The sequence below is a fragment of the Manis pentadactyla genome, chromosome 15 (genome assembly GCF_030020395.1).
Source record: "Manis pentadactyla isolate mManPen7 chromosome 15, mManPen7.hap1, whole genome shotgun sequence".
Taxonomy (NCBI): domain Eukaryota; kingdom Metazoa; phylum Chordata; class Mammalia; order Pholidota; family Manidae; genus Manis; species Manis pentadactyla.
Window position 1 is genome coordinate 39,985,465 of NC_080033.1, and position 144,179 is coordinate 40,129,643.

The following is a 144,179-nucleotide window of genomic DNA, read 5'->3' on the forward strand; positions in this document are numbered from 1 at the left end:
TGCCAAATTCATGATTTAATGGATATTATTTGTGGCAGCAATTGCTAGTGTTCATTAAAGTCTGTCCTGTCTTCTTTGGCTCACATCCAGACCACACCTCCTCGCCTACCTTGAAATTAGACTGGCCACGTGGCTAGGTTCTTTCCAATAGAATATTCGTGGAAGTGAGGAGTGCCACATCCACGCTTTGTCCAGCCTCTCCCACTCCCCAAAATTCTCTTTCCTCCTTGTTTCTCCCACTCCTGCTGACTAGACTCAACACTCATGACATTAAAAACCACGAGTTAAGGATGACAAATTTGCCATATTCTAGATCAGAGATCAGCAAACTATGCCTCATGGATGCAAGGTCAAATCTGGCCCACCGCCTGTTTTTTTAAATAAAGTTTAATTGAAAACAGCCATGCCCAGCTATGGCTGCTTCTGCTATAAGCTCAGAGTTGAGTAGTTGCCACAGAGACCATATGACCTGCAAATCCTAAAATATTTACTTTCCCGAACCTTTATAGAAAAAGTTTCCTAGCCACCTGGTTAGATCCCTGAATGAAGGATATACACTTTATTGTCCTGAACAGCACCCCACTTCTTTACATAAGCAGGAAATAAGCCCCTGAAATTCTGGCACTATTTGTTGTCGTGGTTTACCCTGCTCTCACAATCCATTCTTAACTCAACAGGAGCTCAACTAGGCAGTCCTACGCTGATTGCCTAACGTAGATGGTCTAAACACCAGTTGGTTTAGTGCCATGCAGGGTGACCACTTAGGCCCATGGGGAGTCCAGCACTCCCCTCCAGAACCCACCCAAAGTTTCTCACAGGTGTTCACAGGTGCTGTCCGTCAGTCCTAGGACTGGATTAACCCCAGGGAGTCTGACTACCTAATTACAACATAGTGCCAAGGGCCTTTAGATGTATAGATATATGTGATTTCTGCCCAATGATCTGAATGTCAAATTGAAGAAGGCCCCTAAAGCACAAGGAAGTGGCTGTAGTAATGATAACCCTTGGTAAAGCCAGTGTCTGCTCCCCTTGTCATGATGGTGGACAAGGTTGTCCTTGTCCTTACATTACTATTACTGTCAACCTTAAAAAATAAACAACAGTTATGAAGCAGCAGATTAGTTTATTCAGGAATAGAAGATAAATTGCAATTAGGGCATGAAAACTATGGCAACTCATAAGCAAGTCTGAGGGACAAAGGAGGAGAGCATCCTTTTATAGAGGAAAAGAGGCACTTGGTTGTTTTGTTCAAAAGTTCATTGGAGGAAAATAAGAGTTCAAATTGGTGGCAGCTCTTCGTTGGCCACAGTTGAGGGGAGCTTGCTACAGGCTGAGAGGAAATCGTTCTTCCTGCTGGGCACGTCAGCTGTGACAAGTGCTAGTGCCTGACAGCTCTCCCTTCAGGGCTCCCCAGCTCCTGTTTGAATGAAGATTCCTTTATTCATTTTCAAATTTCTCCCACTTGATCAAGATCTTTCTCTGAAAGCATCACTGATCAAGAGTCAGGTTTTCCATATTCAGTGGTTCTGTCCACTGGTGTCAGGAAGGACCTTTCCCAGCTGTCATGTCCCGAGTCAGAAAGGACATAGTGATTGGAAACCATGTAAGGCCACATTTGAGTAACAAGGAAAGGTAGGAGGAAGAACTCAGGATTTTCTCACTTAAAGTCTGTATCTATCTTATCAAGGTCAAGAGAAATCTTCCTGCAGCACTGAGCCAGCACCACCCTGTTATGTAGGTTGTTTCTCTAAAGATTCTATAGGCAACAGGTACAAAGCTTTAAAACGATTATACAAAACAACATGAAGAGCAGAATAATAAATCCAGTTAGTATATATAATTGTTGTAAACCAGGAGCCCAAACCTGAAGGTAACCAGCTAAATAAATAAAAAAAGACAGGGGTCAGTTAGGTTTTCTCCTAGCCTGACATAAAAATTGTTATAAATTCCAGAGGTTACACCCCCAACACACACTTAGCAATGGCGTGGGAGATATAAATGATGCCGTTACTTTCCAGGCCAGTGACAGAGTGAAGGAAAGAAAGAGGACAGGGTTTTATGTTTAAAGTATGAAGTCTTGATCCAGTGTCTTGGGTAGAATGTCTCAATGTCAGCTGCTTCTCTGCCTAGTCACTTTGATTCAGAGGTCTCCAGCGTTTGTGCCGGACCAGAGCCTTTTTTAGCTGTGAGATGTATATCCATGGTTCAAGTCCCTGAAGTCCGGTTGCCATCTGGGTAGTAAGCAGGACCTAGTATAGTCCCTTTCAAGGAGGCTCAAGGACAGTTTTGTTCTTAGTCATTCCAAATCAGAAGGATGGAAAAAAATTAGAAACATTACTTTGGGGAGTCAGACAGATATTTGAGGAAACTAGAAGAATTTAGAATCTAGTTCAGTTTACAAGTGTATAACAAAACCTGAAAGACAACAAACAGGATTAGAATCTAAGACAGACAAAGGTGCAAACATTATTTTTCTTTCTGTAATTATCCCCATTGTTTTTTCCATAATCACAGTAAAACTGATTTGTTTGCATTAAGTTTGGCCTGATTATTTACATAAGTGTAGCAAGAATACTGATTGACTATATATAAGCTCTCTTAAGACTGCCTTGCTGAAACCTCTCATAAGGAATCTCAGATTAAACTTTTTAAAGCCTCTGAACTTCTTAAAGTCAACCTGAACCCCTTAAAGCTATCTGGTAGTATCTAAGTCTCTGCATCTCTCTCTTAAATATGACAATCCAGTCAAAGTTTTGGCAGTATATAACTATCTTTAATAGTTTCCTATCTCAAGGAGAACATATTTTCATTGAATTTATGCAAATAACTAATTATATTGCTATGAGAAAAAGTATTCAAAAGAGTTTCCAAGTTCCAAAGGAATCAGATAGGGAGAAAAAGAAAATCTAATCTTGGTTCACAACAGTATGTTTTACTAAATTGTTGAGTCATAGATAGCTTAAGAGGAAAGATTGCCTCATATCTGGAAAACAAAGATTAAAGAACCAACAGAATTTTAAACAAAAACACATAGAAATTGTAATCATCCTCATCAGTCCCATATTACTAATTTTTGTTCTGTTTGAATCCAATTTTTCCATTACTTCCAGAAATTCTTACCCAGTTCAATTTTATGATCTCAAAGTTATCAGAAACCTGTGTTTTGTCAAAGTTCTTTCATGAATCTCTTTGAAGATAAATTGCTTTTGTATGTACACCTTTGCAAAAAGCGTCTGAGTAAAACAGTAACTGTAAAGGACAGACTTAAAATTGCCCGTTATTAAAGATCTGATGACAGTTCATCACAATGTAATTAGCAATGTAAATTTGATTATGTCTGTAACATACAACAACTTACGATAAATGGAATGGTGACTATAAACATTATCCTAAGACATATCAGATTTCAAGGAGTTTCCTATAATTTCTAGAATATTTATATTAATAACATCACCTATACAATATAACCTAACCAAGGTTTATCATCACTTATTTGACAATGCTCCCCATGTAATTTAACATACCAAATAAGTCTAAATGGTTTAACATCTCCCTTTTTATAAGTAGAGAGAAGAAATCCTTTGAGATGTTCCAGGAGCTGTCTGGAAAAAACAAAGGGAGGAGGGGCGGAAGATGGCGGCGTGAGTAGAGCAGCGGAAATCTCCTCCCAAAACAACATATATCTATGAAAATATAACAAAGACAACCCTTCCTAGAATAAAGACCAGAGGACACAGGACAATATCCAAACCACATCCACACCTGAGAGAACCCAGCACCTCGCGAAGGGGGTAAGATACAAGCCCCGGCCCCGGGGGAGCCGAGCGCCCCTCCCGCCAGCTCCCGGCGGGAGAAGAGCAGGCAGAGCGAGAGGGAGACGGAGCCCAGGACTGCCGAACACCCAGCCCCAGCCATCTGGGCCACAGTGCAGGGCGCTCAATACTAGGAAAACAGGGCAGCAAGAATGGTGAGCGGGCACTGGAGGCCGGGCGCCGGAGGACATAAGAAAAGCGCGCGACCATTTTTTTTTTTTTTTTTGCTTTTTTGCTGTTTTGTTTTGGTGAGCACTTTTTGGAAGTCTTAAAGGGATAGGGACCCCAATACTAGGGAAACAGGGCAGCAAGACCGGTGAGCAGAGGCCTGAGGCTGGCACCAGAGAATAAAGAAAAACGAGCGACCACCTTTCTTTTTTAATTAAAAAAAATTTTTTTTTTTTTGTGGTCATTGTTTTGTTTTGGTGGGTGCTTTTTGGAAGTCTTAAAGGGGCACCTAATCCAGAGCTAGAGAATCCGGGGATCTCTGGGCACCCGAACCCCTGGGCTGCAGGGAGCAGGGAGGCCCCTTACGGAGATAAATAGCCTCCCAGCAGCTCCTGCTCCAACGCGACTCCACCATTTTGGAGTAGCTGCCCGAGCCAGGCCACACCCACAGCAACAGCGGAGATTAACTCCATAGCAGCCCGGCAGGAAGCAGAAACCCTGTCTGCGCGCAGCTGCGCAGCACAAGCCACTAGAGGCCGCTGTTCTCCCAGGAGAGGAGGGCCACAAACCAACAAGAAAGGAAGTCCTTCCAGCCGTCACTCGTCCCAGTTCTGCAGACTATTCCTATCACCATGAAAAGGCAAAGCTACAGGCAGACAAAGATCACAGAGACAACACGAGAGTAGGAGACAGACCTAACCAGTCTTCCTGAAAAAGAATTCAAAATAAGAATCATAAACATGCTGACAGAGATGCAGAGAAATACGCAAGAGAAATGGGATGAAGTCCAGAGGGAGATCACAGATGCCAGAAAGGAGATTGCAGGAATGAAACAAACTCTGGAAGGGTTTATAAGCAGAATGGATAGAATGCAAGAGGCCATTGATGGAATTGAAATCAGAGAAAAGGAACGCATAGAAGCTGACAGAGAGAGAGACAAAATGATCTCCAGGAATGAAACAATATTAAGAGAACTGTGTGACCAATACAAAAGGAACAATATCCGTATTATAGGGGTCCCAGAAGAAGAAGAGAGAGGCAAAGAGATGGAAAGTATCTTAGAAGAAATAATTGCTGAAAACTTCCCCACACTGGGGGAGGAAGTAATCAAACAGACCACGGAAATACACAGAACCCCCAACAGAAAGGATCCAAGAAGGGCAACACCAAGACACATAATAATTAAAATGGCAAAGATCAAGGACAAGGAAAGAGTGTTAAAGGCAGCTAGAGAGAAAAAGGTCACCTATAAAGGGAAACCCATCAGGCTAACATCAGATTTCTCAACAGAAACCCTACAGGCCAGAAGAGAATGGCATGATATATTTAATACAATGAAACAGAAGGGCCTTGAACCAAGGATACTGTATCCAGCACGACTATCATTCAAATATGATGGTGGGATTAAACAATTCCCAGACAAACAAAAGCTGAGGGAATTTGCTTTCCACAAACCACCTCTACAGAACATCTTACAGGGACTGCTCTAGATGGGAGCACTCCTAGAAAGAGCACAGCACAAAACACCCAACATATGAAGAATCGAGGAGGAGGAACAAGAAGGGAGAGAAGAAAAGAATCTCCAGACAGTGTATATAACAGCTCAAAAAGCGAGCTAAGTTAGGCAGTAAGATACTAAAGAGGCTAACCTTGAACCTTTGGTAACCACGAATTTAAAGCCAGCAATGGCAATAAGTACATATCTTTCAATAGTACATATACACAATGGAATACTACTCAGCCATAAGAAAAGGGCAAATTCAATCATTTGCAGCAACATGGATGGAGCTGGAGGGTATTATGCTCAGTGAAACAAGCCAAACAGAGAAAGAGAAATGCCAAATGATTTCACTTATCTGTGGAATATAAGAACAAAGGAAAAACTGAAGGAACAAAACAGCACCAGAATCACAGAACTCAAGAATGGACTAACAGGTACCAAAGGGAAAGGGACTGGGGAGGATGGGTGGGTAGGGAGGGATAAGGGGGGGAGAAGTAGGGGGTTAGTAAGATTAACATGCAAGGGGGGGTAGGAGAAAAGGGAGGGCTGTACAACACAGAGAAGGCATGTAGTGATTCTACAACATTTTGCTATGCTGATGGACAGTGACTGTAAAGGTGTTTATAGGGGAGACTTGGTATAGGGGAGAGCCTAGTAAACATAATATTCGTCATGTAAGTGTAGATTAGTGATACCAAAAACAAAACAAAAAAAAACAAAACAAAAATGGCAGTTCCTGTGTGGTAACCTCCAATGAGTTCTACACAAGGGTATAAAGGGCATATAAAAGTGTAGGCAAAGGGTCTGTTTGCGTTTATACAGAAGATCAAAGCCTAATTGGGCTACCCCGAAAATGAACTAAGATACAATATGAAAGAGAACTTCCAACACCAGCACTTTCTGGAAGACTCATGCCAGAAGATGATCATCAAAAAACCCCAACAACGATCCACGCACTGCTACAGCTGTAGATGCACTCATCCCACCAGCTCCTGGACTTGCCATGGGAATGAAGAAGGAGATATCTAAGCTGGCCTGTGCATACAGTAAAACAACAAATTTGACTGGATCTATACTGTTGGAACTCAACCAAGAATTAGGAGAAGTGCAAATTGTAGCGCTCCAAAATCTTACAACTACAGACTATTTACTGTTAAAAGAACATAAGGGATGTGAACATTCCCCAGGAATGGGTTGTTTTAATTTGTCTGATTTCTCTCAGACTGTTCAAGTTCATTTGGACAATATCCACCATATCACAGATAAGTTTTCACAAATGCCTAAGGTGCCTAACTGGTTTTCTTGGTTTCACTGGAGATGGCTGGTAATTACAGATATGCTTTGGTTATGTAACTATACTCCTATTATGTTAATGTGTGTGCACAATTTAAGTAGTAGCTTAAAACCTATACATGCTGAAGTTACTCTACAAGAAGATAGGTCAAAGAAATAATCAATCTTCCCATGTTTTCTGCCGCCTGCAACTTCTATAGCTTTTCTTCTTCCTTCCTAATTACAACCCTTAAATAGAATTCGTGCCTCATATCAAATTTACCGAGTATCATAATTCTTCCAAGTGGTAAAGATACCTCCAGACAAATGCTGGGCATAGAAGCTACAGGGCATAAATATGCAAAGAAATAAAAAGCTAACCATTTCAAACAATAAGGCTTCTCTCTCACTTACCAACTTTACATTTCCCTGTATGGCCCTGGAAGATGACTGGTTAGCCAGAGACGGGTAAGATTCCTCAAGGGAGGAACAACCTAAGACAGGCACAGTCGCAGGGGGGTCATCAGGTGAGAAATTGGGGATCAACAGAGGTGAGGCTTAGAACCTCACCCCCCCGTTCTGAGAGAAATCTTCTGCATACGTGGATGTTTTATTGCCCTTGTCTAGCTTGGATTAACATAGTCTACAGGCACACACCTGATCATCTACATTTGCTCTCTTACAACACTAAACTATGTTTTCTACCTTTATCTTGTATCTACCTACCACTTCAGCATTTTATTAAAAATAATAATAATAAAGCGAGAAATGTGGTATCCACATATAAATCAAGTATAAAAACCAAATGAGGGAAGATGGCGGCGTGAGTAGAGCAGCGGAAATCTCCTCCCAAAACAACATATATCTATGAAAATATAACAAAGACAACCCTTCCTAGAATAAAGACCAGAGGACACAGGACAATATCCAGACCACATCCACACCTGAGAGAACCCAGCGCCTCGCGAAGGGGGTAAGATACAAGCCCCGGCCCCGCGGGAGCCGAGCGCCATTCCCCCCAGCTCCCGGCGGGAGAAGAGCAGGCAGAGCGGGAGGGAGACGGAGCCCAGGGCTGCCGAACACCCAGCCCCAGCCATCCGGGCCAGAGTGCAGGGCCCTCGATACTGGGAAAACAGGGCAGCAAGAACAGTGAGCAGGCACTGGAGGCTGGGCGACAGAGGACATAAGAAAAGCGCGCGACCATTTTTTTTTTTTGCTTTTTTGCTGCTTTGTTTTGGCGAGCGCTGTTTGGAAGTCTTAAAGGGACAGGGACCCCAATATTAGGGAAACAGGGAAGAAAGACCGGTGAGCAGAGGCCTGAGGCTGGCACCAGAGAATAAAGAAAAATGAACGACCACCTTTTTTTTTTTTAAATAAAAAATTTTTTTTTCTTCTTTTTTTTTGTGGTCGTTGTTTTGTTTTGGCGGGTGCTTTTTGGAAGTCTTAAAGGGGCAGGGCGGGCCACTTAATCCAGAGGTAGGGAATCCGGGACCTCTGGGCACCCTAACCCCTGGGCTGCAGGGAGCAGGGAGGCCCCTTACGGAGATAAATAGCCTCCCAGCAGCTCCTGCTCCAACGCGACTCCACCATTTTGGAGTAGCTGCCCGAGCCAGGCCACGCCCACAGCAACAGCGGAGATTAACTCCGTAGCAGCCGGGCAGGAAGCAGAAACCCTGTCTGCGCGCAGCTGCGCAGCACAAGCCACTAGAGGCCGCTGTTCTCCCAGGAGAGGAGGGCCACAAACCAACAAGAAAGGAAGTCCTTCCAGCCGTCACTCGTCCCAGTTCTGCAGACTATTCCTATCACCATGAAAAGGCAAAGCTACAGGCAGACAAAGATCACAGAGACAACACCAGAGAAGGAGACAGACATAACCAGTCTTCCTGACAAAGAATTCAAGATAAAAATTATAAACATGCTGACAGAGATGCAGAGAAATACGCAAGAAAAATGGGATGAAGTCCGGAAAGAGATCACAGATGCCAGAAAGGAGATCGCAGAAATGAAACAAACTCTGGAAGGGTTTATAAGCAGAATGGATAGAATGCAAGAGCCCATTGATGGAATTGAAATCAGAGAACAGGAACGCATGGAAGCTGACATAGAGAGAGACAAAAGGATCTCCAGGAATGAAACAATATTAAGAGAACTGTGTGACCAATCTAAAAGGAGCAATATCCGTATTATAGGGGTCCCAGAAGAAGAAGAGAGAGGCAAAGAGATGGAAAGTATCTTAGAAGAAATAATTGCTGAAAACTTCCCCACACTGGGGGAGGAAGTAATCAAACAGACCACGGAAATACACAGAACCCCCAACAGAAAGGATCCAAGAAGGGCAACACCAAGACACATAATAATTAAAATGGCAAAGATCAAGGACAAGGAAAGAGTGTTAAAGGCAGCTAGAGAGAAAAAGGTCACCTATAAAGGGAAACCCATCAGGCTAACGTCAGATTTCTCAACAGAAACCCTACAGGCCAGAAGAGAATGGCATGATATATTTAATACAATGAAACAGAAGGGCCTTGAACCAAGGATACTGTATCCAGCACGACTATCATTCAAATATGACGGTGGGATTAAACAATTCCCAGACAAACAAAAGCTGAGGGAATTTGCTTTCCACAAACCACCTCTACAGAACATCTTACAGGGACTGCTCTAGATGGGAGCACTCCTAGAAAGAGCACAGCACAAAACACCCAACATATGAAGAATCGAGGAGGAGGAACAAGAAGGGAGAGAAGAAAAGAATCTCCAGACAGTGTATATAACAGCTCAATAAGCGAGCTAAGTTAGGCAGTAAGATACTAAAGAGGCTAACCTTGAACCTTTGGTAACCACGAATTTAAAGCCTGCAATGGCAATAAGTACATATCTTTCAATAGTCACCCTAAATGTTAATGGGTTGAATGCACCAATCAAAAGACACAGAGTAACAGAATGGATAAAAAAGCAAGACCCATCTATATGCTGCTTACAAGAAACTCACCTCAAACCCAAAGACATGTACAGACTAAAAGTCAAGGGATGGAAAAACATATTTCAAGCAAACAACAGTGAGAAGAAAGCAGGGGTTGCAGTACTAATATCAGACAAAATAGACTTCAAAACAAAGAAAGTAACAAGAGATAAAGAAGGACACTACATAATGATAAAGGGCTCAGTCAAACAAGAGGATATAACCATTCTAAATATATATGCACCCAACACAGGAGCACCAGCATATGTGAAACAAATACTAACAGAACTAAAGGGGGATATAGACTGCAATGCATTCATTCTAGGAGACTTCAACACACCACTCACCCCAAAGGATAGATCCACCGGGCAGAAAATAAGTAAGGACACGGAAGCACTGAACAACACAGTAGAGCAGATGGACCTAATAGACATCTATAGAACTCTACATCCAAAAGCAGCGGGATATACATTCTTCTCAAGTGCACATGGAACATTCTCCAGAATAGACCACATACTAGGCCACAAAAAGAGCCTCAGAAAATTCCAAAAGATTGAAATCCTACCAAACAACTTTTCAGACCACAAAGGCATAAAACTAGAAATAAACTGTACAAAGAAAGCAAAGAGGCTCACGAACACATGGAGGCTTAACAACACACTCCTAAATAATCAATGGATCAATGACCAAATCAAAATGGAGATCCAGCAATATATGGAAACAAATGACAACAACAACACTAAGCCCCAACTTCTGTGGGACACAGCAAAAGCAGTCTTAAGAGGAAAGTATATAGCAATCCAAGCATATTTAAAAAAGGAAGAGCAATCCCAAATGAATGGTCTAATGTCACAATTATCGAAATTGGAAAAAGAAGAACAGATGAGGCCTAAGGTCAGCAGAAGGAGGGACATAATAAAGATCAGAGAAGAAATAAATAAAATTGAGAAGAATAAAACAATAGCAAAAATCAATGAAACCAAGAGCTGGTTCTTCGAGAAAATAAACAAAATAGATAAGCCTCTAGCCAGACTTATTAAGAAGAAAAGAGAGTCAACACAAATCAACAGTATCAGAAACGAGAAAGGAAAAATCACGACGGACCCCACGGAAATGCAAAGAATTATTGGAGAATACTATGAAAACCTATATGCTAACAAGCTGGGAAACCTAGGAGAAATGGACAACTTCCTAGAAAAATATAACCTTCCAAGATTGACCCAGGAAGAAACAGAAAATCTAAACAGACCAATTACCAGCAACGAAATTGAAGAGGTAATCAAAAAACTACCAAAGAACAAAACCCCCGGGCCAGATGGATTTACCTCGGAATTTTATCAGACATACAGGGAAGACATAATACCCATTCTCCTTAAAGTCTTCCAAAAAATAGAGGAGGAGGGGATACTCCCAAACTCATTCTATGAAGCTAACATCACCCTAATACCAAAACCAGGCAAAGACCCCACCAAAAAAGAAAACTACAGACCAATATCCCTGATGAACGTAGATGCAAAAATACTCAACAAAATATTAGCAAACCGAATTCAAAAATACATCAAAAGGATCATACACCATGACCAAGTGGGATTCATTCCAGGGATGCAAGGATGGTACAACATTCGAAAGTCCATCAACATCATCCACCACATCAACAAAAAGAAAGACAAAAACCACATGATCATCTCCATAGATGCTGAAAAAGCATTTGACAAAGTTCAACATCCATTCATGTTAAAAACTCTCAGCAAAATGGGAATAGAGGGCAAGTACCTCAACATAATAAAGGCCATCTATGATAAACCCACAGCCAACATTATATTGAACAGCGAGAAGCTGAAAGCATTTCCTCTGAGATCGGGAACTAGACAGGGATGCCCACTCTCTCCACTGTTATTTAACATAGTACTGGAGGTCCTAGCCACGGCAATCAGACAAAATAAAGAAATACAAGGAATCCAGATTGGTAAAGAAGAAGTTAAACTGTCACTATTTGCAGATGACATGATACTGTACATAAAAAACCCTAAAGACTCCACCCCAAAACTACTAGAACTGATATCGGAATACAGCAAAGTTGCAGGATACAAAATCAACACACAGAAATCTGTGGCTTTCCTATATACTAACAATGAACCAACAGAGAGAGAAATCAGGAAAACAACTCCATTCACAATTGCATCAAAAAAAATAAAATACCTAGGAATAAACCTAACCAAAGAAGTGAAAGACTTATACTCTGAAAACTACAAGTCACTCTTAAGAGAAATTAAAGGGGACACTAACAGATGGAAACTCATCCCATGCTCGTGGCTAGGAAGAATTAATATCGTCAAAATGGCCATCCTGCCCAAAGCAATATACAGATTTGATGCAATCCCTATGAAACTACCAGCAACATTCTTCAATGAACTGGAACAAATAATTCAAAAATGCATATGGAAACACCAAAGACCCCGAATAGCCAAAGCAATCCTGAGAAAGAAGAATAAAGTAGGGGGGATCTCACTCCCCAACTTCAAGCTCTACTATAAAGCCATAGTAATCAAGACAATTTGGTACTGGCACAAGAACAGAGCCACAGACCAATGGAACAGACTAGAGAATCCAGACATTAACCCAGACATATATGGTCAATTAATATTTGATAAAGGAGCCATGGACATACAATGGCGAAATGACAGTCTCTTCAACAGGTGGTGCTGGCAAAACTGGACAGCTACATGTAGGAGAATGAAACTGGACCATTGTCTAACCCCATATACAAAAGTAAACTCAAAATGGATCAAAGACCTGAATGTAAGCCATGAAACCATTAAACTCCTGGAAGAAAACATAGGCGAAAACCTCTTAGACATAAACATGAGTGACCTCTTCTTGAACATATCTCCCCGGGCAAGGAAAACAACAGCAAAAATGAGTAAGTGGGACTATATTAAGCTGAAAAGCTTCTGTACAGCAAAAGACACCATCAATAGAACAAGAAGGATCCCTACAGTATGGGAGAATATATTTGAAAATGACACATCCGATAAAGGCTTGACGTCCAGAATATATAAGGAGCTCTCACGCCTCAACAAACAAAAAACAAATAACCCAATTAAAAAATGGGCAGAGGAACTGAACAGACAGTTCTCCAAAAAAGAAATACAGATGGCCAACAGACACATGAAAAGATGCTCCACATCGCTAATTATCAGAGAAATGCAAATTAAAACTACAATGAGGTATCACCTCACACCAGTAAGGATGGCTGCCATCCAAAAGACAAACAACAACAAATGTTGGCGAGGCTGTGGAGAAAGGGGAACCCTCCTACACTGCTGGTGGGAATGTAAGTTAGTTCAACCATTGTGGAAAGCAGTATGGAGGTACATCAAAATGCTCAAAACAGACTTACCATTTGACCCAGGAATTCCACTCCTAGGAATTTACCCTAAGAATGCAGCAATCAAGTTTGAGAAAGACAGATGCACCCCTATGTTTATTGCAGCACTATTTACAATAGCCAAGAATTGGAAGCAACCTAAATGTCCATCAATAGATGAATGGATAAAGAAGATGTGGTACATATACACAATGGAATACTACTCAGCTATAAGAAAAGGGCAAATCCAATCATTTGCAGCAACATGGATGGAGCTGGAGGGTATTATGCTCAGTGAAACAAGCCAAGCGGAGAAAGAGAAATACCAAATGATTTCACTTATCTGTGGAATATAAGAACAAAGGAAAAACTGAAGGAACAAAACAGCAGCAGAATCACAGAACTCAAGAATGGACTAACAGGTACCAAAGGGAAAGGGACTGGGGAGGATGGGTGGGTAGGGAGGGATAAGGGGGGGAGAAGTAGGGGGGTATTCAGATTAACATGCATGGGGGGGTAGGAGAAAAGGGAGGGCTGTACAACACAGAGAAGGCAAGTAGTGATTCTACAACATTTTGCTATGCTGATGGATAGTGACTGTAAAGGCGTTTATAGGGGAGACCTGGTATAGGGGAGAGCCTAGTAAACATAATATTCGTCATGTAAGTGTAGATTAGTGATAGCAAAAAAAAAAAAAAAAAAAAAAAGAAGGGCAGTTCCTGTGTGGTAACCTCCAACGAGTTCTACACAAGGGTATAAAGGGCATATAAAAGTGTAGGCAAAGGGTCTGTTTGTGTTTATACAGAGGATCAAAGCCTAATTGGGCTACCCCGAAAATGAACTAAGATACGATATGAAAAAGAACTTCCAACATCTGCACCCTCTGGAAGACTCATGCCAGAAGATGATCATCAAAAAACCCTAACAAAGATCCACGCACTGCTACAGCTGTAGATGCACTCATCCCACCAGTTCCTGGACCTGCCATGGGAATGAGGAATGAGATATCTAAGCTGGCCTGTGCATACAGTAAAACAACAAAATTGGACTGGATCTATACTGTTGGAACTCAACCAAGAATTTGGAGAAGTGCAAATTGTAGCGCTCCAAAGTCTTACAACTACAAACTATTTATTGTTAAAAGAACATATGGCATGTGAACAGTCCCCAGGAATGGGTTGTTTTAATTTGTCTGATTTCTCTCAGACTGTTCAAGTTCATTTGGACAATATCCACCATATCATAGATAAGTTTTCACAAATGCCTAAGGTGCCTAACTGGTTTTCTTGGTTTCACTGCAGATGGCTGGTAATTACAGATATGCTTTGGTTATGTAACTATACTCCTATTATGTTAATGTGTGTGTGCAATTTAAGTAGTAGCTTAAAACCTATACATGCTGAAGTTACTCTACAAGAAGATATATCAAAGAAATAATCAATCTTCCCATGTTTTCTTCCGCCTGCTACTTCTATAGCTTTTCTTCTTCCTTCCTAATTACAACCCTTAAATAGAATTCGTGCCTCATATCAAATTTACCGAGTATCATAATTCTTCCAAGTGGTAAAGATACCTCAAGACAAATGCTGGGCATAGAAGCCACAGGGCATAAATATGCAAAGAAGTAAAAAGCTAACTTTTTCAAACAATAAGGCTTCTCTCTCACTTACCAACTTCACATTTCCCTGTATGGCCCCGGAAGATGACTGGTTAGCCAGAGACGGGTAAGATTCCTCAAGGGAGGAACAACCTAAGACAGGCACAGTCGCAGGGGGGCCATCAGGTGAGAAATTGGGGATCAACAGAGGTGAGGCTTAGAACCTCACCCCCCCGTTCTGAGAGAAATCTTCTGCATACGTGGATGTTTTATTGCCCTGGTCTAGCTTGGATTAACACATAGTCTACAGGCACACACCTGATCATCTACATGTGCTCTCTTACAACACTAAACTATGTTTTCTACCTTTATCTTGTATCTACCTACCACTTCAGCAATTTATTAAAAATAATAATAATAAAGAGAGAAATGTGGTATCCACATATAAATCAAGTATAAAAACCAAATGAGTATTCATATTTGAACTGACTGTTTATAGTTCATAATGCATGAGCTAAACCGAAAGTTTCTGTGATGACTGCCCTTGTACTGTTCACTATGTAACTTATTCATTATGTAAGAATTTGTTCTACATGTAAAAACTTGTTTGTTATGCCTCAGAAGATTGGAGACTGACAAAAATTAGGCTTGGGGTGGAATAATGATTGTGCATTGAGCATTGACTCCCCTATACAGAATTTTATTGTCGTTAACAACCATTTGATCAATAAATATGAGAGATGCCCTCACAAAAAAAAAAAAAAAAAAAAAAAAAAAAGGACAGACTTCCAATGGTAAAATAAATTAGTAACCGGGATGTAATGTATAGCATAAGGAATATAGTCAAGATATTGTAACAGCCTGGTAGGGTGATAGCTGGAACCTAGAATTATGTATATAAATGTTCTACCACTGTGTTGTACACTTGAAACTCATGTAATGTAATACTGTGTGTCAACTACCCTTCAATAAAAAATAATTATTTAAAAAAAAAAAAAAAAAAAAAACCAAATGAGTATTCATATTTGAACTGACTGTTTATAGTTCATAATGCATGAACAAAACCGAAAGTTTCTGTGATGACTGCCCTTGTACTGTTCACTATGTAACTTATTCATTATGTAAGAATTTGTTCTCCATGTAAGAACTTGTTTGTTATGCCTCAGAAGATTGGAGACTGACGAAAATTAGGCTTGGGGTGGATTAATGATTGTGCATTGAGCATTGACTCCCCTATACAGAATTTTATTGTCGTTAACAACCATTTGATCATTAAATATGAGATATGCCCTCACACACACACAAAAAAGGACAGACTTCCAATGGTAAAATAAATAAGTAACCGGGATGTAATGTATAGCATAAGGAATATAGTCAAGATATTGTAACAGCTTGGTAGGGTGATAGCTGGAACCTAGAATTATGTATATAAATGTTTTATCACTGTGTTGTACACTTAAAAAAAAAAAAAGAAAAAAGAAAAAACAAAGGATAGTTGAAAGCAAAAAACTTTATTTAGAATTTGATTTGGGAAAATTTGTCAAAAACGGCAAAAAGTTTTGAAACACTGTCAAATAGGATCATGGGTTACCATGAAACAATATGTATTCATTTAACCATGATGACAATAGAAGATGTTTAAGGCAAATACATGAAGTTACATAGTTCTGAGCAGAAACTTAGCTCTTTTAATATTAAGAAGACTCAGTTTACTTAAGTAATCAAAGATCTGGTAAAGAAAACAAACAGGAAATCATTGTGATAAGTCACAGAGTCCTTGCTTTGCTTTATTTTTGTTTAAGGCAGACTGCCTTAAGAGGTAAAGAAAAACCTTTTATAATCTTTTATCAAAAGCAGACCAATAGTCCAAGAAAGCTATGTCCTTTCACCAGAAGATAGAAAATTAAGGTTTAGTTTTATGTAAATACACTATTGATATTAAAGCTTATTTTTAAAACCTCTCTTATGAATCTATTTAATCTCATCAAGCTTGATCACACATATCATTCTTTTCCCAAGATTCCTTTTCTGCAAACCTTCTACAACTTTCTATGTCCATTTTAGTTTGTCCCTTGTTCTTTTTCCCTTAGAAATAACCAGGATTTTTTCTTTAGAACAAAATCATTTTCATTTCCCTCAACAAAAATGCATCTCCATACCTCATACCTTTTCTAACCAAAAAAACCTATCCTATTTTCCTGGCATACAGAGTTGTTTCCCTTATTATTTCTAGTAGCTTTCATTACAATTCTATGATTCTTTAATCAGAAATTTTAACCCTTAAAACTCTTAATTTCTAGTGAAAACTAAGTGAGCAATTGTGCACTGTCTGTTGCCAGGTCAATCTTCAAAGAAGCAATCACCTCTGGGGACTGACTAATGCTGTCACAAAGTCCTTGCCTCTACCACGAGGCACCCCTCACTAGCCTGCCACAGTGGCTAGAATGAGTGTAAATGACCATCCTGTTTTTAATTTGGGTCTCCAGAAGCTTCATTTCAGCTTAAACTATGGCCTTGGTCAAGAACCCCTTACTTTTCTAGGACTGTCCCATGCTTTATGGCTGCTGGTTGCCCAGTTCTCCCTGATGTCAATATTGGTTTGGCCTGGACAGTGGCAGGCTTGCCAAATGCACTGGGAAAGCAGTGCAAGCACGGAGAAGGCATAGCTGCCTCTTCACCACTCTACCCTGGAGACAACCCTGCTTCCTGTTGTCAACCCTCCCCCTCCATTGCCAAGAACAAATTTCATGACTCTAATTAAATGCCAGGGAGACTGGGGCATGTGATTCCTGGCTGGGCAGTCACTTCTCAGCAACAAGTCTCCACTGGGAGTGGCCAACCATGAAGTTTGAGCCATCAGCAAGTACCTCTGCTACCTGGTCATTAACTCTCCCAAGAACCCCGGCACTCCTGTTACCAACCATCCTTCCAGGCAGCCTGAGAATCTGGCAGGGCTCAGCAGGAAAGAATTGGTGGGGGTGGAGAAGATCCCGGAGGAGAGAGGCTGCAGGACCTCACTGACAGGTGAATCAAGCATGTGCTTAGGGCACCAGCCACATCAGTTTGTCAAAAAGGTTTTGACATTGTGGCAGAGTGACATAGAGTATGGGCTGTAACGTTACACAGCTTTTGTGCAACACTCAGCTCTTCCTCACAGTTGATGTGTGACCGTGGGCTGGGCCAGTGCCGTGACCACACTGAGCCCTGGGAGACAACAGTGTCCACCCCCAGTTACTTTGAGAACTGTGAGGTCCTGCATACAAAATATTCAGCACAGTCTTTGACATACAGTGAATTCTCAAAAAGTATTTGTTAAATGAATGTGTGAATAAATAGAAGTGGAAAACACAAATAAGTAAAACCACAACAGCATATAGCCAAGAAATGGTTATTGTAATACAAAGTAGATGTATAACCTTCCAGATTTTTTCCTACACAAATAAAGATAAAAGTTTTCGCTGAAATGGGATATATTACACACAACTAGATTCTTAAAAAATATTTCTTTATTTGAAGGCTAATTCATACACCATAAAAATTCACCTTTTAAAAGCATACAATTCGGTGGTTTTAGTGTATTTCACAAAGCGGTGTAACCATCACCACTATCTGACTCAGGACACTTTCATCAGCCCAAAAACAAACCTCATGCCCATTAACAGTCATTCCTTACTCCCCACCTTCCAGCCCCTAGCTGCCTCTAATCTACTTTCTGACCCTAAGGATTTGCTTACTCTTATAAATTCATTTGACATAAATAGAATCACACAGCATGTGACCTTTTGTGCCTGGCTTCTTCCATTAGCATACTATTTTCAAGTTTCCTCCATGTTATAGCAAGTATCCATACATCATTTCTTTTTATGGCTGAATAATATTCCATTATAAGGCTCGATCACATTTTATTTATCCGTCCATCAGATGGTAGACATTTGGGTGTTCCCACTTCAGGCTATTTCAAATACTGCTGCTATTTGTGTACAGGTTTTTGTATCAATATGTTTTCCATTATCTTGGGTATATACCTAGGAGTGGACTTGCTGGGAAATACAGAAACTCTACACTGAATTTTGAGGAACTGCTAAACTGCATTCCAAAGCAGCTGGAACTATTCTATAACCTGTTTTTTTCCCCTTCACAACAGATCATGAGTGGCTTTCCTTGTCAATAAATAGAGGTGCGCATCACTAGTTTGAGCGAATATACAGTATTTCCTTAGCCAGCTGTACCGGAGTATATTTAAGGAATTCCCTATTAGCTGGACATTTAATGAACCTATGAAACAGGCTTTGAGCATTTTCCCAGTGTGCCCAGCCAGTAAAAGGACACTTTCTCAGGTGTATCCAGAGCACTTTGTATCTCTCTATTTTGCTGCTTTTGGGTTGCATTGCAATCTACCACCCCCCTCCACTTCCCACCCCCAACTGTCTTAACTACTACATGGTAAGCTTCTCAAGGAAATGGAACATGACTTGAACTCATCTTTGTATCTGTAACACTTAGAATAATGCCAGGCATTTGATAAATGTTTGGAGAATGAATGAATAAATGGAAGGATGGATGGATTAGGTCCAGGGAGTTTGGAGAGATGGAGTTCCAAAGAACATTCTACCCAAAGATCCCCGCCTGGAGAGGTGGTGAGTTCCCTGACCTGAGAAATGTGCCACAGAAGGCTGAGTCACTTGGCAGGAATATTGTAAAGTTAATTTAGACTTCAGAAGGGGGATGGGAGGAAATTTAAGATGTTCCCAAACATGACAGCATAGAACTCTCTGAAAAAGGAGCCCAGGGAAGCTAAGAGATTTGTCCTAAATATCCCAGCTGAGTAGCTGTGCAGGTAAGAGCTGCTCTGAAAGTTTGCAAGCTTATTCTGAGGATCCCAGACCAGAGGCATCTGTCTGCTGGTGCCTGCCTTGGGACGCTCACAGCCCACTGGGGTTTAGAGTCCCACAGTGAGGAAACACTTGTGTAGCAAGTTGTTGGACAAATCAGCGACTATCTAATCAGAGTTTAGTACGGGGTGGTCCGATGAAAGAGGGTGAACTCTGGGTGGGCGTGGCTTAGCGGCTCCCACAACTAAAGCGATCTTCAGAAAGAGGAAGAGTTTTCCACTGTTCCCTGATTAGGCAAGCAGGCAATGGGAGCGGGAGTCTGGGGCGGGAGCTTGGGGGCGGGCAGGGCGCGCAGGCGGTAGCGGCCGAGCTGGGGACGCAAGATAAAGCTCTGCGGCTGGATTCCCTGCTCCTCAGAGCAGCCGGGACACACCTGCAGGCCCGGGAGCTGCAGGCCTTCCACCATGTGGCTCTTCGCGGCTGTCCTGACCTCCCTGGCCTCCTGCGCGGCTTTGGGTGAGTCCATCGGAAATGCAAATCGTAGGGGCACGTTTGGAAGGCCTTGTGAGGGAATGAGATGGGGGAGATGCGTAGAGGGCCGAGGGCGCACAGCGCGGGTCCGCTGCAGCGCGCGCTCTCTGGTCTGGGCGCACAGAGCCGGGGCCACCGGCGCGCGGGAGCATGAAGACCCCGAGACCGCAGCTGTTCCCGCCCCGCGCAGTTGAGGACTGCGGAGAGCTCAGTTTATTTTCCCCATGATTATTAGTCCAGATGTGGACGAACCATGGAGAGTGGCTTAGCAGAACGTTAGTACAGGCTCCCCCTGCTTCTCTAAGCTCGCCTTCTACCTCCCTTTGCCAAAGACCTACAGCTGTACCCGTTCTCCCTACCCAAAGAAATCCAAGGAGGATTTTCGCTTCTCCATTACTGTACTAATGTTAGGTCTTTCCTCAAAGCAAAGCTGTGTAATGAGAACTTCCTGAAAGCAGGGGAAACCCTTCACCTTATACCATTTCGGCTTAGGAAAACTTTCATAGGAATGCTCTGCTCTTTATTCGATAACGTATTTCAGATGAGAATCGACTCAGGAACCAAATAAACCCCAGCAAATAAACCCCAGCTCGGCACTCAGGAGCTGTGTGTCCTTCAAGCAAAGTACTTTTCTGGGCCTCGGTATCCCCCTCTCTAAAATGGGGATAACAACAGCACCTACCTTGTTGGGCTGTTTCTAAAGAGCACCTGGTATTGAGGGCAAACAAAAGGGGTTGTTTTGAAATATAGTGTAGTAATAGAAAATTTGGGGTATGATCAGGAACCAACTGCCGTTGAAAAGATGGTTTGTTACAGCTCGCCATGACAGGCCCCAAGGGGAAGCCCGTGGGTGGGTCCAGAGGAGGGAGGAATTCTGCAGAACAGTCTTTATTGTGGTTGTGGGGGAAAAGGAGGTGAGGCAGGATACGCAGATTTAGGACTGGCAAACTAGCCAATTTCAACAGGCCCCGGAGCATAAGCTGCCCACAGCTGTCAGGGATCTAGCCCTGGCGGGACTGGGGCAGAAGGACAGTGGCCTAGATTGTGAGAACTGATAAAGAATGTGGTTGGGATCCCACGTGCTGGAAGGGCAGGTTGATTGCTATCTCTGGGAACGGGCTGACTCGGGGAGGGGCAGGCCCTCTCCGGGATCAGCAGAGGCACAGAAGCCCAATGGTCAGCATACAGAAAATAAAAGACATGGTGAATACAGGGGTTCAGCAAGGGACTGCAGGAGGCATCTGTGCCATTTAGTAGATGGAGAAACTGAGACTCAGAGAAGGCAATGTACGTGCCCAAGGTCAGCTGGAAAACCATGCTCTGGCATCTGCCTATGGCTCCTGAGTCCACAGCCAGCGTGCTGGCCTTCAGGGCTCTGACAGCCCAGGCCCCATCTGGATTTATCCTCTTCCTGGGGGTGTGACACCGTGAGAGGCCTGGCACTGAGTATAAGAGTGGATTAAGAACTGATTTAAGAGTGGATTATTCCCCTCCTGCTGGTCACCCCCTGGCAAGGCCATCCCATTTCCATCTTTAGAAAGTCCATACTGGCTGCCTCCATTTCTTCAGTTTCCTCATCTGTAAAATGGGCATATCAATGCCTACCTGGCTTGGCTTTTGTGAAGATGAATTTAAATGAACTGGGGTGCGCTTCTGGCACATAGTAGGTGCTCAGCACATAAACATGACATATAGCATAAGTGGGAACTGCTGCCGTTAACCGTTTTTGCTCATACCTCTTACCCAATCCACCTACTCAGGCATCCCGGCCAGTTGGGCTTCTGTCCACTTCATCTTTTTTGAAGGTTATCATTGGATATTCTTCGGGAAGACCAGATCTGGATTATTCTTTTCTGTTCTGCCCACACACTTTGCAAGAGAGGCTGACCTTCTATGTCTAAAAGGGACCAATCAGGAGGATGGCAGGTTAGAAATCTTTGCCTATGAGGAGTAACTCATGCTGAAGCTATTGAGGACGCGCAGGAGAAGACTTGAAGGGTGGGCAGACCAAGTGTCTGAAGGGCGGCCTGCACACGCAAGTTCTGGGTAGTTCCCGTGAGTGGAACCAGGACTGATGTGTAGCTGCAGGGACATGAATTTCCGCTCAGTGAGGACACTGTCTGCTCCACAAGAATGAAACAGATCAGAATCTGACCCCCAGTCTCTCTGCCCTATGGACGACCCTGCTCAGAGCGCCAGGAGAATCCTCTTCAAGTGACTGCCTCACTCTCCCCACACCCCAGAACTGTTCCCTGCTGCTCACTTATCCACTACAGGCAGCCTGAACCCTGAGGCTGGCATCGAGGCCCCCCACGCATGACAGGATGATTCCCTGCTCTCCAGGGACTCGCTCTGGCCCAAATGGGCCGCTTGCATTATGTCGTCTCAGAGCCTCCCCTCGGCCCCTTCTCTTCTCCTCTACCTGTATCTCCCCCTCCCCTTGCTCAGCCCTCCCCTGCTGGGCGAGGCCCAGCTTCCGGGCCACTGCCTCCATCGTGCCACCCGTCAGAGGGCCTCACTCCCTCTTCTGACTCCCGGAGAGCCTTACTGGTGGCTCTCTCAGGACACTGGCCCCTTTCTTCCTGGAAGAGGCGCCAAGTGGGTTTGTGGCCCATTTTCCCTAGAAGATTCAGAGTTTCTGAGACAAAGGGCTTCCTCTTGTTCACGCCCCCACCCAGCGGGCAGCTCAGCACCAGGATCCCATGGACAGTCGTTGCCAGAGGCTCTTGAGAGGGGACACCGAGTGTCTTAGTCACTCCTAGCAGGTCTCCTTGTTCGCATTTTCTTTCTACTTGATATACCTCCAGTTATACCTTCCAATTTGCTCCTCAAGGAAGCTCTGTAAGGTAGGAAGGAGAGTTCACTTCCCCTCTCTTTTATGAAAGAAACTGAGGCCTAGAGAGTTTAGGTGATTAATTCAAGGTCACATGCGAAAGACCCACCTGGAGCCCAGAGCAAACGCTGCACGGCTGGGGGTCCTCACTTCGTCCCCGTGTCTAGCAGGGCACCCACCCGCGCCACCTGTCGTGGACACTGCACATGGCCAAGTCCTGGGGAGATACGCCGGCTTACAAGGATCTGCACGGCCTGTGGCAGTTTTCCTGGGAATCCCTTTTGCCAAGCCCCCTCTTGGATCCTTGAGGTTTGCTCCACCGCAGCCTGCAGAGCCGTGGACCTTCGTGAAGAATACCACCTCTTACCCTCCTATGTAAGCCGGCGAGGCAGGGCGGGGGCTTCGGCTCTTTCAGTGGGAATGTTTGTTTCCGAGAGACGCAGGACGGAGCCAAGGCAGTCCTCTGGGTGGCCTGCCCTTCATGCTGGAATCCTCAAGATACTGTAGATCCTTAAAAAACATCCCCAAATTCTCACAGTGTGCTAACCCCTTTATTCAACAAATATTTATCGAGCGCCTACTGTGTGCCAGGCAATTTCTAAGTTCCTGGGATCCATTAGTGAACAGAACAAAGATCCCACCTTCATGGAGCTTGCATTCTAGATAGATAATAAACAACATGCAAATTAGTAAGTAATGTATATGTTAGAATATGATCAGTGCTTAGGGAAAAAAATGTTGAGCAGGTGAGGGGGATCAGAAGTCATGATTCCATTTATTCTCCTGTCTTGAACTTTGCCATAGCTGGGGAGCGGGGTAGGCCAGGAGGTGTGTGGGTGGGGAGTGCTTCAGGGTGCTGACCGGGAGAGTCCTCAGAGCCCACATGTGCCTAGCTACCTAGCTGGGAGCAGAGGAGTGGCTGCAGTGTCCCAGTCACCCTGGCCACGCAGGTCACGGGGGCCTCGCAGCCCCCTCCCCAGGGCACCTGCACGCCTCCGAGCGTTGATTCAGACTTTACTCATCTCAGCAAAGCATTACTGGGAATTTCCAGGGTTACCTCTTGTCATCTTCTTCCCTTCCCTTCTCTCCTTTCTCTTTCAAATAAGTTCACTATTTTTATTTTCTGATTGCAAATGTAATACCTACTTACGACAGAAAAAGGAGGCAGGACAGGTAAGTCAAGCTAAGAAAATGAAGCTCATACACAATTCCACCACCTAGAGAGAACTGTTGTTTATATTTTGTATTCTATTTTTCCAGTCTTTTATCTGTTACATATTTCCTCCCTTAAAAATAGAATCACGTGAGATTCTAAACCCAGTTCCAACTCATGGGTCTTTTCCCCTCACACCAACAAAAAGTCATTTGCTACCAGCTGGCTGCCCTGTGACTCAGCTGATGCGGACACCGTCCACCTGGAGGTAGTGTCCGCGCCCACGGGTTAGGGGCTCAGTGATGCCAGGTGCAAGGCCAAGTTGTCCGCTGTGCTTCTGACCAACGGGCTGTAAATCAGAGGTTCCCATGACCCCCTCCTTGGGTTCCATTAATTTGCTCCAGTGGCTCACAGAGCTCAGGAAACCAGTTCTAAACTGGTTCACTTAAATTACCAGTTTGTGACCAAGGATATTAAGGAATAAGAAGCAAGAACCAGAGGAAGAGATATACGGGTGAGGCCCAGAGCAAAGGAGCTGCTGTCCACTTAGGGTTTGGGGCTGCGCATCGGGGCGTATGGAAATGGGGCGAAGACCAAAGATGTGTTTCTGAGCTTCCGGGGAAGATGGCGGCGTGAGTAGAGCAGCGGAAATCTCCTCCCAAAACAACATATATCTATGAAAATATAACAAAGACAACCCTTCCTAGAATAAAGACCAGAGGACACAGGACAATATCCAGACCACATCCGGACCTGAGAGAACCCAGCGCCTCGCGAAGGGGGTAAGATACAAGCCCCGGCCCCGCGGGAGCCGAGCGCCCCTCCCCCCAGCTCCCGGCGGGAGAAGAGCAGGCAGAGCGGGAGGGAGACGGAGCCCAGGACTGCCGAACACCCAGCCCCCGCCATCCGGGACAGAGTGCAGGGCCCTCGATACTGGGAAAACAGGGCAGCAAGAACAGTGAGCAGGCACTGGAGGCTGGGCGACAGAGGACATAAGAAAAGCGCGCGACCATTTTTTTTTTTTTTGCTTTTTTGCTGCTTTGTTTTAGCGAGCGCTTTTTGGAAGTCTTAAAGGGACAGGGACCCCAATATTAGGGAAACAGGGCAGAAAGACCGGTGAGCAGAGGCCTGAGGCTGGCACCGGAGAATAAAGAAAAACGAACGACCACCTTTTTTTTTTTTAATTAAAATTTTTTTTTTTTTTTTTATTAAAAAAATTTTTTTTTCTTGTTTTTTTTTGTGGTCGTTGTTTTGTTTTGGCGGGTGCTTTTTGGAAGTCTTAAAGGGGCAGGGCGGGTCACTTAATCCAGAGGTAGGGAATCCGGGATCTCTGGGCACCCTAACCCCTGGGCTGCAGGGAGCAGGGAGGCCCCTTACGGAGATAAATAGCCTCCCAGCAGCTCCTGCTCCAACGCGACTCCACCATTTTGGAGTAGCTGCCCGAGCTAGGCCACGCCCACAGCAACAGCGGAGATTAACTCCATAGCAGCCGGGCAGGAAGCAGAAACCCTGTCTGCGCGCAGCTGCGCAGCACAAGCCACTAGAGGCCGCTGTTCTCCCAGGAGAGGAGGGCCACAAACCAACAAGAAAGGAAGTCCTTCCAGCCGTCACTCGTCCCAGTTCTGCAGACTATTCCTATCACCATGAAAAGGCAAAGCTACAGGCAGACAAAGATCACAGAGACAACACGAGAGAAGGAGACAGACCTAACCAGTCTTCCTGACAAAGAATTCAAAATAAGAATCATAAACATGCTGACAGAGATGCAGAGAAACACACAAGAAAAATGGGATGAAGTCCGGAAAGAGATCACAGATGCCAGAAAGGAGATCGCAGAAATGAAACAAACTCTGGAAGGGTTTATAAGCAGAATGGATAGAATGCAAGAGGCCATTGATGGAATTGAAATCAGAGAACAGGAACGCATAGAAGCTGACATAGAGAGAGACAAAAGGATCTCCAGGAATGAAACAATATTAAGAGAACTGTGTGACCAATCTAAAAGGAGCAATATCCGTATTATAGGGGTCCCAGAAGAAGAAGAGAGAGGCAAAGAGATGGAAAGTATCTTAGAAGAAATAATTGCTGAAAACTTCCCCACACTGGGGGAGGAAGTAATCAAACAGACCACGGAAATACACAGAACCCCCAACAGAAAGGATCCAAGAAGGGCAACACCAAGACACATAATAATTAAAATGGCAAAGATCAAGGACAAGGAAAGAGTGTTAAAGGCAGCTAGAGAGAAAAAGGTCACCTATAAAGGGAAACCCATCAGGCTAACGTCAGATTTCTCAACAGAAACCCTACAGGCCAGAAGAGAATGGCATGATATATTTAATACAATGAAACAGAAGGGCCTTGAACCAAGGATACTGTATCCAGCACGACTATCATTCAAATATGACGGTGGGATTAAACAATTCCCAGACAAACAAAAGCTGAGGGAATTTGCTTTCCACAAACCACCTCTACAGAACATCTTACAGGGACTGCTCTAGATGGGAGCACTCCTAGAAAGAGCACAGCACAAAACACCCAACATATGAAGAATCGAGGAGGAGGAACAAGAAGGGAGAGAAGAAAAGAATCTCCAGACAGTGTATATAACAGCTCAATAAGCGAGCTAAGTTAGGCAGTAAGATACTAAAGAGGCTAACCTTGAACCTTTGGTAACCACGAATTTAAAGCCTGCAATGGCAATAAGTACATATCTTTCAATAGTCACCCTAAATGTTAATGGGTTGAATGCACCAATCAAAAGACACAGAGTAACAGAATGGATAAAAAAGCAAGACCCATCTATATGCTGCTTACAAGAAACTCACCTCAAACCCAAAGACATGTACAGACTAAAAGTCAAGGGATGGAAAAACATATTTCAAGCAAACAACAGTGAGAAGAAAGCAGGGGTTGCAGTACTAATATCAGACAAAATAGACTTCAAAACAAAGAAAGTAACAAGAGATAAAGAAGGACACTACATAATGATAAAGGGCTCAGTCAAACAAGAGGATATAACCATTCTAAATATATATGCACCCAACACAGGAGCACCAGCATATGTGAAACAAATACTAACAGAACTAAAGGGGGATATAGACTGCAATGCATTCATTCTAGGAGACTTCAACACACCACTCACCCCAAAGGATAGATCCACCGGGCAGAAAATAAGTAAGGACACGGAAGCACTGAACAACACAGTAGAGCAGATGGACCTAATAGACATCTATAGAACTCTACATCCAAAAGCAGCGGGATATACATTCTTCTCAAGTGCACATGGAACATTCTCCAGAATAGACCACATACTAGGCCACAAAAAGAGCCTCAGAAAATTCCAAAAGATTGAAATCCTACCAAACAACTTTTCAGACCACAAAGGCATAAAACTAGAAATAAACTGTACAAAGAAAGCAAAGAGGCTCACGAACACATGGAGGCTTAACAACACACTCCTAAATAATCAATGGATCAATGACCAAATCAAAATGGAGATCCAGCAATATATGGAAACAAATGACAACAACAACACTAAGCCCCAACTTCTGTGGGACACAGCAAAAGCAGTCTTAAGAGGAAAGTATATAGCAATCCAAGCATATTTAAAAAAGGAAGAGCAATCCCAAATGAATGGTCTAATGTCACAATTATCGAAATTGGAAAAAGAAGAACAGATGAGGCCTAAGGTCAGCAGAAGGAGGGACATAATAAAGATCAGAGAAGAAATAAATAAAATTGAGAAGAATAAAACAATAGCAAAAATCAATGAAACCAAGAGCTGGTTCTTCGAGAAAATAAACAAAATAGATAAGCCTCTAGCCAGACTTATTAAGAAGAAAAGAGAGTCAACACAAATCAACAGTATCAGAAACGAGAAAGGAAAAATCACGACGGACCCCACGGAAATGCAAAGAATTATTGGAGAATACTATGAAAACCTATATGCTAACAAGCTGGGAAACCTAGGAGAAATGGACAACTTCCTAGAAAAATATAACCTTCCAAGATTGACCCAGGAAGAAACAGAAAATCTAAACAGACCAATTACCAGCAACGAAATTGAAGAGGTAATCAAAAAACTACCAAAGAACAAAACCCCCGGGCCAGATGGATTTACCTCGGAATTTTATCAGACATACAGGGAAGACATAATACCCATTCTCCTTAAAGTCTTCCAAAAAATAGAGGAGGAGGGGATACTCCCAAACTCATTCTATGAAGCTAACATCACCCTAATACCAAAACCAGGCAAAGACCCCACCAAAAAAGAAAACTACAGACCAATATCCCTGATGAACGTAGATGCAAAAATACTCAACAAAATATTAGCAAACCGAATTCAAAAATACATCAAAAGGATCATACACCATGACCAAGTGGGATTCATTCCAGGGATGCAAGGATGGTACAACATTCGAAAGTCCATCAACATCATCCACCACATCAACAAAAAGAAAGACAAAAACCACATGATCATCTCCATAGATGCTGAAAAAGCATTTGACAAAGTTCAACATCCATTCATGTTAAAAACTCTCAGCAAAATGGGAATAGAGGGCAAGTACCTCAACATAATAAAGGCCATCTATGATAAACCCACAGCCAACATTATATTGAACAGCGAGAAGCTGAAAGCATTTCCTCTGAGATCGGGAACTAGACAGGGATGCCCACTCTCTCCACTGTTATTTAACATAGTACTGGAGGTCCTAGCCACGGCAATCAGACAAAATAAAGAAATACAAGGAATCCAGATTGGTAAAGAAGAAGTTAAACTGTCACTATTTGCAGATGACATGATACTGTACATAAAAAACCCTAAAGACTCCACCCCAAAACTACTAGAACTGATATCGGAATACAGCAAAGTTGCAGGATACAAAATCAACACACAGAAATCTGTGGCTTTCCTATATACTAACAATGAACCAACAGAGAGAGAAATCAGGAAAACAACTCCATTCACAATTGCATCAAAAAAAATAAAATACCTAGGAATAAACCTAACCAAAGAAGTGAAAGACTTATACTCTGAAAACTACAAGTCACTCTTAAGAGAAATTAAAGGGGACACTAACAGATGGAAACTCATCCCATGCTCGTGGCTAGGAAGAATTAATATCGTCAAAATGGCCATCCTGCCCAAAGCAATATACAGATTTGATGCAATCCCTATGAAACTACCAGCAACATTCTTCAATGAACTGGAACAAATAATTCAAAAATGCATATGGAAACACCAAAGACCCCGAATAGCCAAAGCAATCCTGAGAAAGAAGAATAAAGTAGGGGGGATCTCACTCCCCAACTTCAAGCTCTACTATAAAGCCATAGTAATCAAGACAATTTGGTACTGGCACAAGAACAGAGCCACAGACCAATGGAACAGACTAGAGAATCCAGACATTAACCCAGACATATATGGTCAATTAATATTTGATAAAGGAGCCATGGACATACAATGGCGAAATGACAGTCTCTTCAACAGGTGGTGCTGGCAAAACTGGACAGCTACATGTAGGAGAATGAAACTGGACCATTGTCTAACCCCATATACAAAAGTAAACTCAAAATGGATCAAAGACCTGAATGTAAGCCATGAAACCATTAAACTCCTGGAAGAAAACATAGGCGAAAACCTCTTAGACATAAACATGAGTGACCTCTTCTTGAACATATCTCCCCGGGCAAGGAAAACAACAGCAAAAATGAGTAAGTGGGACTATATTAAGCTGAAAAGCTTCTGTACAGCAAAAGACACCATCAATAGAACAAGAAGGATCCCTACAGTATGGGAGAATATATTTGAAAATGACACATCCGATAAAGGCTTGACGTCCAGAATATATAAGGAGCTCTCACGCCTCAACAAACAAAAAACAAATAACCCAATTAAAAAATGGGCAGAGGAACTGAACAGACAGTTCTCCAAAAAAGAAATACAGATGGCCAACAGACACATGAAAAGATGCTCCACATCGCTAATTATCAGAGAAATGCAAATTAAAACTACAATGAGGTATCACCTCACACCAGTAAGGATGGCTGCCATCCAAAAGACAAACAACAACAAATGTTGGCGAGGCTGTGGAGAAAGGGGAACCCTCCTACACTGCTGGTGGGAATGTAAGTTAGTTCAACCATTGTGGAAAGCAGTATGGAGGTACATCAAAATGCTCAAAACAGACTTACCATTTGACCCAGGAATTCCACTCCTAGGAATTTACCCTAAGAATGCAGCAATCAAGTTTGAGAAAGACAGATGCACCCCTATGTTTATTGCAGCACTATTTACAATAGCCAAGAATTGGAAGCAACCTAAATGTCCATCAATAGATGAATGGATAAAGAAGATGTGGTACATATACACAATGGAATACTACTCAGCTATAAGAAAAGGGCAAATCCAATCATTTGCAGCAACATGGATGGAGCTGGAGGGTATTATGCTCAGTGAAACAAGCCAAGCGGAGAAAGAGAAATACCAAATGATTTCACTTATCTGTGGAATATAAGAACAAAGGAAAAACTGAAGGAACAAAACAGCAGCAGAATCACAGAACTCAAGAATGGACTAACAGGTACCAAAGGGAAAGGGACTGGGGAGGATGGGTGGGTAGGGAGGGATAAGGGGGGGAGAAGTAGGGGGGTATTCAGATTAACATGCATGGGGGGGTAGGAGAAAAGGGAGGGCTGTACAACACAGAGAAGGCAAGTAGTGATTCTACAACATTTTGCTATGCTGATGGATAGTGACTGTAAAGGCGTTTATAGGGGAGACCTGGTATAGGGGAGAGCCTAGTAAACATAATATTCGTCATGTAAGTGTAGATTAGTGATAGCAAAAAAAAAAAAAAAAAAAAAAAGAAGGGCAGTTCCTGTGTGGTAACCTCCAACGAGTTCTACACAAGGGTATAAAGGGCATATAAAAGTGTAGGCAAAGGGTCTGTTTGTGTTTATACAGAGGATCAAAGCCTAATTGGGCTACCCCGAAAATGAACTAAGATACGATATGAAAAAGAACTTCCAACATCTGCACCCTCTGGAAGACTCATGCCAGAAGATGATCATCAAAAAACCCTAACAAAGATCCACGCACTGCTACAGCTGTAGATGCACTCATCCCACCAGTTCCTGGACCTGCCATGGGAATGAGGAATGAGATATCTAAGCTGGCCTGTGCATACAGTAAAACAACAAAATTGGACTGGATCTATACTGTTGGAACTCAACCAAGAATTTGGAGAAGTGCAAATTGTAGCGCTCCAAAGTCTTACAACTACAAACTATTTATTGTTAAAAGAACATATGGCATGTGAACAGTCCCCAGGAATGGGTTGTTTTAATTTGTCTGATTTCTCTCAGACTGTTCAAGTTCATTTGGACAATATCCACCATATCATAGATAAGTTTTCACAAATGCCTAAGGTGCCTAACTGGTTTTCTTGGTTTCACTGCAGATGGCTGGTAATTACAGATATGCTTTGGTTATGTAACTATACTCCTATTATGTTAATGTGTGTGTGCAATTTAAGTAGTAGCTTAAAACCTATACATGCTGAAGTTACTCTACAAGAAGATATATCAAAGAAATAATCAATCTTCCCATGTTTTCTTCCGCCTGCTACTTCTATAGCTTTTCTTCTTCCTTCCTAATTACAACCCTTAAATAGAATTCGTGCCTCATATCAAATTTACCGAGTATCATAATTCTTCCAAGTGGTAAAGATACCTCAAGACAAATGCTGGGCATAGAAGCCACAGGGCATAAATATGCAAAGAAGTAAAAAGCTAACTTTTTCAAACAATAAGGCTTCTCTCTCACTTACCAACTTCACATTTCCCTGTATGGCCCCGGAAGATGACTGGTTAGCCAGAGACGGGTAAGATTCCTCAAGGGAGGAACAACCTAAGACAGGCACAGTCGCAGGGGGGCCATCAGGTGAGAAATTGGGGATCAACAGAGGTGAGGCTTAGAACCTCACCCCCCCGTTCTGAGAGAAATCTTCTGCATACGTGGATGTTTTATTGCCCTGGTCTAGCTTGGATTAACACATAGTCTACAGGCACACACCTGATCATCTACATGTGCTCTCTTACAACACTAAACTATGTTTTCTACCTTTATCTTGTATCTACCTACCACTTCAGCAATTTATTAAAAATAATAATAATAAAGAGAGAAATGTGGTATCCACATATAAATCAAGTATAAAAACCAAATGAGTATTCATATTTGAACTGACTGTTTATAGTTCATAATGCATGAGCAAAACCGAAAGTTTCTGTGATGACTGCCCTTGTACTGTTCACTATGTAACTTATTCATTATGTAAGAATTTGTTCTACATGTAAAAACTTGTTTGTTATGCCTCAGAAGATTGGAGACTGACAAAAATTAGGCTTGGGGTGGAATAATGATTGTGCATTGAGCATTGACTCCCCTATACAGAATTTTATTGTCGTTAACAACCATTTGATCAATAAATATGAGAGATGCCCTCACAAAAAAAAAAAAAAAAAAAAAAAAAAAAGGACAGACTTCCAATGGTAAAATAAATTAGTAACCGGGATGTAATGTATAGCATAAGGAATATAGTCAAGATATTGTAACAGCCTGGTAGGGTGATAGCTGGAACCTAGAATTATGTATATAAATGTTCTACCACTGTGTTGTACACTTGAAACTCATGTAATGTAATACTGTGTGTCAACTACCCTTCAATAAAAAATAATTATTTAAAAAAAAAAAAAAAAAAAAAACCAAATGAGTATTCATATTTGAACTGACTGTTTATAGTTCATAATGCATGAACAAAACCGAAAGTTTCTGTGATGACTGCCCTTGTACTGTTCACTATGTAACTTATTCATTATGTAAGAATTTGTTCTCCATGTAAGAACTTGTTTGTTATGCCTCAGAAGATTGGAGACTGACGAAAATTAGGCTTGGGGTGGATTAATGATTGTGCATTGAGCATTGACTCCCCTATACAGAATTTTATTGTCGTTAACAACCATTTGATCATTAAATATGAGATATGCCCTCACACACACACAAAAAAGGACAGACTTCCAATGGTAAAATAAATAAGTAACCGGGATGTAATGTATAGCATAAGGAATATAGTCAAGATATTGTAACAGCTTGGTAGGGTGATAGCTGGAACCTAGAATTATGTATATAAATGTTTTATCACTGTGTTGTACACTTAAAAAAAAAAAAAGAAAAAAGAAAAAACAAAGGATAGTTGAAAGCAAAAAACTTTATTTAGAATTTGATTTGGGAAAATTTGTCAAAAACGGCAAAAAGTTTTGAAACACTGTCAAATAGGATCATGGGTTACCATGAAACAATATGTATTCATTTAACCATGATGACAATAGAAGATGTTTAAGGCAAATACATGAAGTTACATAGTTCTGAGCAGAAACTTAGCTCTTTTAATATTAAGAAGACTCAGTTTACTTAAGTAATCAAAGATCTGGTAAAGAAAACAAACAGGAAATCATTGTGATAAGTCACAGAGTCCTTGCTTTGCTTTATTTTTGTTTAAGGCAGACTGCCTTAAGAGGTAAAGAAAAACCTTTTATAATCTTTTATCAAAAGCAGACCAATAGTCCAAGAAAGCTATGTCCTTTCACCAGAAGATAGAAAATTAAGGTTTAGTTTTATGTAAATACACTATTGATATTAAAGCTTATTTTTAAAACCTCTCTTATGAATCTATTTAATCTCATCAAGCTTGATCACACATATCATTCTTTTCCCAAGATTCCTTTTCTGCAAACCTTCTACAACTTTCTATGTCCATTTTAGTTTGTCCCTTGTTCTTTTTCCCTTAGAAATAACCAGGATTTTTTCTTTAGAACAAAATCATTTTCATTTCCCTCAACAAAAATGCATCTCCATACCTCATACCTTTTCTAACCAAAAAAACCTATCCTATTTTCCTGGCATACAGAGTTGTTTCCCTTATTATTTCTAGTAGCTTTCATTACAATTCTATGATTCTTTAATCAGAAATTTTAACCCTTAAAACTCTTAATTTCTAGTGAAAACTAAGTGAGCAATTGTGCACTGTCTGTTGCCAGGTCAATCTTCAAAGAAGCAATCACCTCTGGGGACTGACTAATGCTGTCACAAAGTCCTTGCCTCTACCACGAGGCACCCCTCACTAGCCTGCCACAGTGGCTAGAATGAGTGTAAATGACCATCCTGTTTTTAATTTGGGTCTCCAGAAGCTTCATTTCAGCTTAAACTATGGCCTTGGTCAAGAACCCCTTACTTTTCTAGGACTGTCCCATGCTTTATGGCTGCTGGTTGCCCAGTTCTCCCTGATGTCAATATTGGTTTGGCCTGGACAGTGGCAGGCTTGCCAAATGCACTGGGAAAGCAGTGCAAGCACGGAGAAGGCATAGCTGCCTCTTCACCACTCTACCCTGGAGACAACCCTGCTTCCTGTTGTCAACCCTCCCCCTCCATTGCCAAGAACAAATTTCATGACTCTAATTAAATGCCAGGGAGACTGGGGCATGTGATTCCTGGCTGGGCAGTCACTTCTCAGCAACAAGTCTCCACTGGGAGTGGCCAACCATGAAGTTTGAGCCATCAGCAAGTACCTCTGCTACCTGGTCATTAACTCTCCCAAGAACCCCGGCACTCCTGTTACCAACCATCCTTCCAGGCAGCCTGAGAATCTGGCAGGGCTCAGCAGGAAAGAATTGGTGGGGGTGGAGAAGATCCCGGAGGAGAGAGGCTGCAGGACCTCACTGACAGGTGAATCAAGCATGTGCTTAGGGCACCAGCCACATCAGTTTGTCAAAAAGGTTTTGACATTGTGGCAGAGTGACATAGAGTATGGGCTGTAACGTTACACAGCTTTTGTGCAACACTCAGCTCTTCCTCACAGTTGATGTGTGACCGTGGGCTGGGCCAGTGCCGTGACCACACTGAGCCCTGGGAGACAACAGTGTCCACCCCCAGTTACTTTGAGAACTGTGAGGTCCTGCATACAAAATATTCAGCACAGTCTTTGACATACAGTGAATTCTCAAAAAGTATTTGTTAAATGAATGTGTGAATAAATAGAAGTGGAAAACACAAATAAGTAAAACCACAACAGCATATAGCCAAGAAATGGTTATTGTAATACAAAGTAGATGTATAACCTTCCAGATTTTTTCCTACACAAATAAAGATAAAAGTTTTCGCTGAAATGGGATATATTACACACAACTAGATTCTTAAAAAATATTTCTTTATTTGAAGGCTAATTCATACACCATAAAAATTCACCTTTTAAAAGCATACAATTCGGTGGTTTTAGTGTATTTCACAAAGCGGTGTAACCATCACCACTATCTGACTCAGGACACTTTCATCAGCCCAAAAACAAACCTCATGCCCATTAACAGTCATTCCTTACTCCCCACCTTCCAGCCCCTAGCTGCCTCTAATCTACTTTCTGACCCTAAGGATTTGCTTACTCTTATAAATTCATTTGACATAAATAGAATCACACAGCATGTGACCTTTTGTGCCTGGCTTCTTCCATTAGCATACTATTTTCAAGTTTCCTCCATGTTATAGCAAGTATCCATACATCATTTCTTTTTATGGCTGAATAATATTCCATTATAAGGCTCGATCACATTTTATTTATCCGTCCATCAGATGGTAGACATTTGGGTGTTCCCACTTCAGGCTATTTCAAATACTGCTGCTATTTGTGTACAGGTTTTTGTATCAATATGTTTTCCATTATCTTGGGTATATACCTAGGAGTGGACTTGCTGGGAAATACAGAAACTCTACACTGAATTTTGAGGAACTGCTAAACTGCATTCCAAAGCAGCTGGAACTATTCTATAACCTGTTTTTTTCCCCTTCACAACAGATCATGAGTGGCTTTCCTTGTCAATAAATAGAGGTGCGCATCACTAGTTTGAGCGAATATACAGTATTTCCTTAGCCAGCTGTACCGGAGTATATTTAAGGAATTCCCTATTAGCTGGACATTTAATGAACCTATGAAACAGGCTTTGAGCATTTTCCCAGTGTGCCCAGCCAGTAAAAGGACACTTTCTCAGGTGTATCCAGAGCACTTTGTATCTCTCTATTTTGCTGCTTTTGGGTTGCATTGCAATCTACCACCCCCCTCCACTTCCCACCCCCAACTGTCTTAACTACTACATGGTAAGCTTCTCAAGGAAATGGAACATGACTTGAACTCATCTTTGTATCTGTAACACTTAGAATAATGCCAGGCATTTGATAAATGTTTGGAGAATGAATGAATAAATGGAAGGATGGATGGATTAGGTCCAGGGAGTTTGGAGAGATGGAGTTCCAAAGAACATTCTACCCAAAGATCCCCGCCTGGAGAGGTGGTGAGTTCCCTGACCTGAGAAATGTGCCACAGAAGGCTGAGTCACTTGGCAGGAATATTGTAAAGTTAATTTAGACTTCAGAAGGGGGATGGGAGGAAATTTAAGATGTTCCCAAACATGACAGCATAGAACTCTCTGAAAAAGGAGCCCAGGGAAGCTAAGAGATTTGTCCTAAATATCCCAGCTGAGTAGCTGTGCAGGTAAGAGCTGCTCTGAAAGTTTGCAAGCTTATTCTGAGGATCCCAGACCAGAGGCATCTGTCTGCTGGTGCCTGCCTTGGGACGCTCACAGCCCACTGGGGTTTAGAGTCCCACAGTGAGGAAACACTTGTGTAGCAAGTTGTTGGACAAATCAGCGACTATCTAATCAGAGTTTAGTACGGGGTGGTCCGATGAAAGAGGGTGAACTCTGGGTGGGCGTGGCTTAGCGGCTCCCACAACTAAAGCGATCTTCAGAAAGAGGAAGAGTTTTCCACTGTTCCCTGATTAGGCAAGCAGGCAATGGGAGCGGGAGTCTGGGGCGGGAGCTTGGGGGCGGGCAGGGCGCGCAGGCGGTAGCGGCCGAGCTGGGGACGCAAGATAAAGCTCTGCGGCTGGATTCCCTGCTCCTCAGAGCAGCCGGGACACACCTGCAGGCCCGGGAGCTGCAGGCCTTCCACCATGTGGCTCTTCGCGGCTGTCCTGACCTCCCTGGCCTCCTGCGCGGCTTTGGGTGAGTCCATCGGAAATGCAAATCGTAGGGGCACGTTTGGAAGGCCTTGTGAGGGAATGAGATGGGGGAGATGCGTAGAGGGCCGAGGGCGCACAGCGCGGGTCCGCTGCAGCGCGCGCTCTCTGGTCTGGGCGCACAGAGCCGGGGCCACCGGCGCGCGGGAGCATGAAGACCCCGAGACCGCAGCTGTTCCCGCCCCGCGCAGTTGAGGACTGCGGAGAGCTCAGTTTATTTTCCCCATGATTATTAGTCCAGATGTGGACGAACCATGGAGAGTGGCTTAGCAGAACGTTAGTACAGGCTCCCCCTGCTTCTCTAAGCTCGCCTTCTACCTCCCTTTGCCAAAGACCTACAGCTGTACCCGTTCTCCCTACCCAAAGAAATCCAAGGAGGATTTTCGCTTCTCCATTACTGTACTAATGTTAGGTCTTTCCTCAAAGCAAAGCTGTGTAATGAGAACTTCCTGAAAGCAGGGGAAACCCTTCACCTTATACCATTTCGGCTTAGGAAAACTTTCATAGGAATGCTCTGCTCTTTATTCGATAACGTATTTCAGATGAGAATCGACTCAGGAACCAAATAAACCCCAGCAAATAAACCCCAGCTCGGCACTCAGGAGCTGTGTGTCCTTCAAGCAAAGTACTTTTCTGGGCCTCGGTATCCCCCTCTCTAAAATGGGGATAACAACAGCACCTACCTTGTTGGGCTGTTTCTAAAGAGCACCTGGTATTGAGGGCAAACAAAAGGGGTTGTTTTGAAATATAGTGTAGTAATAGAAAATTTGGGGTATGATCAGGAACCAACTGCCGTTGAAAAGATGGTTTGTTACAGCTCGCCATGACAGGCCCCAAGGGGAAGCCCGTGGGTGGGTCCAGAGGAGGGAGGAATTCTGCAGAACAGTCTTTATTGTGGTTGTGGGGGAAAAGGAGGTGAGGCAGGATACGCAGATTTAGGACTGGCAAACTAGCCAATTTCACAGGCCCCGGAGCATAAGCTGCCCACAGCTGTCAGGGATCTAGCCCTGGCGGGACTGGGGCAGAAGGACAGTGGCCTAGATTGTGAGAACTGATAAAGAATGTGGTTGGGATCCCACGTGCTGGAAGGGCAGGTTGATTGCTATCTCTGGAACGGCGGCTGACTCGGGGAGGGGCAGGCCCTCTCCGGGATCAGCAGAGGCACAGAGCCCAATGGTCAGCATACAGAAAATAAAAGACATGGTGAATACAGGGGTTCAGCAAGGGACTGCAGGAGGGCATCTGTGCCATTTAGTAGATGGAGAAACTGAGACTCAGAGAAGGCAATGTACGTGCCCAAGGTCAGCTGAAAACCATGCTCTGGCATCTGCCTATGGCTCCTGAGTCCACAGCCAGCGTGCTGGCCTTCAGGGCTCTGACAGCCCAGGCCCCATCTGGATTTATCCTCTTCCTTGGGGGTGTGACACCGTGAGAGCGGCTGGCGAGCTGGAGTATAAGAGTGGATTGAAGATCTGGATTTAGAGTGGATTATTCCCCTCCTGCTGGTCACCCCCTGGCAAGGCCATCCCATTTCCATCTTTAGAAAGGTCGCATACTGAGCTTGCCTCCATTTCTTCAGTTTCCTCATCTGTAAAATGGGCATATCAATGCTACCTGGCTTGGCTTTTGTGAAGATGAATTTAAATGAACTGGGGTGCGCTTCTTGGGCACATAGTAGGTGTCTCAGCAACTATAAACATGACATATAGCATAAGTGGGAACTGAGCTGCCGTTAACCGTTTTTTGCTAATACCTCTTACCCAATCCACCTACTCAAGGCATCCCGGCCAGTTGGGCTTCTGCTCCACTTCATCTTTTTTGAAGGTTATCATTGGATATATTCTTCGGGAAGGACCAGATCTGTGATTATTCTTTTCTGTTCTGCCCACACACTTTGCAAGAGAGGCTGACCTTCTATGTCTAAACAGGGACCAATCAGAGGATGGCAGGTTAGAACTCTTTGCCTATGAGGAGTAACTCATTGCTGAAGCTATTGAGGACGGCGCAGGAGAAGACTTGAAGTGTGGGCAGACCAAGTGTCTGAAGGGGCGGCCTGCACACGCAAGTTCTGGGTAGTTCCCGTGAGTGGAACCAGGACTGATGTGTAGCTGCAGTGGACATGGAATTACCGCTCAGTGAGGACACTGTCTGCTCCACAAGAATGAAACAGATCCAGAATCTGACCCCCAGTCTCTCTGCCCTATGGACGACCCTGCTCAGAGCGCCAGGAGAATCCTCTTCAAGTGACTGCCTCACTCTCCCCACAGGCCCCAGAACTGTTCCCTGCTGCTCACTTATCCACTACAGGCAGCCTGAACCCTGAGGCTGGCATCGAGGCCCCCCACGCATGACAGGATGATTCCCTGCTCTCCAGGGGACTCGCTCTGGCCCTTAATTGGGCCGCTTGCATTATGTCGTCTCAGAGCCTCCCCCTCGGCCCTCGCTTCTCTCTCCTCTACCTGTAGTCTCCCTCCCTCCCCTTGCTCAGCCCTCCCCTGCTGGGCGAGGCCCAGCTTTCCCGGGCCACTGCCTCCATCGTGCCACCCGTCAGAGGGCCTCACTCCCTCTTCTGACTCCCGGATGAGCCTTACTGGTGGCTCTCTCTCAGGACACTGGCCCCTTTCTTCCTGGAAGAGGCAGCCAAGTGGGGTTTGTGGCCCATTTTCCCTAGAAGATTCAGAGTTCTGAGACAAAGGGCTTCCTCTTGTTCACTTGTGCGCCCCCACCCAGCGGGCAGCTCAGCACCAGGATCCCATGGACAGTCGTTGCCCAGAGGCTCTTGAGAGGGTGACACCGGAGTGTCTTAGTCACTCCTAGCAGGTCTCCTTGTTCGCAATTTTCTTTCTACTTGATATACCTCCAGTTATACCTTCCAATTTGCTCCTCAAGGAAGCTCTGTAAGGTAGGAAGGGAGAGTTCACTTCCCTCTCTCTTTAGAAAGAAACTGAGGCCTAGAGAGTTTAGGTGATTAATTCAAGGTCACATGCGAAAGACCACACCTGGAGCCCAGAGCAAACGCTGCACGGCTGGGGTCCTCACTTCGCTCCCCGTGTCTAGCAGGGCACCCACACCCCGCGCCACCTGTCGTGGACACTGCACATGGCCAAGTCCTGGGGGAGATACGCCGGCTTACAAGGAGTCATGCACGGCTCTGTGGCAGTTTTCCTGGGAATCCCTTTTGCCAAGCCCCCTCTTGGATCCTTGAGGTTTGCTCCACCGCAGCATGCAGAGCCATGGACCTTCGTGAAGAATACCACCTCTTACCCTCCTATGTAAGCGGCGAGGCAGGGCGGGGGGCTTCGGCTCTTTCTAGTGGGAATGTTTGTTTCCGAGAGACCGCAGGACGGAGCCAAGGCAGTCCTCTGGGTGCCTGCCCTTCATGCTGGAATCCTCAAGATACTGTAGATCCTTAAAAAACATCCCAAATTCTCACAGTGTGCTAACCCCCTTTATTCAACAAATATTTATCGAGCGCCTACTGTGTGCCAGGGCAATTTCTAAGTTCCTGGGATCCATTAGTGAACAGATCAAAGATCCCACCTTCATGGAGCTTGCATTCTAGATAGATAATAAACACAACATGGCAAATTAGTAAGTAATGTATATGTTAGAATATGATCAGTGCTTAGGGAAAAAAATGTTGAGCAGGTGAGGGGGATCAGAAGTCATGGATTCCATTTATTCCTCCTGGTCTTGAACTTGACATAGCTGGGGAGCGGGGGTAGGCCAGGAGGTGTGTGGTGTGGGAGAGTGCTTCAGGGTGCTGACCGGGAGAGAGTCCTCAGAGCCCACATGTGCCTAGCTACCTAGCTGGGAGCAGAGGAGTGGAGCTGCAGTGTCCCCAGTCACCCTGGCCACGCAGGTCACTGGGGCCTCGCAGCCCCCTCCCACAGGGCACCTGCACGCCTCCGAGCGTTGATTCAGACTTTACTCATCTCAGCAAAGCATTACTGGGAATTTCCAGGGTTACCGTCTTGTCATCTTCTTCCCTTCCCTTCTCTCCTTTCTCTTCAAATAAGTTCACTATTTTTATTTTCTGATTGCAAATGTAATACCTACTTACGACAGAAAAAGGATGCAGGACAGGTAAGTCAAGCTAAGAAAATGAAGCTCATACACAATTCCACCACCTAGAGAGAACTGTCTGTTTATATTTTGTATTCTATTTTTCCAGTCTTTTATCTGTTACATATTTCCTCCCTTAAAAATAGAATCACGTGAGATTTCTAAACCCAGTTCCAACTCATGGGTCTTTTCCCCTCACACCAACAAAAAGTCATTTGCTACCAGCTGGCTGCCCTGTGACTCAGCTGATGCGGACACCGTCCACCTGGAGGTAGTGCGTCCGCGCCACGGGGTAGTGGGGCTCAGTGATGCCAGGTGCAAGGCCAAGTTGTCCGCTGTGCTTCTGACCAACGGGCCTGTAAATCAGAGGTTCCCATGACCCCCGTCCGTTGGGGTTCCATTAATTTGCTGCCAGTGGCTCACAGAGCTCATGAAACCAGTTCTTAACTGGTTCACTTAAATTACCAGTTTGTGACCAAGGATAGTTAAGGAATAAGAAGCAAGAACCAGAGGAAGAGATATACGGGTGAGGCCCAGAGCAAAGGAGCTGCTGTCCACTTAGGGTTTGGGGCTGCGCATCGGGGCGTATGGAAATGGGGCGAAGACCAAAGATGTGTTTCTGAGCTTCCGGGGAAGATGGCGGCGTGAGTAGAGCAGCGGAAATCTCCTCCCAAAACAACATATATCTATGAAAATATAACAAAGACAACCCTTCCTAGAATAAAGACCAGAGGACACAGGACAATATCCAGACCACATCCGGACCTGAGAGAACCCAGCGCCTCGCGAAGGGGGTAAGATACAAGCCCCGGGCCCGCGGGAGCCGAGCCGCCCCTCCCCCAGCTCCCGGCGGGAGAAGAGCAGGCAGAGCGGGAGGGGAGACGGAGCCCAGGACTGCCGAACACCCAGCCCCCGCCATCCGGGACAGAGTGCATGGGCCCTCGATACTGGGAAAACAGGGCAGCAAGAACAGTGAGCAGGCACTGGAGGCTGGGCGACAGAGGGACATAAGAAAAGCGCGCGACCATTTTTTTTTTTTTTGCTTTTTGCTGCTTTGATTTTAGCGAGCGCTTTTTGGAAGTCTTAAAGGGACAGGGACCCACAATATTAGGGGAAACAGGGCAGAAAGACTCGGTGAGCAGAGGCCTGAGGCTGGCACCGGAGAATAAAGAAAAACGAACGACCACCTTTTTTTTTTTTTAAATTAAAATTTTTTTTTTTTTTTTTATTAAAAAAATTTTTTTTCTTGTTTTTTTTGTGGTCGTTGTTTTGTTTTGGCGGGGTGGCTTTTTGGAAGTCTTAAAGGGGCAGGGCGGGTCACTTAATCCAGAGGTATGGGAATCCGGGATCTCTGGGCACCCTAACCCCTGGGCTGCATGGAGCAGGGAGGCCCCTTACGGAGATAATAGCCTCCCAGCAGCTCCTGCTACCAACGCGACTCCACCAGTTTTGGAGTAGCTGCCCGAGCTAGGCCACGCCCACAGCAACAGCGAGATTAACTCCATAGCAGCCGGGCAGGAAGCAGAAGCCCTGTCTGCGCGCAGCTGCGCAGCACAAGCCACTAGAGTGGCCGCTGTTCTCCCAGGAGAGGAGGGCCACAAACCAACAAGAAAGGAAGTCCTTCCCAGCCGTCACTCGTCCCAGTTCTGCAGACTATTCCTATCACCATGAAAAGGGCAAAGCTACAGGCAGACAAAGATCACAGAGACAACACGGAGAGAAGGAGACAGACCTAACCAGTCTTCCTGACAAAGAATTCAAAATAAGAATCATAACATGCTGACAGAGATGCAGAGAAACACACAAGAAAAATGGGATGAAGTCCGGAAAGAGATCACAGATGCCAGAAAGGAGATCGCAGAAATGAAACAAACTCTGGAAGGGTTTATAAGCAGAATGGATAGAATTGCAAGAGGCCATTGATGGAATTGAAATCAGAGAACAGGGAACGCATAGAAGCTGACATAGAGAGAGACAAAAGGATCTCCAGGAATGAAACAATATTAAGAGAACTGTGTGACCAATCTAAATAGGAGCAATATCCGTATTATAGGGGTCCAGAAGAAGAAGAGAGAGGCAAAGAGATGGAAAGTATCTTAGAAGAAATAATTGCTGAATAATAATTAAAATGGCAAAGATCAAGGACAAGGAAAGAGTGTTAAAGGCAGCTAGAGAGAAAAAGGTCACCTATAAAGGGAAACCCATCAGGCTAACGTCAGATTTCTCAACAGAAACCCTACAGGCCAGAAGAGAATGGCATGATATATTTAATACAATGAAACAGAAGGGCCTTGAACCAAGGATACTGTATCCAGCACGACTATCATTCAAATATGACGGTGGGATTAAACAATTCCCAGACAAACAAAAGCTGAGGGAATTTGCTTTCCACAAACCACCTCTACAGAACATCTTACAGGGACTGCTCTAGATGGGAGCACTCCTAGAAAGAGCACAGCACAAAACACCCAACATATGAAGAATCGAGGAGGAGGAACAAGAAGGGAGAGAAGAAAAGAATCTCCAGACAGTGTATATAACAGCTCAATAAGCGAGCTAAGTTAGGCAGTAAGATACTAAAGAGGCTAACCTTGAACCTTTGGTAACCACGAATTTAAAGCCTGCAATGGCAATAAGTACATATCTTTCAATAGTCACCCTAAATGTTAATGGGTTGAATGCACCAATCAAAAGACACAGAGTAACAGAATGGATAAAAAAGCAAGACCCATCTATATGCTGCTTACAAGAAACTCACCTCAAACCCAAAGACATGTACAGACTAAAAGTCAAGGGATGGAAAAACATATTTCAAGCAAACAACAGTGAGAAGAAAGCAGGGGTTGCAGTACTAATATCAGACAAAATAGACTTCAAAACAAAGAAAGTAACAAGAGATAAAGAAGGACACTACATAATGATAAAGGGCTCAGTCAAACAAGAGGATATAACCATTCTAAATATATATGCACCCAACACAGGAGCACCAGCATATGTGAAACAAATACTAACAGAACTAAAGGGGGATATAGACTGCAATGCATTCATTCTAGGAGACTTCAACACACCACTCACCCCAAAGGATAGATCCACCGGGCAGAAAATAAGTAAGGACACGGAAGCACTGAACAACACAGTAGAGCAGATGGACCTAATAGACATCTATAGAACTCTACATCCAAAAGCAGCGGGATATACATTCTTCTCAAGTGCACATGGAACATTCTCCAGAATAGACCACATACTAGGCCACAAAAAGAGCCTCAGAAAATTCCAAAAGATTGAAATCCTACCAAACAACTTTTCAGACCACAAAGGCATAAAACTAGAAATAAACTGTACAAAGAAAGCAAAGAGGCTCACGAACACATGGAGGCTTAACAACACACTCCTAAATAATCAATGGATCAATGACCAAATCAAAATGGAGATCCAGCAATATATGGAAACAAATGACAACAACAACACTAAGCCCCAACTTCTGTGGGACACAGCAAAAGCAGTCTTAAGAGGAAAGTATATAGCAATCCAAGCATATTTAAAAAAGGAAGAGCAATCCCAAATGAATGGTCTAATGTCACAATTATCGAAATTGGAAAAAGAAGAACAGATGAGGCCTAAGGTCAGCAGAAGGAGGGACATAATAAAGATCAGAGAAGAAATAAATAAAATTGAGAAGAATAAAACAATAGCAAAAATCAATGAAACCAAGAGCTGGTTCTTCGAGAAAATAAACAAAATAGATAAGCCTCTAGCCAGACTTATTAAGAAGAAAAGAGAGTCAACACAAATCAACAGTATCAGAAACGAGAAAGGAAAAATCACGACGGACCCCACGGAAATGCAAAGAATTATTGGAGAATACTATGAAAACCTATATGCTAACAAGCTGGGAAACCTAGGAGAAATGGACAACTTCCTAGAAAAATATAACCTTCCAAGATTGACCCAGGAAGAAACAGAAAATCTAAACAGACCAATTACCAGCAACGAAATTGAAGAGGTAATCAAAAAACTACCAAAGAACAAAACCCCCGGGCCAGATGGATTTACCTCGGAATTTTATCAGACATACAGGGAAGACATAATACCCATTCTCCTTAAAGTCTTCCAAAAAATAGAGGAGGAGGGGATACTCCCAAACTCATTCTATGAAGCTAACATCACCCTAATACCAAAACCAGGCAAAGACCCCACCAAAAAAGAAAACTACAGACCAATATCCCTGATGAACGTAGATGCAAAAATACTCAACAAAATATTAGCAAACCGAATTCAAAAATACATCAAAAGGATCATACACCATGACCAAGTGGGATTCATTCCAGGGATGCAAGGATGGTACAACATTCGAAAGTCCATCAACATCATCCACCACATCAACAAAAAGAAAGACAAAAACCACATGATCATCTCCATAGATGCTGAAAAAGCATTTGACAAAGTTCAACATCCATTCATGTTAAAAACTCTCAGCAAAATGGGAATAGAGGGCAAGTACCTCAACATAATAAAGGCCATCTATGATAAACCCACAGCCAACATTATATTGAACAGTGAGAAGCTGAAAGCATTTCCTCTGAGATCGGGAACTAGACAGGGATGCCCACTCTCTCCACTGTTATTTAACATAGTACTGGAGGTCCTAGCCACGGCAATCAGACAAAATAAAGAAATACAAGGAATCCAGATTGGTAAAGAAGAAGTTAAACTGTCACTATTTGCAGATGACATGATACTGTACATAAAAAACCCTAAAGACTCCACCCCAAAACTACTAGAACTGATATCGGAATACAGCAAAGTTGCAGGATACAAAATCAACACACAGAAATCTGTGGCTTTCCTATATACTAACAATGAACCAACAGAGAGAGAAATCAGGAAAACAACTCCATTCACAATTGCATCAAAAAAAATAAAATACCTAGGAATAAACCTAACCAAAGAAGTGAAAGACTTATACTCTGAAAACTACAAGTCACTCTTAAGAGAAATTAAAGGGGACACTAACAGATGGAAACTCATCCCATGCTCGTGGCTAGGAAGAATTAATATCGTCAAAATGGCCATCCTGCCCAAAGCAATATACAGATTTGATGCAATCCCTATGAAACTACCAGCAACATTCTTCAATGAACTGGAACAAATAATTCAAAAATTCATATGGAAACACCAAAGACCCCGAATAGCCAAAGCAATCCTGAGAAAGAAGAATAAAGTAGGGGGGATCTCACTCCCCAATTTCAAGCTCTACTATAAAGCCATAGTAATCAAGACAATTTGGTACTGGCACAAGAACAGAGCCACAGACCAATGGAACAGACTAGAGAATCCAGACATTAACCCAGACATATATGGTCAATTAATATTTGATAAAGGAGCCATGGACATACAATGGCGAAATGACAGTCTCTTCAACAGGTGGTGCTGGCAAAACTGGACAGCTACATGTAGGAGAATGAAACTGGACCATTGTCTAACCCCATATACAAAAGTAAACTCAAAATGGATCAAAGACCTGAATGTAAGCCATGAAACCATTAAACTCCTGGAAGAAAACATAGGCGAAAACCTCTTAGACATAAACATGAGTGACCTCTTCTTGAACATATCTCCCCGGGCAAGGAAAACAACAGCAAAAATGAGTAAGTGGGACTATATTAAGCTGAAAAGCTTCTGTACAGCAAAAGACACCATCAATAGAACAAGAAGGATCCCTACAGTATGGGAGAATATATTTGAAAATGACACATCCGATAAAGGCTTGACGTCCAGAATATATAAGGAGCTCTCACGCCTCAACAAACAAAAAACAAATAACCCAATTAAAAAATGGGCAGAGGAACTGAACAGACAGTTCTCCAAAAAAGAAATACAGATGGCCAACAGACACATGAAAAGATGCTCCACATCGCTAATTATCAGAGAAATGCAAATTAAAACTACAATGAGGTATCACCTCACACCAGTAAGGATGGCTGCCATCCAAAAGACAAACAACAACAAATGTTGGCGAGGCTGTGGAGAAAGGGGAACCCTCCTACACTGCTGGTGGGAATGTAAGTTAGTTCAACCATTGTGGAAAGCAGTATGGAGGTACATCAAAATGCTCAAAACAGACTTACCATTTGACCCAGGAATTCCACTCCTAGGAATTTACCCTAAGAATACAGCAATCAAGTTTGAGAAAGACAGATGCACCCCTATGTTTATTGCAGCACTATTTACAATAGCCAAGAATTGGAAGCAACCTAAATGTCCATCAATAGATGAATGGATAAAGAAGATGTGGTACATATACACAATGGAATACTACTCAGCTATAAGAAAAGGGCAAATCCAATCATTTGCAGCAACATGGATGGAGCTGGAGGGTATTATGCTCAGTGAAACAAGCCAAGCGGAGAAAGAGAAATACCAAATGATTTCACTTATCTGTGGAATATAAGAACAAAGGAAAAACTGAAGGAACAAAACAGCAGCAGAATCACAGAACTCAAGAATGGACTAACAGGTACCAAAGGGAAAGGGACTGGGGAGGATGGGTGGGTAGGGAGGGATAAGGGGGGGAGAAGTAGGGGGGTATTAAGATTAACATGCAAGGGGGGGTAGGAGAAAAGGGAGGGCTGTACAACACAGAGAAGGCAAGTAGTGATTCTACAACATTTTGCTATGCTGATGGACAGTGACTGTAAAGGGGTTTATAGGGGAGACCTGGTATAGGGGAGAGCCTAGTAAACATAATATTCGTCATGTAAGTGTAGATTAGTGATAGCAAAAAAAAAAAGGGCAGTTCCTGTGTGGTAACCTCCAACGAGTTCTACACAAGGGTATAAAGGGCATATAAAAGTGTAGGCAAAGGGTCTGTTTGTGTTTATACAGAGGATCAAAGCCTAATTGGGCTACCCCGAAAATGAACTAAGATACGATATGAAAAAGAACTTCCAACATCTGCACCCTCTGGAAGACTCATGCCAGAAGATGATCATCAAAAAACCCCAACAAAGATCCACGCACTGCTACAGCTGTAGATGCACTCATCCCACCAGTTCCTGGACCTGCCATGGGAATGAGGAAGGAGATATCTAAGCTGGCCTGTGCATACAGTAAAACAACAAAATTGGACTGGATCTATACTGTTGGAACTCAACCAAGAATTTGGAGAAGTGCAAATTGTAGCGCTCCAAAGTCTTACAACTACAAACTATTTATTGTTAAAAGAACATATGGCATGTGAACAGTCCCCAGGAATGGGTTGTTTTAATTTGTCTGATTTCTCTCAGACTGTTCAAGTTCATTTGGACAATATCCACCATATCATAGATAAGTTTTCACAAATGCCTAAGGTGCCTAACTGGTTTTCTTGGTTTCACTGCAGATGGCTGGTAATTACAGATATGCTTTGGTTATGTAACTATACTCCTATTATGTTAATGTGTGTGTGCAATTTAAGTAGTAGCTTAAAACCTATACATGCTGAAGTTACTCTACAAGAAGATATATCAAAGAAATAATCAATCTTCCCATGTTTTCTTCCGCCTGCTACTTCTATAGCTTTTCTTCTTCCTTCCTAATTACAACCCTTAAATAGAATTCGTGCCTCATATCAAATTTACCGAGTATCATAATTCTTCCAAGTGGTAAAGATACCTCAAGACAAATGCTGGGCATAGAAGCCACAGGGCATAAATATGCAAAGAAGTAAAAAGCTAACTTTTTCAAACAATAAGGCTTCTCTCTCACTTACCAACTTCACATTTCCCTGTATGGCCCCGGAAGATGACTGGTTAGCCAGAGACGGGTAAGATTCCTCAAGGGAGGAACAACCTAAGACAGGCACAGTCGCAGGGGGGCCATCAGGTGAGAAATTGGGGATCAACAGAGGTGAGGCTTAGAACCTCACCCCCCCGTTCTGAGAGAAATCTTCTGCATACGTGGATGTTTTATTGCCCTGGTCTAGCTTGGATTAACACATAGTCTACAGGCACACACCTGATCATCTACATGTGCTCTCTTACAACACTAAACTATGTTTTCTACCTTTATCTTGTATCTACCTACCACTTCAGCAATTTATTAAAAATAATAATAATAAAGAGAGAAATGTGGTATCCACATATAAATCAAGTATAAAAACCAAATGAGTATTCATATTTGAACTGACTGTTTATAGTTCATAATGCATGAGCAAAACCGGAAGTTTCTGTGATGACTGCCCTTGTACTGTTCACTATGTAACTTATTCATTATGTAAGAATTTGTTCTACATGTAAAAACTTGTTTGTTATGCCTCAGAAGATTGGAGACTGACAAAAATTAGGCTTGGGGTGGAATAATGATTGTGCATTGAGCATTGACTCCCCTATACAGAATTTTATTGTCGTTAACAACCATTTGATCAATAAATATGAGAGATGCCCTCACAAAAAAAAAAAAAAAAAGGACAGACTTCCAATGGTAAAATAAATTAGTAACCGGGATGTAAGGTATAGCATAAGGAATATAGTCAAGATATTGTAACAGCCTGGTAGGGTGATAGCTGGAACCTAGAATTATGTATATAAATGTTCTACCACTGTGTTGTACACTTGAAACTCATGTAATGTAATACTGTGTGTCAACTACCCTTCAATAAAAAATAATAATTAAAAAAAAAAAAAAAAAAAGTTCACAGCATAGTGATAAAAAATTCAGTTCCGAAGTAAAATATAACAATTCTAAATCAAGATTTAAACAAAATAATGAGCAAGCTTGATCTAATGTTTACAGATAAAAGGTTGCATTCAACATGAAACGTGAAAATGGACCTCAAACTAGGCTATAAAGCAAGTCCCAGTCTGAAAATATTAGGATTATATAGACCATTACCTCTCATCAAAATGAAATTAAGTTAAAATCACTAACACAAAGATAAAATAAAAATTCTACGTTTGGAAATTTAAAACTATACTTTATGTGGTGTAATTGTGAGTTTATGACACTATTCCTTTAACTTCCTATACTGTTATCTTTTTGCAAATTAGTTTGTTCTAAATGAATTACAGGTTTATTGTAAAAAAAAATCTAACAATACAAATTTGTATGAAGAAAAAATAAAACTACACTTTAAAATAGTTCATGGATCAAAGAAAAAATTATATGGGGAACTAGAAAATATTTGAAATAGAACAATAACAAAAAATGTTACACATCAAAATTGGAGATGCAAATAAAGCAGTTGTTGGAGCGTAAAAAAAAAAAAAAAAAAAAAGATGTGTTTCTTACTATAAATCACAATGTCACATCACCCTATACAAATCGTTTGGAAACCTGTTTCACTCGTTTATAGCACGAACAGCATTCTATGTCCTTAAATATCACAGCCTGACATTTTAAAGCTGTATCACTTTAGGTATTGAATCATGATTTATTTACCTAGTCTCTTACTTGATTTAGTAAGTAATGTATTAAGTTACTATTAATGTTTTTGATAATATTGTTAGTGCTCTGATAAGCATCCTATAGGTAAATTTTATGCACAGTCATGAATATTTTTGGACAAGTTCCAAGAAATCACACTTCTGAGTGAAAGACTATGCACTTTTTGTTAAATGCCCCTCCAACTACACTCTGTCCATTAATATAGGAAAACCTCCATTCACCAGACTGTTGGCAGTGCTGGGGGTTACCAGAAAATATTTTTGGCTATTGGGGAGTCAAAATAATACATATTATTATTATTATCATGATTATATATAGTTTGGCTGCTCATTCTGTTTTTATTTGAATACCAGTAATGTTGAACTCTTGTTTTCCTTTTTTGACATTTGAATTTCTTCTTTTATGAATATTATCCCCCTTGGTCTTGGGGAAAGTCCCCCAGAATAGGATCAGGAAGTCATCTTTGCAGACTCTGAATCTGCCCCTTGACAACTGTGTCACCGAACACTGCAGAGCCTCAGTTATCTCCCCTGTGTCCTGGGGCAGGGGTGGCTGCCTTCCGCACACACTAAAAGTCAGAGATGTTGCTTATAGCTTTGGAAATATAAGGATGACATGATGGATTTTTCTGGCTATGTGAACCTGGTCAGATTCTCTAACCTCAGTTCTCTCTCCTATAAAATAGGGATGATAATAATAGAGCCCATGTCCTGGCATTGATCTGAGATTAAATGAGTTAGTACATAAAGAGTACTTAAAACAACGCCCGGCATGCTGGGAGGACTCCCTAAAATAGTACCAGTTATTATCTGTGTTGTATCTTCAAGATTTGTTATTAAGGCGCTAAACAGTGCTTCCCTGGGATGGGTTAATGATAGAATCTTAGCATGTCAAGGCTGCAAGACCCTTGTAAAAATCACTCCCCTCACTTAGGCCTGGCAGATTTGGGTCAGAGCAGGCAAGGAATTCATCCAAGGTCACTCAGCAAATTAGTGGTTGAGGCAGGACTAGAATGCAATTCTCCTGGGGTTGCCCCACAGATGTTTCACCCCTGACCTGTTGTAGGCCCTAATGTCTGTCATTTGAGTGATTTCTCATGTCTTGTGGAAGTCTCCCATGGGCCAGAGCATGTTTTCGTAGTGGAGGAACATGGTCACCCTCTAGCCTACCTTGGGAGCCAGCAGAGAGCTGGCTGCAGCCAGGCTGTGTGGGGAATGGGTCTTTCCCGGGTGGGTCACATATGGGGTATCCCAAGAGGTGCCAGGCCTTCTTACTCTACATGGTCCTGGGGAACCCTATTGAGCCCCAGAGCCCCCACCCAGATTCCCCAGGTGGCCTCCTAGCCATCCCAGTCTCTCAAGTCTGGTGAGAGCAAGTCTATTTAGCAGCCTACACCTGCTGGCCCGAGGCCTGGCCTGTGTGCAGGAGACGGCCTGACTGAGCTCTGACTGACCCCCAGGAGTTCTGCTTTCTCCCCAGGTGCTCCCAAGACCCAGTGACCGGGCAGGTGCTCTCAGAGCTCTTTACCAACAGAAAGGAGAACATTGATCTCAAGTTTTCTGAAGACTGTCTTTACCTAAATATTTACACTCCCGCTGACCTGACGAAACAAAGCAGGCTGCCAGTAAGTGGCGAGTTCCAGAACTCTGGGCCTTCTGGGGCCACTGGAAGAGGCTGAACACAGCTGGGGGGCAGGCTATCATTCCATGGCTGTTCCCAGGGCCCCGGGCTTCCTTTAGCCGCCAGATCCAGGCTGCACATGACCAACAGAAACACGTTTTTCCATGCCTCAGTTTCCCCTGGTGACAGACAGGAGGGCCTCTGGGGGAGTTTGCTGTGCTTGTCTAATGCACACTGTAATGTTTCCAGGTTCTTTTATGCTAATAGGAGGAAAAGAATGATTACTCTTAGTTGCCAGATTAGGAATCTGACACCCAAAGCAGCTAAAACAATTTCCAATAAGGTAGAGCTGCAGGGAATCTTAGAGATAAGACACAACCCAACCCTTCATTTACAAATAGAGAAACTGAGGCCCAGCATGGGGAAAGTGTCAGAGGTGTTGGGACAGCCTGGGGCAATCCAAGAAGCACTTTTCCTTAGCCTTTGGCTAACTAGGATTTTACTGTAGCTTATTCCCCACTTTAACTGTCTTCTGGCAGCCTTGGTGACCCAGGGAGTCATCAGCTCTGGAATAAAGGAGACCTGCAGGTGGGGCAGGCTTCCAGGCTCTGCACCTGCTGGAGGGTAGGGAGGGTCCACTGGAAAAGAAGGGGGTCGCTGGAATGGAGAAGGTGCAAGTGTGTGGGGAGGGGTGGGTCAGCACCCAGCCATCTCCCGGCAACACACCTGGCATGATGCCCAGGATGGGGGGAGGGCCTCTGTGTACTTGTCTGGAAGCTGGCCCTGCACATGCTTGGCACAAATATGTTGGGACAAAAGTTCACTCATTCATTCATTCCTGCATTCATTCTTCTCTTGTGTACTCAGTGCCCCCTTAGGGGGTTAGGAGAAAGGAGGGACACAAAACACTTAGCATGCAGCCCCTGCTGTCGAGGGTCTTACTATCTGGCTTCTCAGATGTCAATGAGCTTCAGCAAATCACTGCTGACCAGCCCTTGGCTCAGCCTTCACCCAGAGATGAACATGAACCAATTCCCTCTGCCTGGAAGTAGGCAAGGCCCCGGGGTGTAGGACAGACAGGGGCTCTGGGAACCATGAGTCAGGAGAACCTCTGGTTATGGACACCAGCTCTGGAATTACAGGGTCTGGGGTTAAATCCTGGTGGTGCCTGCATTAGCTGAGCAGCTTGGCTCTCGTTCCTCAAAATGGGAACAATCACATGTGAGTATCCAGCGATGAGGACCAAGGTTTGGCTCAGTGCCTGGTGAATACACAGGGGAGGAGCTTCTGAAACCTTAGAGTTGAAGGGAAGGTCTTATGCCCACGTTAACAGTGACCCACTGGTCATGGCCATTGGCTGCCGTGAGCTGAGTGGCTCAACACGTGGACTCTGGAGCCAGACTGTGGGTTCAAACACTGGTTTCATCACTTATTAGCTGTATGACCTCGGGCAGGTTAAGTGCATCACTTTCCTGTCTGTTTCTGGGTGAAGGCTGAGCCAAGGGCTGGTCAGTTCCTGTCTGTTAAATGGGAATGAGAGCCTCATGGATCGTTTATTTTTAAATGCTTAGGAAAATACTTGGCACATAGTTCATGTTATGAATGACTTTTTTAAACTAACAAAATTATTGCAATATTACTTTAGCCACTCTCATTTCCTTGCTCACAAGCTCTTTAAATGCAAGATCCACGTGTTATGAATTTCTGTGTCCACTCTCAACCTCAATTCTTATCACAGTCCCTGGCACATAGAAGGTTCTCAGCTCATATTAGTCAAATGATTGAAGACTTCTCGGAGGAGGTGGCTTTGAGGTTGGGCTCCAAGAGAAGATGACACTCTGAGCCTTTGGCTGTTCCCATGATGATGTTTTCAGTGTGAGGAACCCTGGGAGGAGGTGGCACTGGAGGCAGGGAGACTGGCAGAGGCAGGGCGATTGGCGTCATGGCTTCAGCCCCAGGTGGGAGAAAGAGAGAGGCGAGCAACTGCCAGTTCCAGCTTTGCTGGGGACTGGGGGACTTCTGGAAACAGTCTCCTTGAGCCATGGCCAACAGGTAGGCCATCAAACCAGACAACCTCATGAGGTCCCTCCCAGCTTTGCTCCCTATAACCGTTATTTGCTTCCTCCCTGTCCAGGTGATGGTGTGGATCCACGGAGGTGGTCTGATGGTGGGCGGGGCATCAACCTACGATGGGCTGGCCCTGTCTGCCCATGAAAACGTGGTGGTGGTGACCATTCAGTACTGCTTGGGCATCTGGGGATTCTTCAGGTAAGATGCTGGTCCCTCCTCACTGCACACTGGCCCCCGAAGCAGGGTGCAGGGATTCAGCTCTGTCATGCAGCCCTCAAGGGGGTCTTGCTAGGTTCCCTAGTAAGACATCCAAGTCCCTTCATAACTGGACCTCTTCTACCTTCTCTTTCCCCAGCCACCCTGGTCCCTTGCTTCTGAACTTTTGCAGATGCTCCTCCCTGTGCCTGGAATGCTTAGTCTACCTGATAAACTCCTATTCATCCTGCAAGGCCCAATCCAAATAATTACCTCCTCTGAAATACTCATCTCCTTTTCACCTGTGCCATCCCAGTGGCTGCAGTTGGAAGTTGTCAGAGCATCGGATTCCAATGCAAAGCCCTTCTGGGAGGAATGTCAGGCCCACTCATCCCATTTCTTTCTTGGAATTGACACATACATGGGTGAAGGCTAGTGTCTTGTACATCGAGTCTCCATGGGGACAGGAACCAGGTTTCCTGCAGGACAGTTACTGTGAACCTTTTTTGAATGACCTGTGACCCTGAGATGACTAATGGGGCACCTGGGGGTGGGGTGGGCTCCTCACTGGAAAAACCTCTAGAGTAGGAGGAAGGTTCTCCCCAGGGGTCACGCCCCAGGATGCGTCGCCTTGATTGAGAGTCCTCACCCACGGCCTGGCCGCTCCCTGGCCCGGCACAACAGACACCAGCGCCCCCAGCTTCCTCTCCTCTCAGCCTCTCCACTGTGCCAGCCAGGGCTCTACTGTGACCACCGCACTGTTCAGGGTGAGGTCGCCAGTGTCCCAACAGCTCTTGGCCCAACCTTGGCAAGCATCCGCACACGGTCACGGCAGCATCCACGCGTGATCCCTCGCACCCTTTTGAAAAGCTTCTTTCTCTTGGCTTCTGGCCACCTCCTGCCTCACGGCTGCTCCTTCTCGGTCCCTTCACTGGACCCCCCTCCTTCCTGTCCTCAGGCCTTTCTCCATCTCCACTGGTTCCCTGAGTGACCTCAGGGGGCACCTTCATAGTTCCTTCTTTCAGCCCCAACTTCTCCTTTGAAATCCAGATGGACATCTCCTTCCACCTCCTGCTGTTTCCACTGGATGACTGAAGGGCACCTCACACCCACACGGACGAACTTAACCCTTGACCCCCACAGCTCCTCCCCCAAGAAACACTCCTACTTTCCCCACAGTGCCTGCTGCTCAACTGCTGGCAGCTCTCTCCTTCCAGTTGAAGCTCCGTGATCAGCCTAGACTCTTGTCTTTTTCTCACACCCCACATCTAGTCAGTCAGAAAATCCTCTTGGTTCCACATTTAAAATATAATCAGAATCCAACTACATCTCACCTCCTCTCTTGTAACCACCCTAATCAAAGCCCTTGGTGTCTCTCACCTAAGTTATTACAATAACCACTTACTTTTATAACCCTGCGACTTTTACACTTTATCTGATCCACACAGTAGCCAGAGTAATCCTTTCAGACATAAATTGCATCACGTCATTTCCCTGCAATGGCTGCCCATGTTACTTACCATGATATCAAAGTCCTTACCAAGGCCCATAAGGCCCTCTCGCTGCATGTCCTACACTCAAACTTTTGTTCCTTGGACCCCAGGGCCTTTGCACTTGCTGTTTCTTCTGCCTGGAATTCCCTTCTTTGGATACTTGCAAGGCTCCTTTGCTACTTCATTCAGGTCTCTTCTCAAATGCTACAGCTCAAAAAGGCCTCTGGTCATGTGATCTAGAATAGAACCCACTGCCCCTTCCCTGCCTTTTCCCTTACTCTGTATTATTTTCCCTGACAGCACTTTCACTACCTGATGTTATATTCTATGTATATCTGTTGAGAATCTGTAGTGGGATTTCTGTGTAGTCAGAGGTTCTGCCTGTTTTATTCTCAGTTGTGCTCCTGGCTCTTCGAACAGTGTTTGGCACATAGTAGATGCTCAGTAAATAGATGCTGGATGAGTGAATGAAGAGCCCTACAACAGAACAGTGCTTCAGGAATGGAAGGCAGGAGAAGACCCCTGTGTCAGGGCTGTGGGAGCCCAGGCTTACTCAGGAAGGTTGACCTAGAGCCCCCAGCCCTATCTGTGGTCCTGAAACCCCTGCCATGAAGTTGCTGCCCCCACCTACACCCTGTTTTCTTACTCACAGCACTGGGGATGAACACAGCCGGGGTAACTGGGGTCACTTGGACCAGGTGGCTGCACTGCACTGGGTCCAGGAGAACATTGCCAACTTTGGAGGGAACCCTGGCTCTGTGACCATCTTCGGAGAGTCTGCAGGAAGTGAAAGTGTCTCTGTTCTCGTAAGTGTTCCCGGCCCTGATGTGACTGCTCATGGGGCGCCTCACTGGGAGACCAGCCAATCCAGCCATGGGTACCTTCATTAAAAGCCCTGGATTCAGAACCGACTGTACTCAGCATGGGACCAGATGGTGGGGAGCTAATGGCCAGACTCTCTTGGCCCCAGGAAGCTCAAGAGCTCAAGTTAGCATCGTGGAGCCATTAAGGACCTCTCACCATAGCCTGCAGCAGTGACACTCCTACTCTTCTAACTTGTTGAGCTCTCCTTCTCCTCCCCAATCATTTTAACATTAGGCCCAGATCCACTTCACTTCTCTTGAGAAGTAGGGTGGGTATAAATTATGAGTAAAAGGAGGGAATCACGAGAGCTTGGCAGAGTGTGATTGTTTGGATTGAAGGCAGATCTGCTTTCCGAGGGGACCTGAGCACCAAGTACCGGTCAGGTCCTCGTCTGGGGTGGTCCGATGGCCTGTCCCTGCTCCAGAGGGAGGGCAGCGGTCTCTGGGATTAAGGGATGGGACTGGGCTGGGGGAGGAGTGGGCAGAGAGGACTGGTGGGGGGATGGGGCAGGGGCTGTGGGAACCTGGGGTGGGGAGTGGGGCTGGGGGAGGCGCTGAAGGAAACAAAGATGAAAACCAAATCAGAAGGTGCTGGAAGCTGTAAATCCCTCTAGCAACCTCACAGTTGAGCAGAGGGTCTATTACTGACTGGTATAATAATATGTATTGGTTTCACGGTTAAATACTAGGATGAAAATATTTTTCATATTCAGTAAAATTGGAGAGAATGGAATAGTATGGAGAAACTCAGACAAAAAAGTATCCCTAATCCCATTTCCTAGGGATGTCACCATGGGCATTTTCTAGTGTTTTCCCATGACTCACTCTATCTGTCTATTAATCTGTCCATCTCTGATTTTTTAAACAAAAACCTTCCTTATCATTATAACATACATATCTCTCTAAATATTAAATACTCTTCCATGGTATTATTTTCTTGTAGTTGCATAGTATTCCACGGTAAGAATGAAGAATGGTTTATTTACCCAATCTCATAATATTAGAACCTTTGGTTATTTCCGAGTTAATTTTATTTTCCATTTTATTATAAACAGCCTGAGCATTCTTAGAAATGTGTGCCTCCATGATCATTTTTCTTAGGATGAACTCTGAGCAATGGAAATGTGGAATCAGAATTGTGTCTTTAAAGCGTTGCCAACTGCCAAGCTGTCTTTCAGATACTTTTGATTGTCGTAATCAGAGCGTGCCTCACACTCCGGTTCTGCCCCTCACTCTGCACTCCTGCCTCCTGCCTACTGAGATTTTCTTGGAGAAGCCAGGCCCCACGGTCAGCCTCGAGGGAAACCCTCGAGGCCAGGACCTGTCGTGTCTGAGCCCCAGCACCCCCAGGAGAATGAGCCAGGGCAGAAGTGCGGATGGGGATGGCTCTTGAAATCCTCTGCCCCAGGAGTGTAAACTCTCTTCCTGTGCTCTCTCCTCCAGGTGTTGTCTCCCCTGGCCAAGAACCTCTTCCATCGGGCTATCTCTGAGAGTGGCATGGTCATCAGTCCTGTACTGTACAGGCGCAGTACAAAGGACATAGCTCAGGTAGGGTCGTGCGCTGGATCGCCCCATGCCCTTTGCTGTGCACTGCTGGAGTCTGTAGGGGGTTTTCTTGCCATGGGATCCAGCTGACATCATCAAACAATCTTGGAGGTCAGAGGGCAAGGAGACACTTCACCCAACCTCCCAGTTTTCCCACTGACCAAACTAGGCCAGAGAACAGACCTTGTCAAGATCAGAGAGTGGTCAGGGCAGAGCCGGGCCTCAAACCCTTGACTCTGGACTGCTGGAGCGAACTGTCCTCTGACCATACTTTGCAGGGTGTGTCTAGGTGGGGTGCCAAGCTGGGCTGGGAAGTGGACTGTCCTTGTCTTGTCTGTCTGAGGGTCTGAGTTCTGGAGAGCCCACTTACAGCATGTGGGCCTGGTGTGTTTCCTCTTGGGGGGCCTTGTGACTGGGGCGGGTTCCTGGAGAATTCATGTTTTGATTCATTCAGTGACTCAGCAAATAATTTTGATCTAGCCAGGCATCTAGAAGTTTCCATGCTAATGGTGGAGATAGGTTAATGATGATAGAATCTCACAATTACAACACGTCAGTTGGGATAAGAGCAATAAAGGCTTCCCTGATGTCATAACAGAATATAAAAGGAGTACTTAGTCTAGTGTGTAGGGAGGGTTATCAGGAAAGGCTTTCTGAAAAACAGATCACTGAGTGGAGATCAGAAGGATGAATGGTCATTTATTTGGTGAGAAAAGAATATTCTGGGAAGAGGGAACACCATGTGTAAATGTCCTGTGGCGGTAGGAAGTGTCCCAGGTGAGACAGGGAGAATGGCTGATGTGGCCAGAGCAGGACACGCAGAGGGAACCTGGCGTGAGCTGCGGATGGGGACATTGGGAGGGGCCCTGCTGCACGGACCCTGGGGAGGAGCTGTCTTTATCCAGAGACTTAGGAAGCCAAGGAAAAGTGAGCAACAGGAGGCTCTCTGAGGAGTGCCCACTGGCGCCAGTGATGTGGCACGTTTTGGTAGGGTTTTGAGACTTGGTTTCGTGGATTGGTGAGGACAGCAGCCAGACACTGTGTGGAGCTCTGGGGAGCCCTGCGCGCTCCTCGAGGCCCCACCGTCATGGCGCATGGCTTCTCTCCCTCTGCACCTTTCCTTCTGGCTGCCCTCTGCCAGTGGCCTGCCTGAGGCCAAATGGCTAGAAAGTGGACATGCTGAGATTTGAAACCAGACAGTGTGATCCTGGATGTCATGCTCCTAAGCCCCACCCCATGCTGCCTCTCTTTAGACATTCAGCTTTGAGATCATTAACCCATTTTACCGGAAATAAGGTAACAAAGACAGGTTCATAGTGGGCGTGACTGGGACCCAGACCCGCCTTGTCTCCAGTATTGTCTGCTGCCCCTGCTGCCTTAGAGGTTGGGACAGAGCAGCTCTTTATTGACTGAGGGAAGGGACGTGGCTCTTGAATTCTGCTGTCACCTGTCATCTTTGCAGCAAATTGCTTTCTTTGCTGGGTGTAAAACTACCACCTCAGCTGCCATTGTTCACTGCCTGCGCCAGAAGACGGAGGATGAGCTCCTGGAGACGTCACTGAAGATGGTAAGTGTGTCCATTCTGTGGCCTTACAAGCTTTGGCCCCAGGAGTCATCACCCCAGCTGTCCCCTGGAACAGGGTCTCGCCTCCCTCCCAGGACCAAGTCAGCCTCTGGATCTGGATGGAGAATCTCTTTTTTTTTCTTTTGTATCATGAAGTGTCTCAAACATTAGCAAAGTCAAAAAACAACATAAGGAACAAATTATGTAATAATCCCCAAGCTCTACGAAAACCTACTATTTTGCCATTCCTATTTTCAGACATATTTTTAAGAAATTAAGCATTATATATTCCCAAAGGTAACTGCCATCCTGAATTGCGAGGGTGGGGTGATTAAGAACAAAGATTTCCAGAAAGGTTGTCATAATTTAATCCTCATTAATTTAGAAACTGACTCAGTTATAACTGAGTGGTGGCCCAATTTTCTAGATTTTCTGAGACTGCCTCAATTATGACTCTAGAATACCCATCCATCCATCCATTCACCCATCTGACCAACCATCCGTTCATCCATTTATCCATCCATCCATCCATCTTCTCATTAGCCACGTATCCACCCACCGATCTAACCACCTCACCAATATCCTCTCATCCATCCAATATGCATCCATCCATAATGTTCATTTATCTATTGTTAGTCATCTATGTATTGTCCAGCCATCATATATTTCTTCATCATCCATCCTTCTAAAATCAAATACCTGCCAGTTAACATTCATTTATTCACTTTTCCACCCACTTCACCCATACTCCATGTATTGGCCAACCCCATGCATTCATCCATGCTAAGTGTATGACGCAGTACCAGGGAGGGTGATGCAGACACGAATAGGATATAGTCCCTGCTCATAAGTTCTTATCCAAGGAGAAACACACCCATACACGCTGTGGGTTAAGTGTGGTGGGAGCACAAAGAGGGGATTCATTCATCATAGTAACCAAGAAGGTTACACCTGAGGATTGCTGGGTGCCTGTGGCACTGTGTCATCACAGGGGCAGGCACCCAGAGAATACAGCATGAAGGCTCGACAGGAGCTATTCTCTCAGGGTGGGGGTGGGGGTTTTGAATGTGAGCTCGGCATAGCCTGCACCCCTGCACTGTCTGGTCCACGGGTCCTGAGGACTCCTGGGCCCCCAGGGACAGGGCTCGAGCATTGGACTGCTGTTTCCATGGGCTGACTACAGTGTGGCCTTGGGGCTTGAATCCTGGTTTCTCAGATAAGGTGACCAAAGCATTTGAAGCATAAAAACACAACAGTTTTCTGATGCCTGGTAAGAGGCAATTGATTTCAGCAACTCTTCATGTGGCTCAAGAAGACCCACCTTATAAGGGGAGAGCTGGTGACTTTGAGAAAACCCAAAGGACCTAAGACACATACTGTCTTTCTGAGATTTTCTGAGATGATGGGGAAATGTCTCTGTGATTATCCACTTTCCCCAAACACACACACGTGCATGCAGGCACACACACCCACATGCACCCCTGGCTGGTAGGACTATGACCTTTCATAGAGGCACCCCAGCTGGTCCCTTGCTGCCTACTGCTAAGACCTGTTAGCTACAGGGTAACATCACAGTCAGTGCAATCTTAGTGAACACGGCAAAGAGAAGTGTGGAGTGTGGTGAATTTCAGTGAGCTTCTCTGTAAGTCATGACTTTCCAATGCCAGATGAGGAAATGTATCTCAAAGTACCTTGAGCAGAGAAAGAAATGTAACAGAATTTTCAGGTACCTAATTGAAAACGATAGTTCAGGAGTATGTGGCTTCAGGCATGGCTGGATCCAGATACACATACAGAATCATGAAGGATCTGTCACTATCCCTCAGTTTTTTAACCTCTCAGTATTGTCTTCACTCTTGGGCAGGTTTTTCCACCAGGAAGGTTAAAGACAACAGCAGCATTCTAGACCTACAGGCCTGCAAACCCTGTCACAGTAATCCCAGCAAAAGGTTTGGGGTAACTCTATTGGACTGACATGGGCATGTGCCCATTTCTGAAGTGAACCCTCGGGTCTGGGAGGTAGGGCACCCCAGGTCACAAATAGATGCCTGGATTCATGGAGTTAGAGTGGGAAAGAGGGGGATCCCCCAAAGGAAAATTGGGGTATTGTTGCCTGTGAGAGCAAGACAAGGAACTGGAGGAAGGCAGGGCAGGCCCGAGCACCACCGCCCTCTCGGGAGCTCCCTCCCCTCCCTCGCCTCGCTCCTCTGCCAGGCCTGCCCACTTCCTCTCGGCCCCGCCAGGGTGGCACCAGGAGAGAGAACTTGACCCCTTTGGCACGCAGGTCACAAGGATCAGCTTTTCTCCCAGAAGCCTTCTCACCCGTATCCTCTGCCTTTGTCTTCACAGAAATTCTTCTCTGTTGATTTTCTCGGAGACCCCAGAGAGGTAAGGACCTCTGATTTCTTGATTACAGGTTGTAAGTCTTCACACCTTTAAAGTCCACTTTTAAGTCAAGCATGAATGAAAGAATTCTCTCTTGTGGACTCACAGTGACCCCTGACGTCATGTCACGGAGGCCTGGAGGCGGGCATGTAACTGACCTGGGTAACGCAGCCCGGAGGCCCGGGGAAGGCCTGAACCTGTTCCCGTGACGCCCTGTCCAGGGCTCCCAGTCATCAACTCTGTGTTCCCTGGGCTCAGACTTCCCCACTCCCCACTTTTTATTTACACTTCCTGCTCCCAAAACTTCCCCTGAGGGAGAAGCTGGACTGGAAACTTCCACAATGGGGCGGTGGAGGAAACTGGGCGAGGAGCTCCTTCGGGAGCCTTCAGTGAGGAGCCCCGCTCTTCTCCCGGGAGGCTGCAGGGTTGCTTGGCTTCGCGAGCTGTGCTGCTTGTAGGACCATCTGGGAGGGAGCCATGAATCGCAGTCCTGAGGACACCACCCTCCTCCCAGCCACAAGCACACTGCCGTGGCGGCCTCCTCACCTCCCTCTCCTCCCCTCCTGCCTCCCTGCTGTTTCCAGGTTCCCATTGCATTACCTCTGCAACATCTCATAGTGCCGGCCTCTCCGCTCTCTCCCTGGGGATCGCAGTACTTAACCTTAAAAGGTGTTGTGATGATTAAATGAGATTCAGTCAGTCTTTTGCGAAGACTTAATTAACACTTACTTTGTGCCAGGACCTAATTTAGGAGCTGGGGCTATAGCGGTGAAACAGGCAAACCAGATACAATCCCCTGCCCTGTTGGAGTTAGGGAAGGGCGCTGTAAACAAAGAAAGTACGGGATGTGTTCGATGGTGCTCAGAGTTATGGAGAAAATGTAGTGGGAAATGGGGATAGAATTTGCCAGTGGTTTGGACTTACACGGGGTCAGGGAATGGTTCAGTGAGAAGGTGACATTTGAGCCACGTTCTGCAAGAGGCCAGGAAGCCAACTGTCAGGAAAACGGGAGGAAGAATGTTCCAGGCAGAGGGAACAGCAACCGCAAAAGCCCTGAGGCAGGAGGCCAGCGTGGCTGGAGAGGAGAGAGAGCAGAGAGAACAGGCTTAAAGATACAGAAGAAAAGGGAGGTGGTGGGGGTGGCCCTTTACAGGACTTGATTTTGCTTCCAAGTGTGATGGGAGGTATCAGGAGGGTTTTGAACAGAGGAGTGGCATGACCTTGGGTTTTAAGGATTCATCAGTTGCCGCGCTGAAATCCAGGGTAGGGAAGGCAGGGCAGGCGCAGGGGCAGCAGCTGGGGGCCGCTGCGCCACAATCATCCAGGCGGGGTCTTGCTCCCCCACAATGAGGCCCATAGCAGAGGGGTGGTGAGATCAGGATGGCATCTGGTTATTTTTAAAGTAATGGCTGACAGGATTTGCTAGTGGGCAGGCTGTGGGGTGTCAGAAAGAAGCCGTGAGACATGCCCCTGGGTGTTTTACCTGAGCAGGGCAATGCAGAGGCCCGCACAGGGGGCCCGCACGGGGGGCAGCGTTCGCACCCACTCTGGCCAACAGCAGTTACTCTGTCTCTCACTGCTGCTGGGGTCAGTCGGCACCTCCCGGACACCGCCCCAGTCAGATCCGACCCCCGTTGTCTCCCAGACTCTTACTATCTTCCTCCTTTCCTCTCCTTTCCTGCCTCCTTCCATGCCCCATGGGGCTACCAGATTTACCCTTGTAAATATCACTTGGCATATCACCACCTCCTTAAAAGGCCGACCTTCCTTACAAGACAAATCCCCTTGCCTCCATGGACTTAACTCCTTCAAATCATACCCGAATGGCTGTGAGGCGCTGGGCCCTGCAGAGGTGCGCTGCGCTGTCCGGCCCCCTCTCCACTCCACACCCCACAGCGTTCCTGCAAGCCCAGGAGCTTCCTGGGATCAGCGCTGTGCAGTGACACCTCTGTCACTTTGGTCATGCCGTTCTCACTGTCTGGAGCACCATTCGTTCTCCAGAGCCCTCTGAACTGAGCAGCCTTTTGAAGACAGGAGTGGTGGCCCAGAGGTCTTTTCCCCTGATGTCAGCCCCACTGCATTCGGATTTGCTCCCTTGTCCTGCCGAGTCAGATGCCCTTTGCAGAACTGCTGTAGCAGCCAGAACTGGCCTGTCATTCATTGGCTCTTGACAAGCAGACGCAGGTCCCAGGAGCCACAGGGCCTCACAGCCTGGGGGTTATCCAGGTCCACTTGCCATCAGTGGGGAACACGGCCCTTTGGGCTGGTGTGTATGTGAGGGGTTTGCAGTATCACTGCTGATGGACTACAGCTAATGCTTATCGAGCCCTTCCCAGGTACCTGGGGCTGTGCTGAGAGTTCTGCATTGTTCAGTCATTTAATTCCCATGACAGCCCATCTTATAGATGAGGCAACTGAGGTGCAAGCAGGTGAAATTACTTTCCCAAGTTACCAGCTAGTAAGTGGCAGTCAGGTTTCAAAGGCAGATAGTATTTGCTAATTCAAAGTTCATGGTGACTTCATAGCACTTAGCAACCAGGAATAACTGGAATGGACCGTGGATAGACAGCTGCACATAGATATGCATACACTTCAAATTGAGATATATACATATATGTTTTATACAAGTATATATAAAAATATGTAAATATGTACATATTTCCATACTTAAATACATGTGTACGTATGCCAATTTGAATGAAGATTTGCACCCACTCACCCCCAACCATTCTACTGTCTTCTGCCCTCTGGGGCCACACAGCCTTAGCCCCTTTTGTCAGGACCCAAAGTTCTTTGGCCGCTGCCCATGGCCACGCAGGTCTGTGGTGCTGGCCTTGTGCTCAGACAGGCGGGGATGGGACTTGGGTGAGGCCTGGAGAAGGAAGCCCAGACAGCCCCCGCCTTCCCCCAGAGCTGCCTCCTCCTGCCCACGGTGGTTGACGGTGTGCTGCTCCCAAAGATGCCGGAGGAGCTTCTGGCCGAGAAGAAATTCAACGCCATTCCCTACATCATCGGCATCAACAAGCAAGAGTTTGGCTGGCTTCTTCCCACGGTGAGCGGGTGCGGGTTCCTTAGACCTGCTGCCCCTGCCCACTCTGGTCTCCTTCTCCAGACCCCCGCGGAGGCCGGGACAGCTGTCCCCTTCGCGCAAGTTGACATTACTGTGGAGACCGTCTCTGGGATGGGCCAGCCGTCCCCTGGGTGGTGGGAACCCAGGCCAAGAGTGCTGAAATGTTGGTGCCGGGGGCCCTGCAGAGATAATCTTTGGGCAGATGGGGAAACTGAGGTGCCCTCTCCACAGACCCCACACTTGCTGCTACTATCTAACTGGAAACACTGGCACTTCCTTCCTCCGGAGTTGAAATCGACTTCTAAAGGTCTGGAGGGCTTGCCCTTCTGTCCAAGGTAAACAAAGCTGGCCACTGGTTGAAGTGGTTTCAGTCACACTGTCAGTTGGGAGACGCAGTCACAGTCGGGAGAAGAGACCAGTGTGCATTGAACTCAAGTCCCCGAAACAACAGGCTGGAGGCCTTCACAGGCTGGGGTGTGTTAAGGGGACTGCAGGGTGTGAGGGGCTTGTCCCTGTGCATGGGCCACCTGGATTTGTTAAGTGGCTCAATTTGGAGGAGAAACACACTTCTGTCTTTATGACAGGCGGCAGGGGTACTCGTTGAAGCAAGACGCCCACTGATGTCAGACATTTACCCTCCCAAGGGAGGAGGAGAGAGTGAGGTGTCTCCTGAACACTGGCACTTCAAGGAGATGGCGCTCAGGCCCTGAGGAAACGGTTCTGGTGGCAGATTTACATCTCAAAGGGCAGAGACAGGATACATAATTGCAGGCTTTCTAAAGTAGCTGCTCTGAGAGGGCCTTTAGGGACCTATCTGCCTGTTTGCAGGTTTTGGCTAGAACAAACAGTAAATCCTCCTGGCAGGTATTTTTAAGGGGGTCTGGGGTCATCCTAGGGGTCCAGCCTTAAGCTTCTAGAAGCTATGCTAGAATGTGGTCAAGTCTCCTGGTGCAGAGGTTTGGGTGGAGTTACGCGTAGGGCTCTGTAGTTCTCCCTCCAGCACAGTTCCAGGCATTACACTGAAGTGGCAGAGCCACAGGGGGCATTTGTGAGGCCTGTGTCAGCTGCCCCAGAGCCCTCCGCTTCAGCACCAGCCTGGCTGAAACCTTCCTCTCTGTCAGGATGACCAGTGTGGGGGCTGTAGCCTAATCTGTACATAAATTCATGTTGCAAAGCACTGGGACAGCTTCTCTTAATGTTTACTTTGTCCTCTTTGCACTCCTTGAGTTTCTGGATATGGTAAGTTCATTTGATTCATTGATTTTGTCCAATTGGTCAAAGACCTGCGCTCGTGAAGATGTGGCAAAGTGACCATCAGCCCTCATGGGCTTGCTTGCTCGGTCATTGTGGTTCTTCTCACTAATTCCCAGTGATCACAGCTGCTTGACCTTCGTTTTAACAGCTAATGGGCTACCCGCTCTCCGAAGACAAGCTGGACCAGGACACAGCCGCATCCCTCCTGTGGAACTCTTACCCCCTTGTTGTAAGGAATCATGGGAACTGGCTGAGACGCAAAGAGGGGCAGGGTCTTATCCCAAATTGCAGAGCAATTAACAGGCAGAATGAAGCCTGGGGCTGGATGGGTCTGCCCCCATCTTTCTCCGTTCCCACCTTCCGTTGGGGGGGCAGGGGGTAGGGAGTGCCCGGGTGGAGAGGTTCACCGCTCACACCAGCCTTCCTCCCTGGCTGGAGAAGCTGTGTCGTTCCCCAGGGGGTCGGTGGTCCCTTTCACTGTTGCTCCATTTCAGAACATCCCTAAGGAGCTCATTCCAGTGGCCATTGAGAAGTATTTAGGAAGGACAGATGACCCTGTCAAAAAGAAAGACCTGTTCCTGGACTTGATGGGAGATGGGATATTTGGTGTCCCATCTGTGATTGTGGCCCGTTTCTGCAGAGGTGAGTCAGGAGAGGGACACGAACTCTGTCAGCCTCACTCTCTGTCTTGTCAGCGCCTCCATATAGACATATATGTGGGAACTGCCAAGGGTCAGGCCTCCAAGGCCAATTCCATAGGACCTGGGGTGGAACACTGTCTCATTTTGGTTTCCGCCAGAAGCCAACTCTGAGATAGGATCCAAGTGCAAGTAGATTATTTCAAGGTGATCCCAGAAAACACCAGTAGAGGAGTGGAGAAGTGACATGGAAAAGAGAAGGTAGCCAATCAGTGCTGCCCTGCAGAGTATCTGCTGTGGACACCTGGATCTGGAGAAGGGAACCAGCAAGGACATGTCTCAGGGGTCCCCCATGAGAGCATCAAGGAAACTGGAGTACTTATCCTTCAGTTTCCATGAGTCATTGGTTGAAGGCTGTTGCCAGGGGGTTGCTAATTCCCTGGAGCTCTGACCTGCTGCACCTGGAGCAGAATGATCTCAGGTGGCTAAAGGTGTCAGGCAAAGGTTTCAGATGCCAGAGCGGGAAGTCAGGCTGGCATGCCCAGAAGCAGGGGATATGGTGAGGCACCAACAGCATCTGCCACACGGGCTCCTCTCCTGAAGTTACTGTGATCCATGGTGCTGGAGGGCAAATCTTAAGAAGATGTGTCTTGGAAGGTCTCCAAAATCAGAGCTGGCTGCAAACTAGTTTGTTAACTAGCAGAGCTGGGGTTAGAGTGAAGTCAAGATGGGATCAGGAGGGTGGTCTGAGATCAAGAAAGCCAGAAGAAGTGAGCAGTGGGAGGTCCGGGGACAGCGGTCTAGAGAAGGTCAATGTCTGCAGCCGGCTCCTGTCCGTCCTGCTCGTTGCTGGGTCCACCACGGGACCTTCCGACACTGATGCAAGGCGGTGTGGGTGGAGTGTGAGGTCAGGCCTGGATGAGCTCAGCTGGAAAGGTGGCCCTTCTGGGTACCTTCTGAGGGCCTCACAGGACCCTTCCTTTCCTAGAAGCTCTCCTTTACCTAGTCTGCAAGCCAGGAAATGGTTCTTTGGGCCAGACAGACCTCTCTCTAACCATGCTGCAGGGGTTTTAAGATTGAGACTTTACATGCATGATAAAAAGTAGCTATAGCTGCCCTGCCATGTCCCCAAGCACTCAATACAGTGATGTCCAGGTGCCAACTATGCTGCCTCCCCCTGGGGGTCCTGATGAGACTCGCTAGCCAGGGGCTGCCTGGGGTCAAGTCTGTGCTTTCATAAACTTGGTCTTGCCTTTTGACATGTGTCTGATTTGTAGCAGGCATTTTTTTCTACATCACCTGCTGGTCCCAGCCATCCTGGACTTGTGTTTTTAATCTGATATCTCATGACATAGAGTCCAGGGTCTTTTTCCAGGACTACACAGATTTTTATCAAAATTATTCTTTCAGTTTATTTTTGTTACTTTTTGATTAAAAAAATAACTTTTCTGAATATAAAATTCATATTGTAGAAAGTTTTGAAAGCATGGGAAATTTGAAGGAAACACTACCTTCACTTGGAAGTGTCTGCCATAAATTATTGGTCTATTTTCTTCTAATGATCTTTCAACGTCTTACATATAATTAAAAAATCAACTTTATGTCTTTTGCTTCTATAAACTGTATTATAGGAATTTCCTCAACACCAATAAAAACTCATCAAAAAAACATCCATTATTTCGTGGAATGATGCATCACAATTTTCTTTCACATTCCTGTGCTGTTGGATATTTCGTCTGGCTGCTCATATTTTGATGCTACAGAAAACATGCTCAGCCTTCTGTGCATGAATCTTTAGCCAAGTCCCTCATCATTTCCTTAGGATTGGTTATTAGAAATGAAGTTACCAGGCTGGGCCATCGGAACATTTTAAAGTTCTTGATTCATACAGTGCATTTGGTTTTCAGTGTTTAAGAGTGGGATTTCTTAATTCTCTCACTTGGGATACACAGATTAAAAAACAAAAACTGCTGCCAATTTCATAAGCTCTTCCTCGCAAAAAAAAAAAATGACGTTTTAAATTGTGTATTTTTGATTACTCTCTGTCCCGCTCTGCTTCTCTTATTCCTAATTGTTGTTATTTAATCTGTGCCCTACTTTCCTTTGAAAAATTGTGTTGTGATTGTAGGGATTTTGTAAATCTCAGTGGTTTAAGGCAGAAAGTTAAAAGAAGTGAGAGAGAAAGAGCTCTGTCTTGGGAAGCATGCGACTACAAACTCTCATTCACAGTAGGTCTTTCCTCGGTGGTTGGGTTCTGAGTTCCTTTCAAAGACTTTTGAGCAGCAGAGGCAGTTATGCTCCCTCTGTTGGGTGAGCTCCACTTGACCTTGAACAATACCTCTTGCAAAATCAGGGGTGGGGAAGGTCACTAAATAAATGCTCTACCTCCTCGTGTCAGGATGGCATATATTGTTTAGCTATTTTGTGACTGAATACTTAATGACATGAAGAAATTTCAGTCATTACAAAATAACATATACAGTATTACCCCAATTTTATATACATAAAAGGGATCTGTGCTAAAATATTAATAGAAGTTTCTCTGGTGGGATTATATGTGATCTTTTTGTTCATTTTTCTTGTTTCTGCATTTTCCAGATTTGCTACTCTACCTAAGGGGGGGAAGTCACAAAATTTCCCCACCAGCCTGACTTGGGGCCAGACCCTTTCCCTACTCTGCTGTGCGTGGCATTCTTCCTGGTGCAAAGCCCTGAGCTCCCGGGCCAGTGGCCCACCAGTGAGGCCGAAGGAGCAGGGCCAGGCAGGTCTGAGGAAGCTAGAAGACTGACACCTTCTGTGGGGGAAGGAGAGGGGCTGGTGTGCACAGGGGCAGGGGAGCAGAGGAGGGGCAGCCTTGTCCTTCCTTGGCATCTCTTCCACCATGGCCACCTTAGCCTTCCCTGGGCCCTGCAGGAAACGAGATATGTGAGGTGACAGAGAAATCAGAAATGCTGAGCTTGCAGCTTCCTGAGACCCCGACACAAATTTCCCCACTGTGCACATTTGTATGTAGATTTCCTTGCTTTCAGACCAGCAACTTGGATTTGCTTCTCTCCTCTTAGAATAGGTGAGAAAAATACTCAAAACACTCAAAATTGAGCAAAATAGAAGACATCTATTGTGCTACAGATATTTTCCAAAGGAATTAAAATGAGCCTGTTATCAATGAGCTACAGTAGTGTAAACAGTGAGCATATAGTTGTTCTTGTGTTTGAACACATCAGCAGGCAAAGGGGTGAATTGACTCAGTGCCCCAAAATGATGGTATTTTGAATGGATTTACCCAAAGATTTAACATTCATTTAACAGGGGTTCCTGCAGGGCCACACAGCATTCAGCACACGGCACTCACAAAGGGCAGCTGCTGTGAATGTTGTATATCAGGACCCAGGCGTGCCACCAATTCCTTGAGTGCTTGGAACCCCTGGGGACCTTGGTACCATGCAGCTGTGCATCTGGTGAAATGAACTGTGCAGGAATCATGTCTTTTCAGATGCCGGACTCCCCACCTACATGTATGAGTTCCAGTATCGCCCAAGCTTCTCATCAGACATGAAACCTGAGAAGGTGACAGGGGACCATGGGGATGAACTCTTCTCAGTCTTCGGGGCCCCATTTTTGAAAGGTGATGACCCTTTGGTGACTACAAACTTGGAGTTCAGAGATTTGGGTTCAAGTCTTGAGGTTGGGTGGCCCTGGGCAAGTTCCTCCTCTCTAGGTCTTAGTTTCCCAAATTCAAACCATAGTAGATTTGAACTACAGAGATTGCCAGTCTTTCTCTTGCTGTGACGTGTGTGTTAGAGGACATGCATCCATGTATTCTAAGGACCTGGGCCTGGGCATCGACAAGAGGACAGGTGGTGGGTCACCTGCAGGGCCCCTCAGGGGCTAGGATGCCACCACTCACTTCCCACTCCCAAGAGCATGTCAGAGTGTGAGGGAGGGTACAGTGAGAATCGGGGCTGATGTGTGTCAGTCTGTCTAAAACCCCTATCTTTTTTAACTTAATATATTTAACTGTACAATATTTGAAAGGAACCCTTTCACAAATGTCTCCAATGCCTGAACTCCCAGCAGTTAAGACGACTTGCATGTGACCCACCTCAGGGCTGTTCTGTGCACCAGTGCCCTTGGGCATTTCCCGGTTGGTGACTCCTCAGGGCCACTGCTGGGTTATTTTTTGGATTCTATGAAAATGTGGGTGGGTGAAGGAGATTCAGACCAGATTCAGCAGAGAGCATTTCCAAGGTGCGGCTGCTGTTGAGGGAACCCCAGGCTGTGGGATTGGCCCCGAAGAGGAGGTGGGCGTGTGGGCACCCAAAACAAAGACAGCCAGCGTATGGTTGGCTGTAGGCCCTCACCGAGCCCTAGATCGGTAACTCGCAAGCTTGAAGTGCACATAAGTCACCCAGGAGCTTGTTAAAATGTAGGCGTCGACTCAGTAGGTCTGGATTAGGGGCTCAGGTTCTGAGTGTCTAACAAGCTCTCAAGGGCTGCCGTGGGCCCATAAGCTGCACTTTGAGTAGCAAAGGCTTTTCTCCTTCCCCACAGGGAATGTGTCAGAAGAGGAGACCAAATTGAGTAAGACGGTGATGAAATTGTGGGCCAACTTTGCTCGGAATGGGTGAGCCTGGTGGCAAAGATGGAGCAGGGCTGGGGAGGGCATGTCTGCTGGGAAGGGGCAGCTTCTACCGCTGGACGATCCCCTGGCCCTGTGCCCTCCAGCAGCGAGAGCTCCCTGCAAGTGGACCCACTGCCCGGGATTTCATGAGCTCCCTGCCTCTGGAGGCATCTGAGCCTCTCTCTTGGCGGAGATGAGGCCAAGGGTCCTGCATATCTCAGGGCTGTTGGGATCACACAGTAACTTGGGGGAATTTTTATTTGATTCTTTTTCCAGGAACCCCAATGGGGAAGGACTGCCCCACTGGCCGGTGTATGACCAGAATGAAGGGTACCTGCAGATTGGCGTCCCCATTCAGGCAGCCCAGAAGCTCAAAGACGAGGAAGTGGCTTTCTGGACGGATCTCCGGGCCAAGTCGTCAGCGAGGGAGCCACTCCAGACAGAACACATTGAGCTGTGAATGGGCCGCCCAGCCAGATTTGGGGGCCCAGGGGAGCCCAGATAGGGGCACTCTCCAGAAGGCGCTTATGCCCCAAAGGGGCATTTTATTCTAGAGGCTGGGGGATTGTCTGGTAGAGGAGGACAGAGGCCAGGTTGGGGGAATTTCTACACCTGTGGCTTCAATTTTGGGAATAAATTTTCTTTTGGAGACCAAGTCAGTATTATGTCTTGAGCAGGAGATAAATGCATCCTCCCCAGAGAGAGAAGGGTGAACAGGGAGGGCACCTTGGCAGGAAGTTGCCTCTGGTGGTGATGGTTCGGCCCATGGGGCTGCTTGGGGGGACTCTGCCTCGGCTCCATGGCTCTGGACCCCAACAACTTCCAGCAGCAGGATGTGGGGTGGCCAGTGCACAGTGACCCTGGGGTACTTTGTATGGCCCTTCCTGAGTCTCTGTAGGCCTACAATTCTTTCTTCAACATCCGTGGCATCTTCCTGGGTCCTCCCTGAAGCCATCTCTGCCAACAGCTCTTCTGAGCCCCTTTTGCAACCTGGACCACTTCAGGCCCCAGCAGCCATCACCTTGATGTGAGTCCCCAAGGTGCCACCCCAAAACTACCTCTGTCCAAATCCCAGGGGTGACGTCTGGCTTCAGTCGGGATGTACTAGCTCTAAGGAGGGTCGCCTCTACCCTAGCAACAAGGAAAAGCAGGATTGTCCTCAAAATCATGACTTTCATTGAACGCCCTGAAGAGCTGAGGTTGCAAGGTGAACAGTTAGCCTGGAATCTCACGGAAGATCAGCATTTGGTGGGAAGATGGGGTGTGAATGCTGGCTTACCCTCTGCCTACAGGCAGAAGCTGGAGTCACCATCCATGGGAAGAGAATCACCCAGAACATTCTAATCAAGTGCTATAGGGCAAGAGCATAAAATCCATGGGAGAAAGGCTCTCCATGGACCTCCATTAGGGACTCATGAGAGAGACTGGGAGCAGGTGGAAAGCCTGGCTCTGGGGTGCAGGCCTGAAGTCCTGCTCAGAAGCTTCTCCCTTAAGGAACAAAATCCCTAAGCCACTGAGAAAAGGGCAGCAAGCCCACCTCCCTCAGGGCCCTGGGGAAGACCCACTGAGACTGAGGGAAAAATTAAAAACCCTCTTCTCCTGGGAGAGAGACAGGAAGCTGTTCTGGGTCCTGCTGTTCACTGCTGGGGACAGGCAGGGTCACTGAGGAAGCCCCCCACCTCCACGACAAAGGGACACAGGGCCTGCCTCAGTGTGAGGCTAGACCTCATCTCCTGACTCAATTAACTCAGCCCCCCAACACACACACACATACACACACACACACACACACACAATCCAACAGAAGAGGTGTTTCCTATTGCCTGTCATCAACACCATTTACTTCAGTTTCTGCTCTTCTGCACCTGCTGCAGAGGGACACTGGGGATCCCTCATCCCAAACTGCAGACACACAAAAAGCAAGAATACATGAGTCTTCATGCAGATGCACCGAATACCAGTCACGGAGGTCCCGCATGGTGGCTCGGGGTTGGTCCTTGTGGAGCGGTCCCCAGGACAAGGATCGAGTGCGGTGTGTATCTGGGAGGTGATCTCAGGAAGCGCAGGGAGAGGAGAGGAGGGATGAGGAAGGGAAAGCAGCGGAGCAGGGTGTGTTGTAAGCAGGGTTCCTCAGTGGACAACTTGGGTTCAGTCCCAGTGGGGACCAAGAGGAGGTGGCATGAAACAGCCTCAGAGGGTTCCCCCCCTGCCCAGAGGAGCCAGGAGGTTGAGAATTTTACTCTCATTTACGCAGGGCTTCTCTTCTCAGCAACCTGAGTGGCAACCAGGAGAAAGCCCTCAGGCATGGCCACCTGCCGCCTGCAGAGGGGAGCCACCTGTGCTTGGGAGCAGAGCGCAGGGAGCAGCTATGAGCAGGGTGTCCCTCTACATACGGACCAAAGGAGGCTCAGGGAGGGGAAGGAACAGGCCTGCCGTTACCAGACACAGCACGGGCCGTGCGGAGACCTCCTTGCCCCTAAGCCGGGGGGCTTTCAACCACGCTGCCTGGCCACCCGCAGGTTGGCACCCTCCCTCAGGGATGGCACTTGGCCTCTTGGCCATGCTCTCTATTGCCTGTCCCTCTGTGTCTGCCTGCAGCTGTGTCGCCTCCACACAGCTCCAGGGACAAGACTGACTCCATCAAACACACTCCCCCCGTTCCGGGCAGCTGTGAGAGGCCTGGAGCTTTGAAAATGCCATCAATGGATTTCCCTTGAAAAATCATGACTACACGTTGTGGGGGAATGGTGACGTGAGCTGGAGCCACTTGTAGACAAAGTGAGGACCTAAAATGGACACAAGCCAAGCAGCAAAAGAAAGACTGGAGATAAGAAAAGGCAGAAGGATTAGGAGAGTGAAAGCAGACCTCTCTGGGTCTGCCCTCACCCAGCTCTCCAGGGTACTCTGTCCTTTCTTTTTGACCCTAAATCTCCAAATAAACTCTTAATGTGCAACGGCGAAGGAAAAAAAAAAGTGAGAACCTGCAAAGGCTGAAAGAAATCCAGTAGATGAGAGGCTCCCTACCCTGGCTACCTGTTAAAATCACCTGAGCAGCTTTTTCAAAAATGCTATGATCCCTCTGGCCTGGGGAGGGGCCTGGGCATCTGGATTTTTTAAAAGCTCCCCTTGTTTAGGCGGTTTGCAGCCGGGGTTGAGAACCACCTATGGGGTCTGTGAGCTCCCGAGAGCGGAGGGTCTTTCTACAGGGCTTTGTATCTGCAGGGCCCGGGGCTGAGTCCGTGCTGAACATACGCATGGATGGGCGGCTGAAAGATGAGCGAGTGAGTAATGGAGTGGTTCTGCGGGTCCCTGGGGATTGCAAAAAATGTAGGCCCACTCCGGATTCCGTCAGTGACTGGGGGCGCTTGTTGTAAGACTGCAAGAAGCAAGAAGGAGAGCAGAGAGTCTACCGGGCCTTGAGCAGACAGGAATTCTGTCTGGTAATGAACGTGAGGAAGCTATAGCGATGGAGGCGTTTGGCCAATTCCCCTGCACCGGTGCTGTTATACAATGAGTTATAAGAAACATTGTCAGGTGGCAAATATATGTGTCCCAGGAGTATCTGGTCTTCATCCACAGTCCCGAAGACACTTCAGAGCCTTAAAGGTGGTGGTGTCTTGTTGTGTTAATGAGACATTTGGACCCCCACCCAAGGGTGGGGGATAGAGTTGAATCAGCCACTAGCTAGCGAGGAGTTGTCAATCATGACTATGCAGTGAAGCCCCCCAAAAAACCCACGAAGGGAGGATATCTCCCGTTTGCATCCTGCTTCTCTGGTGGAGAGAGCGTCCACGCTAGGGAACAAGAAAGCTTCCACGTGAGTTTCCACATGCCACCGAGCCAGGCCCCAAGCTCCACGAGGACAGACGCTCCTTTATCTGGGGCCCTGCCCTCTGTCTCTCTTCATCTGCCTGTTAACGTGCATCCTTTGCAGTATCCTTTATTAAACTGGTAAACGAGTGTTTTCCTGAGCTTTGTGAGCCGCTCTATCACGTTAATTGCCCTGAAGGGGGAGGTCGCTGGAACCCCCAATCTGCAGCTGGTTGGTCGGAAGCCCAGGGAACAGCCTGGGGCTTGCGCCTGGAGTCTGGAGTTCCCGGTGGAGGGCAGGTTTGCAGGACGCAGCCCCTAACCTGGGGGATCGGGTGCTGTCTCCGGGCAGATAGCATCAGAATGGAGTTGAGTCCTTGGACACACTGCTGGTGTTCTAGAATTGCTCGGAGTCCTGTGTGGGAAGGCCTCCTCCCTCCCACATGCATTGGAATCAGGTCCAGGAACCCGAAAGGAGTGATTGTGGAACACAGCTGCCCGCCTCTATGGCCTCTCGGCCACCCTGGCTTCTGCTTCCGCTGCTCTAGCCAGTGCCGACTGGGTCTGCTCACTGTAACCTCACTTTCCACTCCGTCCCCTCTCCTGACCTCTGACTTTCTCTGCACGATTTCAGTGCAAGCATCCTGAGAGAGAAGGCCTATCTGGTTGTGTCAGTCACCCTCCAATTCATACCGCCCAGGACTAGGATATGGCTCCCCTCCCACTAGGTCTTCTTGGCCTGTGTGCCTGCCCCGGACGGCTCAGCTGTGACCGGGCTAGCGGGGACAGGCAGAGCAGCCTACACCTCACCTCTCAGAAGGGCACCTGCGATGGCAGCCTTCTGAAGCTGACCCTTGTACCTGCAGGCCCAGCTCAGAGCCTCACCTGTGAGCATAGACAGTGAGGGATTGAACGAGAGATGGGCAGGTAACACAGGGTCAGCAAACACGATGGCCCTGCCCATTAGATACAACATCTCGGTCCACACAGACAGGCAAGAGAGGGGACTTCATTTTTCTTTTTAACAATTAAATTTAATTTGCATTTGAGCTCTCCCTGGGCTGGTGATATTTGAGAATCTTTCACCCACTTTCCTGGTTTGTGTCTAAGTTATAGGAGCCTCATTAATGCTGATTCTTGGTTGGGGGATAGGTAGCAATGAAGTCTCAGTATTATCATCTGGCCACATGAATCTCCTGAGGCCTCTAGGTCCCCATCCGGTCCTTAGATGTGGGCTTGGGTTGGCTGCCAAGCTAAGCAGGGGAAGCAAACTTCTTCTGTGTGGGGCCAGATAATAAACACTTTCAGCTTTCAGTGGGACATGTGGTCTCTACTGCAACACTTCAGCTCTGCTATTGTAGCAAGAAAGCAGCCAGAGACAATATGTAAACAAGTAAGTATGGCTGTGTTCCAGTAAGCAGTATTTATATAAATAGTCAGCAAATGAGATTTGGCCTGTGGGTCACAGTTTGCTGACCTCTGCTCTATAGTGTCATACCTCATTTGGGGCCAAAAGGAAAAAATATGCTATTTCACTGAGGCTCAGGCAGCTCTCTGAGGCTGTCTCAGACAGCATGAGCAGGTGAGGTGTGAAGATTCTGCACTGTGGAATGTGCATGGCAGCCCTAGATTTGTGCAGTGCCCAAACTGCACAACTGTATGTGGCAGTCCTGATTTAAATCTGTCTGTCCAGCTACTTTAAGAAGCCATGACTACTTGGGGCTTTGGATTCTCCCTGGGTTTTTCCAGGGTAGAGGTCCAGGTCTGCTCTCGGTTGCCTCAGAGGCCTATCCGGCTGTCTGTGGTGCTCTCCTAAGCTTGGCTTGGGAGAGAAGGAAATAGGGACTTCCATTCTTAGGGATTTCAGCGACACCACATCTTCTCTCCATCTTTCCAGCCCAGGAAATCTACATCTTGATCATCAAGTCTGGCTGTTACATATCTTTCACTCTTGCGAATCTACTTACTTTACTGAGATCTTCCAGGACTCAGACATATCACACTCAAAAGCTAAGAAATGAGTGGCTTTCTGTGTTCTACTCTGACATTAATTATCTAAACAGTAATCAAAACATATCCTAGGCAACTCAATAGCAAATTTGCAGGGACACAGTAAAATACGGGGTGAGGAAGGAGGGGCAGAAAAGAAGCAATAGTTCGTGGCTAGTGTTTCAAAATGGCCCCCACCACTCCTGGACTGAAAGCGTGTCAAGCAAGGGAGAGGCTTCAAGATCTTCACAGCATCAAAAGACCTGGTCAGTGGGTGTGAAGAAGTTCCACCACAGGAGTTCCTTTGTCCTCTAGAGCTGCCGAAGGGGATCCCTGTTGTACCACAAATTGGGGCCCTCCTGCCCCGTGGGGACCCTGCCCATGGATGAAATTTACACTGGGTCCTCACAGACCTGTCAGCCCTGGGCGTTAGGAGGGAGCCTCCTTCCTTTGCTGCCCCCCAGTCTTCCCCCATCCCTGGATGGTGGAGTGGGGGCGGGGGATGGGAGAGGAGACGCCCTTCCAGGGCTCCCGTCTGGTTGTAGCCTTCAATACCCAGCCCTTTGGTGAGAGCTGGTGTTCTCATTTTCCACTCATTTTCCATCATGTGGCCAAAGATACCCAACTGGTGTTCCTGGCCAGCATCTCCTCTTCATCTTTTGACACGCTTGGACAGGAAAGTGGTTATTTTTATTAGGCAGGAGGAATGTCCTACCCGAGGTCACCCAGACCCAGCTGTGCCACCAAGCGGTAACATAGGCCCAGGTGGCTGTTGCAATTCAGTCCTTGTGGCCACCAGCTCATTTGAGTTCATGTGTACATGGGCGCCAGGGATAAAAACAAAGGTCAGTTAGCTGGTGATCAGAGGCTTTGCTGTTAGTCTGGGGGCTCCTTGAGGTCAGGACTAAGGCCAGGTTTCATTTCCACGGTTCCCTGGCCAGTGCTTGGCAATGGGACGAGATGGATGAACTAAGAGACGGCTGGCCAGGAAGATCTTTATAAGGTGCAGGTGGACATCAGCTTTTAGTGATCTGTTGATTATAGCTTTGAAGCTTATAATAACAATAACCACTAGGGGTTACTGAATATTTATTACATGTCTTCTTAATAAAGTACTTTTCATATTAATTCAGATAGTCTTCACAGAAACCCTATGAGGTAAATAGTTGACCCCATTGAAGTTCCAAAAAATTAACCCCATGAAGTTCCAAAAAAACTCAACTAGTAAGTGACAGGTAGAACCAGCTACATAATTTTCTGTGCAAAATAAAAACAACCCCTTATTCAGAAAAGTATTAAGGGTTTTCAGATGGAGCTAGCAGAGCATTAAAGCAGCCGTGGAGCCGGGAGCCTTCTGTGAGCAGGGTCTCCTCCCCTCGATGGAGCTGGGATATGAACCTTGGCTGTCTGGCTTCAGAGCTTGAGTCCTTAAGCATAAAGCAACCCTCCCTTCCTACAAATCGTTTAAAACTCCTTATCTGCGCTGGTCCTGATCTCTAACTTACCTGACTCTGGCCAAAGGCACCCATTTGGCTGACAGTTCTTCGCTGCCCTCTTGTGGGCAATATCCGTATAGCTACAGCTCCTTCATACGGAACCAGGAGCTCAACTCAAGGTCAAGATTCCCAGGAACATCCCCAGAGAGTGGTGACTATGTCTGAGCTGTCACATCCAGGGACAGCATTCAGACGGGTCGCTTGGATGTTTCAGCCTCTGGATACTAATCGTGCCGAGGCTTCTTGGGTGGGAGCTTCCTAAATCATATTCCTCCCTCAAACTGAGATTAAATGCCTTGTGGCTCAGGTGGCCTCCCCAGCCTCCAAAACAGAATTCCTCCAGGTCCCAGCACCGCAGAAGTGCTCTGGACTCTATTCACATAGTATCTCTGCAACGGATCTACTGTGTGCCTCCCATCTGGGCTGGTGTAAGACTCCTAACTGGTCTCCCTGTGGCTATTCCCCACCCTACAGAGCCGTAGTGAGCCATCTGAATGGCCACAGTTGTTTCCATCTCTCTCCACACCCTTTGCCATGTGCCTTTGCAGCTCCACTCATTTAGAGTCTGGGCTGGCCTGTCGACTTGTACTGACAGCAGAAGTGATGGTGTGCCTGTTCTGGGCTCAGGCCCCAAACGCCTTGCACATGTCCACTCACATGACTGCCTGTGAAAAGCCCAGACTGACCTGCTGGAGAATGAGACACCACATGCAGGGGAGCCAGCCCGGGGGAGGCTGTCAGCCTCTAGCTGACCCAGCTCACCTGCCAAGAATGTTCCATTGTCATCCCTGGGTCTCACTGAATCCATAGTGAACTTGCCCGAGGCTGAAACCCATTGGTACGACACCCCTGTACTGATTCATGCCTCTGTGCTACCACTTGCTATTCTTGTGACCTGGAATTTCCCTGATGGCCCAGCTCGAGTGCCACCTGCAATGAGGAGCACTCTCTGATATCCCCCAAGGGGGGTGCAGATCAGAGGGTGCTGTGTGTCCTCAGCCAGTATGTGAGATGGGCTTGTCTCGTCATCTCTGTAAACCCAACCATCGACTGGAGCTGACCATGTGCCAGGTACTCGCCTAGACTCTGGAGGCAGAAATATGCATGAGTAAGTGGATGCTGCCTCCTGCCCCCAGAGGTGCTGGTCTTGAAAGATCACCTCAACAATGATCTTCCTGTGGCAAGTGCAGTGACGGGTGGTTTAGAGAAGGTTTTTTTAAGGGGATGGCATCTTGAGGGACAGAGAAGAGGTAACCAGTTTCAGAGAGATGGGGGAAGGACCAGGGATGTGTCCCCGGGTGTGTTTGTGGGTGCTCGTATGGTGGGATTGGCGCAGAAAGGTGGGCGAGACGAGGAAGGGGACTCTGGGGAGTGTGAATTTGCATTGAAGGCAATGGGGAGACAGGAGGACATCACATCAGCAGGCAGTAGGTGCCCAGTGACTGTTCCCTTATCATCACGCCATCCGCGCCGCCTCCCCCATCACACTGAGCGTGCCTAGAGGACCAGGTTATTCCTTTGTGTTCTCTAGTTCCTGGTCCATAGTAGGACTGGGCACGATTCTGAGCAATGAGTGAACGAATCCATTCAAGATACAGAAATATTGAACCAAACCGACCTTTTCACCCGCTTTTCACTCCTCTGGTTTGGGGGAATGCTGAGGGTTTAAACAGGCTCTGAGACAGGTCAGAGGACAAAGCCCGCAGTCCTCTCGGCTTCCCTGAGGCAAGAGTGCGTGTTGGTGCCATCTAGTGGCCACAGTGCACATGTTCTATTGTAATGAGCTTCCTAAGCAGCTGATGTGCCCTGTCAGGCCAGAGAAGGGGAGAGAGAGCCTGGAATGGGCAGAAATGCTCTGCTCAGCGGACATTCTCACCTGCTCAGCTGATGTAGAGCCAGATCTGTCTGTCCTCACCCTGCAAGACCTGAGTCCCCATAACTTAAAGCCAAGAGAGTAATTGATCTCGGCCCATAGGACACAGAAGTGCTTTTCTATGGCTGCTCATGGTACTTTCCACAATGGCAGATGGCAGACTCCAGGGTGAGGAGCCCACAGGAAGGGAGGCAGTGTCCTCCCAATATCCTGTCTTCTTCCTAAGGGAATTCTGATTCTGTCCAGGGCAGCAATGTACCCAGTACAATACTGCCTCCAGACTCCCTTGCAGCTAGAAGTTGCCCGGTTCCCTGGGTCTGGCGTAGGCAGACATCTGGGTGCGGGCGAGGGAATCTACTCTTCTCCGGAGTACAGAGGCACAGGCTCAGCGGGCCACTGCCTTCGCCCTTTCTCTTTATTTCCCTTCTTCCTTCTGAAAGGTGAGCAAGATGTCTGCACATGATTAGCCTTCTCTTCCATGAGCCTGAGAACCCCATGCTGTGGAGGGGGAGCAAGAAGCTAGAAGGAGTCCAAACCCCTGATGACTTTCTAAGCATCTCCAGAGCCATCCCGGGCCTCTGCACATGACCAGGCAGAAGCCCTCACTAAAGTCTTCCTCCCCGACCAAGGACACTTACTCCTCTAACTGCTGAAGGACACTCCTCCCCCGACCCACTGCTTATTTGTTACAAGAGAATGAGAAAACCTCATTTATTAAGAGAACAAGGTTAGACTTCTGTTACATGCACTCATTTGTCATGCTCACATATGTGTGTGTGTAATCTTTTGCATCTTAACAGTGAGACCCGATGGAACCTGAATCTGGCATGAAGAACTAGAGATCACAGGCTGTGTTTGGAGAAAGCCAGCAGAGGGAGACGGGAGACTGCTGTTCAAGATGAACTTTCCTTTACTAAAGTGACCTAGGGCAAGGCATTTGCTTCCTAGCACATTGTAGGCACTTAAATACACATATATTTAAATATATATGCATTTACATGTATTTACATCTAAGTATATATAAATAAAATGCATATAATAAATATAACATTAAATATAAATATATAGCAAAATAAATAAAATAAGGAATGATATATTAAATAAATAATACATATGAAATATATATTTATAAACAAATATATAAATCATTTGAGTATTTGTATATATGCATATGTAATGTGTATATAAATTACATATATGTGTACAGATTATGTATATGAATATATCTAAAATAAAACTATTTTTATATATAGCATGTATTTGTAATGGATAATGTATACATGCCTGTAAGGCTGGGGACCAGGGGCGATGGCATAACAGAGTGATTAAGTGCCCAGCCTGGAGCTGGACTTTCTGGGTCCAAGTCCCAGTGTTCACCAACTAGTAAATTACTTCATCTCTTTGCTACCAGTTTCTCCCACGTATGAATGGGGATAGTAATACCACCTCACGGACTTACTAGGAGGATTCGGTCAGGTGAAATCTGTAAAGCCCTTGGGACAGTACTGGCCCTGGATAATCCCACGTGTTTGCCAGTATCAGCTGAGGCCATGTCCTTGTGCGAGGTGCTGATGCTCCCCCGGCCTCAGCCCTCCTGGGAATCCGTGGGTTGTGAGTCTGGGAGGGCCCCATTCTCTCTCTGACACAGCCAGCTACTCCGGGTGCCATGTTTCCCTTCCAATCCCAAAAGTCGGTTGGGAGCCTCTGTAAATTTAATTGCCAAACTAATAATTTTAATCTTGACTCTGATGCTCCCTGATCTGACTGCAGCTCATGTGAAATGTCACAGTTGCAAAGTCCTTCCTTATCTGTGAAGCGTATCCATGCCTCAGGTATCCATGCTCCCCCTCACCCTCTTCCACTGGTAGGGTATTGTTACTATCAAGTGGCTGGAGATGGGGATTAGGTTCAATGGGAACTAGCGGGACTGTGGTGCAAAGGACAGGGACCTGGGAATGGACTCAGGGGAGGTGGTGGCCAGGTGCCCTGTTGTTGGGCTGGCCATGGCCTTCAGGCCTGCACCAGGACCACTGTGGCCAGGGGCTGGGTCTGTTTCGAATTCTCCTCTTCTGACCACAAGTCTGCCTATGCTAGGTGGGGATTCAGGACTAGAGCCTGAAGCTGCAGGGAGTGTGGGGGCTGCCCCTTGTATGATAACCATTGTCTGTTGCAGAAAAAATGAATCTGTGACTCCTAGGTATGTCCAGGCCACCATCCTTGCTAGGGCCTTTTCTGTGGACAGAGAGGATCTTCCTTGACTTCTTGCAGCCCAACCCCTCCCTACCTTCCTGTCCTGCTCCTCTGGCCTAGCTCAGCCCCTCCCAGGCCTGAGGCCAACAGAGCCGGTAGCAGATAAGCAGGACAGCAGAAGCCAATTTGTTGCCAACTCTTTCCAGAGTCTCTGCTCACCATACTTCTGTCTCCTCCCCTGGGTTGCAGCTGAGGTCAGGGCCTGCCTGAGATGTGGCCCGGCTAGGGAAGCATCTTCCTTCCAACAGCCTAATGGGAGCTGACAGCAGAGGGCTTGTGGGGCAGGTGGGTCCTGCAAATGTTTGGCTGTTGCCTGGCAGGCCTGTGGATGCTGGTATTTCCTGAAGCTGGCACTTTCTGCCCAGTTGGTCACATGCACTCGGGCCCAGGGAGACTCAAATGTGGCTACCCAAGCCCAAATTCAAACAGCAGGGGCGCCATCCTGAGGTGGGGGTGAAGGAACAGAGACACTTTTGGCTACAGGAAAACATCATAGCAGCTGGGCTGCCTTTGAAATAGGCAGAGATGAGTGAGAAGAAGGAAACAGACATTGACTATGTAGCTGATATGTACAAAACATGTAATAGCAAATTGCATAGCAGATACTGTTCCGAATATGATATTAACATTTAATCCTCCCCACAGTGCTATCGTAAGTGGCCCTGTCACTCCCATGTATAGGCAATGACCCAAGGCAAAGCCACGTTCAGTGCCTTGCCCAGGTTTGACGTGCTGAGTGACGGAAGCGGGCTTCGGATCCCGGCACTGCAGCCCCAGGGAGGTCGCTCAGACACGCACAGCCTCTCGTTGGGCCCTCTCCTCTCAACTCTCCCACGCAGTCTTACTCCCATCCTTCAGAAACAAGAAAGCATCCGATAGTTTACATAACTTGTTCAGAATTCCACAGTGGTGAGTGGTGGAGCTGGGGTTCAAACCCAGGCCTAGTCTGACTCCAAATGCTTTGTTCTTTACACTAAGCCAGGGCAAACCACAGACCAAAAGGCCAAATCTGGCCCATTACCTGTTGTAGATAAAGCTGCTTTCACACTACAATAGCAGAGTTGAGCAGTTGTGGTAGAGACCTTTGCAGAAAAAGTTGACTCCTTCACTAAATATACAGGATGAATGAAAGGCAACAACGAACACTTCTGTCTACCAGCATCTGCCCACACAAGTGGTCGTTCACATGTTAGTGTGAATTAGCCCATAAACATTGTGACAGCTCCCTGAGAGCATCTCCACGTTAAAAACAGAAGGGATGCTAGAGAATCACCTAAACCAACCCTCTCATTTTACAGATGGGGAAACTAAGGTTGCACAATGACTTTTCTAATGTGACTCAGTCATAACATCAGAGTAGCTGGTCTCAAGTGGGCACTGGAAGTTCTAAACGTTTCCATAGCCTTGGCTCTTAATAGCATTGATCCACGCAGACCCATCTTGACAATTCCTTGACCCATGCAGACCCATCTTGACTGTTCCTTGACCCACGTAGACCCATCTTGACTGTTCCTTGACCCCCGTAGACCCATCTTGACTGTTCCTTGACCCATGTAGACCCATCTTGACTGTTCCTTGACCCACGTAGACCCATCTTGACTGTTCTTTTTCAGGCTGTATGACAAAATGATCTTCCTACTCCCCTGCAACAAGCTGTCCCTTGATGTCCAAGTCCTCACAGCCTTGCTGTCCTTTCCCACAACTGTGGGGCATGTGTCAGGACTTGTCGGGTCCCTACCACCACCTTATTTCCAGAGGGCACCAAGTATAATGAGGGCAGCATGGACTTTGTCCATCAGTGGCCCTTATGACCTTGGGTAGATCATTTCCCAACCCCAGCCCTCAGTTTCCTCATTGAGGAAATTGTTCTTTTTGCTGCCTACCTCCCAGGATCGCTGTCAGGAAAACATGAGATATTTGAGGTAGGAAAGATTCAAATGAAGAGCAATCATAACTTGGGGTGATGGAGCTTTGGAAATAAGCCAGGGTGTCATCTTCATTTAGTTTGGGGTGGAGGACAGAGACTGACACCACGTATCATCAGGAGATGCCTCCACAGGTAATACAGCTGTGAGCCTTAAACATTTGTGAATCTGGTGATTATATGGATTCTCTCAGAAAAGTAGACCCAGACTCATCCATACAAAAACTTGCACTTAATTTCAGAAAGTTCTGAAATTTTTTGAAGCCCACCCATGAACACTAGTTTTAATAAATCCTGGCCCACGGTACAGACAACAAAGTGAAGCCTAGAGAGAAATTACACGATATCAGTGCCTTTTGGGAGGAGATTAAAAGTGAAATTATCTCTCTCCAAAAATCAGACAAGGGTGTGACTAGATTTGGGATGGTTCAAAAGCCCACCAGGTGCCTAAAGTGAGGCTCACCTGTGAGGCTTCTCCTACCACATTTGTCGGCCCAGGGGACAGGGCAGCAGCCAGGGTTGCCCTTTATGCTTCTGGCCAGCCTCCCCCCCTACTCCTCCAGGGCCACTTACTCATTAAATGTCAGCATGCATGAGCGGAGGACTGGAGACACGGCTGCCTTTTGTTTAATTCATTATAATAAACCCTAACTCCAATTCTGGAGTTAAAACAAAATGACCAGAATGAGAGCACCCATTCTGGGATGTCTACACAACCTGACAGTCCACACCACTCACTGCCTTGGGATCCTTAGTGTAAGTGCATTTGCACGTGCTGATGCGGCTGCACAGACCAAAAAAATCCCAGCAGCTCAGAATGGAAGGGACCTTAGATGTTACGGAACCTTCCCCCTCCACCCCCACGTGACACTGAGTCCCCTCTACAGGCTACCCAAGAGACATTGTCTGCCACCTCCTGCATGTCTCCAGTGCTGCGGGGGCTCACACTTCCAGCAACAGCCCATTCTCTGTCTGGGCTAATCGTGTAAACTGTCTTCTTGGACTTCCTAACGCTGGCCTCAGTTCAGCCCTTGGGCCCACAACCAACTCCCTGAAAGCCTTTCCATATTTGAAGACAGACTGAACTGTTATCTGTCAGTGCCTCATTTACACTGGTGTCTGTCTACGTGCTGACTTGCATTAAAAATAATAATGTAAGTTATACCTTTCCCAAACAATGATAGTGCTTAGTACGAAGGTTAATGCAGCCTCCCCAGAAAAATGCACATATGCAACCAATTACGCATTGAATTCTGTCCAATTAGAGGGTCTGACCCCCTGGAAATTCAGCCCTCGAAATGAAAAAGCAAAACTGGATAACTAACTTGGCACCCACTTTCTATTTAAATAAGCATATGTGTCAATCTCAGAGCTGGGGTTACAGATTCAACCCCTCCCAGTCTCCTATTCCATGGGTTATAAAAAGTTATTTGGGTGAAACAGGGGCAACTATGACCAGAAACTCTTCTTTACTAGCTGGAGGCTGATCATAGAAGTCCATTTGCCTGGCACAATTTATAGCACCACCTTCATGAAGAATCTGCTACTAGATACACAGCACAGGAAATAGTCTTTATTACTGTATACACTTATTTTTCCATGAAGAGCACAGCTTTTAAAATAAATCCACACCAGACATAGAAATCTGATTGACACTGGAACAGTCCATGACACAGAGAGGGCACCACTGAACAGTCCTTATTTACACAGAAGTGGAGAAACAGTGGGATGAGTGTGGGCAGCCCAAGAGCAGCTTCACAGTCACTAGTATCTCGGTGACTTCTCTGATTGTAGTAATCACTATGCTGACATCCACAGAGCTGTGGGTCCTGGGACTTAGGGAACCTTTGATTATCTGATCCAACCATGCCTTTACAGACAAAGAACTCTGAGGCTCACAGCAATGGAGCCACTCTCCCAAGAAACCAGCTAGTCCCCTGCAGACCCAGATCTGTGCAACTCTAAATGCTGTGCTGTTTCCACCACACCACCCTCCCTCTCTGTTCTTCTCCACTCCATAGCTTTCAAAGGAAACAAACAAACAAATGAAATGAACTCAGTGGGCTCCTTTACTAAGAAATGACTTCTTTGGCAGGACTGCTTTGGTCTCACATTACTGGGGCTGGGGCACAGATCATCTGGGAGGAGACTGGTCCCCACTTGGAGGAAACCCCGCTGAGGATTAAGGCAGCTTCCAGGACTTTCATTCAGCAGGATATTGGGCAAGAGTTGGCAGCTCCCCTTCCCCTCTGTCTTGCTGGCATCTAGAATGAAGACCAACTAACGGGAGGACATTCAATAAGTAGACACTGAGTAGATGTTAACACAATGGTCTCAAACAGATATTTTACATTTTGTGGAAAATAATAATTCCTTTAAAATCTGGTAAAATATCAAAAGTGTCAATATACAGTACACAGGAGCACCCTGATTCTGGGTAACTCTATCAAACAAAGGCCACAAAAAATAAGTCAAATGTTATTTAGGATAAAGCACGTACTCCCGCGGCATTAAGTGTGCAGGGAAGGTGAACCCAGCAGGCTGGCCGGCACCTCCACGAGAACTTCCAAGGGCTTCTTCTGGGGTCCCTCCACACCCCAGGGCCCCAGCTTGGGGCCACGTTCCCCCAAGCCCAGGCTCAGGGGCCAACTTCCACCTCAAGGCAGCACCACTGTGTTGTTTGGGGTTGGATCAGCGAGCACTACACCTCCGAGTCACCCTTAGGACGGATGTCTGGAGGCAGAAGGGCCGCGTGCAGATGCAAAGAGAAAACCACAGGCTGCCTCTCAGGTGTGTCCCTGTTCTGGGACACAGGCTTTTCTGGCTGTTTGCTCTCATTTCAGCCAGGTAGACTCAGCTTTCCCCACCCTGCTGTTCCCCAGAGCCATCACTGCCACCAAAAGAAAGCAGCTGAATGACTTTCTCTCTGGCAACTAGTTAGATGAGAATAAATTGCATCCTCTCCCCCTTTCCCTTCTTCTGATGCATTGTTCTTTTGCTAAGAAACACCCCTCGGCCACTTGACTAGAATCCTGTTGGATTTTAATGGTGACTCTGGGTGGGGTGAACCATATCAAACACAGAATGTCAAGGTGCTCTGGGCTGAGAGTCAGGGGATCTGACTGGAGGTCCAACTGGATTGCCTCACATCTGAGAAACGTTGAACAAGAGTGACTGCAGTGCTGGGCCTTGCTTGTCTCACCTGGGAAATGGGGACACAGAAGCCGGCCCTGCAGTCCTCACTGGGCAGATGGGAGTGGATAAAAGTGCTTTGTAAGAAAACCTGTAACATTAAGGGGGAATTACCCTTCACGGGAGGATCTCGGGTCCCTTCCGGGGCCATATTCCATCAGGGGTGGATCTCCCACTCCCGTCTCCCAGACCAGTGCCTTCCTGTTCCACCCTGTTGGAGGCTCCCAGGCCCCAGCTTTTACAGGGTCCACAGCAACTGCCACTTGGGCTGTCTCAGACTTTGGGCTGGCCTTTTTCATATTTCCTAGAAGTCTCTTGATTGATCCCCTGTAATCTAAAGAATGTCCTGAGAACCCTGACTCAGAAGGGACATGGGGCCTTCAGAAGGAAAACCATCCCCTTGCCCCAAGCTGGCCTCTACATAATCCTCTTCACAGACTGCATGATTGATTGATCAGGCTCAGTGACACCCTAGTTTCATGCAAAGAGCCTTCTGGATGTGTGTCTCCCAGCACTTCCAGCATTAAATGGAATGGTCCCCTTTTCCTGACCCAAGTTTCTGCAACAGGGGCTCCCACAGTCAGAATAAGAGCCCCATAAGTCCAGATTTCCAAAAAGGGGGGGTGGGGCGTAAGAGACTCAAACCATAAATAGAAACTCCAAATAAATGCCACCAACTTCAACTACAAATCACTTCTCTGAATGAGCTGAAACTAACCATGACTACCACCAGAGGGCACCACTTGCGAGTCTGTATCAGACGTCAACCTGGAAATTCTCTAAAACCACCAGTCTGCGCCAGCAACTCAGAATACTCTCTTCAGCTTGAACGACCAGGTTGCTGTGTGTTTGGTTCCACCCGGCCTTCCAAGGTGCCACGTCCAGTCCATGAAGAGTGACAAAGGGAGTTTTCAGGGCCAACTCCTTCACTTGAATCTGCTGGTCTGTGCTGGGTGGGATTCCCAGGGAAAGGTTTTTGCAAGTGTCCGTGAACGATGAATACACAAACAGCTTCTCAGGCTGCCCTTGGGCACTCACCCGCTCCTGTGAGGACAGCAGAGAATCCCATGGTAGAGACTCACTTCTGGCCTCGCTGAGCTTCTGTCCCCAACCACCCAGAGAGGCCTCAGGACCCACAGCTGGGTTTCTGGGCCCTGTGTGCCTAACAGAACATGCCCTGCATGTGGCCTCCGTGAGCCTGTCTGCACTTCTGCAGACACCGCTCACTGCAGCTCATCGCCATCCTACCCCATGACCTCCACATCCATGACCTATCACCTGACCACCAGCAGCCACACTCCAGCACACACGCAAATCAGACTCCATTGGCTGGAGTGAAAATTAACTCTGAAGGTTTCTGTTCACCATCCCCAAGAGCATCTGCCCTTGGCCTTCATGACAGGGACAAATAAACCCAAACCCCCTGACAGGGCACAGTTCAGATCCCTGTGTGCTGCCTGGAGTGGACAAGAGAGGAAGGATCTATGTCCTCCACACCCGAGCCTCCAACTCAGCCGGCTTTTGTTTGTGTTTAGTTTTACGATGTTTGACATAAAAAAGCAATATCCTCTATCTGATTTGTTGGACTGAGGATTTCTTCTGTGGCCTAAAGTACAAGTAAACGAGGTGGGGAGTTCTGCCCGCGCTGTGGAGCTCAGCCTGGGCCGCTCCCAAGTTGGGTGAGACCTCCCAAAGCAAAAGCAGTTCAACAGAGTCATTTTTCCTGTTCCCTCCTCTCCTCTTCTCCCTCAAGGCTCACCAATCCAAGCTCACAGTCCCCAGGCCAGGTGAACGGAAGGTGAATGAAAACCGGAGCACAGCATTTGTAACTGGGACAAGAGGAAGAAGGGTCAGAAAGAACGCCTCCAGGAGAGGAATCCCAGGACAGCGTCCAGGGTGGTGGTGACTTGACCTGGACATCGGCACAGCAGGGTCCCTCCTGGGGGTCAGGTTCAGAGGGCCAACCAGTGCTGCAGCTGCAGAGAGAGAAAGCAAGGTGTGCCAGGGCCGGGGGGCATGGGTGGAGAGCACCAGGGCCAGCAGGAAGCACAGAGCAGGCAGAACACGTGCCTCTCACTTCAGAGACCCTGGAGAACATGCAGGTTGATTCCTAATTGTCACTTTGGCCCAGAAAGCACCAAAGAGCCCTCCCAAAGTCCGACAGCAAGTTTGAAACAGGGATCTTGGTGGGGCCCTCCCCATCCCCTCTCCCCGAATTCTTTTAAGGGGAAAGGGGTAGGAGGTCAGTGTGTAACTGATATACCTGCGGGTCTTCCTTCAACGTAAGAAATCTTCAGCCTAGTCTGGTGACAGTTCACAGAGGGAAAAAGTGTTTAGGGACTTGGCATCCCAGGACCCAGGAGCAGAGGGGCAGTCAGGGCTGGTAGAAGGCAGCGGACAGGCCCCTCTCCTCTGTCCCAAATACCTAGAGCCACAGCTGTTCTGGGTGGGGTGTGATCCTATCTGAGGCATTCAGCACCCAGCAGGGAGCAGTGAGAACCCAGACCACGGCCCGCACCCGGAACAGCCTAGGCTGCACCTACCTGGAACTGCCTGACATCCCTCTGGGCCACCAGGAGATGCTCACTCTCTGGCGTGATGACATAGGCCAGTCTCTGTGAGAGGGTGGAGAAGGGGCAGAGCCCCAGCTGGGCCCCGGGACACCCTCCCAGTGGCCCAGAGGACGCCCCAGGTAAAGGCTACCTGCCATTTGGCCCTTAAGTCCCACATGGACACTGTGTGAGGTCTGCACAAGATGCTCGCCACCCTTGTTTGTGGAGCTGGTCACTGAGTCACTCACTCAGTGAATGTTCAGTGAGCCCTGTGGTCAGACACTGGACGAGGCCCTTGGGGTCCAGAGTTGAAGGTGACCCAGTGGCTCTGCACCGGGGGGGCTTACAGTGCAGGGAAGGGGCTAGCATTGAACAGATAAAGACACAGGCCACCAAAACCAGGACTGGAGAAAGTGCTGCAGAGGACAAGCTCGGAGCGCAGATTAGAGGGGACCAGGTCCGTACTCAGGAAGACATTGAGAATCAATCACCGATCCCGAGATGGCAAGATGCCCTCGCCGGTCCCAGAGTGTGAAGAATAAAAAGCTCAAGGCAGGTCCTCGTTCCCACGTCCCGGATGAGCCCACAGAACACGGGTCCTCCCAGCGACCCACAGGCTCCCAGATGTTGGGATTTCAGGGCCAGGAAACATGTACAAGGAACTGGGGGAGGGGCAGACCCAGCCCCGCCTGGGTCCCTCTTCCCTAAGGTTCCATGTGGACCCCTTACATCCTCATTGTCATCTGTCCCCCAGTTAGAACATGAGCTCCTGGAGAGAATCCAGCCCAGGTCATAGCCTCTCAGTGTCTGTGGAGTGAGGGACGAAAGGAATGCCACCTCAGTCTTGCATAGTAAGGACATGTAGAAAAGATTATCATTATTTATAAATGAAAAGGTATTTTACGAACCCAAGACTAGGAAAGACATGATTTCAGAGTACAGGTTTGCTGAATACTTGTCTATGTATATGTGTATACGATGTGTACAGATGAAGAAGAAAGTGTAGTTTGGAAATCTCTGGTTTAGGCTGATCGGGTGTCAGGTTCAGGAAGGACGCAGGTAAACCAAGATGACAGGGTCACAGTGAGCTGGGATGGGGAGAGTGGGGACATCTGGGGACATGAGACTCCTTAGAAAGGGAAACAGGAGAAGGCCCAATTAAGGCAGTCTAACATCCTTAGAGGACTCAAGGACTGCAGGGCACCCCTTTGCATAACAAACAGTAGGAATGGCAGGAGGAGCATATATGGCATATGACACACAATGTCACAGCAGGTAAAAGGCACTGAACACATCCTTTGTGCCAGGAACTGTGCTAAACACTCCCCTTTTCCTTCAAGGTCCAAATTATTATCCCCAGGTTACAAAGGTGGAAACTGAGGCTCAGGGTGGTAAATGACTTGGACCCCACGGTGGGTCTGCTGTCCGTGCCCTTCTGTCCGCCCTGCTCAGGGCGCCCCCTCCCATCCTGGCCCCTCGCCCCCAGCCAGAGCTCACCTCCCAAATGGAGCCCCGCGTGCTGAGGAACTTGTAGGCGGTGTAGGTGGGCACCAGGGCCATGGAGGAGAGCGCGATGCCCCAGCCCACCCAGTTGGCCCACAGTGGGAAGATGTAGTCATCGTAGGTGAGCGGCTTGAAGCTGATGACGCTGACCACCACCACAAACTGGGGGAACAGGAAGGGAGGCGGGGAAGAGAGACAGGAGACGGAGGGGCAGGGGTACAGGATGGGAGGAGGGAAGGAGGTGGGAAAGAGACAGAAGCAGAGAAAGATCAGAGGGACGTGAGGGGCAGGGAGGGAGGTGGGTCACGGGCAGAGGACAGAGTGAGGAAGGGCAGAAGAGAGAGAGGAGGAAGAATTCAAGAAGCCAATGTCACGAAAAAGAGACAAAGACAATAGGAGCAAGAAAAAGAAGAATGGAAAGGTAACGCTGGAGCTGGGCTGAGTGGTGGCACACACCGTCCCCCTGGGGACCCAGCCCCAGGCTAGAGACCCCACTAGGGGGGAAGGCCACCGTGCTATGACAGGGCTGAGCATCCATGCGTCCTGTCACATGAGCAGGGCTCTGCCTCCCAGAACCTCCTCCCTTAGGAAAAAAATATGCTCACCCACCGCCACCCTGGGCACAGACCTCTTGCCCCAGGGAGCCCCAGCCACACCCCACACACCAGGAGGAAGGCAGGGCTGACAAAATTCCAGCACAGTCTCCAGTACAGGCCCGGCTTGAACCCCATCATCTGCTGGATGTCATTGCTGAACCTGTCCACACCTGCGCACACACAGGGCAGCCCCGTCACGTGGCCCCGCACAGCCCCAGCCACCCCCTGGGCCCTCCCACAGGGCCTGGACTCAGGCGGGGAGCAGGGCAGTGAGACAGGACACTCTGGCCCTTGGCTGGTGAAGAACAAGGGGAAGGTGACACTCAGGGGCAGTATCACCTTTCAGGTGCCACCCCAATTCATTTCTCGGAGGGAAAGCAGGGCTTGGGGCTGGAGGGGACCTGCTCCAGTCTCCACAGCCGGGCGGCCTGAGAGCAAAGCCCTCCTCTCTTTCCTCTGCGCATGCTCCCTTGAAAGTGACCACAGCACCTTCCCTGATTCTCATCTGGCAGAAAAGCCCAATCACACTGCCATCTGCCTGACTAGTAGAAAAGAGTGAGACAGGACTAACTAACACTTTGATGTGACCCCTGCAGAAAAAAATGCACAGTTACAAACACCTTTGACAATTTGTAATGTGTTCTCCTTATTCAGCTCCAGAATAAGGTGGCCAGGGAAATACAAAGCACCAGCTCCATGTGAATTTCACATAGAACATGAAAATCACATTATTTTAACTACAACTCATGCGATATTTGGAGCATACTTATACTAAAACAATTATTCATTATGTATCTGAAATTCAGGTTTAAAAGAGCACCTTGTGTTATATTTGCTAAATCTGGCAGCCCTACCCTAGGCTGAATTACGTGGCTTGGAGATGAGCAGCTTCCTCGGATTTCCCCTTTCAAAGCTGACGCCGGAGGCCTCTGGGGGCCTCTGCAGCCTCCTGTTAACAGGCCTGCGTGCAAGGATGAGCTGAGGGCTGGGAGAGCTGTTCCTGATAAGTGACCTGCTCGTTCTGGAATCAGCCAGGGGCTGTCCTGGAAATGGGAAGGCCCTTTGCGTCTCCAGGGGCAGAGGGTCCCGGAGCAGCAGGGGCCCTGAGGCTTTCCCACCCACTCAGGGCCCAGCACGTACCATAAAACCAGGACACTCCAATGGCTTCCATGAGCACAGCAAAAAGAATGGAGGTCCCCGCGGCAAATGTGTCCAGCAGGGTCAGCACGTATATCCCACCCTGGGGCATGGAGGGAGAAAGCCTGAGGCCACCTTGGCTAGAAATGGCCACTGACTGTTATGTGTATGCCAACTGTCCCACTTGCTTAGAACCCAGTTTCAGAATGTGGGTGACAGGCCTGTGGTGCTATTGTGCTGATGTCACATGTTCGCATCCTTACAAAGGCCTTTTGGAGTCCCTGGGTCTGAGGGTGGGTACTGTAGCCAGTCAAAGGCCAGGTGGGTTTCAAAAAGATTTCTGCCTCTCAAGCCAATAAGCAGCTAGTAGGGTTGCCTGGAGCTCTTCGGGCTCAGAGGTAGAAGATAACAATGGGATGTAACCCCAGGGGATCCCAACCGGGTTGAGGATGCCGGCTCCCCATGGCTCCCCCTGAGCTCACCCCATCTGGGAATGTCTGACTGGGTGGAAATGCAGCCGCACAAGTTCTGAGTGACCCAGAGCCCAGCCCCGCCTCACCTTGGTTATGCAAAATAGGGCCAGAAGGAAAGTTCCAAAGGTAACTCCAAAGGTGAAGAGCTTCCTGTGTCGCTTCAGGACCTGGAAGTCGTCGGCCAGGCCTCCCATCTGGAGGGAACCAGGCAGAGTGGGGAGCAGAAGTGAGAGGCTCCCTGCACCTCGGTCTCAGGCCCCAGGCCACCTGGGGCCGCCTGCAGCTGGGGACTCAGGCACCCTGCCAGCTGCCTCGCCTCTCTAGAGAAATCGGCCGGTTCTGCCTTCTCCATCCTCATCCCACCTCTGCCAGCTTTTCAGCCAGAATAGAACTCGGAAACTATGTGGGAAAGGTGAAGAGTTAACTCCTATCTTCTCCTAATCCCAGGCACCTGACCCTCTCAATCAGCCCGAGTGGGCACTGGGAGCCAAGGGGGGAAAGAGGGGGCAAAAACACGCATGTAATATATCTGCATGTTAATAAGGGCTTCTGGAAACATCTACCAAAGGAGAGCTTCCGGTGATTGCAGTATAGGTAGTAGTTTCTGACAAGGATTTTCGGCTGCCTCTGTAATTGTCAATCAAGTAGTAACTTCAAACTCCAGACTCTCAGTCTGAAAGGGTCTCTTATCCCATAGCTATGGACAAATCTATTCTTTATGAGGCCCTCGCTATGGCCTCATGAGTAACAATTACATGCTTACATCAGTGACATCCCAAGACTGGGATGGCAGACAAGGAGTATGCATGCCACCATTCTCTACCTCATGCAGGTCTCCTCTACCCTTGGCAGACACTATTTATTAATTAAAAGCAATATTCCCTCCTGTGTGCTGGGAAGCAGCCTCAGAATCCTCGACACACTGCTTCTAGCAGATCTACCAACTGAAAGGAAAAGGCAGTAAAAGGAAGCCTATTTGCTAGCCCTACCCTAAGATTTCTTGCAAATTTCCAGGCACAATATACAAAAGGTAGACATAGATATAATAAGACATCAGTAAACTGCATCTTACATATGCATAAACTAAAAGGTCCTAAGATGAATGAGGCTTAATGTGTTTTTGCTGGTTGTTGTTGATGAAATATGGTGAGAAGAATGCTTGGTTAGAGAACAAGAGTTCCATCGGTACCCTCTCTGAATTCAGTGTCCCTGTCCTCAAGAGGGGCCTGTTGTGCTGGCTTATCTGAGGTCCTCTCTGATGTGCAGTTCCATGATGCCAACAAGCTTTCTACTGGTTCTTGGCTTTGGCCTAAGTCTTGCCTTTTTGAGGGAGGACTCACTTCCATGTTTGTATTTAAACAGGGCCTCTGGAACCAACTACCAACCAGAGGCTTGAATGGTGGGAACTTTAGGCTGGGTAGCTGGGGTGGGTGGGGGGAGGCTCAGGCCCAGTGGTGTGTGTGGGGTGGGGTGTATCCTGGGCAGGCTTACTCACTGAGCTGTCAATTCCTAGAGCCAGGAGCATGATGAAGAACACAATAGCCCAGAATGTGGATCCCGACAGGGTGGAAATGGCTTCTGGGTACAGGATGAAGACTAGGCCAGCTCCTGCAAGAAACACCAAGGACCTCACCAATGGCTGGGACTGTCTGAGCTGGAGATGGCAGCATTCTGAGGCCCAGTCAGCCCTAGCCCAGGCCCATGACAGTTGGTCAGCCATGTGCGGCAGAGCAAACCAAGGGTCTAAAGATGCAGCGAGCTCCAGCTTGCAGTTCACTGCACAGCACGGAGGCTGATTCAGAGCCAGGTCAGAGGGCCGTGCCTTGCCTGGAGAGCTACAGCTACATGCATTGGATCCTACCTCCTGCACACCGTGAGGATCCTCTTACTCTCAAAAGTCTGTTGTCCTCAGAGTCCATTTGAGCTCCTCCCCGGGTCTCAGCTTCTTTGTGGATTATGGGGAGCAGTGGGGAAGGACACAGTTTCCACAGTCAGACTGGTCAGAGCTTGAATCTGGCACTATTGCTCAGTAGCTGGGGGACCTGGGACAACTTACACAGCCTGAGTCTCAGCTTTCTCCTCTTTAAAATGGGCCCATTCACACTTGCCACATGGAGCTGTCAGAACCAATGAAGCTATGTCAGGTGCTCAGCATGGGGGCTCGTCTAGGGAGCTCCGAAATCAGCCCTACCTGGCCTGACTCAGAGGAAGCTTCTGTTACACACGCAGGGTCCAGGACTGCCTGGAGCTCCTGGTCATAGCCTCAAAGGAAGCCTATCACATGGGCAGCTTGGGAAGCTCCATGTCCAGCAGCCTCAGTCCTGAGGCCATGGGGAAGCTGCACAGCCATGAATGCAGGGCGGTTTCTCAGCCTCCTCCTCTTGCATCTGCCCACCCACCTTCAGTGGCAATGGGCCATGTAGCCGAGGATGGAGAAGATGGCGAACCCCGAGATGAAGCTGGTGACACGGTTGATGGTGCTGGTGAGCAGGGCATCCCTGGGGGAAGACACACTGTTAGTTCAAGTCGCCTGGCTCTCCCCAACCTGCTCATGGACGGCTGTGCCGTCTATGAAGTCTCGGCTGCAATGCCATCCCCCATTCAGTTTTCCTGTGCCAGGGACCCCAGCGCCCCACCATCACCTGGAAAGTCCCTGCAGGTGCAGGAAATAAGTAACAGCTTCTGGATGAAACATTCGGAGACCACAGTCTGGTATTAAATTCTTACTGGGGAATCCTGTCCCCAGCCTCCTTTTCAACAAGCTCAGCAACTTCTCAGTGTCTCTCACCTTCTCACAAAGGCATTTAAGAGCTTTGCTAACATAACCAACCCTGCTTCCAGACTTACTTCATATGCGTTCCTGGCACACTTTATACAAACCAAACCAGGCAACTTGCTGGTCCACAAACTCAATGCCCTCCCTGGCTTTGCTCATGCCATTCCCCCTATGCCTGCTGTCCCCTCCCCGTCTCCCATCCCGGTCCCAACTGTCCTCTGAGGCTCACCTCCACACTCTTGCTGGTTGCCCCAGCAGAGGGCCGATCACCCCATTTCCTGGGCCTTCCTACAGCCTGCCCCGCCGGTATGCATTCAGCCTGCTCTCTTGTACCAGAGGGGCGGTGATTCTGTCTTGAGCCTCTGATCGAGTGATGGAGGCAGGCCCAATCTGTGCCCATGCCTGAAGCCCTCACAGCACTGGGCCCGCAGGGGGCAGCATTAAGTGCCTACTGAACTGAGCTAGAGCTTGGTCTTCTGTCTCTGCTGCCCTGCAGCCTTACCTCTGACTCTGCCAGGCCCTCACCCCTCATGGACCAGCCGTAGTAGTCCACTGCCTGCCTGGGCATCAGATGGACTGTCAGGCAGTACTGTCTTTTCTGAAAGCCACATAGTGCCCCTCTGTCCCAGCTACCCAACCCCAGGATCTCCCAGTGCTTTACATCCTTGGAAGAGGTGTTCTGATTTGTGTTCATCAGGACCCCGTAGGCCATGTCAGAGTTCATAGAACACCCACTCTGGAGGTCACAGAGGTCCACCCTGCCTCATCTCACAGAAGAAAGTCAAGAGGAAAAGTTGACTTGCCCCAGACCACAGCCCTCTCTCTCTCATTTCCTAGGAGTGTTGATCCCTAGGATTTAAAACCTTCCCAGAGCCCTGAAAAGGATCTTACCTGTAGCAGTTGTCAAATTTGTGGTAACTGGCAAATGCAATCAAGACTCCAAATCCAGCCCCCAAGGAAAAAAAAATCTGAGTTGCAGCATCAATCCATACCTGAAATGGGCAAACAGAGGCCATCACCTTCTGCTTCCTACAGAGCAGGACTACCTGCCTCCCTGCCCCAGAGGGCTGGGAAGCCCCAGGGATGCTCTGAGCCTTGGGAAATGAGTTCTGAGCCAGAGATGGGCAGCCATGCAACTCCTCCACCCCAAAAGCCTGTTCAAAATCACCATGGAGAGAGACTGGGGTCTGTCTAGTGTCTCCTGGTCTTCAGTAGCCACGAGGGAGCCCACCTGGGACTCACTGAGTCAATTTGATGTCCTGATTTCCCAAGGAAATTAATAAACTTACAGTAGCAGGTTTGAGTGTGCATGAGGTGAGGGCAAAGGGCTACAACCATGTTAGGAATCACGGAGATAACTCATCAGAAAGGGATCATGGTGTCTAGCACCTTCTGCCAGCTCACAGCCAGTGGTGACTCCTCAGGGGCCAACGGGGTTTACTTATTCCAGTTTTTGGGTGATGAAAACACATGGCTGAAAGCTGGTGATATGAGCCCCTCTCTACCCTCTCTGCCTTGTGGCCTAGCCCTGGTCAATTTCACCTCACTAATCTCAGTTTCTTCATCTCTGTAGCAGGGGGCAACTATTTCCAGCCCACCCAGACTAAGAGCTGCAAATCAGGTTTGTGAGATTTCTCCATCTCCCCAATCCCATTATTCTGGGCTCCCCCTACTTTGAAAGCAGAGTGTATGGCAACAGAAGCAATCTGATGGAGGAAGATACATGTGCTCCTGAGACAGTATTCAGGCTCCGTTTCTACTTGTCAGGATTCAGGATATCTAAACAGCTGCAGAGCAGATAGAACTTGTTTCACGAGGCTGATTGCTTTACAAACTTGTTTTTACAAGGCTGGTGCGAGTCTTATGCTCTCTGACAGTTTTCTTTCTGACAGTTACTAAGGAAATAGGTTTTTCTCTTGGTTACTGGGCTAAAGCCCCATGGTCTGGTGAGGTGTCACAGCTATGGGAGCTGCCTCCTGAGAGGCATCCCTCTTCGTCCTCTGTCTCTGCTGCCTGCCAGGATTACTGTGGGGTCAGACGAGCGTGAGGAAGCCTTTGGGAATTGTGAGGGAGATCTTAACTGAGATGGGCCCGGGGGAGGAGGCTGGGTTTCATCTCAGCCGTGATTTGAAGATGCTCAGGGGATGGGGCACCCCCAAGATTGTCTCGGCTCCCATCTGCACCCCACTGCTTTGGAATCCACTCCGAATTAACCCACTGTCATCACAATCTGTGTCTCTGGGCAGGACAGCTGCAGGAACCTGTGGGGGGACAGTCAGCAGGGTCCAGACCTCTGTGGGTCTGATGCTGCTCCTTATGGTGAGATCAGAGGATGGTAGCAATGCCAGAGGTGGAGACTTGAGAGTGGAAAGAGGGCTGAGGTGGCTGGGGTGGGTGAGGGAACCATGTCACAGGGTAGATGTCAGGACCAGGACAGGGTACTGCTCTCCTTGAAAAGAGGGGTCTGCAACGGGCTTGTGAAGACCAGCAGGTGCGATCAAAGGGATGTTGGTCAGATAGAGAAGCTGCAGCCCGGGGAGGGATGGTTCCATCCCAGGCTATGCCACAAGCTCGAGGCAAGGCTGGGACCAGACTGCCTGTTGCTGCTGGCGTGGAGAACCCTCCTCAACCCTGGCCCACAGGGGGTGGTCGCTGGGCACTGACCGTGGCCTCTTTCAGGCGGTAGAAGTCGATGTGCAGGTAGGCGTTGATGCCGTTGGAGGCGCCGGGCAGTGTGACGCCGTGGACCAGGAGCACAAACAGCACGAGGTAAGGCAGCGTGGCCGTGATCCACACAACGTGGCAGTGGACAAGCTAGCCGTGAGAGCCCGGCTCTGCCACTGGCCTGGTGGGGCTGCGGGGGCACAGGCCCTTTCCCAGGAGCCAGGCACACCCTCCCTTCACCTAACCTCATGCAGTACACATGCCAAAAGCCCCATCTCCAGGCCCTGGTGCTCCAAGGCAGAGAACAGATGCTGGCTGCACCCAGAGCAGCTCAGAGTCCAGGGGCGAAAGTGCACCTGGGAACAGCGGTGCCACCGAAGCTGAGGGCTGAGAGGACTCGACTAGCTTCCCTCAGCTCCCAGTGCCACAACCGCCACAAGCTGCCTCTACTGACCCTCCCAGTCGCCCCCGTGGAACTAAGCACAACCTCCTTGTGCCCCCTCCCCTCCCTCCTCTCTCTCCTTCACCTTCGCTCAGGCAAACTCTCCTAAGCTCACTGTCCACTGAGGCAGGTGGCTGGGCAGAAAGCAATCTCTGGCCGCCTTTACCTTGGGATGGATGTAGGACAACTAACTGTCTTGTCCAGGAACCCATCAGGGAAAAGTTCATCCCCAGACTAGAAAAAGTCACCCGCAGCCCCCACCACACCCCTGCTCCTTGCCTCAAGTGGAGGAACCGAGAAGAAAGGGGGGCCGGGAGAAGGTTGTGTGGGCTTCCCTGAATGTCAGGATACTCTGGGGGAAGTTCTACATAAAAACGTCAAAGTTCAGGTCCCATTCTTGGAGTTTCTGACTTAATTGGTCTGGGGTGGGGCGTGCACTTCAGTGTGTTTAAACCCCCCCAGGTGATGTCAATGAGCGGTCAAGGCTAAAGGCCATTGCTATAGGCAGAGGCTGCTACAGGCGGCTGTGCAGAAAGAAGGCTCAGCAGAGTCTGTTCAGGGCCAAGGTGGCCAGACTCAGGGGAGACTCAGCTGAAACATAAGAGGACATGTGACCTAAAGACCAAACGGTCCCTCCCCCGCAAAGTGCTGGCATTACACAGCCTCTAGAATCTTCACATATCTCCAGGGAGAAAATGGAAGCCCTGAAACATGATGGAGGGTAAAGTTCTTTGCTAGCCTAGAAAGATATGGGCTCAAGACAAAAATGGAGATATATGACATAAAATCATGTTTTCCACACCTGTACTGAAGGACTGAGATTTATCCTCCTTTTCTGTCTTTCCCACTAGGCCAGGAGCTCCTTAGAAGCAAAATCTCAATATTTCTCAAGCTTGTATCCCCAGAAGATGGCACATATGAATGCTTAAAAACTGACTGTTGGATGGATGGACGAATGAATATGGATGTTGTATCGGTGAATGATTGGACAGATGGATGGACGGTTGGGTGGCTGGATACAGAGTTGGGTAGCTAATGGGTAGGTGGATGGTTAGGTGAGGAAATAGTTGAGTGGACAGATAGGTAGACGGATGAGTGGATCAGCGATAAATCCAAGGGTGTGTGGGTGACTAAGTCAAAGAATGAATGAAAGAATGAGCAAGTGAATAAACGAGCACATGAGTCCAACAGTAGTTAAATTCATCAATAGTTGGTCATGTCTTCTGAGGGAATCAGAATAGGAATCAGGCTCCCCTCTTTCCTGTTATCCAGGTGTTCCTCCAGTTTCCTCCATCGTTACACTGTCTCATTTGGAGGGGCTTCTAGATATATGCTTTAGGCTTCTGTTTTCTTTCAGGGGTCCAGGAACGAGGACGACAAATTGCCAAAAACAAATGCAGAGGAAAATATGCCTTGGAAAGTGAAGCCACTACATCCGAGTGGCCTCATATTAATCCTGGATTTATTCTCCCAAAGTGGGAGAAATGGGTCTAACTCCCTGGTGACAGGCACAAGGAGGAGCCCTCACATGAGCTTCTGTTGGGTTCTAACTGATGTTCCCCTTCAACTCACACCAACAGCTGCAGACCCATTGCCTAGCCAGCAGGCCGGAAGAGACCAGATTTCACCCATCAAAAGACAACATCCTCAGGTCTGACTCCAAGGAATCTCCCATGGGGCTGGCTGGCAGCCCTCATTAGTCATATCTGAGGCTCCAGCATGGATTCAATTTCCCCAAGAACACATCAGGACATGACTAAGTTGACCTTGACTGCAGTCAAGTATCACGAAAGGGGAACTTATCTTGTCCATGTACATGTGTTTCAAGCTAAACCATCTGAGTCTGGCTCAAAATTGATGGCAGAAGTGAGCTGAGCTGCTAAAATCTTGTGCAGAAAGGGAGGCTCCTGGATCCTTGGCCAACAGCTAGGTCATGCTAATATGTGCCCAGCAGGTATGTGGGGCAAAGAGAAGGGACAATTGGATTCTGTCATCTCCACCCCAGTCTTCTCTGATCAAAATGTCAAATTGCAGTGCACCTCTGGCCACAAGAAGCCAGACTTGGTCTGTCTTTGAGCACAAGATGAAAAGAGCCATGAGCAGCCCATTGTTTCGGCAAGCGTCCTCTGTGTTCAAGAAAGCACGGCTTTCCAGCACCAAAATCCAACTTCTGGTCTGTTTGTGTTTCTATCCATAAAGGTTACAATTTGTGTGGTTCTTGGGTGCCAAACTCAAACCTATGGTTGATAATCACAATGAGGAAGATCTGGGCTCCATTAAAGGAAGAACTTTCTAATGAATTGAGCTCTCTGAAGAGAGAATGAGCTTCCCAGGGAGGTGGTGAGGACTCTGTCACTGAAGGTGTGCAAATCTTGCTCAGGATCCAGGCACTAGGCAAAGGATTTCCTGGAGCAAGGTGAGGCCCAGGGACCAGCACCCTCTGCATCACTAGGAGCTTGTCAGAAACGCAAATTCTCACCCCACCCCCACAGAATCAGACTCTCAAGGTGGCACCCAGGAATCTGAGTTTTAACAAGCTATGTTATTCTTATGTGCACAAAGGTTGAGAAGCATTGTTTGAGGTCACCTGGAGGGATAAATGTTCATGCTTATTGCTGCAAAACTGCATCGATTTAGCCTGTAATGGTTAGGCTTCATGATCCTTTGAAATGGGTTTAAGGGAAATTTGCCCTAACAATGAAGACACATGAAGATTTATGGGGTGAGGGTTATGCACTAATGTTACTTCAGAAAACACTGAGCTGTAAATATTTTAGTACTCATTGCTTGTATGCAAATGATGCTGTGCATTATAACAGGGTCCCCAACGAGTCACTAAAGCAAGTCAAGACCACCCTGTATTGACACATTAGTGGGAAGATTTGGCTAGAATTGTGACTTGAACTCCAAAGTAACAGAATGACTTTTTATTTAGATATTCTAGAACTCAGGTTTTCTCCTAATTGGTCTGGCTTTCTCTCTCCTCAGCTAGACCACCTGTGCCAGAATTGGTGAGGTGTTCTGTCTTTTTCCATCCCCCAAGGAGCCCACAGGCTGGCAGGGAAGTGGGCAGAGGATGGAGGCTGCCCCTGGCCAATTCTGTTGTCTTGTTTTCTCCAGGCATAGGGGAGTCTGGGGTTTCTGAAAGTTTAGCCCGGCATGTAAACAGAGCACATGGGACGCTGGGCCTGCCCCTCTACCCAGTGGGAAGTCAGCAGAACCCATGGAGGTGGGGGCAGAGCACTGGAAGGGCTGCTGACAAAGGGGACAGACGAGGATCATGTCCATCTGCCGGCCCTGCACTGGGGCCCTCCCCTCTTGCCCACCCTCCATCAGGGTGGGAGGCAAGTGCGGCCACTGATTGCTCTTACTTTGCGGGTGAGGACACTGGAGCTTAGGGGGTGTTATAATCTCAGGTCACCTGGTAGGAAATGTTTGGTCCCCAGCCCAGGTGGTCTGACCGCAAGACCATGTCCTATCACTTGCTCTCCTGTATATTTGAGACCCAGGTTCAATTTCTAGCCAGGCTAGACTGCTGTGAAGCCCTGTCCCTCTCCAGACCTCAGCCTCCTCATGTGAACAGGAAGGTGGGAGTAGATGCCTCTCTTCCATTCCAACTTGTAGGGTCTCAGTTACTGGACTTGTAGTTGCTAGGGCCAGCTCAGCCAGCAGTGAGTGAGATGGGGAGGCAGGCCAGACTCGGGGTGGCAGGCGGCAGTGTGCACATACTCGCCCGCCTCCCTGGGGGCCAACTAACTCTTGACTCAAACCTCAATCCACTGCTCGGAGGTAGTCAGTGGGCCAAGGTCCACAGAGCGTGTGGTCTTGGGTAATCCCTTTTCCTGATTCAGACCGTACTCCATCCTCCACATCCTGGCTGCTGGCTGTGGAATCACACATCTTCCCAAGTGCAGAGCCATCACTTGCCAAGACCGGAAGTGTGAACATTTGCAGTTCATTTCAGGTCGGCTCTGTGGCTGCAGGAGCCTGCTAAGAGAAGTTCCATGTCCTGTGCCAGATGAAGTCTGGGAAAAAGTAAGCAATGCTTTTGGCTTTCTCATGAGCCAGTTTATAAAACCAATTAAAGACAGGGCACAGGAATGTCCTGATGGAAGTTCCTTATTCTAGAAAGCCCTTCCCATGGGCTGCCAGGGGCCCTTGCCTGCTCATCTGCAGGAACATTGGGAGACTGACGCACAATGTGGGCTGTGGCTTCCGTGGATGTATTTCCACCTAGGTGGGGAGCTTCCTAGGGCAGCAGTCCTGCTCTGCCCCTCATTACACTCTTCAGGGGAGGGGTGAACCCACCATGCTCAGCTCAGCTTCTCTTTTTAGTGTCAGTCTCCTCCCAAGTCATGCTCTTTGCTCCTCCCAAGTGCTGATCTAGGTGGGGCAAGCTGTAGCCCGTCAGTGATGGCTGCAAGGAACTTAACCTTGGGATGCATTTTAGAAGCCTGTGGCGGCCCCATACCCAGGCCAGGAGCAGCAGTAAGCCTCGCTCATCTACAGTTCTGCAGCCTGCAGAGGCAGGAGAGCCCTGCTCCTGAGGACGAGGAAGGGTGCAGGGAGGCTGGCCAGGCTGGCCTGGACCTTCTGCACCTCTGTGGCTTTGTTCAGGCAGTTCTTTCCGCCAAAAATCTCTTTCCTCTGTCCCATACCTACCCGTGCCTGTCCTTAGAGACCTAGCCAAATGTCACCTTCTCTGTGTTCTTTGCAGACCCGTCTCAGTTGGAAGAGCTTCTTCCTTCCATTAACACAGCATCTCACACTTTTTTTACCGCGACAGCTCATGGTAAGGAAAACCTTATATATTGAGACAAAATGCACACAGATGTATGAATTGCCATAACTGAAACACCAACTTGTGGCAACCCCTGCACTGGTTTCATGACTGGTGAAAAGCCCACAGTTTGTATTTCAATTAAAGTGCAACTTGATGTGAAATGACCTCCAAGGTAACGTTAAGGAACAAAGGAAGACATGTAATAGTGTGCATAGTTTGTGGCCATGAGCGTTTAAAGGGGAACACACATATATCTCTGGATGGAGACTGGAGGAACGAGTGACACTGGCGGGCTACAATGGTCCTTCATACATGTAATATTATAAACAACTGAAGATGGGATCTGTCTTATTTTTTTCTGGCATCACCAGTGCTAGCACAAAGCCTGGCACAGTGTCTGGAAGTGTGCAGTAAGGTGAACTGAATTAAAAAGAACAACTTAAGTTCTCCAAGTTTATTCACTCACCCGCCCTTTCTCCTTTCTTCCTACCTCCCCTCCTTTCCTGAGTTACCCTTCAATCAATATTTACTGAAGACCTACTATGTGCCAGTGCCAGCATGGTAGAGGCCTTAGCCTGGTTTTGCTCTATCCCAGAACTCCTTCCAGCCCTGGACTGCATTTTATTTGGGTTCTTCCTGGGCACAGACACTGTCTCCAACTTGCTGATAGGAAGTTCCATTTTAAGCTTTCTTGACAGATTCCATCCCCACTAACTGCTGGTGCCCCCTCACAAGCTTTGCTTTCAATAGTGTGACCAAGGGCTCTGGAGTCCCTGAGAGAACCCTGATACAGCCCACTTTCCAAAGTCAGCTGCCTAACGAAGCTTCTCGCAAAATCACAAATCTGCCTGATTACAGATTACTGCCTGTGACCCCCAACAAACACACATCTGCACGTAGTCCCACCCGCACTCACTCTGGGCTTTATCACAGGACTTATCTTGGCTGCTGGGATAATGGCAATCAGGACACGAGCAGTGACTAGAAGAGCTATTTTCACTTTGGGGCTTGTCTGCTTGGAACATGCTTGTGGCAGTCAGCCACCATGCCGTGAGAAGCCCAGGACACATGGAGAGGCTGCACAGAAACCACCCGAGGTGTTCTGCTGTACAGCTCTGGCTGAGCCCCCAGCCTGGGCCCGCTGCCATCCTTGAGTGTGCGCCATCTTGGATGTCCCAGCCCAGTCAAGCCCCCAGGACTGTAACCCCAGTGGTATCAGATGGAGCAGAAGAACTGCCCAGCTGATCCGTCAACCCACAGGATCATCAGAGATAATAAGATACTTGCTATTCTACATCACTGCATCTTGGGGTGCTTAGTTGCACAGAAATAGCTAACCAAAACATGGAAAGAACATTTCCCAGCTACAGCCTCTTTAATACAGTCAAGCTTCACATGGACCCCATAGGGTCCAAATGAGATTACTGTTCTCGAGATGTTCTTCGGCCTCAGGATCAACATGGGCCACGGCCTGAGGACATCCCACCCTGAGGGGCTGACTACAGGGGCCGTGCCACCTAGGTGAGAAAGGCCCTTGCAGGCACTCGGCACTGTCCAGAGGAAGCACAAAGCCCCAACTAGATAGCTTCTGGAGCATTCTCTTTTACTCAAAGGTTCAAAGGGGGGAATGACTGATTTTCATAGTGAAGCAAGTGGTTATTTATCAAGATTTGTCATTTATCACACATGTCAATAGGTTGTTTCTGCCTTTTCCCCAAGGATATCTTGGGATATCCCATTCCCTGGTCTCTGCTCTGCGGCAGTTTTGACAGAAAAGTGTGAGGAGCCCTGATCCTCCTGCAACCCCTCACCCTACTGCTGGGGAGCCTAGGGGAGAGAAGGGAACTGTCCAAGCTCTCCCAGGAAACAGGGGTGGAGCTGGGGTTCAAACCCGGGCTCTCTTGTACTTATAGGTCCATTTTTTTTCACCAACCACCTGGTTATAACTAGAAAAAAAATTTCTTTTTGAGGCCAACCTCCTAACTGAAAGAGAAACAAAAGTATTACCTTTCCCAATGTCTTCACTCCTTTCCAGAGGCTAAAAAACAGGATGATGACGACGACCATCAGACAGAGTAAGAGCTGCCACTGGGGCAGGCCGACGTCATGGATCCCGCTGCTCTCATGCAGGTGCAGGACGCCACGCCTGCCGGGGGGGAGGGAGGGGCCGGGGAAGACAGGGAAGTCAGGGGCGACGACCGAGGCCAGTCCCTGGAAGTGACATGGCTGGAGGTGGGCCCCGGGCTGCCCTGGCCACCACCCTGCAGTTTTGGGGCCTGCTTTGCACAGTCATGGCCTGTGCCCAGGACTGCCCTGCCCTGGGCCAGCAAGTCATCTGGGGAGACTTCCCGGTTGAGGCTGCTTTTGGTCAGTCACCAAAATTTCAACATAACAAAAATCTCTTGAGTGCCGTGGATGAGGATGAGGCGGTAGGATGACCGTCTCTGGGTCCACTGCTAAGCTCAGGCCGGCCAGGTAGCCTCTTAGCTCCTAGTGGGTTGTTGCATCAGGAACAAATGCTCACAGTCTCTCTTGCTCAGCCCAACAATTCATCTTCTATAAACAGTAGGACCCAGAACCAGCACAGGGGAAGCTGAGAAGGACAGAGGGTCAGTCTCCCACACACTCTCACTTCCTTTAGAAAACCCTTCCGGGCTATGGTGGACACCTCACCCTTTGTCCAGCCCTTTCATGCTGCCAGGGCCATTTCCCCTCGTAGATATTTCCCTTCCCCAGGTCTCATTCTGCAGGTTTACCTGGTCTCCATTCAGAATGTGGCTCATTAATAAATTTATTCCAGTATTTAAGGCAAATATCATCCTGCCCTGGAGTAGGGCTCCAATCCAAAAGAAGGACGTGCTGTTGGATACCTTACACACCTACGACGGGTAAACTGGGGGATAGCTGACTGTCTCTCCACCTGTCTGTGTCCCTATCTCTCTCCCCCTCCTTCCTATCCTCCTTCTCCTCTCTACCCACACCCTCCCCCTAAAAGAGAAACATGAGGTAAAAGAATGTGATTTTGAGGTCCATAAACAAGAACAGGGTTTGCAACCTGTACATAGGAATTGCTTGGAGATCTTTCAAAATCTTACTGATAACTGGGCCCCACTCTCAACCAATTACATTAGAACCCTTGGGGAATGGGCCTCAGTGCCAATATCTTTTCAATTCCCTCGGTGATTCTTCTGGATGGCCAAAGCTGAGACCTGCTGAACTAGAGGCCCACCCAAATTACAGGTTTTCTTTAGAGCAAACTTGAGCCTTCCAGAAATCTGTCTTTACTTTCCTGGCAAAATAAAATTGGCTTTCTGAGCCTAAGGGAAAAAAGGCTCAGAAAGGCTCATTAAAAGTAGGCTTGAAATATCCCAGAAGCCTGGGTGTCAGATGAGCCCACAGAGTCAGAGGCAGATGGCTTCCCTCTCTGGGAGCAGAGCATATAATGCTGGAAGATGCTAGACTTGCCAGGAAAACAGGTACCCTCAGTCTGGAAACTTGGTCAGCTTTCCCCTGGACAAGGGTGTACATTTCCTGGGCAATCAAGGACTGGAGGCCACCCTTGATGCTAGGTATAGTTCATTCATTCATTCATTCATTTACCCATTCAAAATGAACATCTATTATTAGTAAGAACATGAAGGAAAAGAGAAGGATGTGGCACAGAAGTTATCCAGGCTCTAGGGTCAGATGCAAACTCATTCTGTACCGTGCTGTGAGCCAGGCAGCACGCTGGGGGCTGGTGACATGGCCACAGACAAGCAGGTGATGGCTCCAGCCACATGGCGCTCCTGGCAGAGGGGACAATAGCTAGTCAATACATTCCCCACCTTGAGCCTTTTTCCTTTTCAGTAAGATGGCTCTCAAAGATAAATTACAGAATGTGAAGATAGTGCCTGGAACCCAGGAAATGCTCAGCAAATGGTAAGTGTAACTATCATCATGAGTGAGCAGCAGGCATCAGCAGAGGAGCAAAGGAGTGCCTGGAAAACTCAGCCGAGGAAGTCAGCTGGGCAGGCTCCGCGGAGGGAGTGGCTGCTGCCTTCTCTGCTGATCTGCCAGAGTAACAGGTGGATTGAGAGATGCACAGGCAGGGTAGAGGAAGAGATGGGGAGAGGGGTGTGGACAGGCATAGGCGTCTGCAAGTGAGCATGTGTGGATGCATGAGCAGAGCTGTGTGGGTGATCCAGGCCCACAAAGACTCACATCTCCTGTCCCTAGTCGGTCCTCATTCCCGCACCCCAGGCCGAAGTTTGCAGCTTTAAATTGCTCACCCTGCATCAGCTTCCCTGAGCGATCAGTTTCCAAATCTGCCCCTCCTAGTCCTATCTCTTGGTCTGCTACCAGTACCCCCACCCTCATGGCCCTGTCCCGGGCCAGATCCACATTCTCTTCCTCCAGGGCTATTATAAAAGTGTCCCTATCTCCCCACAACCCAGGTCTGCCTCCAGTCAGCCCCCTTAAGCCACAGTCTGCAGCTGTAGAACTATCCATTGGGAGTGTCCTTCCAATCTTGTCCCGGTCCTGCCCCTAAACCCTCAGAGGCTCCATATCACCGGAAATAGTGGTCCTAACTGGGCAGCATTGTCCTGCCTCTGCAGGGACATTTGGCAATGGCTGGAGACATTTTGGGTTGTCACATCTGGAGTGGAGGGACATGTGCTAGTATCTAGTGGGAAGAAGCCAGAGATGATGCTACATGTCCAAAATACACCAGGCAACTCCTCCATCGCCAACACAGACTTATCCAACCTCCAGGTTGTGAAATCCGGGTCTAGGGGATAAAAACAAGGGCCTTTCAGAATCTGACGTCCTTCACAGTCATCCCGTGCCAAGTGCGTCCTCTGCCTCACCACACCCCTGCCTTTGGCTCTGGGCAACTGCCAGCCACTTACCATTTGGAGCTCCCACTGCTTTGGAACTTGTAACTTTCTGTCCTTTTCTGCCTAGAACATGCTCCTGGCCCCATTTATCTGCCTGGCAGACTTCTTCTCACCTTGCTAGTCTGAACTTAAAAATGATACCCTGACGTAGGCCCCTCTCCTATGCCCTAAGAGATCAAGAGGAAGGGAGAGAGGGAGGAAGAAAGGGAGGAAGAAAGGAAGAAGGGAGGGAGGGAAGAGAAGAAGAAAGGGTGGGCATATCTAAGAGAACCAGAAGCAGATACTGAGCCCATCTGACTTAACTCTGATCCTTCCCTTTGCTTTGTGGGCCAAGGGTTGAATGATGTCAGTAACTGTTTGGCCAATTTGACTGTTAGAATCATGAAAACAAAAAGACACTGAACCATCAACATCCTCTGGAAGAGTCATTCCAGAAGATTATCATCAAAAAACTTCAACAAAGATCCTGGCGCAGTTACAGTTGTAGCTGCATTCATCCCACTGGTTCCTGGACTTGCCATTGCATTGGAATGAAGAAGGAGATATCTAAGCTGGCCTGTGCATACAGTAAAACAACAAATTTGATTGGATCTATATTGTCAGAACTCAACCAAGAATTAGGAGAAGTGCAAGTTGCAGCGCTCCAAAATCGTGTGACTATAGACTATCTATTGTTAAAAGAACATATGGGATGTGAACAGTTCCCAGGAATGTGTTGTTTTAATTTGTCTGATTTTTCTCAAACTATTCAAATTCAGTTAGACAATATCCACCATATTATTGATAAGTTTTCACAAATGCCTAGGGTACCTAACTGGTTTCCTTGGTTTCACTGGATATGGCTGGTAATTGTAGGTCTGCTTTTGTTATGTAGCTGTATTCCTACTCTGTTAATGTGTGTACACAATTTAATTAGTTGTTTGTTAAAACCTATACATGCTTATGTTACTCTACAAGAAGATATGTCAAAGAAATAATCAATCTTCCCATGTTTTCTTCCGTCTGCTACTTCTATAGCTTTTCTTCTTCCTTCCTAATTACAACCCTTAAATAGAATTCATGCCTCATATAGAATTTACCAAGTATCATAATTCCTCCAAGTGCTAAAGATACCTCAAGACAAATGCTGGGCATAGAAGCCACAGGGCATAAATATGCAAAGAAGTAAAAAGCTAACCTTTTCAAACAATAAGGCTTCTCTCTCACTTACCAACTTCACATTTCCCTGTATGGCCCCGGAAGATGACTGGTTAGCCAGAGACGGGTAAGATTCCTCAAGGGAGGAACAACCTAAGACAGGCACAGTCGCAGGGGGGCCATCAGGTGAGAAATTGGGGATCGAGGTGAGGCTTAGAACCTCACCCCCCTGTTTTGAGAGAAATCTTCTGCATCCGTGGATGTTTTGTTGCCCTTGTCTAGCTTGGATTAATACTTAGTCTATAGGCACAGACCTGATCATCTACATTTGCCCTCTTACAGCACTAAATTGTTTTCTACCTTTATTTTGCATCTACCTACCACTTCAGCATTTTATTAAAAAAAAATACCAGAGAAATGTGGGATTCACATATAAATCAAGTATAAAAATCAAATAGGTAATCATATCTGACTTGATGTTTATAGTTCATGATGCGTGATCAAAACCAAAAGTTTCTGTGATATGACCGCCCTTGCACTGTTCACCATGTAAGAACTTCTTCGTTATGCTTCAGAAGATAGGAGACTGTTGAGAATTAGGCTTGGGGTTGATTAATGATTGTGCATTGAGTTCCCTATACAGAATTTTATTGTTTTTAACAACCATTTGATCAATAAATATGAGAGATGCCCTCTCAAAGGGAAAAAAAAAAAGAAAGGAGAGGGAGATTTGACACACCTGAGGAAAACCTGTGACGATGGAGGCAGACAGGAGTAATACTGCCACAAATCAAGGACTGTCAGGAGACACCAGAAGCTGGAAAAGGAAGGATTCTCCCTTAGAGCCTTTGGAGCACGGAGTTGCCAACACCTTGATTTCAAAGTTCTGGCCTCCAGGAACCATGAGAGAATAAATTTCTAATGTTTTAAGGCCACTAAGTTTGTAGAAACTTGTCATGGCAGCCCTATAAATCTAATACACTAAGCTTAACAATATATCATATTTTGGTCTAATGCCATTTGGTCTAATGGTGAGAAACTGCAGCTCCCATTTGGATGGCCAACTAAGGCTGTTTTCTGCACAACCTTCTTGAGATATACACGTGATCTGGTGAAAAAGTCCAGAAAATAACCCAACTGTATAAATTAGTACTTTAGTATTATAGAATACACATCATCCATGGTACATTAGTACTGTTAAGATCACATTAAAGATGTGCATTGGGCCCTCAATACTTTTTTTCCAAAGACAGAAGCAAGCGGATCTCTGTGAACCTGTACTTGCAAGCACCGTGAAGTCACACAGAACATGTCCTGTTAATAGTTACTGCCCTTCACCTCTCTTACACAAATGTGTAGGCCTTCTTTATTACCATTTCTAAGAAATAAAATCAATAATTATTTTTAGAAATTCTACTAGTCCAGCTATATATATATTGCAGTGGGTTTTCAAAATATGTTACTTTGCTCACCAGGGCAATCTTTTAAAAACACATTCTCAATACATGCCACTATTACTCATTATGATAAACAAAAAACCTATATTCATTTCAAGCTCCATTAGAAACAAATACAGTGTTTACCAAACAGAAAGGGACTATACATATATCTACATATGTATCTATACATGGGAAATGCCTTTTCAAGAGTGTAACTAATGCAAATGATGGATAGTACAAAGTCTCAGCTTCTGTCAAAGTATCCTTCAACATTTCCTTTTATGAATTTATAAACTGACAGAATAAATTCACTGGTTGACACCCAGCACATGGGATTAGACTGCATTCTCATCTCTAAATCTGCACTGCTTGGAAAACAAAAGTTCATACACAAAAATCCATTAGATTTATGGTATATGAATTAGACCTCAATAAAGCTGTTACATTAGAAAATGTCCATTAAAATGTATATCTGGCTCTTCCAAAAACAAAAAACTGATAATGTCCAAGTTAACTCTTTTTGGATAACCAACACATTATGAGAATTAAAAGGAGGACCACTCCACATTAAAGGTGAAAGCTGGCCTAGCTCTTACATTTGACTACTCAACAAGAAGTCAGGAAAGGACATGCTAACACATGTATATAGGAAGTTTAAGCACGGGTCAACTGGCCCTGCAATACAACTTAAAACTTCCAATTCCAACCAGAAAAACAAGGAGAGTCATCTCAGATCAAGCCAAAACCTCAACCCTTTAAAAACAAATTTTTCTCCTTTAAGCCTTTGCTGGCAGGAAGATGAAGTCAAAAGCGAACTTATTTTGAAACTAGTTCGTCGTAAATCTGTACTTCAGGTCTAGATGATCAATTCCCAGTTAACCAACCATTATCTTGGATTGACCATTTTGCATTTTTGAAGCTATACTGGAAAACCCAATCAAGAGATAAAATTTTGAAATGGAAGCATCCTTCCTTTCAAAGTTCAAAGATTTCCCAGGGGTACAGGACCAGACCTCCTTCCTAGCCATGCTCATTCTAAACTGAGAAACTCTCTTTGATATGACCAAGCATGCATTGCTGAAACCATCTAATAGAAGGTGTTGAAGGAGAGTGTCATGCATTAAGTAGATCAGAATAAATGATCATTATGACTCAATACATTTATAAACAAACCTGTCATTAACATCTCAAAGAGAAAAATGGAGTATCTCATCAATGGGAACTCAACAAAGTGCATCACTAATGTGCTAAGTATTACAAATACGTATTCCAAATATGCCAAAGACAACTTAAAAATCCATTAGCTTTTAACACAAACAATTTCTTTGGTATTTTAAACATTAAAAACAAACAACCTTTGGCCCACTGTCATTTCTTTCCATACTATTAGGAGTACTCCCCCAAATATATGGTAATTATTCAAATTATTTGAGCTCTATCCCATTCATCCACCTCATCCCTGATACAAGTATTTGTTTACAGAGCATCAAGTGGTTAAAATAGAAAGGGGGAGGGAGACAGCACAGAAGTCAGGTATACAAGGTGAGTATACGAGGCACTTTAAGATAACATGGAAATGAGGCATCTATAAGGTGACAGGCAAAGATGATTTAGTACATAAAACTAGAAAAAAAACTGGATTTCCATACTCTGGGAACATATCAATAACAGAAAAAATTATGAATAGCTATAGTTACTCAACTCTCAACTCAAAGTATATAGGGCTTTAGGTTTCTGAACTGGAATAAATGCAGTACAATTATAGCCATTAGATGGATTAAAACAGTTCTTGGGAAAGCTAAGGGGTAAAGAGTTTTAACTCAAATTGAACCCAAATAACAACACAATTAATACCTGCTTATACCAAGATTTACCTTTGCAGGACTTGTGTCCTGTATTTCAAAGACAAATTAATCATAAAAACGCCACCCCATTGTCTGGTCATTCTAACACAAATGCAGTGTTCTAACTACTCAAAATTAAATGCATATTTTTTCCTTAACAATGCACGCATGCCTAAGCACACGCACATGCACAAACACACACACACCCTGATCAGTTTCTGATTAGATTAAACTAGCAATCAATTGTGCCAGCGGCATGTTAGGTTAAATGAGAATGCAGTGCTCTATTAGACTACTTCCTGGTGCCACTAACGCAGCCAAGTACTTCCTAGAAATTGATGAATAGGTTTCAGTAAATAGCACTCTAAGTTTTCTCCAGCTCTTTGCCAGCTAGTACAAGCAAGATACAGAAATGTGGACAACAAATAGTACAATTATTTGAGAACTAGCAAAGAAAGCAAGAGGAACTTACAACTAATGTCTCTGTTCCTTGGATTAAGCCCAAAGAAGGAAGAGAAATCTGTTCTCATAATTACAATGATCTAAAAGTGCAGGTTGGAATTGCTTTCTTAAATTCAGTCTCACACAGCACTCTGAAAATAACCCAAAATAACTATACCTCCAAAGCTGAGCCTCCCCATCTCTTAATATCTGAGGAAGAAGAGAATTAAACTAAATCTAAAATTCCTAAATCTGCTGGTCAACAAAGGGCCAGGGCCTTCAGCCTGGGTTGCACGCTCAACGCGCTACCAGTCCTGGAGCCTGGCAGCCCCTACCTGAATGTCTGTGTGCTTCACAGGCTCAAGAGGCTCAAAGGTAGTGTCCGCACTGAGACTCTCCAATCGCTGGGAGATGTGGGATATGTCAAATCCCTGAGACCCAAGGAGAAGTGACCTATATGAGGATACAGGGCAGAGAGAAAAAGGTAGGATTAGGATTTGGCATTGAGTTAATAAGCCCTCATCATTTCCTGTCTGGGCGCTAGTTTCTGCTCACAGGGGCCACTCTACTGGGCCTCGTTTACCATACCACTTATCTCCCAGTGCCTTAGTCTTTGCACCTGAAAAATGGGATCTTAAAGTCAGAATTCATTCCCACTCTGTGAAGTCACTCAGGCCCCTCACTCTGCCTTAGAGCACTTGTAATGTCCCTCCCAGAGTGACTTTGAAATGTGATGAGCTTCTCACATTCCTACAGCTATACATCCAGAGCCCCAAGGGGAAAGCCTACCTTTGAGCAGAACACCTTTTCACTGCCTGTGTCATCTATAGGCCCCTTAACCTCTTGGTTTTTTGAAGTCTTACTTGTAAAATCACAAAGGTTCTATGAATTACCATTTGGGGCAGGGCAACATTAAGAAGAACTTGTCTTTGCTTATATTTTTCCCACCTGGAGTGCCTTCCCTCTCCTCTCCATAGGTCCCAATTCCCCTTTCCCTTCAGGCCCACTACCAAGGAGCCTTCCCTGATTCCCTAGCCCACACAAATCTCTGCCTTTCCAACTGTGGAATCCCTAGGCTCAGTGCCAAACACCCTGGCTGTCTCTTAGGTTAATCTTGCCCTTCAAGCCCATCTCAGAATGTGGGCCTCTTGCCCTCCCATGCCAGCCCACAGGTATATTCCAGAGGAAATGGCTACTTGACTAAGGCATGGATACTGAGGGCTAGAAGTAAGGGCCAGGTAGGGTGCCCCTCTGCCTCCCACCCTGCTCTCTTCCACAAGAGAGCCTGAAGCCTGCCCCTCAAGTCGCAAGGTTCCGTATGTGACCTCACTGGGTATCGATGGCTTCACTGTTGCTGTGGCAGCGTGACTACACAAACCTAGTGTTCTTGGAGAAGCACTCCTACCAGTTTGAGACCAGATAGCAGTCTGGCTGCCTGAGAATGTCTCACCAGATCTACATCCAGTGTAACTTCTTCTCTGTGCCCTGGGAGGGCTGCACAGCAGGTAGGCCTAGGCGGGACACCTGTACAAGAGTCATTGGTGGGCACATAGCCTCACCTGGCTGCCACCTGGCTTCTCCTTTCGGGCTTGCTTGCAATACGTCAGAACTTCCCCAGCTGTTAACTAATACCAGTATTCCTGCTCACTGCTGAGGGCAAGTGAAATGTCATCCTGATGCTGGGGTTCTTGTTTGCGGAGCCGAGGAATGAGCTTCACAAACAGTCAAGGTAGGAGACCAAGGTACAGGCTTTTATTTAGAGATACAGTGAAGGGACAGAGCTCGCAGCTCACACCAGGAGGGGACAAGAGAGTCCGTAGTGGTGCGTTGTCTAGGGTATTTTATAGACAGTTAAGGATTTTTCGAGAACATGAAAAAAAACTTAGGGGTGTGAACTTATTAAGTGGTCTCTGAATATTTAGAATTAACTTAACACAAGCAACTTCCTCTGATGATTTCTCCCTGAGATACCAGCATCTTGGTCTGGGGCACAGGAAACAAGGCCACCTGCTCAGCCCCACAAGGTGGGCTGAGGTATTGTTTGCTAAAGAGTAAGTTAATAATTTCTAACTTCTTAACTTCTTGGGTATTAAAATGCAATCTTATCTTTAAGGTGGAATCCTTCCTGCCTTTTACTGTGTTTATGCCTGGGCTTACTTGCTAAATTAGTTGGCCAGTTTGCAAAATCACTTCATCAGATCTGAAGGAGGAAAGACAGCACATAGGCCTGGGCCTTTTAGTATGCTGAAGTGAACCTTACACGTGATTATAAATGGTTAGCATAATAAAGCATGTGCTACTCTTCTTTATCTGGGGAACATTAACTGATTTCACTGAAGAATGATTCTAGAGCTCAATGTTTAACATAGAGTTTTAGCAGGGGGGTTTCCCTGCATGTAGTTACATTGCTCTGACTGAACATATTCCGCCCTGCTTTTCCCCGGAGGCCCTCACCCTACTCTGACTACACCCACAGTCCCTGTCTCATTCCCCCCTCTACAGATAGAGACCCTAGCTGCTGCTAGGGAAAGGGGGCGATGACCGCTCTGGCTGCTTCATGCTGAGAGGGGGCGCAGTAAGGGGTGCAGCTAGGTCTCCATCAGTGGTCATTCGAGAGGGCCTCGGAAGATGGGCGCTTTTATTCCAGGTTCTATCTCCATTTGCAGTTTTGTGGCTTCTAGGCAAGATAGAACAAATTGTGTTATTAGGTTAAGCAGCAATATCTGGAGTTGGATTTTCTATTCTGGAAGGACAAACTTAATGAGATTAAGAATGCATGGTTGAATATGAGAACTAGAAATAGTAAAACTTTAATTGCAACGATAGGAGAAAACTAAAACATCTAGAGAATCATAGCCAGATATTTTGAAGAAGCTAGAATCTTAGATCCAGTTTATGTCTCAATGACTAGTATCAGGATTTAGTACAGATAAGGCTGCATTATTGAAACAATACTTTTCTCTAAAATCACCCTCATTTTTATTAGAAGTAACCAGATTAAGAAAATAATTAACACTTGGCTTTATTATTTGCATAAGTGCAGCAATAAGAGCAATTGGTTACATAGACCATTTTAAATGTGCTTTGCTGGAACTTTTTATAAGGAATTTCAGATTGAACTTTTAAAGGCCTCTTGAGGCTAGAAAGCCAAGCCAGACTTGCCATCAGGTTTTGCCTGCAGTACCTGTAGATTTGGGTGAATTCCTCTCTTCTCGAGGTCTCCAAGACATCCTGAGGTTCCTGCACCTGCCAGGAAGTGACCTTCCTTACTCACCTGGTAAGGCTCATGGGAACCCTGTAAGCAAGGTACCAGGCCAGTTCTTCCAAGGGGCTTTGTTGGCTTTATATAGTCAACCTTAGTTCCTTAAAGCTGTTCATATCTGAGTTTAAGCACGTGTCTCTCAGGTATGACATTCCAGTCAAAGCCTTTGTGATGCCGGGGTTCTTGATTGTGGAGCCGAAGAATGAGCTTCACAAACAGTCAAGGTAGGAGAGCGAGGTACAGGCTTTTACTTAGAAATAAAGTGAGAGAATAGAGCCCCTGCGCTGGCTCTATTGCCAGGAGGGGACAAGAGAGCCCATAGCGCTGCATTGTCTAGGGGTTTTCATAGACAGTTGAGGACTTTTCGAGAACATGAAAAAAACTTAGGGGTGTGGACTTGTTAAGTGGTCTCTGAATATTAAAAATTAACTTAATGTAAGGAATTTCCTTCCTTGATTTCTCTCTGTGTCCGGGAGCATATCAAAACGCTGCCTGCCCAGCTCCCAACGTGGGCCGAGGTATTGTCTACTTGCTAAAGAATCTTGCCTCCTCAACCTCCCGGGCGTTAAAATGCAATCTTATTTTCAAGATGGAATTCTTCCTGCCCTTTACTGTGCCATCTACAGCTGGGTCTGCATGCTAAGTTAGTTGCTCAGTTTGCAGAATCACCTTGTCAGATCTGAAGGAGGAAAGGCCGCACATAGGCCTGGGCCTTTAGTATGCTAAAGTAAATCTTACACATGGTTACAAGTGATTAGCATAATAAAACATGTGCTACCCTTCTTTATCTGGGGAACATTTAACTGATCTCACTGAAGAATGATTCTAGAGCTTAATGTTTAACATAGAGTTTCAGTAGGGGGGTTTCCTTGTATGTAGTTACATTGCTCTGACTGCAAATATCCTGCCCTGCCCCCTCCGGAGGCTCTCACCCTACTCTGACTACATCCATGGTCCCTGTCTCATTGGTAGTATAACCTGTGTTTGTAATTGGTTCTGTTACAAGGAAAGCAGATTCTTATTGAACTTATGCAAATAAACATACTGCCATGAAATATAAAAATACTGAAAGCTTTTAAATTCTTGAGGGGTCAGGTAGAGAGAAAGATAAATGTTTCAATTCTGCTTATAAAGGTATTGTCATTCATGAAACTGTTGTCAGCTTAAGAGAAAAGGCTTAAAACACTTTATCAGCAACATTTGAAACAAAAAGCCACAAAATCATCTTCCTTAGTTTACTTAATCCTATGTAATCAATACCTGTTCTGCTGAAATCTAGTTCTTTACTAGTTTAGGAGTAATAAAACAGTGAGTATGAATGACAAAAGACTTACAAATGACAACGGTTAAAGATCTGATGAGAGCTTACTGTAGGACAGTTGACATAAGAAAATGCGGATATTTCTGTAACACAAAACATTCAGTAACAAAGTTTAGCATCATTCCCTTTGACAGTGCTTTCCAGGTAATTAAGCAGGTAATTATATATCAGATAAATAAGCCAAATTAGCCAAATACTTTCTCCAATGAGAAAAAATTCCTCTGACATGTTCCAGGGGCCCTCTGGAAAGTATCAGTGTTAACTATTAGAACTTAAAACTATTAGGTACCTTAATGTTTAGTAAACACTGAGAAGCAGGCTATTATAAACTGTTAAACTAGCATGCTTTGGATTGACAAATTTATGAACATTTTATAATTTCTGTAACCATGAGCTTTACAACACAACTTCTCACTAAACACAAAGTATATCTTCTTAACTTAGCAAAACTTTAAGGTTTTAGGTTACCACAAAGATTCTCAGGCTGTAGGTAGGTATACACACTGTAACACACAATTATTATTAAGAAGTTCACTTACTACATTTAGTTTACTCATTCTTAACAACTCTGCTAGACTACTTACAAAACCCTTACTGAATATTAGACAAAGTCAAGCCTCTAAGCATTTTATTCTTGAAAGATTTAGCAGATAACATCAACTTAAATGACTTGAGGTAAACTTAGGCAGCTGATAACCATAGGGACATGTCCATTTCAGTTCAACTTAAATTAGCATTAATGCTTAATATTTTCCATTAGAATTCTCTGGAAGTTTTAGAACGCCCAATTTTCACAAGCGCTTGTCTTTAAATCAATTTCATTAATACCATCCAGAGGTAGAAAAATCTTTGATCTACATGCTTAGGCACACAAACATACAGACTGAGACGTAATGACTATAGTTAGCAACACTCTTCATAAAAAGAACATATACAGACAAACTGACACAGAGACTTGAGTTACTGATATCCAATTGCCTTTCCTTTTAGCTTATTTGACTAAAAGTATCTCAGTTTTCAAGAATACACTTTACAGGCAAGCAGTTTATACAACTGGGTTAAGGTTTAGATGGCCCCATACTAACAGGGCCAATGAAGGGTCTGAACTCATAGGGATGTGTGTCCAGGGGGCTGGAAATGAAATGCAAGCACAGTTCTAGCTCCAGTTGTTTAAAGCCAGGCTGTATTGCAGAAGATAAATTTCTTCTGTTTCAGAGAGTCTAGTTTAAAAACCTCTCAATTTTTGAAGATAATGAACCCTAATAAGTAGAATAGATTTTGATCCAAAATAATTTAGAAAACTAGTTCCATATTATAGTCTACGGGACTTTTGACTATTTTCCTTCCTTGCATTAAAATAAATTTAGCTGCATAACTTTATTATATTGTATACTTCTCTCAGGGAGCAAGCCTTTCCAATGAGAGACTTTGTACTGAGGCCAGGCTTACATGCAGAAGATAAAGCACCTTTTCCTTTTCAGGATCTGAGGATCAAAATTGCTCCCAGTTCCTCAGAATGCATGCCAGAGGCGTGTCTGGCTTTAACTTTGAAGAGGATGCTCCCATCTGAAAGAGAGAGAGAGAGAGAGGGACGGGTGTCCAGCACCTGGTCAGCCTCTCTCTCTGTGAGGGCGTCCCCTCGCCTTGGAGCCTAGGTGTCAGTGGTCAATCACCACCTCTGCCAGGCCTACTGGATTTAACCACTCCTTACCAGCGTGGCCTGTACCTTGCCTTGATTCCCCTCTTGCCTTCCCACTAAGCAAGAGTCGCCTCGGAGCTGTGGATTTAGTGGGACCTTACCAGTGTGCTCCTACTTACGTCTTTTGGGAGTTTCACTAGTTTTCTCTGCACGAGCTTTCCTTGAGCGCTCCCTGCCTGTCTGATAAGTGCAGGGACTGTGTGACTTCTTGCTGCCAGAGCCCAGATCTAAGTCACAAGTCTGTCTTGCTTTTCTGGGGCTGCAGAAAAGGAAATGCCTAGCCCCAGGATGACTGCTTCTAAGGAAAGGAGATCAACAGAATAGAGCCATTTACATGTTGGTCTCAGGTTTCAGCTTGATTACTTTACAGACTTCATTTACCTTACACAGGAAAAAGTGGCACAGGCCTAAGAGGACTGCTTTGAATGGAGAGCGAGGGAACTTTTTTCTAAGGCCAGAAATAAAATTCAGGAGCTGCCACAGACATTTATTGGTGGTGGTGGGGGGGGGGGGCTATACTCTAACACCAGTTTCTGCCACTGCCTGGTAATTAACTCGCCAGTCACCCACTATTACAAATCTGATCACTGAGACAAGAGGTCGGGGTCATCTGCAATTCTCGCATAGGCAGCAGCCTAGCCAGAGGTTCACTCAGCGCCGTCGGATCAATCGGCCAGAGCCGAGATCCAAGGACCACTGTCTACTAGTCGGGTCTGCCCTCGGAGTCCACAGATTAGGAGAGGAAAGTAGGAAATCAGCTCAGCCACTCCCCGACATTCCCGTCCGTCTGGAGGTGGGGGATCAAGGAGTGGCAGACACCGGGAAACCTTTCACCCGAGACTTAAGACTGGTAGCCGACGCTAATCGTCTTTTAAGTGGCTAACGGGTGCCCAGACACATTTTTATGAGTTAAAAAGTACAGCATTTAATTAGGAATAAGAGCAGAGCGTGGATCTCCTACCTTGCGGTGGTGAGCATCGGGTTCCATGAAATTGATGAAGTTAGAAGGGAGTTAGGAACACCCCCTGCCTCACTGAGGCCAGGGCGGCCTGAAGAAGCAGGTTGGAAGTCAGAGGCAGAGACAGAGAGGTGCTCCTCACGGATACCCAATTGGGCTGTCGGGGTCTGATTCCAGACACGCGGGCCTTTGAGAAGCCGCTGAAGTGTAGCCTCAGCCTAGACTCTTACAGTTGCCCACAGTTTTCCTCAGTCCCTCACATCCGAGGAGATGCCTCTGAAGGGGAATCCTGGCCTCCACTCAGCTGACATTCCCGGCTCCCAAGGGAGACGGGGGATCCACTGAGGGAGATGCAGGGGAACCTGCCGCTTGAGACTTTGAGATCAGCAGCCAGGCTAGTCCCATTTAAGTGGCTGACAAGCACCTGATTTTGTGTGCCACAGACGGCTTCCTTCTATAAGGAGAGCAAAAGAAGAGGCAGGTTTGGATGCCGATACTCACCTCCGAAGTTATCCCGGACGAGCCCCCAAAGATGATGCTGGGGTTCTTGTTTGCAGAGCCGAGGAATGAGCTTCACAAACAGTCAAGGTAGGAGACCAAGGTACAGGCTTTTATTTAGAGATACAGTGAAGGGACAGAGCTCCCGGCTCACACCAGGAGGGGACAAGAGAGTCCGTAGTGGTGCATTGTCTAGGGTATTTTATAGACAGTTAAGGATTTTTCGAGAACATGAAAAAAAACTTAGGGGTGTGAACTTATTAAGTGGTCTCTGAATATTTAGAATTAACTTAACACAAGCAACTTCCTCTGATGATTTCTCCCTGAGATACCAGCATCTTGGTCTGGGGCACAGGAAACAAGGCCACCTGCTCAGCCCCACAAGGTGGGCTGAGGTATTGTTTGCTAAAGAGTAAGTTAATAATTTCTAACTTCTTAACTTCTTGGGTATTAAAATGCAATCTTATCTTTAAGGTGGAATCCTTCCTGCCTTTTACTGTGTTTATGCCTGGGCTTACTTGCTAAATTAGTTGGCCAGTTTGCAAAATCACTTCATCAGATCTGAAGGAGGAAAGACAGCACATAGGCCTGGGCCTTTTAGTATGCTGAAGTGAACCTTACACGTGATTATAAATGGTTAGCATAATAAAGCATGTGCTACTCTTCTTTATCCGGGGAACATTAACTGATTTCACTGAAGAATGATTCTAGAGCTCAATGTTTAACATAGAGTTTTAGCAAGGGGGTTTCCCTGCATGTAGTTACATTGCTCTGACTGAACATATTCCGCCCTGCTTTTCCCCAGAGGCCCTCACCCTACTCTGACTACACCCACAGTCCCTGTCTCAATCCCTGGGCAAGTGTTGAGAAGTTTCCTAATCTTTATAAATGTAGCCTTCCCTCCACCTTTGGGCTACAAATGCTTCCTTCTGGACCCTTGAGGAAATGGCAAGTGAATGATCCTGAGGTAGGAATGAGGCTGGCCTGTTCCAGCACCAGCGGAAAAGCCAGTGTGGTGATTGGCCTCTTAGCAAAAGTCAAGAGCATTTTTGTGTAAATGGAGCAGTTTGAGGAAGAGCTGTTGAGTGACACTCATAACCTCACCTTCCAACCTGGGCCCCTTCACCAAGCTGTCCACATGGGTGCCCTCAGACACATTCTCGACTGAGCCTCTGAGTAGCAGGCAAAAGGGTGTCATACCGATGGGAAGAGCAGAAGAGTCAACGGGAGTGATAAAGGGACACTGAGACCTAACAGCTGAGGAAAAGACGTCCCAGAGGTTGCGCTGATGTGGGCCTAGACTAGGTACCCACATTCTGGCCTGAGCCTCCTGGTCACTCTGCTTTGATTTGGCCTTTTTCAAATCTACATGAACGTATCAGAGGGCTAGAGTTCAGCGTGGTTGAAAAAGGCAACACAGATGGGGCTCAAAGGGAGAGGGGTTCTTAACTGATTCGTGTAAGATTATTTTTTCCAACACATGAAAGGTATTTCCACTAAAACCGCCTTGGAAGTGACAGGCTTTAACAAATACTTCCTCACTTGTGGAAGGGAGAGATGGAGGGGATCCTGATTGTAATCATTTTCAGGTTGAGTTTTTTTCTGGGAATGGGGAACAGATTTCCTGGTCTCCTGCTGCCACAGGCTCCATGGAATTGCTTTGCAGCCAACATCGCTTCTCTAGGGGATTCATAGAGGTGATGGGCCAAGTCTGGGTTTTAGATGCCAAGCAGATCGAATGGCTTCAGCCAGAAACTGAGAGAGACACGACAGAGGGAAGGTTCTGGCAGGACACTGTGTACAGGAGGAGTGACTGATCAGCTCTGGTTTTCTTTGCAGCAGCAGCAGCGGCTTCCCCTTCGGCTACACCCTTCTACAAGCACCTCATAGATGAAGGGCATGTTGAAGCGCAGTTGTACTGGAAGGGACAGACACTCCCCCTCGTTGATGGCTACCAGGCCTACGTGACGGCACCCATGCCCACTCCAGCAAAGGTGAAAGAGAAGCCACTCCCCAGGTGGGCTCCCAAGAGACCTCATAGTTCGCAAGAGTGTGATGAAAAACAAGGTTGCCCCCCCGCCGAAAATTAGGCGGCTGGAACCTAGTGCCAAGAGGATTACCACACGGAAGCGTGCTGGCAGAGCCACGTCTATAAGAGGGGCACAGTGTTAACAGTCGACATGCAGTGGTCCCACTTCCCAACCCCACCACAACCTCCCACCCCATATTAACTGTAATTTTGTAAGAGTGACTTGGTTTAATAAATTTCTCGTTATTGTATAATAATTTATTGGCTGCAGTAATATATTTATTAGTCACCTACCATTAACAAAAAGTGCCAGCATTTCCAAGTGCCAGTGTGCTGTGTTGTCTCAGTGCCCGGGGAGCTTCTGCCAGGCGCACCCACACGATGTGTGTCCTTGTGTCTTGCCCCAGTCCAGTCCTGGGGCCACCTGGCGGTGGGGACATGCCCTGCTGCCTTTCTTCCACCTTCTCCAGGGCTCCTTCCCACCTCTGACTCCCAGGGGGTGTGGCACAGACCCCCCACCACAGAGCTCTTTCTGAATGGGCGGGTGAGATGTGGGGCTGTGTCTGGCAGCTGAGGGAGGGTGGCTGTGGCAGGAGGCTGGCTCTGAGCTGCCGCTGAAGGCTAGAGCAGTGCTGATGGGACGCCACAGCCCAGCCTTTCCCCTCTGGGAGAGGGAAGCTTCTAGAGGCCCCTGGGGTGGCAGTAGAGGAGGACTTGTCACAGGTTGGATCAACCAGGATCCCACGCACTGTGACAGTCCCAGAGAGGGAAGAGCATGGGCTTGGCTCCCAGGGCTACACAGGTCCCCAAGCCCAGCCAGATTTCAGGAGGATGGGTGCTGGCCCCTCCACTCTTCTCTGCTACTGTCAGCCTAGGGCCCAGGACAGGGAGGGCCTTTCGGCTTATTGTTAGAACAACCTGTCTCCTCGCCGATGCTCAGGCAGCCTGTGACTCTGCAAGGCTCCTCCTACCCAATTCCGGGGTGCATGGAGAGGGCAGAGGGTGCAGGCTCTCAGGTCCAACAGAAGTCAGACAGTCTCCAGTGGACAGGTGGGCTGAAGCAGCCTCAGGCCGGAGCACCTGCAGCTTTGGGCAAGTGAATCCCGAGCCTCATTTTCCTCCACAGAGCATGGCTGTGGGGACGAATGTGGAGAACAGAGCCTGGGGCCAGGTCCACACACCGGTGGCTATTGCCCTCTTCAGTATCATTCAGAGAAGGGAAACCAAGGAAGGGGAACCTGGCCGTGGAGGAGATGGATCCTGCAGGGTGGAATGAGGCCAGGAGGGCACAAGGCAGGCCTGAAAGGTCCAGCCCACAGCTGCTCTGGGCAGAACTGGGATGCAGCGCCCCCTCTTGGCAGTCACTGCTGACCTCCAGATGAAGCCCCTGGGACCAGTTTGGGGCTTTAGCTAAGTTGTGGTGACCAGTGGGACTCAGAGGTCACAAACTCCAGCAGATCCTCCCAGGGGCAGGCACGACCCCAAAGACCTTGTCCCTGTTTGGGACGCGAACTCCGGAGGGGCCAATCTCACCACTGTGTGGTGTGGAGCACTGGATGCCCCCAGAGAAAGTTGGTCTGAACTTGGGAAATGTGTGTTTCCCAGGGTCTCCAGAGGGATCAGGTTTGAGTTCAAACAACAACACGATGGATGACAAATGGTCAGCAGTGCAGTGTCCCCATGAGGTGCCAAGGCTTAAGGGGCACAAAACGAGCTAGAGGGGCAAGAAAAGTGGATGTTCCAGGTGGGCTCTAAGGGAGACCAGCTCGGCAGAGAAGGCCCGAGCCAGGCATCCCCCCCACCGGGATGGGCACCCTTGTGGGCACTCCCAGGCACATGTGCCCTGTCTTGGCCCTCTCTGGACAGGAAGCTCCTTGATGGGGTCCACGCTGGTGCTATGTCCAGTCTGTGAGTGGCCACCAACCTGATGGCTTCTCTAGACTCACCACTAGTGGCTTGGGGCCCAGGCAGAGCGGGGCTGAAGAGGAGCCTCCGCCCTGCGGACCTCAGCCCTTTGCTCCAGGGCTGTGCCCACCGCCTACCCCTGGCTCCTCACATTTGCTAATCTGGCTGCAGAACCTTGCCAGCACCGAAGCCCCAGCCGGCCCCCGTGGCTCACACCTTCCAGTTGGAGAATGTGACAGGGGCTGGTGGGAGGGGCAGAGGTCCCACACCCTCAAAAAAGATTACCACACTGGCCAGATTCTAGTGGCACTGGGGAAAATGGGGCATCTTCTTTCGATGGGCTTTTAGACAATTCTGTGTTGGCCTATATTTCATGGTAATTGCAAGCTATCTACCAGGCAGCTGGTTGGGAAACCCTCTCCAGCACCACAGGTATCCCCACTGGGCTCAGCCACAATCAAGGGGACAGGCCGAGGGATGGCAGTAGCAGTGGCACCCCAGTTGGTACTGCACATGCCACTGAAACTTCCCACCCAGAGGACACCAAAGCCCCCACATCCTGGCCACTCACCCATGAACCGGGAACGCTTAGAGACACTCGCAGCCCTGCCCACCGGCTTCCTGTCCGAGGAAGCCCCCCAGAAAGGAGCGCAGGTCCAGCCGGACACCCAGCACACCCTGGGGCACAAACAACTTCTTTGGTATTTTAAACATTAAAAACAAACAACCTTTGGCCCACTGTCATTTCTTTCCATACTATTAGGAATACTCCCCCAAATACATGGTAATTATTCAAATTATTTGAGCTCTATCCCATTCATCCACCTCATCCCTGTTATAAGTATTTGTTTACAGAGCATCAAGTGGTTAAAATAGAAAGGGGGAGGGAGACAGCACAGAAGTCAGGTGTACAAGGTAAGTATATGAGGCACTTTAAGATAACATGGAAATGAGGAGGCATCTATTAGGTGACAGGCAAATATGATTTAGTACATAAAACTAGAAAAAAAACTGGATTTCCATACTCTGGGAAAATATCAATAACAGAAAAATTTATGAATAGCTATAGTTACTCAACTCTCAACTCAAAGTATATAGGGCTTTAGGTTTCTGAACTGGAATAAATGCAGTACAATTATAGCCATTAGATGGATTAAAGAAGTTCTTGGGAAAGGTAAGGGGTAAAGAGTTTTAACTCAAATTGAACCCAAATAACAACACAATTAATACCTGCTTATACCAAGATCTACCTTTGCAGGACCTGTGTCCTGTATTTCAAAGACAAATTAATCATAAAAACGCCACCCCATTGTCTGGTCATTCTAACACAAATGCAGTGTTCTAACTACTCAAAATTAAATGCATGTTTTTTCCTTAACAATGCATGCATGCCTAAGCACACACACACACGCACAAACACACACACACCCCAATCAGTTTCTGATTAGATTAAATTAGCAATCAATTGTGCCAGCGGCATGTTAGGTTAAATGAGGAGTGCTCTATTAGACTACTACTTCCTGGTGCCACTAACGCAGCCAAATACTTCCTAGAAATTGATGAATAGGTTTCAGGAAATAGCACTCTAAATTTTCCCCAGCTCTTTGCCAACGAGTACAAGCAAGATACAGAAATGTGGACAACAAATAGTACAATTATTTGAGAACTAGCAAAGAAAGCAAGAGGAACTTACAACTAATGTCTCTGTTCCTTGGATTAAGCCCAAAGAAGGAAGAGAAATCTGTTCTCATAATTACAATGATCTAAAAGTGCAGGTTGGAATTGCTTTCTTAAATTCAGTCTCACACAGCACTCTGAAAATAACCCAAAATAACTATACCTCCAAAGCTGAGCCTCCCCATCTCTTAATATCTGAGGAAGAAGAGAATTAAACTAAATCTAAAATTCCTAAATCTGCTGGTCAACAAAGGGCCAGGGCCTTCAGCCTGGGTTGCACGCTCAACGCGCTACCAGTCCTGGAGCCTGGCAGCCCCTACCTGAATGTCTGTGTGCTTCACAGGCTCAAGAGGCTCAAAGGTAGTGTCCGCACTGAGACTCTCCAATCGCTGGGAGATGTGGCATATGTCAAGTCCCCGAGACCCAAGGAGAACTGACCTATATGAGGATTACAGGGCAGAGAGAAAAGAGAAGGATTAGGACATCTAATGATTCATAAAATACTGGAGAGTAATATTCATTCAAAACTTCCTATATACTGCACCCAGATGCCTTTACATGGTTGTTTTATATCTTTCCATTAAGATTTACTCCCTAGAATTGCAGACACAACATCACATTTCGTAGTAAGGGAGTTCTGATCATGCCTGAATTAGAGGAAGGGACTTGTCTAGAATAAAGTGGTAGTATGTCAATAAAATGATACGTCAGACTTCTCCAAGCATTTTACAGAAAAGAAAATAATGAGGTAGATGTTATTCTCAATCCCTAACTAGGGTGCAAAGAAGTTACCCAACTTATCCAAAGTCCAGAGCAGTAGTCATCAAGCTCCAGGACATAAACTCTTAGGAAACATCACCCTATATTTACAGCCTCTGTAAAGACATACAGTGAACCACAAAATTTTAGGAGTTTTATGAATAAACTAGTCCAAACTTTATTCATTCGTTGAGGCAACTAAAAGGCCAGGGTAATCAGCAACTGTAAATGGAGGTCAAACCAGAATCCAAGGCAGTTCCCCGTGGTTTCTCTCCAAAAGCCAAAAAGCATTTGCAGTACATCTCAAGTCCCCCATTAAGAGGGGGAATGCAGGAGGCTGTCACCTGACTAACAAATGCTTTTGAAGAGAGATGGGACTAATACAGCTGGCTTTATTTCTACTTACCCGGGACAATGTAAAAATGGAAGAATTAAAAGAAAAAAATCACAGATTTTCATTTATATCTAGAATACTCTCTGGAAGAAAGAAATTTAGGGAATTAGATTAAATGTTTAGACTGTTGCTTTTGGACTAGGATTTAGTACCCTCAAATCCCATTGACAGTTTGTGTTCATTCTCAGGAACTTAGAAGCAGCTCAACCCCTTGGCAGCACAAGTAACTCTAACACCTACTGGTGGGACACCTAAGATTTCCAATCCTGAACTAACAGACTTAATGGAGAAGAGAAAGGCCTTCTCATGTTTATTTCTGTTCTACTAAATACTACTGAAGTAGATGATGTGCACCCAGAGGGCTGCCCACTGTAGGTCTGTGTGTCTTCTGTGTAGACAGGTCAACTAGGATGCCATCCCTGGGGCTTCCCCGCCAGGCTAGCATGTCAGATATCCTGCTTCTCTCTTCTAATAACCTTTAACAGCTTAATTTCTAACACAGTGGTTCCCAGCCCTGGTTGCACATCAGAATCACCAAGGCAACTTTATTCCCAAAGATTTTTTAAATTGAAAAAAAAAAAGCTTTAGTTCCACCATTGTAGAAAGCAATATGGAGGTTCCTCAAAAAACAAAAAATAGAAATACCATTTGATCTGGAATCCCACTCCTTGGAATTTACCCAAAGGATACAACTTCTCAGTTTCAAAAAGACATATGCACCCCTATGTTTATCACAGCACTATTTACAATAGCCAAGGTAGGGAAGCAACCTAAGTGTCCATCAGTTGATGAATGAATAAAGAAAATACACAATGGAATACTACTCAGCCATAAGAAAGAAACAAACCTACCATTTACAACAACATGGATGGAACTGGAGGACATTATGCTCAGTGAAATAAGCCAGGCGGAGAAAGACTAGTGCCAAATGATTTCCCTCATTTGTGGAGTATAACAACGAAGCAAAACTGAAGGAACAAAATAGCAGCAGACTCAGAGACTCCATGAAGGAACTGGTGTTTACCAAAGGGGAGGGGTGTGGGAGGGCGGGTGGGGAGGGAGGGAGAAGGGGATTGAGGGGTGTTATGTTTAGTCCACATGGTGTGGGGGAATCATGGGGAAAACAGTATAGCACAGGGAAGGCAAATCGTGAATCTGTGGCATCTTACTACACTGACGGACAGTCATCGCATTGGAGTATGGGTGGGGGCTTGATAATATGGGTAAATGTAGTAACCACATTGTTTTTTCATGTGAAATCTTCGTAAGAGTGTTTATCAATAAGACCTTAATAAAAATACAAAATAAAAAACAAACCTTTGCTGAGATATAACTCGCATGCCATATAATTCACCTATCGAAAGCGTACAATTCAGTGGCTTTTAGTATATTCACAGGGTTGTACAACCTTCACCACAATCAATTTTGGAACATTTTCATTACCCTCCAAAATAAACCCACTACCATCAGCAGTCACTCCCCCTATCTTCCCAGACCCAAGCAACCAGTCAGTAATCTATTTCCTCTCTCTATTGATTTGTCTATTTTAGACATTTCATATAAATGGGATCATTCAACAGGTAGTCTTTTGTGACTGGCTTCTTTCACTTAGCAGAATGTTTTCAAGGTTCATCATATTGTAGCAGGTATCAGGTACTTACTTCACTTCTTTTTATTATGGAATAGTATTCCATTATATAGATATGCCTCATTTCTTATTTATGAATGTATCCATTCATCAGTGGATAGGTATTTGCATTGTTTCCACTTTTTGGCTATTATGAAAAATGCTGCCATTCATGTAAAGGTTTTTGTGTGAACATGTTTTCATTTCTCTTGGGTATATACCTAGGAGTAGAACTGCTAGATCATATGGTAACTCCGTTTAGCCTTTTGCAGAACTGCCAGACTGTTTTCCAAAGCAGCTATACCATTTTACCCTCCCACAAGCCATGTCAAGCGTTCCAAATTTTTCCATAGCCCAGCCAACACCTTCATTACCTTTTTGATTACAGCCATCTTAGTGAAAACCCCTCTTTAACCATTGTGGAGGGAAAAAACCTCTTAATACAAAATTAAAATAGTAAACTTGTACCCATCAGCCAGCTTCCACAACTGTCATGTTGTAGCCAATGCTGTTTCATTAACATCGCTACCCACTTTCCCTTCTCCAACACCCAAATTATTTCAAAGCCGATCAAGATATTCCCCCCAATTACTTCATAATTTTAAAATTTGTGTTTGTTTGAATGGGATACAAATAAGGGCTCTACTTGTGAATGATTGACAGGCCTCCCAAATCTCTTTTAATCTACAGGTTTCCCTTTCATCACCTCATCTTTCTCTTTTTTCTCTCTCTTACAATTTCTTTGTTGGAGACTCTGGATTATTTGCCCTACAGACTAATCAAACCAGTGCTACTCAGACTTGAAATGTGCATGTGAATTACCTGGGAAGCTTGTTAAAATGCAGATTCTGATTCATGTATCAGTATTTCATTTCTCTTCATTATTGAATAGCATTCCATTATATGGATATGTCACACTTTGTATTTATGAATGTATCTGGGATGGGGCTGAAGATTCTCCATTTCTAAAAGCTCCTAAATTGATGTTTATGTTGTTGATCCATATAGACTACACTCAAAGTAGCAAAAATGGAGATTCCACAGGTTTTACTCATTGCATCTTCATGATGTCATTTAACATATTCCTCTGGCCTCTGTATTTCCTATAAATTGAAAATGAGCTCTAAAGTTTTGATAGGATTCTTGTGGCATTATTTTTTTATTAGATCATTCCAGGCTTTCATCAAGAGCTATGTTAACAATGGGTAATCTCTTTCTGGAACTTAGCATATATTGATGATTTGTTATTTAGATTCATTAGTTCCTCAGAGGTTGGAAAATGGTGGTATACTGTATCTTTATTAACTGGAATATTTCCTCTCAGAGAAATTCTGACTGAGGAAGCTCTATGGTAGATCCCTTTGCCTCCTGACTGACCCCATTTGCTTCCCCATGGGGTCCTGCATGGCATGCCCTGTCTGTTCTTAGAGAACATGACAGTCATCCCCATGTCTGTAAATCTGACCATAGCAAATTAAAGCAAATCCCAGGTACTTTTAAAACACTTTCTTCTTTTTATCAGCAGGTATGTAAACATAGTGGTATCACCTGTTTTTACAGTTTTATTGAGATATAATTCACATACTGTATATTCACTCATTTAAAGTGTGTAATTCAGTGGTTTTCAGTATAGAGTTGTGTACCCATCACTCTATAATTGACTTTAGAACATTTTCTTCACCCCAAATAGAAACTGCTACCCACCAGCAGTCACTCCCCATGTCCCCAGTCTACCAATTCCCTAGGCAATCACTAATCTACTTTCTAACTTGTAGATTTGTCTATTCTGGACATTGCACATAATAGAACTCTACAATGTGTAGTCTTCTGTGATGGGCTTCTTTCACTTAGCATAATGTTTTTCAAGGTTCATCCATGTTGGAGCACGTAGTTCATTCTTTCTTGTTGCAAACAGTACTCCATTACATGGATATGCTATATTTTATTTATCAATTCACCAGCTGATGGACACGTGGTGGTTTCCACATTTTGGCTATTATGAATAATGCTGCCATGAAGACTCATGAACTAGTTTTGGTGTGGACACCTAATTTCATTTCTCTTGGGTATATACTTAGGAGTGGAAGGGCTCAGTTTTATGGTAACTCGATCTTTAACTTTCTAAGGAACCGCCAGACTGGTCTCCAAAGTGGCTGCACCACTTTACATCATACCAACAGTATATGAGAATTTCAGCTTTTCCCACATTCTTGCTAACATTTGTCGTTGTCTTTTTGATTATAGCTATCCTAGTGTGTATGAAGCGTGTGAAGTACATTATTGTTTTTGACTCACATTTCCCTGATAGCTAGTGATGTTGAACATCTTTTTATTTGCTTATTGGACACACATTATCTTTTGGAGAAATGTCTATTCAGATCTTTTGCTCATCTTTAAATTGCGTTGTCTTTTTATTATTGAGTTGTAAGTTTTTTGTTTTTTTTTACATATTCTGGATACCCATGGCTCCTACTGCACTTTTGAAATCCCACTGGTCTAGAACTGTAGTGACAATGTTATTACACTACATAATTGTATCTCAGTTATGAAGCAACGGTTAATGATAAAAGGGCATGGTTAGCACCATAAATCCACAGCAAGAGAGTAAAAACTTAAAAAAATTAACATTAAAGGAAATTAACTTTAAAGGCAAGGGCAAAGGCTAACAGAAAAATAGCTGAGCTGTACTGAACATGAAAACACCTCGGTATTCTTTACAAAGTGTCATGCTGACTTCAGTCTTTAGACAGAAAGTCATATACACAATAACTCTTTACCTAAAGTTGCTAGATAATCTTTGTCATCTTTTTTTGACTTAACAGAACCCAGCTGCACCTGGCAATCTGTACCTGCGGGAAAATGGGGATGGCAGAATGAGGAAGGTATTCTCATGAACAGAAGAAAGAAAAAGAAGGATATTTTTAAACAATGGCTCCTGCCTGATGGAGAAATGTTTTCCTCAGAAAACTACAAAGTCAATAACATTCTACTACGAGAATCATTGTCGCTCACCTGAAAGAGGAAAGAAAAGTAATATTCTGCCTCTTCCCCCATTATTGTTTTACTCTGAGAGAATAATAATTTATCTAACAGAGCCAGAGAAGGAAGTCATTTTCTTCCTTCCTAAAAAAAATCTTGAAAGTACCTGAATAAAGAACTAAATGAAACAAAACTTTTCCATTTAAAAAAGAAGAAAAGAAAAAAAAATCTAACATTTCACATCCATATCAGACAAATTCAGACAAAGGAAATGCTCAGCCCATATAAAGATTTAGAGTGCTGGATTTAAATATAAATAATAAATGTAAAATTAAAGTAATGATTTTATTTAATATGGTCCAATAAATAAAAATTTTAAAGATAATTTAACAGAATTTTTTTTGACCATGGTAAAATAAAGGCTGAATCTCTAACCAAGATCCTAAACTGAATACGCCCAAATCTGAGCTCTAACCTTTCATCTGCAAAACCTGCTCCTTGGCCTTCTCAGTGTGGAGACTCCATTACTCAGGGGCTTAGGCCAAAATCCTTGAAGGACTCCATGACTCACACCCGCATCCAACAGGCCAACAAAGCCTCTCAAACCTACCTTCAAAATGCACGCAGAATCCCCCTCCTCCCACCACCTCCGCCCGTCCAAGTCACTATCCCCTCGGCTTCAGCACTTGCCTCCCACTGCCCATTCCCAACCCAGCAACCCTGGATGCTTTCAGAGTCACATACATCACATCCCTCCCCTGCTTACACCTACTGTGCAGACTGAAGCCCTACAGATGCAGACCCACCTCCCCTTACTGTTCAGATTCAGATCTAGCCCTGCTCCCCTTCCTTTCCTGGGCTCCAACCACCATGGGCCTCCCTGCTGATCCCCCAGTGGGTCAGGCACATTTCTGCCCTGGAGCCTTTGTAGTCCCTGTTTCTTCCACCTGGAACACTCCTCTCTCACATATGCTCATGGCTGACTTCCTAATTTGTTTCAGCTAAACTGTCACCATGTCTTTGATGCCAACATACAGCAAAAATATTGAAGAGTGCAACTGCCGCCCCTCCTACCACTGCCCCATCTCTTACTGTTTGACACCCCTGCCGGAAAGTAAGCTGCACAAGGACAGAGATTTTTGTTTTGTTTGCTGATGTATCCTAAGATCCTAGAACAGTGCCTGGCACACAGTAGGTGCTCACTTGTTGAATGAATAGGAGGGAGTTTTATTCTTCCATTTGTAGAGTGTTCTCGAAGGCTTCCTGCTCTCCCCTGCCACATCCACACCCACTGGCAAGCAAAGACCAGAGCAGAAACATTCCCTGCTGACTACCAACTGATACTTGACATTTCTGAGAATGCACAGCATAAGGCAGGGACAGTATAAATGGCGTGGATTCAGATCACACTTAGTCCAGACTAGTGCTTTCCCCTGAATGCCCAGACAAAAACCAGTGGTATTTTAAAAGAAACAGCCCAGTTTTCAGGTGAAAAGAATTCCAAACCTACAGAAGTACACATGGAATTCTGCTATACAACTTTAGAGTAGCAACTAAGCTTCTTCCATGTCTGTCTGAGAGAACAGAAACATGCACGGAACACCGTGTTTGGGGAAAACTGGATCTGCCCTGCATTGTAACTCAACCCGTCGAAATTAATTTACAAAAAAGCCACTGAAGTTTCCAATCTATACTTCAATGTAGTCATCATCCCATTTCATTAAAAATTTTAAATTGATGGTGGATTTCATGAATTTAAGGACAATTTTTATCCCCTCCACAAAATAAGTATCAATTTAGCCATAAAATAAAGGGGCTAAACCAACCAAATATCAATTCTGACCCTAAACAATGAAAGCTCATCACGAAAATAACCACACAGAGAGAGAACTACAATGATTTGGCGGCGGGAGAGGGGAGTGTAAGATAAATTCTAGCTGAAATAAGCAGGCAAAGAGAGGCAACAAAGGGCCAGGTAATTTATTTAAATACCCCCGGGTGAGGTTCTGTGGCCTTCTTGTCAGAGGCCAGAGAAGTCACACCTGGTTAGGGAAGTGGGAGGCTTATAAGGGATTAGGAGGGAGAGGAGTGGGCAAGCTATCCTAGGGGGTGTGGAGAGGTATGATTGGCTAAAGCTGACATAATAGACAACTAGAAACTTTCTTCTTTCCAAGAGGGAGGAGGCTGATATCCGGGACTTAGTTGGCACATCAGGATGGAATTCAGGGAGAACTGTCCCCTTTCCATATACGGCACGGACTTTGGGGTCTGGTCTGTCCTCCCCCTATGGCATCGCTCTGTTCTGTTTGCAGGTCCTTGTTTTTCCTTTCTCCAGCCTAACAGGGAGGAACAGCAGGGAAAGAGGAAGTCCCAACTTTGTCCTGGGAAAATCTGGCCAGGACACACACAGACTGGGCACCAGCCGCACCCTAGTCAAAGGCCCTCAGTTCTCTGACATGAAAGTCCTGTGGGCCGAGTCTCAGTGGTCCATTTCACGTTCCACACTAGACTTCTGCTTTATAGTCTTTATAAAGGTTATTCCAACAGCTTCAGGATACCTCAAACTCTCCCCACCCACTCCCTAACTAGGGATGAAGGGCAGAGCTATAAAATCTGCTTGAGAGTCAACCCCTTATCAGGGGGCCGGCAAGGCACTGTTTGCTCAAGACCCTGTTCGCCCAGGTGCAGCCACCATCCAGGGCGGGAAACAACAGATGGCTTGGGCTTGGAAGTGAACATCCCGTTTCCTCTGGACAGGTGATGTTTACACAGGGACAAGTGGCATGAGATCCTGCTGAGGGGCATGGAAGAGACCAGGCCCCATACCGGGCTCCACAGTGGCCTTTGCACATTGGGCCGGACAGCTCCTGGGTGTGCAAAACTCCTATCAGGAGCAGACTCCCCACAAGGTAAATGCAGAGCAGCAGTTTTAACTGAAGTTTCTTCTTTTATTTAATTTTGTAAGTGGTTAAATATTCAAAAGCATCAATTTCATAGTAAAACAAACAAGAGGAATTTGTTTTACAATATGAAGGAAGTGCAAAAATTAACATGAATTTTGAAAGTAAAAAGCCAGAGGTCAAAGAGACCCTGTGGGCTTTAGGCAGGCTGTTGTAGGTACAGCCTTCTGGTCTCCCTGGGCACATACTCACCATCCTCCTGAGGAGCTCTAGGAGTGTACACAGCTGGGCTTTCGTTCACCTCACAGATAGTCACTGGGTGCCTGACATGTGCCAGCCATGCTTTGGGTACCTTGGAGATGGGCACACTTGAGTTTCTGGGCCTAAAGCTTTTATTTTTTGCTTTTTGTTTTTCACTTTGATCTATAAATTGGAGATAAGGAAACTAACTCGTTGGGTTGTTTAAAGGTTAAATTCCTTCTTTTTAGCTATCTATTATTTATCTACCTACCTGTCTGGACTATCTATCAATCATCATGTCTTAGCACAGTGCCTGGTAGTCAACAGAGATCCAATTACTTATAGCTTCTGTTCCCCAACTATGAGGAAAGATAACAATAGTGTCTCCCAACCAAGTAGACATTCCTTAAAATTATTCCATCTCTACCTTCTAAATCCTCCTTTCAAACATTAAGACATTTTCCATCTCTCCTGCATTACAAAGGTTCACTAAGCAGCATTAGGTTATACAGAAAGAAGGTGAATTCATTCAGTCAACAATATTATTGAGTTCCTAGTATAGGGTCAGGTACAGCGCAGAGAAGAGCAGACCATCCTTGCTCGCATGGAGCTATGCGGGGAAAGACAGACAATGAACAAAAAATACATAAACATGTCAGGTAACAGTAAGTACTTCTAGGAAATATAAAGCAGGGTAGAGGAAGACGGGCTAACAGTGAGGTGGGATGCTAACTGGCACAGGGTGAGGTGGCCTGCAAAGACCTAAGAAAGTGGCATTTACACAGACCTGGAAGAAGTGAGACAGTGAGGCGAGAAGAGGCAATTAATCAGCAGACCTGGGACTGGGAACCAAGTTTGCTGACCACCTACTGTTCTTCCACTGCACTAGCTCTAGGCCAGCAGGCTCAAGCTGGGGGTGCAGGTGGGGTTGGAATGGGAGGGAGTATACTGCCATGATCCACAGGGGTATGAAAGAAAGCATAACTTCTAGTTATAATAATTTACAGTTAGCTTTATATTTTTCTATTTGTCTTTATGCATTTCAATATACATAATACAAAAAATATACCCACTGGGGATATAGACTCAAACATGTTTTACTAAAGAGGTCAAACCCCGCAATGTGTGAAGAGCCCTGCTGCTCTCCAGGTGTGCTGCTCTGCCTGTCCTAGCCCAGCCTGTCTGGGTCCCTGACTAAGCCCAGGGGCACTTTCCTTTCTGGTTGCACTTGGAATACTTAAACCTATCCAGATGGAGGCAGGCTGGCCTCCCTCCCTGGCTCTGAAAAGTGCCATCAGCTCCGCAGCAATGCTCAAGGCTACCTGGGGTGGTCATGCCAGTTCTGGGGTGAGATCTTCCTGTCGACCCTGCTCTGCCCCTTCAGGTAGCCCAGCACGGCCCTCTCTGCGTAGGGGAGCCAGGTAGATACAGCTACCATGGCGGGCTGAGTGCTCCTCTTAGCCTCCGACTGCAGATTTCACTCAGCTCCAGCCGTGTCTGATTATGCTGAAGGGCACCATTACACTGATTATATCACCAGAAAGAAAAGCCAAGAAGCTGCAGATGGATAAAAACAATGCTTCCAAGCCTCATTACTTTCACAAAATAACAGCAATAATACAGGGAAAGAGATGGGATAGTTTCAATATTTATTGAGTCACAAAGACCACAATTCTTACCGCTGAAGTGCCTGCCTTTGGTAGCTGAGAATGCGAATCAAGCACACCCCAGGCCCCAGGGGCAGGGCAGACCAGGCCTGTGGGTCAGGGCAGGGGCCACAGGGCTCACTTCCTGATGTGCGAGGATTAGCCGAGGACCAGTCTGCAGAGGCCGCTGTACCTGCTTCCTCCAGAGCAAGGCACCCTGCAATGCCTCCCAGACCCAGCAAGTAATACGTGTGTGTGAGGCAGGCAGGTGGGAATGGAGGAGCCTAGGGGTGGTGGCTGGAGAACACACACTTGTCCAAACCAATGACCTTTCTTTTTCCTTCTTCTTCTTTTTTAACACTCTGCAGGCCAATAAAATGAAAGGTCTCCCTCATTAAAAATACCTCACACCCCATTCCATGCATCAGAGGGTGGGAGGTTGTCTCTGAGCAACCATATTGCAATCTCTGAAGGCTATTCCCAAACTTTCTAAAGACCCACTTTTAAAGTCCCCAGAGACATAACGTAGAGCTAAGTAGGGATGGGCTTGTTTCCGGGGGTAGTATGCGCACTAGTTAGACTCTCAGGCATCCAGCCCAACTCAGCCCTGCCACTGCCAGGCTGTGCAAATCAGGGTAAATTTCTTAGCCCATTTAATTCTCACATCATCGTTTGATCAATGAAGAAGCAACCACCAAACTCATGGGTATTGGAAGGATTAGCATGTAAACAAGATAAAGTATGCAGCTGCCCAAACCTCAGAAAATAGGCATCTAATATGCATCTAAAAATTAACATGGCCAGAACAGATTAATTCTCTCCCTGCCACTGCCCCATCCTCTTTTCTCTGCCTCAGTGGATGTCATCACTACCACCCAGTTGCTCAGACCAAAGACCCTGGAATGCCCCCAGTTCTTCTTGCCTCCTCACCCTCCACAGCTGAACCCAGTAGTGTGCTGAGCTGGTGCAGACTGGCTCACACGAGCTAATGGTGCATCGTTTACTGCCACACTGGTAGCCTGAAATCAGTCGTACTGGGAATATTATGCCACTGAAATTGGCACATCCAGAAATAAAGGCTTCCCTTCTATCCCTGGGTGGTTTACCAGCATACTATTGTCCTAATCTTATGTTGGCCCTATTTATTCTAATTTCTAATTTCTAAATTCTAAATTGACTCCAGCAATCTCTCATAGCCCACGACCACAACCCAGGTCCAGGGCCACCACCTCTCCCCAACCTGGAAGACCATGACGGCCTTCCTCCCTGTCTCCTCTTGCCTCGCACGTCCTGCTGCTCCCCCTCCTCCACACAGCAGCCAGAGTGAACTTCCCAAGTATAAATCCGATCATATCTCTCTTCTAATTAACTCCCTCCAATGGCTTCTCAACACACTCAAGGATTTCTTGAGGGCCTTGCTGGCCCCCCTGGGCCCCTCATGGAGCTCCGGCCTCCTCCTTCTGCCCTCTGCCCAACTCATTTGCCTTCAGCCACCCTGGTAGCCTGCCTCTAGGCCATCGCAGGTTCTCTACTGCCTCTTTGTACTCCTGTTCCCTCTCTTTGGAAATTTCTCTCCCCAGATCTGTGCATGTCTGCCCCTGTTTCATCCCTGGAGTCTAAGCTCAGAGTTCATTCCTTAAGGAAGCCCTCCCTCACCACCTGAGCTAAAGCAGCTCCCAACTGTTTTCCACCACATTTTCCTCTTTTATTCTCTTCAGGGCATTCAGTGCCTGCAATTATAGTTGTGTGTTTGTCTGTCTCCCTTAAACTAGGACGGTCACTCCCTGAGGGCAAGGACTCTGACTCCTTTCCAGCTATGTCACCAGTGCCTAGCATGGTACATGCAACAGGCACTCAATGAGTGCTTTTGCCTTAGTCATCAGTGGGGCCATCATTATGATGCTACTCTTTGACCCATCCCCTCTGCTAGAATGACCTCCATCCTCCATGGGAAGGCAGGGAAGATGGCTCTAGCCTCATCAGATCTGAACAGAGGGCACACACCTAGCTGCTAACCTACCAACCCAATGAAGCTCAGAGTCAGCTCATCAAAGCTCAACAATTCCTGCTAGTGCTGTCTGGGTGACCAGAGAGTCACCACTTCCCAACCTTCATTTCCTCATCTGTAAAACTGGGAAAAAAATCATACCTGCCTCAAGAGATTAGTGTAAATCAAAATAAGCAATACCCAAAAGTGCCAAACCATGGCCTGGCATACAGTAGGGCCACACATTCATTCCCATTCACGGTACCACTCACATTTTCCATTCCTCCAGTGAGTCACCTGGTCCTGTGACATTGTGACATTTGACATTTCTTGCATAGAAAAGCACAGTTCAGATTTTGCTCAACTCTATTCAAACAACAGGACACAATGACAGGGACCTAATTCCAATGAGATGGCATAGACACCACATTCTGTTCTGTGGAGATATAATGGCTGTTCCTGTGGCTACCTCATATCAGGGGCAACCTGGCACAGGCTTAGGGCCCAGAGACACTGGGCACCACCCCGTCCCACCTTGGCTGGCTCTCGTGGAGATAGGGGGCACTACCAGCTGTCCAGAAAGATCTCATTGGCTGCCAAGCTGTACTCAGCTTAAGCAGAGCCAGAGAGCCCTTGGGACAATAGTGTATCTCTGTCCCTCAGGCTGATATGAATGCTCTCGAATCATCCTTCTGAAAGGGGCCCTGAAATCCAGGGCTGTCACTTGGGACCCTGGAGGTATCCCGATGAGTTACAGATGGGGCACCTGAGTGTCAGGGAGCCAAGTGGTCTCCAGTCTCATAACATTGTAAGTATAAATGACTACACTCAGGTCCCGTGACTCTGCCACGCAGTCTGATGTCAGAGCACCGAGGCATTAATGCAGGCCCGATGGGCATCAGACACCTGCTGCTCTCCTGCTGGGGACTGCCTCTGCGAATCTATGCGAGCCTGAGGAACACACTGCAGACAGGCCTCCCCGAAGGATGCTCCTAGGAAGAAAGTGCGAGGCCTCATATTCTCCCATGGTAGTTCCTCTCTCCAAGGCTGTGCTGAGGCCAGGGCCAAGCCAACACCTCTATCCCACTGCACTGGCCTCTGGTGTGGCTGAGACCACAGGATCTAGAAATCTACAGAATTGAATACAGCCTGGTGCAGGGGAAGACGCACTGGCCAGGGAGGCCCAGGCTACACTCTGGGGCCATTAACCTGTTACCTGAGATGGGTCCCTTTGCCACTGAGCCTCAGACTCTGTGAAATGGGGGGCTTGGACAGGGATCTCTGAGAATCTCTCTATCTCTGACATTCTCTGCAGCTAATGGTGCTCATACAAGTCACTTATTCTTTCTTGTTTTCAGTGATTCATTCAACATACATTTACTGAGCATCTCTTCTGGGCCAGACACTGTGTTAGGTGCAATGGGGGAATGAAAGAGATGAATAAAATGCAGCCTCTTCTCTCAAGGAGTTTTGAATCCTTGAGCAAGTTACTTAATATCTGTCTCAGTTTCCTCAACTATGAATCAGTTTTGGTAACAATTTCCACAGCCAACGCCAAGTAAATACTTGCCAATGTGCCTGGACCTGTGCCAACGGCCTTCACAGTCAATCCTCAATCCAAAGGCAGGTACCATCATCTTCCTCACTTAACAAAATCAAGAACCCAAGCACTTTTCTCTAGTTCACTGTGATGAGCACAGTAATAGCCTCGCCAAAATGTCCACTCCCTAATCCCTGGAACCTTACATGGTAAAAGGGGCTTTGCAGATGTATTAAGTTATGGACATTGAGATGAGATTATCCTGGATTATCCAGGTAGGCCTAATCTCATCACATGAGTCCTTAAAAGCAGAAGACCTTTCCCAACTGGGTCAGAGAGAGCTGCAGTGACAGGAGAGGGCTCGGAGAGCTGCAATGGACAAGGACTCGGCTCACCACGGCTGGCTCTGAGGATGGAGGAAAAGGGCTGCAGCCAAGGAATTCAGCAGCCTCCAGAAGCTGCGAAGAGCCCTCGGTTCACAACCAGGAAGAAAAGGGGGTCTCCTGCAGCTTCAAGGAACTGAATTTTGCCAGCAATCATAAAAAGCAAGAAACAGATTCTCCCCTAGAGACTCCAGAAAGGAAGGCAGCCTGCTGACACCTTGATTTTAGCCGGGTGAGACCATCCCAGACTCTGACCTGTGGAACTCTAAGATAATCACCATGTATTGTTTGAAGCCACGGAATCTGTGGTGCTGTGTCACAGCAGCAGTAGGAAACTACGTGGCCAAATGTGGGTCTGGGGGCTGGGGCTACAGTGTGTATACTCTGTGTAGGGCCTTTGCACCTAACACAGATACTCAGCCTCATTGTGGCACTACCTCACAGAGAATGCATGAGATGGTAACAGTTCACCATGCCTGGTACACAGCAAGCACTCAAAATATGTTAGTGACTATTATCACCCTCGTCATCAGTTCTCACAGTCTAGTAGCAAAGCTACAGCTCATTGCTTCCCATGTGTTAAATGCAGGGACTGAACTGCATGCTTTCCCAGGATCTCTCTCTCCTGGGCTTATCCTTGGCTCACTCCATTTCGGCTTTTCCTCCCGAGACAGAAGATCAGGCTCCCAGGTTCCAGGGTGAGCCTCAAGCTTTCAGTGGGGCTGATGGAATTCCCTGCTCCTGGTGAGCACATGAGAGGATAAGATCTCACAGGGGTTAACAGCTTTTATGCTCTTTTTTGGAGGCCACCAATCCAGGGACCACAGGGCTGCAGGGTTTGGGGGAGCGGTGCACCTAATCTAGATGGTCAGATCACCCTGTAGAAGGGCAAAACCCGGGTCCATTCAAGGATTTATTTTTTAAGGATACTTTTAGACTACCTCCTGTTGTAACAACCCTAGTGTTCTGAAATGGGGAGCAGGGGGGTTCTCTACCCACCTCATGGGTCTGTTGCAGAAATATGAAAGTGGACTGCAAAGCACGTTGCAAATCAAGGAGGCTGCCTCACTTGCCCTCCAGAGCTGTGAACACATTGCTGCTCCCTCCTTCCCTCCCACTGACATGCTCTGTGCTTAATAAGGCTCCCATAACGATCTCTCTGGCGAGATAATCATAGACTCTCAGGGGTATGCCACTCTTAGCTGTCAGCATCATT

At 46.5% G+C, this 144,179-nt stretch overlaps 3 protein-coding genes across 6 annotated transcripts in view; 1 reads left to right on the plus strand and 2 right to left on the minus strand.

Annotated features, from left to right (window-relative positions):
- Window positions 1–19,844: 19,844 nt before the first annotated feature.
- On the plus strand, window positions 19,845–72,613 carry LOC130681005 (liver carboxylesterase-like). Of its 3 annotated transcripts, none has more exons than XM_057492950.1 (14): window positions 19,845–20,027; window positions 23,043–23,250; window positions 52,120–52,264; window positions 54,395–54,528; window positions 56,671–56,824; window positions 58,325–58,429; window positions 59,889–59,993; window positions 62,340–62,378; window positions 65,287–65,427; window positions 66,848–66,928; window positions 67,194–67,341; window positions 70,831–70,962; window positions 71,889–71,961; window positions 72,235–72,613. In XM_057492950.1, the coding sequence occupies exons 1-14, from the start codon at window positions 19,976–19,978 to the stop codon at window positions 72,416–72,418; spliced, it is 1,701 nt and encodes a 566-aa protein (XP_057348933.1). In that variant the 5' UTR covers window positions 19,845–19,975; the 3' UTR covers window positions 72,419–72,613. The 3 variants fall into 3 exon arrangements, with proteins under 3 accessions (XP_057348933.1, XP_057348934.1, XP_057348935.1); XM_057492951.1 differs by having other exon boundaries at window positions 23,046–23,250; XM_057492952.1 differs by lacking the exons at window positions 19,845–20,027; window positions 23,043–23,250 and adding an exon at window positions 40,316–40,424.
- A 14,244-nt stretch (window positions 72,614–86,857) lies between these two features.
- Window positions 86,858–108,111, minus strand: LOC130680974 (sodium-dependent noradrenaline transporter-like). The gene is given in 12 exon segments (XM_057492870.1): window positions 86,858–90,468; window positions 91,036–91,107; window positions 92,542–92,709; window positions 93,213–93,313; window positions 94,284–94,383; window positions 94,840–94,947; window positions 96,249–96,381; window positions 97,153–97,251; window positions 98,421–98,521; window positions 100,194–100,343; window positions 107,426–107,564; window positions 108,092–108,111. Coding segments are annotated over 12 exon segments (1,215 nt in total). The 3' UTR covers window positions 86,858–90,444.
- A 4,053-nt stretch (window positions 108,112–112,164) lies between these two features.
- Window positions 112,165–144,179, minus strand: part of LOC130681170 (guanine nucleotide-binding protein G(o) subunit alpha-like) — a 64,945-nt gene continuing 32,930 nt past the window's right edge. Inside the window, exons 3-5 of one of the 2 annotated variants that reach the window (XR_008994219.1) lie at window positions 128,829–128,946; window positions 115,495–115,612; window positions 112,165–112,252 (exon numbers count right to left, since the gene is read on the minus strand). Coding sequence is in view for 1 of the 2 variants with exons in the window: in XM_057493565.1 (XP_057349548.1) it covers window positions 115,583–115,612; window positions 128,829–128,946 (148 nt within the window). In the remaining variant the exon portion in view is untranslated. Of the gene's footprint in view, window positions 112,253–114,877; window positions 115,613–128,828; window positions 128,947–144,179 lie in introns of those variants that run through there. The other variant, XM_057493565.1, reaches the window with a different exon arrangement.

Coding starts and splice junctions, on each gene's coding strand:
- LOC130681005 (XM_057492950.1), top strand. CDS start 19,976: ATGTGGCTCTTCGCGGCTGTCCTGACCTCCCTGGCCTCCTGCGCGGCT. Junction 65,428..66,847: donor TTGGCTGGCTTCTTCCCACG/GTGAGCGGGTGC, acceptor TCGTTTTAACAG/CTAATGGGCTACCCGCTCTC. Junction 70,963..71,888: donor CGGGGCCCCATTTTTGAAAG/GTGATGACCCTT, acceptor CCTTCCCCACAG/GGAATGTGTCAGAAGAGGAG.